The 144,179-nt window shown below is 35.1% G+C and overlaps 1 protein-coding gene across 2 annotated transcripts; it reads left to right on the forward strand.

The window, feature by feature from the left end:
* The first annotated feature begins 50,311 nt into the window (after nucleotides 1-50,311).
* On the forward strand, nucleotides 50,312-108,349 carry LOC149573205 (5'-adenylylsulfate reductase-like 3). Of its 2 annotated transcripts, none has more exons than XM_089814387.1 (4): nucleotides 50,312-50,899; nucleotides 106,739-106,926; nucleotides 107,117-107,229; nucleotides 107,335-108,349. In XM_089814387.1, the coding sequence occupies exons 1-4, from the start codon at nucleotides 50,702-50,704 to the stop codon at nucleotides 107,805-107,807; spliced, it is 972 nt and encodes a 323-aa protein (XP_089670513.1). In that variant the 5' UTR covers nucleotides 50,312-50,701; the 3' UTR covers nucleotides 107,808-108,349. The 2 variants fall into 2 exon arrangements, with proteins under 2 accessions (XP_089670513.1, XP_089670512.1); XM_089814386.1 differs by having other exon boundaries at nucleotides 50,380-50,899; nucleotides 107,105-107,229.
* The last annotated feature ends 35,830 nt before the right edge of the window (nucleotides 108,350-144,179 follow it).

A 144,179-nucleotide genomic window follows, 5' to 3' on the forward strand; every position in this document is an offset into this window, starting at 1 on the left:
CTTTCTCAACTCTAGCTGGATACACCACTTGAATTTTTGAAAAGCATCAAATTTATCCTTCAAGTACATTACTATCATCATCCTAGAATAATCATAAACAAACAAAATGAAAATTTTGTCAATAGTGTAGCTCTCTGCACCTATTGGTCCACAAAGATCTGTATGAACTAGTTCCAAGACTTCTTCAGTATTGAAATTCTTACTTTTGAAGCTAGTTTTACCCATCTTTCCAATCTAAGATTGTTTTCATATGGCCATTTCAAGTTTCTTTAGATTTGGAATACCTCTTACTCTTCTGTTCTTGCTTATAGTAACTAGATTATCAAAGTTTACATGACACATCCTTTTATGTCATAACCAAATTTCCTCTACATGTATCATGAAACATGAACTATTAGTCAGATCAAGATAGAATAGATTAAATTTTGTTTGATTGTCACATCCAATGAGGTTTCCTTCACCATCCAAAACCCTGACCTTCCCATTTATGAATTTTACCTTGAATCCAATGTTGTTCACTTGTGCCACACTTAGAAGATTATGTATCAGTCCTTCAACCTAATAGGCATTATCACATCTAATTCCATTAGTCAATGCAATGCAACCTTTTCCCTTCATATCATTGTTTCCAAATTTAACACTTTCACCGTCATAGTGCTCCAAGTGTTCAAACTTAGTTTTATCACCAGTCATGTGATGAGAACAACCACTATCTATTATCCATGTGTCATTCTTGCTAACATGAGAAATAAGTGCCATCTTTTCATTATCCTCATCATCTGATTCATCTTTAATAGCAATATATACCACTTCATCTTCATTATCACTGTTAGAATCTTTAGTAATATAACAAGATTTCTTACCTTTGTCTTTGTAGTTTTTGTAGCTCTTGAAATATTTCTTGCCTTTGAACTTGTTGGATTGTCTATCATCTTTACTTTTTCTTGGACACCTTGTATCAATGTGACCAACTTATTCACAAAAAAAAAAATTAATAGAATTTTTCCTTTATATTTACCTTTGCCTTCTGGTAACCTCCTTGTAAGTAGGGCTTCAATGGCTTAAAGATCATCATTGGATTCTTCTTCTTCTTCACTCTTAGACTATTTACCTTTTGAGTTTCCTCCCTTTCTATAAAGAGTTAGTTTTGCTTTGAATGTTGATTCTATGTTGCAAGATCTAGGAAGATAGTTGTCAAAGTTATCTAACTCAAAAGTTGTTAACCTTCCCACTAGTGCATCCAAAGTTATATCACTTTTGGGATTACATCTCATCTCTTGAATGGCTAAAACTATAATTGCATAAATAGGAAGAAAAGTTCTCAATACCTTGCTGACTACTCTTGTATCTTCAATTTTTCATCCTGAGGCTCTGATTGCACTCATGCTTGATTTGATTCTCTCATTGTATTTTGTAATGTTTTCATCTTCTCTCATCTTCATTTGATCAAATTGACCTCTTAAACTTTTTTCTTTGGCTCTTCTCACATTTTCATCTCCTCTATAGATCTTTTATAGCTTGTTCCACATTTCATGAGCAGTAGGACAATCTTTAACTTCATCAAATTCAACATAATTGAGAGCAGAAGCAATGGCAATCATTATTGTGTTGTGATTCTTTTTATCTACCATCTGATCCACAGTTAAAGGATCAAGAGGTTACACATATTGGTCCTCTAGGAATTTTAGGCATGTATCTCCAATGGTTCCCAAATGCAGCCTGATGAGTTCTTGTCATGCTTTGAAGTTTTCTCTGTTCAACTTAGGAATCTCCCTTCTATAAGACTTCTTGATCTTTAGCTTAGGTCTGTAGTGCCTGCCCCTAGTTTACATTTTGCTATTTTGCCTAACTCTTTTAGGCCAGTTTTATGCTTATTGATTAGTAGCATTATTTTGAGATTATCAAATATTGTTTCAGAGTTAGTTGATTTTATGATGAGATTACTTAGTACTCTATACTTCATGTATGCATGATGATTATAATAGTGTTTTTTTTTAGTTATTGAGGATTTTTAGTTAGATGGATTATCATAAGTGTTTTCTTATGGATACTTACCCCATACTGCATGTGTATGGTGTGCATGTATGTTTTCTTTATGTATGGTGTTTCTGATGTGGTTAAGGAAGGAAGTCATAGTCACCTACTACTCGGGATCTACATGATGCACCACTTCCTACCATTGTCTGTTTAGCTTAGAATATTGTGTTTGTACAGGAGTGGATTTTATGTAGGTTGCAGGTACCGAGTATCGATTTCTCTAAATTGTCAAGATGAGCGTACCCTATCGCATTATCTTAATAGTAAGAGAGGGGAGATAAATTCTCAAGTCCAAATCCGAAACCTTTAAGTCATTTGTCCTAGAAAATTAGGACAAGTATCTGAGTTGTGTACCCTTTGAATGCATCAAATGATGTTAATTCGTGATTATAACCCTTTAGTTTGATTTTGTATGCATTTTTCTTTGATGGATTTTCGTATGTTGTTTTATGAGTCTTTGGTAAAAAAAATTATTAATTAAGTATAATTAAACAATTAAATTAATGAATTAATTTAATAGAATATTATTATGATATTTTAATATTTAATTATATATTTAATTAAATTAGAAATTAATTAAATAAAAAAATTGAATTCAAAGATAAAAGTTATAAGTATAAATTTGGAACATGATAAGATTTATTTAATTTAATAATAATATATATTTAGAGTTCATTTTTAAATAAATGCTAAATAATATTATTATTTAAGTTAATAAATATTTTATCAATTAAACGTTCAAAAATAAATTAAGAAGTGGAAAAGGAGATTAATTTATTAAAAGTTTTAAGTTCGCAAGATGTATGCATGAGATTAAAATATAAGAAATTAATTAAAAAGATAAAATAAGTGAATTTAATAAAGATATTTTAATTACACAAAGTGCGCATGAGATTAAAAGTTAATAAATTAATTAAATGCTAAGTCAAGTAAAAATTAAATAAAGTAATTTAATAATTCAATTAACGTGCATGGAAAAGAAAAAGAAAGATAAAGAAAAGTTAATTTAGAGATGAAGTCTGGTGAGCAGAGAGTTCTCTCGAGTGATCACATAATTAGTGCCCCAATTTTAGGAGAAAACTCCTTATCACCAATTGAGGTTTCATTTTCAAGGGACGACTTTTTTTGGGAACGACCACAAATTTTGGAATAAGAAGGAATTTTTTGGAAAGGGGAAGATTATGTGAGGAGGGATTTCTTTTCAATCTTCTTGGGTGCAGCGATTAGCATCAGTGTCCAGGTAGATGCTTGTGATTATTCGCACAATTTAATTACGCAATTTCCTTTCCTGTCTTCTTCATGCCTGTGGATTGTGAATTTGATTTTCTCTGTGTTGAATCCTTGAACATTTCAATATTGTAATTATTGAATGCATGTCAATACCTTCTTATACGTGGAGATTAGAAAAGTAATCAAAAACCCTCATTTTGTAGATTCAAGAATTTATTATTTTAAATTGGGGAGGGTGTTGAGATTTAAAAAGAAACATTTGAAATTAGAAATTTGATTGGTTAATTGTATTTTTCCTATCAGGCTATGGTTGCAAATGTTTAAAAAATATATATATTAAAATTTATTCAAGGGGGGTTATTATTTTTTACAAAATTAATAAAAATATAATTTTTTTTTTTTTAAATTGAAAAGGGTGGGGGAGACCCCACATCCCACCCCCTCGTTACTCCTTAGTGTCGGTAGCCACACTACTGCCGCAGGGGCTGCATCAGCAGTGCTACCGCAAGCCTGTGTTAGCAGAGGCCACACAGCAGCGCATGCGGTTGTTATTAACAACGCTGGGTGTTATTTTATTTTTTTTGAAAAATTAAAGCTTTTATATTGTAAAATTTAATACTATTTAATAATATTTTAATTAGTAAATTTTATAAATAATTTTTTATTATTATAATTAATAAGTTTTATAAATAAATTTAATTATTATTTAATAATTTTTTATTAATGAAATTTAATATTAAATTTATCATTATTTTATAATATCATTGATAAGTGTCAATATTAATTTAATTATTATTTAATAATATTTAATAAATAAGTTTTTAATTATTAAATTAATTATTAAATGGATTGCTATTAATTATTAATATGTAATAATTATATGGTGTTAGGGAAGAATTAAATTTATTTTATCATTATTCTATTTAAAGTTAATGGGGATTATAAATTTTATATTTTAAATAAACAATTTTCCTTAGATCATTTGGATCAATGGATTTAAAATAAAAAATAGAGTAATTGTACTATTATTTAAATCCAAGAATGGGATTATTTGTAAGGGTAAACTATGGATTTTATCAGTTTAAAACATATGTTCAAACTGGGAATGGAAACCTTATGTTAACTCAACAATATATTATCAATCAAACCCAACTATAATACTGCTTTATTTTCTGTGTACTGTCTATGTTTTGGGGTTTTGGGGTTTGACCTAGCTTGACCAGTCCTAGGATGTTACTAGAGGCTTGGGAGTTATGTGTTTGTGATGTCATGTTGGTATTTTGTTCTCGATCTTTTTAAACCCAACCATGGTAATGTGATGGCATGCTCTATGATATGTTTGTATTTACTGTTCATTATTGCTTTCCAGTGTTTTTGTGTGACACTAAGGTGAATGTATGACCTACTTGACTTAACCATCTTTAGTCCTCGATCAATTATATTTGGGTTTCTTTCTAGTCGCTTTGATAGGATTGAAGTGTTTGTTTACTTTGTTCTCGATGATGTCATGTTGTGACATGTTTCACTTAACAATTATGAATCTTCAATCAGTATTATTTTTGGGATGCTTTCCAGTTGCTCGTGGAGAACTAATGTGATATTATCTTTTTGATGTTTTCCAATCAATTGTATAGGACTGAGGTGATTTAATATGATTATTGATTTGTGCTTTTATGAGCCTAGGGTAGGTAATCTATATGTAGTGTCAGGAAGTGGCTTGCAATGGGGGTTAGGGCCCTAAGTGGTTCCCAGGGTAACTCATTGTAAGTTGTTTAATAAGTGAAAACATTACATTAAATGGGAATAAAATTAACCTAATAAAAATCTTTGTATGTTCTCGCCCATGCCTCGAGTGCTAGTACAAACTAGGATGGGAGTAGAGAGAATGCTTGGTTGCAACCTTGCATTCGTAGTATGCCTTGTTAGTATAAGAGGATACTAGTGGCCACATAGGGATCACTAGGGGGCTGGGGTCCTGAGAGATTCCTACAGTAACTCTAGCATGATTCATGTGATGACACTTGCCTGCTTACATAGTAGAATTCCTACGTGTCTTTGTGTGCCTCTGGGAACTAGATGTTGATCTATCTTAGAACCTTTGAGTTAGAATGCTTTTAGGATTTCATGGACTTAGAGAGTACTTTTGATATTTGGTTTGATATCCTATTTGGGACTTGAGACTATCTCCTCAGCACAGTGGGAGTGAGCTATTTAGGTTCCACACAGTCGGGTGGTAGTGCTTTTTTACTCTTACCATTGAGATCCGTTCGTAGTCACCACGGCTGGAGCTTCCTTGTCTGCATTTACTTTCATTCTTTCTATGTATTATTATGATGGATGGTTATGTTTCATGATGGATTTTATATCTTTTATGATGGATGGATGTATCATGTATGGTAGATGGTTTCATTTATTTTATTGTACTTTGTATCATGGATTCGAAGAGGATGGTGTATTTCTATTTCTACATAGGTATATTCTTTTTAGCCTTTCATACCCTGTGACATGTACAGTGGATGATTGAGCATTCTAAATTTTATTTTCCAAGTGGCATTCAAAATAAATGTATATTATTTAAATGGACTTTAGACTTTTAATTATTCTTTTATGTGGATGTGGTATTTGTTAGACAGCATTAATTATATTTAAATGTGACTCAACGTCATGGGATCCTTAAGGAATGTAAAATGTTATGTATGTTTGTAGATGATGGTATGATGTTGCTTCTACTACTATGTGTTTGGTGTGTATGTTTTTTATTAAGTAAAACAGGTTTTACAGGGATCCTGAAATCAAAATGTTTAACAAAATATCTGAAATAGAAATAAAAATTAAAGTCCAGCTAGTATTCATCTACTTATAAAAAGCCAAATCCAAAAGATAGGCCCGTAGCCAAGAAATAAAAACCAGTAACCCTAGATAAGGATGAAACAAAAAATGAAAACTAAAACTATTAGTCCTCCCTATCTAGAACTTGCAGAGTCTCTGCAGCTTCATTGGCCCTTCGGTTATCCACATCCACTTGGTCCTAGTTCTGATCATCCGTTGATCCCCTAGTCTCTTTCTTTTCTCCCTCGGCTTTCCCACAGTCCATACTGACCTTATCTTCTTTTTCCCTACCAAAGCTGGCTTCCTTCAATGAATCACCCAAACTATTGATATTCTCATTCAGGGTGTTCAAAGTTGCAATCACCTGATTAGCCAAGTTCTGATTAGATGTCTTCATCCTTAGAACTCTTTTTTTAACCATTGAGATACAATCCTCCTGGTCAACATGGTGTCCCTAGTTGTTGCTTCTCATGTGGTCGTCCTTCTGGCTTGTTTTCTCCTTGAGCTCTTCTATCTCATGAAATAGCCATTTGATAGAGAGAAAGTTGTCTATCATGCTATTTTTAACATTGTTGAGCAGATTGAGCCCATATTCTCTCGCATTGTCAGAGATTGCAACTAGAGCCAAGTAAAGAAGTTCATCAAAATGGACTTTACCATCTTTTTCCTCCATCACTTGGGGGTTCATCATCTCTTTGGCAATCCCCATCTTCGTCATTTTAGAGTTAAAATTTCTTCATGATCCCCTCCTATCTTTAAAACCACCTCCCCACTGTCTTCCACTAGAGAAATAATCTTCCCCTGCGGCGATGAAATAGAAGGGACAGGGCCCGAGAACAAAGAAGTCTGGTCTTTTGTTTCTTCTAGCAACGAAGCCTCCTCAGCCTTCCTTTTCTTGGGGTTCCCCAATGTAACTGTTGTGTCCTCCTCAACCTTCTCACTATCCTCCCCCTTCACCTATTCCTTTGATTTTGTATCCTCTTCTTCAACGCTATGCTCCTCCTCCTCTTGTTCCTCAATCTTGGGGGGGGTTAGGGGTTAAACCCCTAGGGCTTTTTTTGTTAGGAGCAATGCTGGTAGAGGGAGAGACTTTCTCCCCTTTGATTTCTTGCCTTTAGAGGGGGAAGTTTCCTCATCTTCTGAATTTATGCTCTAAACTTCCTTAGTATTTGAGCTCTTAGTTTCCTCAGAAACATTCCCAGCTTTGTCAAGGGATTTGCCTTTGGTCTGAGTCTTTGAGTACTCATATACTAGAAGGAGCAAACCCTCATGAGGGTTAGGTTAGCAGTGGGTTTCTTTTTAAAGCCCTCAATGCCCTTGCTCATGGAGGTGAAAAGATAAAAAAGAAAAAAAATCTTTATTCCATGCCTAAAGTGATTTAACATAACGAAGTGATGAGTTCTGACTCTATTGAATCTAGTATCCAAAGATATATTCGATAATAACCCTTAAGACATACCTCCAAAGCTTTTTAATGGACTTTGTTTCAAAGTATGTCTTGAAGTCTTCAAGAGTTTCTTCCTTTCATCCTCATCCTTCACAAAGTCCTTGACTGCATTAACCGACATTTTCTTGTCTTTGGAAAAATTTATCCCCTCCAAGGAGATCTCTGTGACCTGGGCAATCAGTTCCACATCAACCTAATGTGTAACCCCATCAATTTTAACTCGTCCGTCCTTCTAGGAATTCACCATTGTCTTGGTGACCTCATTATCAAAACCATGGAGTTTTTCTATGAATCTTGTAATACCACCCTTCTCCAGCGTATGCCAAACCTTCGAGTTATTCCTCCAATTTTTTGCCTCCCCCATCAGCTCCTTCTTACTTGTCTCCCCAACCATAATGTCCTTTGGTTTGAAATACCTATGCCTACTCCCTATTCTCTCATGAACTCTAGCTTCCTTCAATTTTCAAACCCCAAAAAATATTTTACATTTGGCAAATAAAATGGTAAAAGGCAAATTGATCCAAAAAGCATGCCATGTGTACTTGATATGATGGAAAGTTAATAACTTTGCATGATTCTCATTCATGCCTTGTACATCGTGCAATCTTACAAATCTTTCCATAATTATAATTGGATTGCCTTTGTACTTCCCTGGATACATTCCAGTAATATTAATTCTTTCACAACCCCTAGAAAGCTTTCGCTGTTAAGCCACGTCATCACCGTGTTTTTCTATTACCACTTCATTTGCAAACCAGTTCATGGCTGAGTTGGCCTCCCTATACACATGGCTTATATGGACCTTTTTAAATTTTCTCAAGTTAGTTTTGGTCTCCTCCATCACATTCGTAATAGTCCAAGAGGGCAATGATTGACAAGTTAAACAATTAATAATATTTAAAGAATCCCCCTCCAACCAAAGGTTCTCGATCCCAAAAGCCAAGGCCAGTTTAACAATGTGACAAGCTGCATTGTCCTCAACAAAATGGTTTGACTAGGTCCCAAGAGGATAAGAAAAAGCCACAACGCTACCCCCATGACTATTTCTGATAATACCTCCACAGCCAACAAGACTAGGATTCCCTTTGGCTGCTCTATCGAAGTTGGCTTTATGCCAATCTTCAAGGGGAAGAAGCCATCTAGCCTCATGTCTTTTCCTATCCTTTTCCTTTTTCTTTTCTATGTTGTTTCCTCCTCCTTTAATATCTCCTCCCTTTTTGGTTGCAAAATTCTCCTTCATTAATCCTTCTATATTTTTCTGCAATAATAAAAGCAAGGGATTCCCTGTCTCGGAAGATATGATTATTTTGCTCTTTCCATATTCCCCAACAAAAATGTGAGAGAGACTAGGAGCATAACATTTGAGACTTCATTCCGATGTGCACGGTATTCCATTTTCCAAAGAACTCTTGAATGTCAGCCAGGATGCACCAACTAACCCCAAAGTCCCTGGCCAAAAGATTCCAGACCTCAAAAGAGTAGGGACAATGAATAAAGAGGTGGTTAACCATCTCCAAATCATGCTTACAAAGGCTACACCTGTTAGGGATAATTTGACCTCTCTTTGCTAAGTTATCCAAGGTAAGCACTTTGTCTTGGAGAAGCAGCCAAAAGAATATGTTAATTTTTGGGGTAGACCAGGAATCCAGGCCTTAACCCAAATAGGTTTTTCCATTATGTCCCACATTGAGAAGTAACCTAAAGCAATAGAGTATTGCCCATTTGAGTTATCTCTCCAAATGACTTCGTCCCTCTTGTTATTAAGGATTATCGCTTTTAGAGTAATCATCAAAGGTTTAAGGTCCTAGGAGACTAAGTATAGGTCTTGCCATCCTTGACCATCTATGTAGTCACTAACTTTAAGACCAAATCTTCTCATACATATTTATACCCATCTCTCATAATTAGGGTGGTCAATAAGAGGTCCCTAGCTTAGTCAATTATCTTGCAAAAAAGAGATGTTTTCACCATTGCCTACTTTCCATTTTGCCTTACTTGGCCAAAAAAATTTCCTTTAAAATCCCATTCCAAATGTAAGATCCTTGAGGTACCTCAGTCTCACTAAGCAAAAAATGGAGGGATTGCCTTCTCAGATATTTCTCCACCATTATGTCCCTCCATTCTCCCGAGCTCTGAAAAATGTGCCATATCTGCTTGGCCAATAGGGCATTGTTGAGATGTCTGATTTTTCTAATGCCAAGCCCACCATAGCATCTAGGGAGACAGACATGATCCCAAGAAACAAGATGATATCTCTTATTATCTTCAACACCTTTCCATAAGAAGTCTCTCTGAATCTTCTCCATTCTTGACCAGGATCCCGAAGAGGCTGAGGGCATAAGTAGGGATATTTTGAAGGGTAGATTTCACCAAAGTAAATTTATCTACTTGAATGAGGATGGCTCCTTTCCAATTAGCTAACTTCTTGTTGGATCTATCAATGATACCATTCCAGAAGGATTCTGGAGGTTTGGACCCCAGTGGCATACCAAGATAGCTTACTGGAAGAGACCCAACACCACATCCTAGGATACAAGCAATTTTCTTATCTCTCCAAAGGAGTGTTGATAAAGTACACTAAACTTTTATCCCAGTTAATAGCCTGGCCTGAACCACTCGTGTAGAAATTCAGCAAGCCTTTAAGCACTTTGGCCTCCTGGACCGAGGCATCTCCACCCAAGATAGTATCATCCACAAATTGTTGATGAGAGAAAGAGGTTTTCCCTAATGAAGGCTTGAGGCCATGTAGGCTCCCATCTTGTGTTTTCTTAAGAATTAACCTTCCCAAGCACTCTGCCATAATAATGAAAAGAATAGGGGATAAAGGGTCGCCCTGTCTCAACCCTCTTGAGGGTAAAAAGAAGTTTGAGGGGGAACCATTGACTAAAATAGACAAAGAGGGGGTTGAGACAAGCTGAATTATAAGTCTACAAACCTCAGGATCAAAGCCAAAAGCTTGAAGGACAGCCAACAAGAAATTCCAATCCACCCTGTCATAAGCTTTAGATAGATCCAACTTAAGCAGAAATCCTTCTCTCTTCCCAACTTCCAAGGAATGAATCACCTCATGGACCATAATAATAGAGTCAAGAATCTGTCTCCTTGGGACAAAGCCATTTTTTTGTTTGAAGATAATCAAATGAAGGACACTGAGAAGCCTAGTAGTCAAAACTTTTGAGACGATTTTATAGAATGAGTTGCAAAGGCTAATGGGTTTGAACTTATCCATCGAGTCTGCCCTCGAGATTTTCGGAATGAGCACCAGAAAAGTAGCATTGAGTTCTTTCAAAAGGTTCCTGGCTCCAAAATATTCTTGCACAACCTTCACAACATCCCTTTTGACCACCTCCCACTATATCTAGAAAAAGAAGGTCAAAAAACCATCTAGGCCAGGAGCTTTATCACCTAGAAGAGAAGGGCTTGATAAATTTCTTGCAAAGAAGGAATAACCTTTAGCATAGAATTATGGTGATCTTGCAACAGTGAGGGAATAGCATTTAAGATGTCCTCTTGATCTGTCAAGGAGAGGGAAGGATCCTTAGAAAGAAGATAAGAGAAGAAGTCCATAGCTTCATCCACAATCTCATTGTTCTTAGTAAACAAGGTCTGCCCCCTTTTGATGCTTGAAATCATGTTGTGAGCCTTGTGCTTTAAGGTGGATAAATGGAAAAACTTGTTATTCTGGTCCCCCTCTTTAAGCCAATTAATTCTTGATCTTTGCTTCCAAAAATGTTCTTCCCTGCTAATGATATTCTGAAGATTAGATAGAATTGACCTTTCTTCAATCCTATTCAGGTCATTATATCCCTCCAACTAAATCTCTTCCTAGACTGTATAAAGATGGTCTAACTTCTCATCCTTCTCTTGGAATATATGCCCAAAGTCTAACTTATTCCAAACTTTAATGTTTCTTTTCACGTTCTTTAATTTTTGGGCTATCCTGAACATTGTAGTACCTTCCAACTCAATGTTCCACCAAGAAGAGATCTTGGCTTCCAGATCCAGATGGGAAGTCCACATCTTCTCAAAATGGAAAGGAAAAATCTGTTTGATCGTTAGGGAACTAAATGAAAGAGAGATGGCAGAGTGATCCAAACCAACTCTAGGGAGAAAGGAAAGTCTACAAGAGTGGGTTTGCATCTAATCAGGGGAAATTAGGGCTCCATCGAGTCAGATCTGGATACAGTCCCCACCCACTCCCCTATTAGACAAGTGAAACTACCCCCCAAGAGATCAACATCCATGAAAGCTAGATTGTTAATAAAATTTGAGAGGTCTAATTTACTTTCCTGATCCAGGGCTAGCCCTTTAGCTTTTTCATCATTAGTAAGAGGGGAGTTGAAATACCCCATAATAACCCCTTTTTTATGTTGCAATTACGTATAACATCAAGGATCTTAGCTCAAAAGATCTTTCTCTCTCTTTTAGTATTGGAGCGTACATATTTAAGATAAACCAAGAGTCACCACTATGAACATGGGAGACCTTAAAAAGGAGAGCATTACCTTCATTATAAACAGAAGAAATCTGAAAAGCCTTGTTGTTGTAGATCATCAACACCCCCCCTACAACTTCCTCCAAATCTGTAGCCTCACTACTCATGTTTCTGCTAAAAGATAGCTTACCAACCACATCTTTTAGCATTTTAGTTTCGTAGACTAGTAAAAATCATGTCTTTGGTCTCTGATCATATTCCTAACTATCTCCTACTTGTGGGCACCATTTAGGCCCCTAATATTCCAAGATATGATCTTCATCTCTTTTTTCCAGAATATTAAACTTGATGGTTCTCTGGCTCCCATCTACCAAGTTCTTTTTGGTCTCGTCCTACAATGTCTAATTCAGGCTTCTCCTACCTAGAGACTTGAACTTTACCCCAACATCAGCCTTGACTCTACTTCTAGTCATCATTGGAGACAATGGAGGATGGTCTCAATTTTGGTTCTTCTTCTTTTTAATCGTACTCCAATTACCTTTATCATCTTGAGAGCAACTGTTAATCCATTCCTCCCATTTTGAAATTTGTTATGGGGAATAATTGTTGATAAGTTCTAAAAGCTTCATCCCCACACCTTTGGAGATAGACAGATTTGCAAGGGGAACAATAGGTAGAACATGTTCGTTACCAACCTGACTAATCCCATCATTAATGACTCTGTCTCTTAGAATGATTTCATCCACCCTTGGGAGGCCACCAACTTTTTGGGTTCCCGAATCTATTTTCGGCGAAAACTCCATCCGCGGGGTCTTTGACCTACCAGCGTCTTGCTCTTCCTTAGTCCACAAGGAGTTTCCTACCACAACTATGGCTTCAGGAGCTTGGTCCTCAATATCTATCACATTTGGTCCTATATCTTTTTCCTTTCTCTAGTCTCCTTCCTTGTCGGGGTCATTCCTCTTATCCTTGTCAGAGACTATAGGTCCTTTATCACCCTCAATGACTTGCTCTCCTTCCTATTGAAGGGCTTTTTTCTTATCCACAATGTCATCCTAGTTCTCAGAAAGCTTCGAAAATTTATGTTTCCAGATCATTTTCTTCCCCTTGATAGTAGTACCAGTTGACTTACTTTTTTCTTTTCTGCTCTAAGGCATTGATTTGCCTTGTGCCCTACTTTGAAACAAAGGAAACATGCCAATGGCACAGTCTCATAAATCTTGAACATGCACTCCCAATTTGGAATGAAACACCACAGTTTCTGGCATATCAGTGCCTTCCCTTACCCCAATCTAGATACGAGCATAAATGAGGCATCTTTTAGAGGCAGTAATCGGATCTATGGAGAGAAGCTCCCCAAAAGACTTGGCTAGCCCCACAAAGACATTCTCATTCCAGAACTCAAGGGGAAGCTCGGGTAGCCTTACCTAGATAGGGGCTTGCATAAAGAAAGAGTCATTCAGATTCAATTTCGATGACCACTTCTGAAGAACTAGAGTGGAACGACCAATAGCCCATGGCCCCTCACATAGAATGTTAGAAAGATCTTCCAAACATGTGAAATCAAAGGATAGAAAGTCCTTAGCCATAGTCATGACTGAAACTTGACCTTTGAGGGCCCATTTCTTCTTGATAAAAATTCTCACAATGCCGATATTTGGCCTTGGCCCTAAGAATTTACCAATTAGGGTGTTCGCCATGGATTTAATAATATGATCCACAAGCTCATTTGTAATGGAAATGACACAAGAACCTTTCTCTATTTCAAGTAGAATCTTAATAGGCAGGAAAGAGGACTTACCTGTGGGCTTGACCCCAAAAAGAGCCAACCATTTAGTAGGGTCGGGTAGACCCTCTTTGGGATCTAAAGGAATCTTGACCACCACCTTGGGGGGAGCATCTGGGTCCCCATCATCTTTCTCTAACTGATCACCTGTACTAGAAGATACCTGACCGACCTCCTTCTGTGACTCGTGCTCCAAGCTAGGGATCCGATTATGATAATCCAGCATAATCCTGCCCTTCTTAGAATTTGAATTTTGAAAATCACTCTTCCCTTCCTTTCCAGTGCTTTCCATTAGATCTCTCTATTCTGTCACATAAGTATGTTACAGTTTCATGAGAGTTAATGTTTTTTGTTTGATGTGTATGTTATTCTTCTTGTTCAAAAAAAAGAATGTTTGGCAAACTTAGTAAAAATTTAGGCTATTTCTTTTGGATCCCTTGGCAGGGTGTTACATTTGGTATCAGAGCTCGAGTTTCTACATTGGGAGCTCTAGGTATATTGGAACGCCACTAGTGTTAACTAGTTGAACAAAAATAAAAACTTTAAGCTATTTTAGATATATATATATATATATATATATATATATATATATATATATATATCAAACTGAAAACTTGAACTAGTTGAACTAAAATAGAACTTAAACTTTTAGTTGTATATTTTTCATACTTCAACACTTAGACTTCAAAACTAAAATTATACGTAAACCTAAAATAGGCAAAACTAAAAATTGAACTTAAATTGTTTTCAGAACATGTGTCTTTTACCTATGCTTTACAGTAGTATGTTTTATGGTTACTATAGTAACTTTTATCTTGGATATCATTATTGTAGTATTCTTAGTAAAGGCATATCCTCCTATAGGGGGAAAGGGTCTAATGGGACCCACATAGTGAGCTCTTTAGTATTACCTTTCTTGTAGGCTTCCAAGAGTAAGCCTAAGTCTAGGGGGGGTGGATGTAGTGCCTGCCCCTAGTTTATATTTTTCTATTTTGCCGAACTCTTTTAGGCTAGTTTTATGCTTGATGATTAGTAGCATTATTTTGAGATTATCAAATATTGTTTTAGATTCAATTGATATTATGACGAGATTACTCAGTACTCTATACTTCATGTATGCATGATGATTATTACAGTGGCTTTTTTTAAAATATTGAGGATGTTTAGTTAGATGGATTATCATAAGTGTTTTCTTATGGATACTTACCCATACTACATGTGTACAATGTGCATGTATGTTTTCTTTATGTATGGCATTTCTGATGTGGTTAAGGAAGGGAGTCGTAGTCACCTGCTAGTCGGGATCTACATGATGCACCACTTCCTGCCATTGTCTATTTAGCTTAGAATATTGTGTCTGTACATGCATGGATTTTATGCAGGTTGCAGGTATTGGGTATCAACTTTCCTAAATTGCTAAGACAAGCGTAACCTATCACATTATCTCAATGGTAAGAGAGGGGAGATAAATTCTCAAGTCCAAATCCTGAACCTTTAAGCCATTTGTCTTAGAAAATTAGGACAAGTATCTGAGTTGTGTACCCTCTGAATGCATCAAATGATGTTAATTTGAGATTATAACCCTTTAGTTTGATTTTGTATGTGTTTTTCTTTGATGGGTTTTCGTATGTTGTTTTATGAGTCTTTGGTAAATTTTCTACTAATTAAGTCTAATTAAAAGATTAAATTAATGAATTAATTTAATGGAAAATTATTATGACATTTTAATATTTAATTATATTTAATTAAACTGAAACTTAATTAAATAAAAAGAATTAAATTTGAAGATAAAAGTTATAAGTATAAATTTGGAACGTGATAATATTTATTTAATATGTTTAGAGTTCATTTTTAAATAAATGCTAAATAATATTATTATTTAAGTTAATAAATATTTTATCAATTAAACGTTCAAAAATAAATTAAGAAGTGGAAAAAGAGATTTATTTATTAAAAGTTTTTAAGTTCACAAGATGTATGCATGAGATTAAAATATAAGAAATTAATTAAAAAGATAAAATAAATGAATTTAATAAAGATATTTTAATTGCACAAAGTGCGCATGAGATTACAAGTTAATAAATTAATTAAAAGCTAAGTCAAGTAAAAATTAAATAAAGTAATTTAATAATTCAATTAACGTGCGTGGAAAAGAAAAAGAAAGATAAAGAAAAGTTAATTTAGAGATGAAGTCTGATGAGCGGAGTGTTCTCTCGGGTGATCGCACAATTAGTACCCTGATTTTAGGAGAAAACTCCTTATCACCAATTGAGGGTTCATTTTCAAGTGACAAAAGTTTTTGGGAAGGACCATGAATTTTGGAAGGAGAAGGAATTTTTCAGAAAGGGGAAGGTTCTGTGAGAAGAGATTTCTCTTCAATCTTCTTGGGCGTAGCGATTAGCATCGGTGTCCAGGTAGACGCTTGCGATTATTCACACAATTTAATTACGCAATTTCCTTTCCTATCTTCTTCATGCTTGTGGATTGTGAATTTGATTTTCTCTATGATGAATCCTTGAACATTTCAATATTGTAATTATTGAATGCATGTCAATAACTTCTGTATACGTGGAGATTAGAAAAGTAATCAAAGACCCTCATTTCATAGATTAAAGAATTTATTATTTTAAACTGGAGAGAGTTTTGAGATTTAAAAAGAAACATTTGAAATTAGAAATTTGATTGGTTAATTGTATTTTTCCTATCAGGCTATGGTTGTGTATATATATATATAGGGGGGGGGTATTGTTTTTTACAAAATTAATAAATATATATATATAAAAAATAATAATTTTGGAAAGGGTGGGGGAGAGACCCTGCACCCCACCCCCTCCTCACTCCTTAATGTCGATAGCCACACTACTGCCATAGGCCCTGCGTCAACAAAGGTCACACGGCAGCCCATGTGACTGTTATTAATAGTGCTGGGTGTTATTTGTTTTTTTTTTAAATTAAAGTTTTTATATTGTAAAATTTAATACTATTAATAATATTTTAATTAGTAAATTTTATAAATAAATTATTATTATAATTAATAAGTTTTATAAATAAATTTAATTATTATTTAAAAATTGTTTTTATTAATGAAATTAATATTAATTTCATTATTATTTAATAATATCATTGATAAGTGCAATATTAATTTAATTATTATTTAATATTGTTTAATAAATAAGTTTTTAATTAATAAATTAATTATTAAATGGATTGCTATTGATTATTAATATTTAATAATTATTATGGTTTAGGGAAGAATTAGATTTATTTTATTATTAATAATAAATTTGATTTGATGAAATTGTTAATTATTCTATTTAAAGTAAATGGGAATTTTTTTTAAAATAAACAATTATCGTTAGATCATTTGGATCAATGGATTTAAAATAAAAAATAGAGTAATTTTATTATTATTTAGATTCAAGAATGGGATAATTTGCAAGGGTAAACTATGGATTTTATCTATTTAAAATATACATTCAAACTGGGAATGGAAACCTTACATTAACTCAACAATATATTATCAATCAAACCCAACTATAAGACTACTATATTTTCTGTGTATTGTCTATGTTTTGGGGTTTTGGGGTTTGACCTAGCTTGACCAGTCCTAAGATGTTACCAGAGGATTGGGAGTTATGTGTTTGTGATGTCATGTTGATATTTTGTTGTCGATCTTTTTAAACCCAACCATGGTAATGTGATGACATGCTCTATGATATGTTTGTATATACTGTTCGTTATTGCTTTACAATGTTTTTGTGTAACACTGAGGTGAATGTATGACCTACTTGACTTAACCATTTTTAGTCCTTGATCAATTATATTTGGGTTGCTTTCCAGTCGCTTTGATAGGACTGAAGTGTTTTTTTACTTTGTTCTTGGTGATGTCATGTTGTGACATGTTTGACTTAACCATTATGAGTCTTCGATCAATATTATTTTTGGGATGATTTCCAATTGCTCGTGGAGAACTGATGTGATATTATCTTTTTGATGCTTTCCAGTCACTTGTACATGACTTGGGTGATTTAATATGATTATTGATTTGTGCTTTTATGAGCCTAGGGTAGGTAATTTATATGTAGTGTCGAGAAGTGGCTTGCAATGGGGGTTGGGGCCCTAAGTGGTTCCCAAGGTAACTCATTGTAAGTTGTTTAATAAGTGAAAACATTACATTAAATGAGAATAAAATGAGCCTAATAATAGTCTTTGTATGTTCTTGCCCATGCCTCGAGAGGTAGTACAAACGAGGATGGGAGTAGAGAGAACGCTTGGTTGCGACCTTGCATCCATAGTATGCCTTGTCAATACGAGAGGATACTAGTGGTTCATAGGGATCACTAGGGGGTCGGGGTCCTAAGAGATTCCTAGGGTAACTCTAGCATAATTTTTGTGATGACACTTGCCTGCTTACATAGTAGGTTTCCTATGTGTCTTTGTGTGCCTCTGGGAATTACATGTCAATCTATCTTAGAACCTTTGAGTTAGAATGCTTTTAGAATTTCCTGGACTTAGAGTGTACTTTTGATATTTGGTTTGATATCCTGTTTGGGACTTGAGACTATCTCCTCAGCACGGTGGGAGTGGGCCATTTAGGTTCCACACGGTCGGGTGGTAGTACTTTTTTACTCTTACTATTGAGATCTATCCATGGTCACCGTGGTTAGAGCTTCCATGTCTACATTTACTTTCATTATATCTATGTATTGTTATGATAGATGGTTATATTTCATGATGGATGTTATATCTTTTATGATGGATGGATGTATCATGTATGGTGGATGGTTTCAATTATTTTATTGTACTTTGTATCATGGATCTGAAGAGGATGATGTATTTCTATTTCTACATAGGTATATTCTTTTTAGCCTTTCATACCCTGTGACATGTACAATGGATGATTGAGCATTCTGAATTTTATTTGCCAAGTGGCATTTGAAACAAATGTATATTATTTAAATGGACTTTGGACTTTTAATTATTCTTTCATGTGGATGTGGTATTTGTTAGACTTAGTATTAATTAAATTTAAATGTGACTCAACGTCATGGGATCCTTGAGGAATGTAACCTGTTATGTCTGTTTATAGATGATGTTATGATGTTTCTTCTGCTACTATGTGTTTGATGTGTATGTTATTCTTCTTGTTCAAAAAAAAAAAGTTTGGCAAACTTAGTAAAACTTTATGTTATTTCTTTTGGATCCCTTGACAGGGTGTTACAAGGTCCTTGAAACTTTTTTTGCAAACACCAATAACTATGATACTAATTGTTTGAAATATAAGAGGAATAACTAAGAGGGGATGGGTGAATTAGTTACCACTGAAACAATTCCAAATCCCTTAGATGTTAATACAAACTTCCTTTAAACTCGCAGCTCGATTAGAACTAGGTTTTCATTGTAACTCAGTTAACAAAGAAATCTGATATATTAATGTGTATTAACCTTTAGTAACTTAGTTGCAGAAAGATAAAGTAATAAGAAAATAACATGAATACATTAGATGCCAAGATTTAACATGGAAACCCAATTTGGGAAAACCACCAATGCAACTAGTTACAACTTTACACTCTTCTGAAGTGAGCCCTGTTAGGAGCCAACCCTATTAAAGGTTACAAAACACACTGTTAGGTGTGACCCTATTGAAGGATTGAAATCACCCTATTAGGAGTGGCCTTGTTAGAGGTTTTAGGACACTTCAATGTAGAAATGCCACCTGGATAGAGGATTTACAAAATAATTGTTAAGTAAACTCTATTAAGAGATTTTTTCACTGCTACAATTGTCAGAGAGTAACAATGATTGACCTGATTAATGAAGCAACTAGATTGCAAATTCAGATCAGTATTTTGGTTTATCCTCTAGATCCTCCCTAATTAGAATATTCTTTGCAACTCTTTGGATACTCTGCTCTTAATCAAATATCCTTCTCTATTCTCATCTTATCTTCTTCTCCACTTTCTCATGTTTCAATCCACAACTTGACCTTTCATATATATGAAACACAATGTCAAGCCAGTTTGAATACCCTTTCAAATAAACAAATAACATCCACTGAGTCAACTTGCATAAACCAACTAATAGATAAAACTAATCTGTTGACAGCTGGCTAAAACTAGGTCACTTGATTACCATTGAGTTCCTTGGTAACCGACTTTACTCAGTTTACACTGAACTCCTTTGGTAACCGACCTAACTCAATTTATACAGGAATCCCTAAACTTCTCTAAAATGTCCCTTTACTGATTTTGTATGATATTTCAAGCCTCAAATCAGATCTTTAAAATCAAACAACCAATATTACAAAGATCCACCAATTTCTCAATAAAACCCAAATCGGATATGTCCGAAATAGTGCCAAAAAAACTTCACAACTTCACAAATTATTAATAAATCTGAAAGTGGACATTTTTACAAAAATTTCAGCAGCATAACGGCCTAAAAAATGACATTTTCAGATCTGTATAGCCTTTACACAACAGTTCACAAATGTAGGACAAAAACTATGCACATCGGGCTCCCGAAATTAACACAAAAATGCCCGGAAACACCACAAAAACACTAATAATCTATCTTAGAAGTTTAATCACATCCCAATACATATATTCAGCTCTATTTTAACATCTTAAAGTCTGAAATACAGCAGCAACCCAAACTGATATGAAACACTCAACTGAAAACACCAAACTCATACAAAAAACACACCCGAAAACCCACAAAATCTGCACTGTTCAGCACAAAGGAAAATTATGTATGAGCATACACATGGAATGGATTCAAACTCCCATCCTTAGCCTTCCTAAAAACCTAAAAACTCCCATTCTTGGGTCTCCTTCTCCACAGGTTTGGCAGCCTCTGAAGAACAACAAAGAAATGAGCAAAAATCAAGTTCTGGAATGAGCCCAAAATGCCTCCAAACCCCTTAAAAGAGGGCATAACCCTAACTCACATCCAAGAGGGGTTAATAAAATATTTTTTAATAATAATTTTCATTTATTAGTCCATTAGCTTTTAAAGATTATCCCCTTTTTGGGCCTACCTGCTTTAGCAAAGATCATTATTTTTAATTATTTGAAAAGGGGACATGACAAGTCCTCCCCTTCCAAATATTGCTTGTCCTCAAGCAATGGCTAAACAATAAACCAATCAATCCACCTAGATCCCAAAGGTAGTCATGTACTATACTATTGTCAATTAACATAGGCTCCTGCAATATCCTCTGCAATATAACCAAGAGGAAACTATAATCCAACTGACAATTACAGCTCAACCAAACTCCAAAATTACAACTTCCACAATCAGAAACCCACGAGACACAAACTCTTAGAACATCAAAACCCAAGTAAAGTGGACAAATCAAATTGCCAACACAGTAAATACCATCAATGCATCCCACTGGCCTATATGGAATGTACAATCCAACTCTGTAATAATTGTGAACGCTCCCAAATGAAACTATACCAAGTATGGAGAATCCACACACTGTACAACTCCTATAATCAACACAACTCTGTAGATCACTGGCCGCTGTCTCATAACCATAACTTTCATGCACCCCTAATGGTGAAAAGCCATCACAAGATAAACAACAAGAAATGGAACCCAAACCAAATTTGCCTACCATCAACTCCTCAACACAAGGATCAAATGCTAACTGATGTACATACCCTGCAATATAATGTTGATAAAGAAAACCAACCTCAGTCAACAACTCACCATGATCAAGTGATACAACCCACTGTGACTGATCACCAGCTAAGTCAGGAGATGTCATAGCCAAAGGAGTAGAATCAATAACAACACCTGCTGAAGCATCACTCCAAAACTCTTGCTCTAAGTCATGTATTATCAAGTTGTCAACTATAGAACCTATCGCCATGTCGTGCCCATCACAACTCTCACCCTGAGGTGTCAAACTATCCCATAACTGATGATAAGCACTGGGAACCAAAGTACATCTCTGTATCATCATCTCATCAACATGGTCATCAAAGGTAAATTGATGAGCATACCTCACAATGTAATGCTGATAGAATGCGCCAATCTCAGTCAGTGGCTTAGACTGCAATCCAGATGTAACTAACTGCAATCGATCACTAACCAAGTTGGAATTGATTACTACCTCTGAAGACATCACCAAGGGAGTAGTATTACTAGCGGGAACCATGCCAACTGTTAGCTCACCAACATCACACATGGTCTTTGATACAACATCTCTAATTTTTGTGCCATTAGTACTAGAGGTCACCACCATGTCAGGCATACCACAACAATCTGTTGTAGCACCTAACTCAATTGAACCTGACTCTAGTAGGGATGAACCCGATATGCCAATGTTAGTATCAAGGATGGATGCATCCCCATCTCCACTATCTTTGACAATCTCGACCATGGACATCCTCAGATCACCAGACACCACAGCTTGTGACTGTACAGAATCTAGTAAAGACTGTAGTTTCTCTAGCTCCATGGTCACCTTAGCCAAAAGAAACTATGACTCCTTGAAATCCAACTGTGTACTCTCAAGAATCTTAGAAGTCACCTCAAGTTGTTGAGTAAGCTCACTCACCTCATCTTCCTTGGCCAACAATGCATCATATGATATACTGCCCCACTCCATAAGATAATCTCTATCAACTACCAATTGCATATAATCCTGTCTCAGAATCTGGATAGCCTCCTATAAAGAGTGGAACTCTGTCAAGGAAAGATAACTGCCTCCCTACTCATCACTAGTAGGAGAACCCCATCCATAAACTGCTAACAATTGACGAGCAGCATCGAAATGTTGGCAAGCGATAGCAATGTCTTGCTCACTAACTCTCAACTGACTAGACACATGGTGGCACTGGCTAGACTGTATCCTACAAACCTCCTTTGACGCACTATCTAAAGGAGCATCCTCAAGGTTACTGGTCTCTAGAGTATTACCATCCATATCATGCAAATCAACTCCAAAACTCATATCAACATACAGAGTATCAAAAACTGTAGCATTGCTATCCAACTCCTCTGTACCAAAAGAAACCACCAAGGAAACTAAGTCTTCAAAACTACCCACTGCATCCTCCTGGATGTCATCAATTCCAATATGATCCTGGGACTCATTTGTACACATTGCCAAATATGAAAGATCATGAACACATTCCAGCAAGTATGCTCGACTGGATATATGAACAAAGCCCAACACCAGTGTATAAAAACTAATACCAACATTAGACAAGCTGCTAGCACAAGAAAAGACAACACCGTGCAATTTGCTAATCAAATCCATGATAGCACCCAAACAAACACTGCTACCAAAAAAATGTTAAAGATCTCCAGTCAATTGAATCCCAAACACCAATATAACAATCTTGAGTCCATATCCGTAAACTAGAATCAGCTGGTAACTCAAGAAAAATCCTCACCTGAGTAATATGACCAATACCAACTAACTCCACATACCTATCATGATGAGATAATGAAGTCACAATACTGTCTTTGTTCACTTTTAGCTGGCTGGACAAATCATGTGAAGTACTACCAGCCTCAACCTCATGTGACGAAGCATCTAACTGTGCCTGGTACTCTTTCTCAACAAAGTCATGAATGCTCAATATTTGCTCATCTCTACCAGGTATCTCACCATCATGCACAACAACATCCTCATAATCATCATCTGAACCCACTACGCTGTAGTCACTGCCTGTTGTAACTATACCATCCTGAATACCTGTGACATCACCCTTTGATGACCTGTATACAATTGTCTCAATTTGAGTATCAAGTTGACCATTACTATCAATCTACGTAATATCCCTTCTCACTAGCTCTTGTGGCAGAGTAGAATCTGAGACCTCTACCTGACTATAAGCAAGTTTCTCAAACTCCTCATGCAAATTCTTGGTAATTGTGTCATCTGCCCTGTGAGAAAAACTGCCAAATAGAAATCTAGTCAACTTATCCACCTTATCTGGGTCAGACAGCATGTCATTCATCATATGGTGGTGCTTAACCAACTATTCAGACATGTCATGGCTTATTTTCCTAAGTTTATCTTGAATGTCTAAATAACCATCCTTTCTACTATTCTGACTTTGGATATCAATTGTCCAAGATCGTGTCCTCTAAGACTCTGTACTATACCTGTCCATTCTGGATAAAGTACAGTGTAACCCCAATAGGTTATAACTTCTTCAAACACCAAGAACTAACATGAAAATGATTATAAGTATCATGCAACCATAGATTTTGACATGCAACTGATTAGAAGCAACATGCAACCATAAATTATGACATGCAAGATTTGGGTAGTTGTCAAAACTGACATGCAAACTTCTACAAACCCTCAGGCTGGCAAGATCATAGCTCTGATACGATTGAAATGTCTCTTTACTAATTTTGTATGATATTTCAAGCCTCAAATTAGATCTTTAAAATCAAACAACCAATATTACAAAGATCCACCAATTTCTCAATAAAACCCAAATCGGGTATGTCCGAAATAGTGCCAAAAAAACTTCACAAATTATTAATAAATCTGAAAGTGGACATTTTTACAGAAATTTCAGTAGCATAACAGCCTAAAAAATGACATTTCCAGATCTATATAGCCTTTACACAACAGTTCACAAATGTAGGACAAAAACTATGCACATCGGGCTCCCGAAATTAACACAAAAATGCCCGAAAACACCACAAAAACACTAATAATCTATCTTAGAAGTTTAATCACGTCTCAATACATATATTCAGCTCGATTTTAACATCTTAAAGTCTGAAATACAGCAGCAACCCAAACTGATATGAAATACTCAACTGAAAACACCAAACTCATACAAAAAACACACTCGAAAATCCACAAATCTGCACTATTCAACACAAAGGAAAACTCTGTATGAGCATGCACATGGAATGGCTTCAAACTCCCGTCCTTAGCCTTCCTGGAAACCTGAAAACTCCCATTCTTGGGTCTCCTTCTCCACAGGTTTGGCAACCTCTGAAGAACAACAAAGAAATGAGCAAAAATCAAGTTTTGGAATGAGCCCAGAATGCCTCCAAACCCCTTAAAAGAGGGCATAACCCTAACTCACGTCCAAGAGGGGTTAATAAAATATTTTTTAATAATAATTTTCATTTATTAGTCCATTAGCTTCCAAAGATTATCCCCTTTTTCCGAAACTTCACCTTTTTGGGCCTCCCTGCCTTAGCAAAGATCATTATTTTTAATTATTTGAAAAGGGGACATGACATTCTCTTCTTCTAAAAATTTTCTCGGAAAATACTAGAGTCTTCTAAATTTGGTTCCAAATGGCAAATCTCGGTTAGAGTATAACAATTGTGTAACATCAATGACAATATATAATTGAATCATTATTATCAATAGGGATGACATATTTGGTGTTGAAATGTTGTTTCCCTTGCAAGTATGTGATCAAACATTCTCTTTTATTTTCCTACTTTTTTAAGGTCGTTGCCCACTTTTCCTACCTTATGGGAGCCATTATTTTGTATCAGTATTAAAATAAATAATTTTATTTTTATAATTTTTGAAATAAATAGTGAATATGAATTAATGTTTTAAGGGGGTAACCCATGGGGGTAGCAATTGAAACACATAATTGGTAAGACTCTCACCAAGGTTTAAACCCCCAATCCCAATGTGCTTGGAAATCTTGTACCTACGTTGGGTTGTGCTTGTAGGTTTGAATTTGTGGATGTTTAACAACTAAAAAGGTTGTCATTTTGAAAAAATGAATTAAATAATAAATATCAAAAAATAAAATATTTCCCTTAGTTGTATACTAGCTCTCCCTTGCCTTGGGATGTTTGGTCTTTGAAATACAAAGAGGACATATAAAAACACAAAACAAAGAAACATGATGCATATTGTATAAGGTGTGTGAAGAAACAAATAAGTTTAGCATATAAAGATGATCTAATCTCTTAGTGTTCGTTGAATGTAAAAATAGATCTAGTAACTATTAGAATTATGAAACCAACAATAGCTAAAATTTATTCAATACTAAATCATAATATTGAGAAAATTGTTACAAAATTAATCGCAAGAGCAAGGTAAACTCGTCTCATGGTCCAAATATTTCCATGCAACGAAGAAAATAGGTGTAAGGCTAAGCTTTATAATAATATCACATAGTAAAATAACATAGATAAAATTAAATAACCAATTCCTTCATTCAACATATAGAGACATAATCATTTTAGGATGAAATATAACATGATGCAAAATCAATTAGTTGCATAAACATTCCAAAAGAGAAGAAGAAATGTCTCATCGGAACCATGTTAATTGACCTACCTTGAGATTATGGAGAATTTGTATCTTGTTTTCAATGATGCTACTGAGAAATAGGTAGAGTCACAAACATTTCCTAATTCTATTAGAGTCACAAACATTTCCCAATTCTATCTCTATGCTCATGTAGCTTCATAGTGCATTTTGGTCTATTTAGCTTATGTTTTGTTAGGTTTAAAGTGGTTGCAGGTGGCACATTTGAGGGTGGTGCACAAAACATTTTAATGTAGGAGCTTTTAGTGGCTTTCTAAGCAGGAGCTTTTAGTAGTTTTTTAAAGCTTTTAATGTTTTTCTTTATTTTTAGAAAGTTGGTTTTTATTAATAACCTTGAAATATTACTTCCAATTTCAAATGTTAGTTGGCAGTTCATCTTATCTTAGTTTTAGGAAGCTTCACAAAAAAATCAATTTTTTTTGAGTTGTTTTAAAAATTACCAAACATGGCAAAAAACAATTTTATGAAAAGAAACTACCAAAAATGGTAATTTCATATTTGTATTTAAAATTGTAATTCCTCTCATTGTAGGAGGAGGATTTGGAAGAAATAGTAAAGAAGAATTTGGAATTCTCAAATTTATTTTATACTCTTTTTGTATTATGTTTATGTTAATTATTTGAGAAATTTTGGTTGCATCATCTTCTTGATGTTTTATATGCATGGATAGCTTATAGAATTCATTTGTGTATTCTTGCAAAGAAGATAAGTTTTACTTCAGATTTTGGAACCTACGAAAGAGTACATAAATGTTCCCAAAGGTATTATGTTAATTGTGGAAATGGTGGACATGCTAAAATATGATATGCTGAAGATATAAATAATTATAGTACAAAGGTTTATACAAAAGAAATAGAATTTTGGATTTTAAAGGCTGAGAAGATATTGAATAAAATATGGATTAAGAAAAATAAGAGGAAGAGGGATCCAGTGACAGATGTAAAGATGAATGAAAAAATATCAAAAAATTGGAAGACCAGGAAAAGGGAATAAACTTGCATTCCTCTGAGTCAATAAAATCAATATTTATACAATGGATGGAAAAGTTCTAGAAAAGAAGCTATACACATTCAAAAAACAACTTGCAGGAGTTGTGTTCTTTCAACCAGAGGAGAATGATGTAGGAGCTTTTAGTGGCTTTCTAAGCAGGAGCTTTTAGTAGTTTTTAAAATCATTTAATGTTTTTCTTTGTTTTTAGAAAGTCGGTTTTTATTAATAACCTTGAAATATTACTTCCAAGTTCAAATGTTAGTTGGCGGTTCATCTTATCTTAGTTTTAGGAAGCTTCATGAAAAAAATTTAGTTTTTTTCCAGTTGTTTTAAAAATTCTCAAACATGGCAAAAAATAGTTTTATGAAAAAAAAATGCCAAAAATGGTAATTTCGAATTTGTATTTAAAATTGTAATTTCTTTCATTGTAGGAGGAGGATTTGGAAGAAATAATAAAGAAGAATTTGGAATTCTCAAATTTATTTTGTACTCTTTTTGTATTATGTTTATGTTAATTATTTGAGGAATTTTGGTATCAGAGCCACAAGATGACGAGGAGAGGAAGAGGAGGCGTTGCCCAATTTCAAAGAATCATATTGGACTTGCAAAGGCAGATTGAGGAGCTTACTAAAAGAGTTGATAACCAAAGAACATGAAATGATAATGTACCAGAGGAAGAAATAGACACAGGAAGTAGTGATCAAATGGAAGGAAATGTAGAAGATGAAGTTGAGTTAGCATGAATGAGCTATGAAGACAGAGTCCTAAGGGCTTTGGAATGAAAGAATGATGGTATCAAAATTGAAGTCTCAGACTATGCTAGTAGCCTTAAAGCAGAAGAATTGATAGATTGGTTAAATGAGATGAGTAAATTTTTTGATTAAAAGCCTATGATAGAGGAAAAGAAGATGAAGTTCGCATCCACGAAATTAAAAGGTCATGCCATGATCTGGTGGGATCATCTCTAAAAGGAGCGGGTGAAGAAAAACAAGGACAAGATCAAGACATGAAGTAAGATGGAAAATAAATTAAGGGAAAAATTCTTGCCTATAGATTATTCTCGAACTCTCTTTCGTAGGTTCCAAAATTTGAAGCAGAACTTATCTTATGTGCAATAATACACAAATTAATTCTATAAGCTATCCATGCATATAGAACATCAAGAATATGATTAGAAGATGGTGGCTAGGTATATAAATGGTTTTAAATTCACCATCCAAGATGAGTTGAGCATGCACCATGTCAATAGTATGGAAGAGGCCTATTAGTTGGCTCTAAAGGTTGAAGAGAAATAGAACAGATAATATAACTACAGGAATAGAAGAGGACGAAGAGGCACATTAAACCCTTTTTGAGGAAGTTCCAGTTATGGTCTAGGAGACTCATCCTTGGGATTTGATATAACAATAGATACCCAACAAGAACCTCAAAACCCAGAAAGAGGAAGGGGTTTTCAAAGAGGACGAGGCAATGGTAGCAAAAGAGGATGGGAAAATCAAACAAGGACTTTCGTTTGCTTTAGATGTGGAGAGGAAGGACATAGGGCTTTCAAATGCTCAAACTATAACATGCCAAAAAGAATGCAAGGAGGACAAACCAGAGTGAACCTAATGCAGATAGAAGAAGAGGAGAAAGAAGTCTCACAATACGTAGGAGAGGATCTCATGATGAGGAGACAAATGATCATCCCAGAGAAGGATGAAACTCCTGCAAATAACTATGATAATTCATGGCTACAAACTAACATCTTCAGAACCAGGTGCACTTCAAGTGGAAAGGTATGTCAAGTTATTATTGATGGGGATAGTTGTGAGAATATAGTGTCTAGAGAAATGGTAGAGAAACTAGGTTTACAATGTGAAAAGCACCCTCATCCCTATCGTATTGCATGGTTTAAGAAAGGAAATGAAGTCACTATTGATAAAAGATGTTTAGTAAGGTTTACCATAGGAAAGCTCTACAAGGATGAGATATGGTGTGATGTTATCCCTATGGATGCTTGTCATATGTAATTGGGGAGACCATGGTAGTATGATAGGAAGGTCACACATAATAGCGAGAAGAATACATACACATTCTGAAAGGATGGCTCAAAAGTGGTTCTATTACCACTTAAGGATGAAAGGAAGAGTGAGGCCATTTTGTCTGCAAAAGAAGTTTCCAAGGAAATGAAGGTAATAGGGTGTTGTTATGCCTTGGTAGTGAAAAGGAAAGAAGACTAGGAGAACCCAATACCATCTTATGCAATGAAGGTATTAGAGGAATTTTCTAATGTTGTGCCTAATGAATTACCAAATGGTCTACCACCAAAGAGGGATATCCAACACCACATTGATCATATCCCTAGAGCCACCCTACCTAATCAAGTAGCCTATCAAATGAATCCAACCCAACATGCAGAGCTAAATAAATAGGTCATAAAACTCTTGCAAAAGGGTTTGGTTAGAGAAAGCATGAGCCCATGCATAGTACCAGCATTGTTGACTCCAAAAAAAGATGGTACATGGAGGATGTGCACTGACAGTAGAGAAATTAATAAGATTATCGTTAAGTACCGATTTCCTATTCCTTGTATCAAGGACATGATGGATGAATTGGTAGGTGTCGAGCACTTCAGCAAGATTGATCTTTGAAGTGGTTATCACCAGATTTGTATTTGAGAAGGGGATGAATGGAAGACAACTTTCAAAACAAAGGATGGTTTGTACGAATGGATGGTTATGTCATTTGGACTTTCTAATGCACCAAGCACATTCATGCGATTGATGAATGTTGTACTACAACCTTATATTGGTAATTTTGTGGTTGTTTATTTTGATGACATCTTGATTTTTAGCAAGAACAGAGAAGAACATTTACAACACCTGAAATTTATCTTGGTTGTACTAAGAGCAAAGAAACTCTATGCAAAATTAAAGAAGTGCAGATTCATGCAAACTAGCTTAACCTTTTTAGGATTTGTCATTTTCTGGAGATGGTATTCAAATGGACCTAGAGAAGGTTAGAGCGATTCTCAAATGACCTACTCCTACAAACATAACAGAGGTAAGGAGTTTCCATGAGTTAGCCACTTTTTTTCAAAAGTTTATCAAGAATTTTGGTAGTATTGTAGCACCTATAACAGATTGCACAAAGGGAAGGGATTTTGCCTAGATAGTAGATGCAAAAGAAAGTTTCAAGTTTTTGAAGGAGAAGGTGACTATAGCTCCTATACTTGCACTTCTGAATTTTGACAAAGTTTTTGAAGTAGAGTGTGATGCCTCCCATATTGGAATCGGTGTTGTTCTTAGTCGAGCAGGTAAACCTGTAGCCTTTTTAAGTGAAAAACTCAATGATACAAGGAAAAATTACTCCACCTATGATTTGGAATTCTATGCCATTGTTCAAGCATTACGCCATTGGAGACACTACTTAGTGCCACAAGATTTTGTGCTATTTACTGATCACCTTGCTTTGAAATACATCAACACCCAAAAGAAGTTGAACACATGGCATGCCAAGTGAGTCTCTTTCTTACAGGGATACACCTTTGTTTTGAAGCATAAATCTAGGAAATAAAATCATGTTGCTAATGCCTTGAGCAGGCATACTTCTCTATTAACCACAATGGCAACTGAAGTCATTGGATTTGATCCTATTAAAACAATATATGTTATTGATGATGATTTTTGAGAAATTGTGGAATAGTTAAATGGTTCAAGCATTGGTAGGACGTCTCATGTCAAAGGTGATTATTTTCTATAGGGTGGTTACCTCTTAAAGGGAAGACAATTATGCATACCAGTTGGTTCTATGCGAGAAAATATTATTTGGGAATTCCACAGTGGAGGGATGGTTGGACACTTCAGAAAGGATAAAATAATACACTTGGTGGCAGATAAGTTTTATTGGCCAAAGATCAAGAGAGATATTACTAATTATGTGGTAAGGTGCAAAATCTATCAAATGGCTAAGGGACATTCACATAATATAGGTTTATACATGTTGTTGCCAGTTCCCATTGAACCATGGACTGACTTGAGTATGGATTTTGTATTGGGTCTTCCACACACTCAGCGAGGTAATGACTCTATTTTTATTGTTGTTGATTAGTTTTCTAAAATGGCTCACTTTATATTTTTCTAGGTTGTTTTCAAAATATAAAGTGAGCCATTTTGGAAAATCGATCAACAAAAAAAAAAAAAAAAAAGAGTCATTACCATGCTGAGTGTGTGGAAGACCCAATAAAAAATCCATACTCGAGTCAGTCCATGCTTCAATGGGAACTGAAAATAGCATCTATAAACCTATATTCTATGAATATCCCTTAGCCATTTGATAGATTCTGCACCTCGCCACATACTTAGTAATGTCTCTCTTGATCTTCAGCCAATAAAACTTATCTGCCACCAAGTGTATTGTTTTGTCCTTTTTGAAGTGTCCAGCCATCCCTCCACCATGGAATTCCCAAATAATATTTTCTCGCATAGAGCTAGCTGGTATGCATAGTTGTATTCCCTTGAAGAGGTAACCATACTGCAGAAAATAATCACCTTTGACATGAGACATCCTACCAATGCTTGAACCATTCAATTGTTCCACAATTTCCCAAAAATCACCAGCAACAACATATAGTGTTTTAATAGTATCAAAATCCATGACTTTGGTTGCCATTATGGTTAATAGAGAAGTATGCCTGCTTAAGGCATCAACAACCTAATTTTGTTTCCCAGATTTACGCTTCAAAGCAAAGGTGTATCACAGTAAGAAAGAGACCCACTTGGCATGTCATGTATTCAACTTCTTTTGGGTGTTGATGTATTTTAGAGCAAGGTGATCAATAAATAACACAAACTTTTGTGGCACTAAGTAGTGTCTCCAATGGCATAATGCTTGAACAATGGCATAAAATTCTAGAGCATAGGTGGAGTAATTTTTCCTTGTATCAATGAGTTTTTCACTAAAAAAGCTACATGTTTACTTGCTTGACTAAGAACGACACCTATTCCAATATGGGAGGCATCACACTCTACTTCAAAAACTTTGTCAAAATTTAGAAGTACAAGTATAGGAGCTGTAGTTACCTTCTTCTTTAAAAACTTGAAACTTTTTCTACATCTGCTATCCAGGCAAAATCCCTTCCCTTTGTGCAATCTCTTATAGGTGCTACAATGCTACTAAAATTCCTGACAAACTTTTGATAAAAAGTGGCTAACCCATAGAAACTCCTTACCTTTGTTATGTTTGGAGTAGGCCATTCGAGAATCGCTCTAACCTTCTCTAGGTCCATTTGAATACCATCCCCAGAAATGACAAATCCTACAAAGGTTAAGCTAGTTTGCATGAATCTGCACTTCTTTAAGTTTGCATTGAGTCTCTCTGCTCTTAGTATAACCAAGATAACTTTCAAGTATTGTAAATGTTCTTCTTTGTTCTTACTAAAAATCAAGATGTCATCAAAATAAACAACCACAAACTTACCAATATAAGGTTGCAGTACAACATTCATCAATCACATGAATGTGCTTGGTGCATTAGAAAGTCTGAATGGCATAACCATCCATTCATACAAACCATCCTTTGTTTTGAAAGTTGTCTTCCATTCATCCCCTTCTTGAGTACGAATCTGGTGATAACCACTTCGAAGATCAATCTTGTTGAAGTACTCGGCACCTACCAATTCATCCATCATGTCCTCAATACGAGGAATAGGAAATCGGTACTTAATGGTAATCTTATTAGTTGCTCTACTGTTAGTGCACATCCTCCATGTACCATCTCTTTTTGGAGTCAACAATGTTGGTACTATGCATGGGCTCATGCTTTCTCTAACTAAACCCTTTTGCAGGAGTTTTGTGACCTTTTTATTTAGCTCTACATGTTGGGTTGGATTCGTTTGATAGGCTGCTTGATTAGGTAGGGTGGCTCTAGGGATAAGATCAATGTGGTGTTGGATATCCCACTTTGATGGTAGACCATCTGGTAATTCATCAAGATCAACATCAAAAAATTCCTCTAATACCTTCATTACATCATATGGTATTGGGTTCTCCCAGTCTTCTTTCCTTTTCACTACTAGGGCATAACAACACCCTATTACTTTTATTTCCTTGGCAACTTCTTTTGTAGACATGGCCTCACTCTTCCTTTCATCCTTAAGTGGTAATAGAACCACTTTTGAGCCATCCTTCCAAAATGTGTATGTATTCTTCTCGCCATTATGTGTGAACTTCCTATCATACTACCATGGTCTCCCCAATAATATATGACAACCATCCACATGGATAACATCACACCATATCTCATCCTTGTAGAGCTTTCCTATGGTAAACCTTACTAAAAATCTTTTATCAATAGTGACTTCATTTCATTTCTTAAACCATGCAATATGACAGGGATGGGGGTGCTTTTCACATTGTAAACCTAGTTTCTCTACCATTTCTCTAGACACCATATTCTCACAACTACCCCCATCAATAATAACTTGACATACCTTTCCACCTGAAGTGCACCTGGTTCTGAAGATCTTAATTCATAGCCATGAATTCTCAGAGTTATTTGTAGGAGTTTCATCCTTCTCTAGGACGATCATTGATCTCCTCATCATGAGATATTCTCCTATTTCTAATGAGACTTCTTTCTCCTCTTCTTCTGTCTACATCAAGTTCACTCTGGTTTGTCCTCCTTGCATTCTTTCTGGCATGTTATAGTTTGAGCATTTGAAAGCCCTGTGTCCTTCCTCTCTGCATCTAAAGCAAACAAAAGGCCTTCTTTGATTATCCCATCCTCTTCAACTACCATTGCCTCGTCCTCTTTGAAAACCCTTTCCTCTTTCTAGGTTTTGAGGTTCTTGTCGGGTATCTATTGCTTTATCGAATCCTAAGGATGAGTCTCCTCAACCATAATTGGAACTTCCTCAAAAATGGTTTGATGTGCCCCTTCGTCCTCCTCTATTCCTCTAGTTATATTGTCTATTTTGTTTCTCTTCAACCTTTAGAGCCAACTGATAGGCCTCTTCCATACTATTGACACGGTGCATGCTCAACTCAACTTTGATGGTGAATTTTAAACCATTTATATACCTAGCTGCCACCTTCTCATCATCTTCTTGACGTTCTATATGCATGGATAGAGAGTGTGAGAATAATCTATAGGCAATAATTTTTCCCTCAATTTATTTTCCATCTTACTCCATGTCTTGATCTTGTGCTTGTTTTTCTTCACTCGCTCCTTTTGGAGACAATCCCACTAGATCATGGCATGACCTTTTAATTTCGTGTATGCAAACTTCATCTTCTTTTCCTCTATCATAGGCTTCCAGTCAAAAAATTTACTCATCTCATTTAACCAATCTATCAATTCTTCTGCTTTAAGGCTACCAGCATAGTCTAAGACTTCAATTTTGATACCATCATTCTTTCCTTCTAAAGCCCTTAAGACTCTATCTTCATAGCTCATTTATGGTAAATCCTCAGCTTCATCTTCTATATTTCCCTCCATTCAATCACTGGTTCCTCTGTCTATTTCTTCCTCCAATACATTATTATTTCATGTTCTTTGGTTATCAACTCTTTTAATAAGCTCCTCAATCTACCTTTGCAAGTCCAGTATGATTCTTTGAAATTAGGTAATGCCTCCTCTTCCTCTTCCTCTTCCAGCCATCTTGTGGCTCTGATACCAAATGATGCAACCAAAATTCCTCAAATAATTAACATAAACATAATACAAAAAAGTACAAAATAAATTTGCAAATTCCAAATTCTTCTTTATTATTTCTTCCAAATCCTCCTCATACAATGAGAGAAATTACAATTTTAAATACAAATCTGAAATTACCATTTTTTGGCAGTTTTTTTCATAAAACTATTTTTGCCATGTTTGGTAATTTTTAAAACAACTCGAAAAATTTTGATTTTTTTCATGAAGCTTCCTAAAACTAGGATAAGATGAACTGCCAACTAACATTTGAAATTGGAAGTAATATTTCAAGGTTATTAATAAAAACCAACTTTCTAAAAACAAAGAAAAACATTAAAAGCTTTAAAAAACTACTAAAAGCTCTTGCTTAGAAAGCCACTAAAAGCTCCTATATCACATTTATTAGCTCACTCTTTGACATTCCCTCATGCTTGCTTCAATTGGTTCATAACACCATTACTTTAAGGAATATTAATTCTAAGTAATTTATTAGTAGATTACATACAATGTTTAACCTATTTTAAAACAATTAGTAGGAAACAATCTTTACTCAATGATTGAACAATAGTCTAATCTCTTATTGTAGCACTGTGGAATCCATCCATATAATCAATAGTGACTTTTGAGGTGTTTTTTTCTTGTATTGTTGCAAATCAAATTTAAAACATGCATTTGGATATTTGTTTTTAGGTTATTCTATTAGTTTTGACATAAAAAATAAGAAATAGCTAAAATATTGTAATGCAATAATAACAAGCATGTAGTGTATAGTAGAATGCATATTTGTGACCAACTTTATCGTCATTTCACTTAATATTATCTATCTTTGATCTTCTTCATATCTATATGCAATGACAAACTTAAACATTGATTATCTTTCCCCTATAACTACAATTTTGAAATATATAGTGCAATGTCCAATTGTACAAATTTATAAAATTGTGCTCTCATTCTTTTAATTCCATTTTTACACACTACCATGTTTTGTATGTTTGCACTGATAATGAAGACATGTGGAGGAATATGGAGAAGTGTAGAGAGAATTTAGATTGGGTTCACATCCAAGAATAAAAGTTTGTTATGTTCTTTACACATTTTCTATGTGCAATTTCTTTCACTTTCATTTGCATAGTTGACAAGAAGCATTTTAAAATATTATCCAACATGTGGCTTTTTTGGTGGTAAAAGACAAATTGTTAGCATAGGGGAATTTTCGTATAAACTTTTTAAAAATAAGTAATGCAGGTGATGCTCTCTACTCAAGGGTGGAGGGATAGCCTTGCAAATCGGAATCAATCCCTAGAATAAATGGTGGCTTTTTCACATAGTGCTACAAATTGAATTTAAAAAAGGCAAAGAGGTTTCATGCATGAGTGGGCCCGTATCGAGTTCCTAAATCATTTTAATGACAACCTTCATTGGTTGGTAGCTCGTAGGCCTTGTACCTTTGTTGGGTTGCCTTGCAGGTCTAAACCCTCCATAAAAAAGAATAAAAAAATAAAAACATGCATGTGCACATTTGTTTCTAGATTATTCTTTTAGTTTTGATATTAAAACCAATAGAGTAACAAAAATATCTTAGTGCAAAGCATGTAGTTTATAATAGTACGTAATCTTGCAACCAATTTATTTAAATCTCAATTAATATCATCTATCTTTGATCTCTTCTATGTTGGTATGCAATCAATAAATTAGGAATTGATTATCTTCCCTATGTAACTCCAAATGTACATTATAATGTCTTAGTATGTACATGAATTCATAAAGCCATATTCCTCTTTATTTAGTTTCCTTTATATACTATTTCATGTGTTTTTGCTAACAACAAAGGTGTGTGGAGAAAGTTGTTGAAGCTTGGAGGGGATTTAGATTGGATTCACATCCCAAAATGGATAGTGTTATGTTTTCACATTTTTTCCATTTATTTTTACATGTAATATGAAAGAATTTGTGTAGCCTATTGACTAATTTTTTACATATAAACAATAAATAACAATCTATTTTTTTTTAAATATTATCATTATGCTCTACCTCTTTCTGCCATTATAACAAGTGCACAAGTGTCATAGTTCTTTCCTTGCAATGAGGCGATGAACATTAAAAAGATGTAGACGTGATTAAATGCATTTTTTGTCTCAAAACAAATTTTGTCTTTAATACAGTAAGGCAAAACATACTCAACAAATCAAGATTCATTTATTTCTTATTTTTATTAATGCAAGACACTTGAAACAAACTGGAACATAGGAAATTAATATGCTGAATCAATAAATAAAAAATCAAATACCTCTGACTTATTACTAAATTTGAAAAATATTCAAAACTATGATTGCAAGAAATGACAGTGTCCATTAGAGAGGAGCATGCAGGCAATTTTGATTCACTTTGATAGAAAGAATGACCAATTTTTACAGGAAGGTAGAAGAGAAAATAATATCATATCGTGTGTATTATTGTTGCATACTTCTCTTATGTCAAGAATCTAATTTAGATCTAAAAGTATGAATAAATAAATAAAAATCATAAAAAAGATGAAATTACATTATGGTATATACATGTTCAGAACCAAAGGAAAGAGTATTGTTGTTGAATTATAGGTGGTCTTTTTAACACTAGAAAGGAGCCTTTTTTCCAGTTGTCAACTAAGAAAAATATTAGAGTCTATTGTCTCTAATACAAAGAACCAAAATATAGATGGATCAGCAAAAAAAGAGGAAAATTATTTCTTTGTTTATGTTTGCAGCCAACACATTGCCAAACTTGTGCATAAAATCGTTAAATTTAGAAATCTTTGGTCAGAAACTTCTGGAAATAATATTTCTAAAATGGAGGTCTGGCTTAATTAAATATAATTTGAAAATCTTAAATTGATTACAAATACCTATAATATTGATGACTTTAGAAAGGGAACATGGGAATAGAATTTATGTGATGAAGGCATGGCAGTTGATGCAAATTTAATGAAAAATCAAACAAAGAGTTCAGTTCAAGTGAGCTGCACCATATTGACATCATACATTGAGAAATGCCAGTTGTGCATTTTTTTGCATCGAAAGAGAACAAATTCACATCATAGATTGAACAATGTATGCTGCATGTTACTTTTTTCTTTTTCTTTTGCATGAAAACATAAAATTAATATCTATATTATGTATACTATAATTTCTACATATAACTTAAAAAGTATGTATTTTTATTATTATAGACATAACAGTTAGGTAGCATATAGCTGTTAATTTAAAATATGGCTTGAAAAACATTTAATATGTGTTGAAATGTTTTTGCTCAAATGATACGAGTGACTATTCAAAATAGCATACATAGCATATATGTTTTATAGTAGACTTGATTGAATACTATATATTGTTGCATTTCATGTTTAATTGTTGATTGGTATTCGAAACCAAAACTTTGTAATAGCTATAGTATGATAAAAGCATTTGATGTAGTTGGAGCCCTGTATAGTGATATGATTGTATGAGCCAAGTTGGTATTACATAGAAACAATGATTTAATATGAAATCAGAAGAAACAAAGAGTATTGTGAATGTGTATACCTTAATGAAGACGTTGTGTGGCCTAATCTTCAAGTGTAAGATCACGAGTGATTTGACTACTTTGATTGAGAGTGAACTTTCCTCGCAATTGGAAGTCTCGAAACATAAATATAGTTGTTGGTTTGTCATTGACATATACTTCATACGTCATGTTTTGTAAGGAAGGTCAGATTTGGTGAGCAATATTATTTTCTGCAAAGTAGTGGATAGTTTGATTGTTGTTGTTAGTGATGACTGTTTTAACGTGAAGGGAATATATGTAGTTGACTTCCTCTTTACATTTGGTACAATGTGCTTATTTGTCATTTAGTGTGGTGTAGTTGTCAAATCTGTAGTTGCATTTAGGAAAGAATGAGTGAAATGGATTTGAATATGCATTTGCAGGCCTCAAGAGCCCAACAACCTGTAAAAATGTTCAAGAATATTAGTAGAATGTTGAATCTGAGTGTATGAAATGAAAGGTGCAAGATATTTGAAATGGTTACCTCAAATGTGGTGTGTAGGAGTGCATGGAGTCTTTCTAATGTTCTTTTGTCATTAAGACTGCAAATATATGTTGATGGACTTGTACAAAGAGCATGCTTTTGATCTTGCTTTTTTGAAATGTTTCTAAAAAGGAAGATTGGAATTTCACCTTTTTGTAACTGTTGTTCCATGCCAACTTTTCTAGCATTTAGATCTTCAATTGTTATTGGTCTTTCATAAGTTAATTTTGGCCTATTAGAAAACAAGAAGCATGATGTTAAGTTGCATGATTTGGAGGACTATAAAAGATGCAAAGAACAATTGATTTTAGTACCTTTTTGGTTCTTTTTGCTTGTTTGTATCTGCTTCAGTTGTTGGTTTTGTTGTCTTTATTGTGATTGTTCTATTATAAAGGAAAGAACATGATGTTAAGCTTGGTCATTCTGTGGACAGTGTAACAGATTGAAGCAATTAATGCTATTACCTTTTTTATTTGTATCTGCTTCATATGTTGCTTTGGTTCTATCCATTGTTGTTGGTGAAAATAGAATTAAATTGAATGTATTTACAATGATAACATTAAGCCATGTTGGAAGATCATAACTTTTGGTTTCTATAGTATCATGTTATAGAATTAATGTTTATGAAAGTTGAGAGGTAGTTTGTCCAATATGCTTCTGTTTTATAGGTGGAACATATATTTCTGATTGAATTACTCCATATATGGTCAATTAGTGGTCTATTTGTAGTATGTGTTTTGTTGAGAACAAATTCTGTGTTGTGTTGCTTCATATGTTATATGAGTTTTCCTATTATTTTGTTTCCTTAGACATGTCTAGATTGAAATCTCCTACAATGAAAAGAGCAGTTTGTTGAACTAGGTAAGTAAAGATACTAGTCATTGTGGTTAGGATCTCATCTATGGGAGTATTGGGTCATATGTAAACATTAGAAATAGTGAATTCAATGGCATCGTAATGCAATGTCAACATTATGGCTTCACTATTTTGTGTTTTCTGTTCTCTTGTATTTAACACTAGTAGATTGTTTGTTATAAAAGTTGTTATGCCATGTATATGATATAGTGTATGGTTGTTGTATCTGTGGAGTATATTTGTATAGGATGGAGGCAAGTGGACCTCTTGGAGGCACAAAATATTGGAGTCCATAATGTTGTAGTCATTGATAATATCATTTGTGTGTGCTCTTAAGCTACGAGTGTTTAGTGTGCATAGAAGTATATGTGAACTTGACATTAAGCAAGTTAGTTGATTTTCTAGTTACCATTTTGCATGTGTTTGAAGGTGAGACATTTTAGAATGAATATTTTATTTGACCTTCAAATGTTTTGATTGTAAAGGTTTAAGTAAAGATAGTGATTGAATTTTTTTTGTTGTTGAAAGCATTGTGTATGTTAAGCCATGTTGTGTAATGCCAGTTGGGTCAAAAGAAAGGCCTTGCAATGTGAGCCCTTGAGATTGGTGTATTGTTCGAGCACGTGCTACTTGTATTAGGAACTATTTTCTAATTTTTACTTGTCCACTACTAAGCATTTTTGGAATTGGCCTTGTTATTCTATGTATGGAAACCCAATCTCTTTGAATTTCTATTGTATAGTACTAAGCTAATTTATTTCTTTGGTGGTGGCCTATTTTTGGGTCATTAAATTGGATCCAAATTACATCAATGTCTTGTTGGCTTGTGTACATTTTGAATATTCCATCTGATCCATTGATAAGGCCATCTTCTATGTTATAGTTTCCTCCAATAATTCTGACAAGGATGTTGGGTTTTAAGATTAGTTGACTTGGTAGAGTTGATGAATGGTTGTAGATTCATCTTGCAGTGTAGTTTTGGTCTAGAAGGTCAATTGCATCTAATATGATGTTGTTACCAAGAACTATGGATAACATATTCCTATTACGTGTGTCAACATCTTGTCTTTTGAAAAAGAGTTATGGAAATGTTGGGTCAAGTGGTGTTGGGCATAGGCAAGCATGATTGAGGTATTGTATATCGTCATTTGTATGTGATCCCAAATGTATCCTATTCAGAGTAGCAATGAATTGGGTATCATTTTTCTGCATTGTTGTGGTTAGAGAATAGCACTTTACTTTGTCTCTCCAAAAATTGTAGGGCATTAATTCTATTGGAGATGGACTATCATTAAATATATCTAAGTCTAGTATTGGGAGAGCTTGGTAGAGGTCACCACAAAAAAATGTGTCAATGTTGCCAAAATATTTAGTAGGTAGTTGCATAATATCACGTAATCATTTATCGAGGTATCGCAAAACTGTGGACCCTACCAAAGAGATCTCATCTATGAGAAGCAGATGCAGTTGGCTATAGGTCTTTGACATTGTATCTAATGTCTCTGTGCTGTGTGGGACACATTTTGATTTGTTGAAAGGTATATCAAAGGTTGAATGCAATATTGATCCACCAATGTTGTATGCTACTTTTCCTATATATGCAGTCATTAGGCCTTTTGGTTTGTTAGGATCGTTGTGAATTGTATTGTTGTACAACTGGATGAAAGCTTGGTAAAGAGTTGTTGCAGTAAATGTCTTTCTAGTTCCTGTTCCTCCTATTAGGAACATATTTATTGGAATAACTTTTTCATGATAATGTCTTTGATGATTGCTTGTTGCTCTCTATTTAGGGATCTTCTTAGTCTATAGTACTCATTGTTGTCCATGATCTTTGGATGTCTTGCAATTTCAAATGCTCTTGGGGGTAGGCTATTAGTGCTTTTTTGAAGTGTGGCTTGAATATCTTATTGTATGCCATATTTTTCTTCTTGTGTGAGTTTTCTTTCTATAAATCTAGTGTCTTTGATGTTAACATCATTCTCATTGACTTCAATGATAGCTTTGTCAATGTCATCCCATGCAGAGTTTGTGATTGATTTGGATAATTATTTCATTCTGCAAATATGCATTTTCCCAAGTGTTAGAGTTTTCTTTTAGGGAATCTTCACTTATTATGAATGGCTTATACGATATTAGTTGCTCCCTATAGTGGCTCTCTATGTCAATGTGCTTGTTGAAGTTTATGGAATGAATTACTTTTGGCTTGGTTTTATGGTCAAGCTTAGTGTCATCTTTTTTATGTTTGAAAACAAATTCTGCAAGGAAAATGTTTGAATTAGTCTGAGGATGTTGTAAATAATAGTCCATCATTGATTTGCTCATCACATTTTTTGATTCATCATCCTCTTTGTTTAATTCTTTCGTTGATTTTAATATAAACGTTTGATCGTTTTCAAGTCTTGTATCAATGAAGATGCATTTTCTAGAACTGCAATTTAGTGGCAGTGAAAGAGCAAGATGTGTTGCTTGTTGAGATGACATTTGGTGGAGGTTTAGTAAAGCATTTCCTAGTTTTGATATCATTTTGATGGCATCTATATTGTCTTGTTGGTGGTCTTTACTGATTCTCTTGAATGCATTTGTCATCGACCTATCCACTTTTGCCATATAGGAGCTGCAATACATTGTTGTAGCATATGCATTGAGGACATATTGTGCATCTATATTTTCTCTCCAAAGCTCTGGTATTTTTTTGGAGAAGTTATTGTTCCATATTTGTGAAGGTTCCCTTTGGAGATAAAGGGTACGCCTATTGATTGTAGATCTCAAGGCCATTATGTAGTCATTTTCGTTGACACCTATTTCTTCTAAAAAAATTATGAATGTAAATGTGTTGTTGTAAGTTGCTTTTTCAATTTTGGTATGAATATTTGTAGCATTTGAATGAAATTTTTCACTTGCATTTTCTAATGGTTCAAGTATTGTTGTATTCCTAATTGGTGGAAATGGAAAATTATATCTACAACGTGCATTTTTGGATTTTCTGCATCATTTTGTATGGTGGTGTATATGCAATATTGCTATATTTGGTTCTAAATATTTTGTGTTACATGTAATCTGTTTGTCTATAAATTCTGTAATTCTTGTATTGTTATACCTTCCATATATGAGTGCATTGTGAACCCATATGAGGAAGTGGTCATGTTCATTTCCACAATTTTGAAATTCGATTATTGAGAAATAGTCTAATACATTTCCAAAAAAAGACTGATCTGTAAAGATCAATGTTTTTAGTGCATTTATCATGTGCCTATAGTATCATGCACAAGTTATTGGGTTTCTTTTGATTAGTTCATAGACATTTGTTTCATTTTCTATACCAAAGTCTTGTTTATTTGTTGAATAGTAGGAGGTATGTAGTTCTTGCAATGTTGTTTGCAATGCTGACCAATTCTGTTCAGCACAAGTAAATGTGAAAAAGAAAGTAGGTAGTCCTAGCTATCATATCATTACAAAGACATTTTTTTAGGTGTTGTGTGTAGTCAGGTTATATACACTTTTTTTTAAAAAAAAGTCGACATAACCTATGTTTGACTTTAGTATTTTCTCTAGATTTAGTTTATGCTTGACTTCTTTTGCTAGTAGCTTTCTTCCTTTTAGTTGGCCCTTTCGAATTCTTATCCACACTGTGGACACTACTTGATGTATGAGTATTTTAATTGCTCTAAAGAAGAGGTTAGTTGTATGGTATGCAAATTGCCTTTGCAAATGTGACAATTCCCAGAGTACTATTTTTTGGTAGGTGAATTTTTTAGTGATATCATTATCATGTGGGTTACCAAAGAACAAAGTTGGGAAATTCATTTCTTTTGCATTTTTGTCTTAGAATATTCCAATAGGGTATTGGTCTTGGGCAAGTGCAACTTCAATTAACTTGTCTTGCATTTTGTGCATGTTAATGGATTTAGTGAACCCATGCACCAGAGTTTGACATGATCCTTGTTCATTATCACTATTTGACTCAAAGTCAATTGTGGATGATTCATTTTGGTTGATAATGTCACTATCTATTTAGATAGCTTGTTTCTAGTTTCCATTGAGTTTTACTTTTTCCATTTTGTATGATGTTATTTTCGTTAATTCTTGAAGAGCTTGCATGATAATTGTTGGACATACCATGCCTTTTTGGAAAGCATTTATGTATTCTAAATGTCTTTTCAAGGAAACTACAACTATTATTGTATTAGTAGTAGATACAGGCAAAGCTCTTTGTGTCAACAGGAACATTAATGATCGAACTAGTTAGGCCGAATTGAGATCTTTTGTATCCAAGCTTCCATATTTGTGCAACAACAATCTGTAATGAAACGAGATGCTCTTCCAATTGTGTTAACATTTCAAAATACTATATTGCATTGTTTATTCTGATATTGTGTGGTGTAACATATGTAGGAATAGTTGATTGTTTTAATGCAATATTGCATTTTTGACAAATGTAATTTGTTAATGGATTGATAGGTGGTTGGACTAGTTTGTGATAGGCTAGTTTTTGTTGATTTTGAAATCCTCTAATGTCTTTTTTGAAACACAACATTTGACCAATAGTGCATGAGTATTTTGGTGTGTCCTTTTTTTTTTTTGAAACAATTGTATTAGTGATAGTATTTTTTTCCTTTGTCAAGGTCGACATTTCCTTTTTTTTGCAATTTTGCGGCAATTTTTGTTTGATTTTGAACGAATTGAAAAATTTGTTTTCGTCGATTTGATTATTGTCTCTAATTAATTTTTTGACAGTACGAAGTGATATTCTTTCATTAGTATTTTTCTTTTCAATTGGTGATAATTGTATTTGGCAAACTTTTGTGGGTTGTTTATGTCTTGATGTTTACTTGAGTTGTTCTTTTGCTTGGTCATTGCTACAATTGAATTTGCAATGCACAAGAGGCTCAAAGTGTCCATGGAGAGGATTAGTGTCATTGAAAAGTAGTGAGTATGATTCTATATCTGATGTGCTATTGAAGTGCAAGTACTTCTTGCATCTTGTTAGTGACCAAACACACACTTGTATGTTCAACCACTTTAATAATCAGTGAATGCAGAAGACATCACCCCATAGTCCAATTTCGTTATTGCCTATGGTTGGGTTCGCAGATCATTGCATTCTATGCAAGTATGATGTAACATTTGTAACTTTATGTAGTTCATATAATGTTTGAGAGTTCAATTCAAGGTTGTATGAGTCAATAGTGTCTATTTCACCTCTTTGTAAACAACCTATAAAGTATTCAATGGTTCCTTTGCGTAATTGAATTGATGTATACTTGTTGTCAAGAAAGTATTGGAAGGAGTCAAATAAACAATCTTTAATTGTGTATCTAAATGAATTTAATCTATACAATCCTTCTTTCTCTAGAACAGTGTCAATGTCAAATTCTGGAAGTTCTATTTAGGTTTCATAGTTTTCTACATTGACACTTTTTGAAATGTTTTGTATTAGTTGGCTTCTTTGACCATAATTTGTAACACCTTTGCAATTTTTCATTTTATCCACACACAAAATGAATTGCTTTAAGCAGGAACTATGCTTTGAAGAGTTGTTGCAAAAATGAGCAATTGAGACCTTTTCTATAAAATATAGTATATAATAGTGTTGCAAGGAAATGGTAGATAATTTTGCATACCTGTTGCACAATATTGATCTTAGTATTTTTCGAAGGAAGACTGTAGACTGGAATAGTGTTGCTTAAGGTGTGCATATATAAACGAAACAATTATTACTAATAAAGAAAACAAAAAAATAGTGCAAAGGTAAATTGCAAATTCAATGTTTTTTTAATGAAACATATAATGCATTGTTACCTATAAATGCCTTGTTTGTTTTGGAAGCCTACATGTATGACATGTACCCATGCAGATCCCTCCTTTTAAGTTGTACATCTGATCTTCAAATTGACAAGTTTAAAAAAGCAATGCTATGGAAAATGAAGAAAACCATAAGAATTTGACATTCACAAAATGATAGGGATTTTTTGCATGCTTTATAAATAAAGAATCACACATCTTTTGAGAGACATATAAGTACATATCTAGCAACTATTTGTATAGTTGTTATATCTTTGAAATGGGCTACTAAGTACTATGACATAGTATGAGAGATAAATTGATTAAGCACTTATGACATTGATGCATTCTTGTATAAAATATTTGATTTGTTCAAAGATTTATGATATTCATAATTAATATAATAATAAATAAAACTAAAACTCATTGTTGAATTTATTATAAATTTAACATAATAATTATAAAATTAGCAATAAAGATATTGAATTAATAATTAATTAAATAAAACTAAAACTCATTGTTGAATTTATTAGAGTTGATATGTGAAGAAAAATTTAAAATGCAATTAATATTAGACATTAGTAAAATCAATTGAAAAAATTATGGAAAATGTTTTCTGTCATCAATTGCCACATAATATACATGCACCTACAAAAAGACTCTGGACAATGAATGCAGAAAACTCTAGAATGAAATATGATATCTTCATTCTAAAATATATTGTACGAATGGATGAATTATAGACATGGAAAATTGAAATACCTTTAATTGAAAGCTAGGTTTAGCCATATAGTTTGAGTGGCTTGAAAAGCTTCAGATGTTTTTTTTACTATGCAATGTTCCCTCTGCTTTGTTATTAGTATTGTCTATGGCCTTTTCACCTGCACCATACAAAACATGTTGGTTAATATAAAGCCTCAAAATTACAGATGAGAAACAAAAACTCTGGAACTTGATGGTTTTCAAATATGACATTTTAACTTTTTGAAATATAATATTATAGAAGTAAAAAATGAAACAAAACATTGCTCAAATGATCATGTATTTAGTTTTATCTAGAACAATATCAAATGTAGCATATCATTTTGCATAGACTATGTGGGATTGATCCTTGGACATCCCATGACTCTGTATGTCGTTCAAGGACACCCTACTACTTAACAAACTAGACATTTTTAGTTTTGGGTGTGGCTTTTATCAGTTCAACATGAGTATTTTTCCCCCTGTTGTAGGCTTTGATACATAATTTTTTGTTTAACATTTATGACAAATATTGAAAAGAAATAGATAAGATGTAAATGACTGCTTATATCATCACCTGCACAATAGTGGTTGGATAGATACATGTTTTGTTAGTAGGATTTGATGTGGAAATCTTGATGTTCTTCTAGTTTCAGTACTACAAGAGATAAAATGTAAATGTGTGCTTATATCATCATCTTCACAACTGTGGTTGGACAAATACTTGTTTCATTAATAGGATTTGATGTGGAAATCTTGAGGGGCCACGATAAATCATTTAACATTAACTAATCCATGTCTATTAACAAAGTCTTGAAGTTTGGGCTTGTGAAATTTCTTCAAGAAATCTCAATAAATAACACCTAATATTACAAACTAATTATAGGTAGTTGGAATGGTAACCAAATAAAGCTTTAAAACCAGATCTTATTTCTGTGTATCATATTTCTATGTATTAAAGATGAGACTCCTAGAAGAATACAAAATTCTAAGGCTTTGATTAAATAAGGCCATCAATAATGAAAACTATTACATTAATTACATTTTGTAGGTAGAAAAAAGCTCACAGGGATTGTGACCAATACTGAAGGACAAATTTATTTAAGGAGATGAGATTGTCTGACAGATACATAAGGTGAAGACTGGCATAGGCTGTAAACATTGCCAATTTTTCAACACTCCCCCTCATCTATGGGGGATATGTAATCACAATTTACTATCAAACAAAAGCTAGTGAACAAACAAAAGATTGGAGAGAGCATCTCCTTCTCTTTTGAATACTCTGCCATTACTGATTTAATCTTGAGAAAATCAATAGGCTCCCTTATTTGTGAGACTATATACTCATATAGACACTATAACATATTGTTTTTTTGAAACTTGGTGGAATTTAACAGAACCTATATGGTTGGTGGAATGGTAGTGTACTGTATGGATACAAGCAACAGATTTCAATCAAGTACTTATAAACTTCTAATGTTTACGAGGAAATGTGAGCCCATGAAACAATTTTTACCAAAAATAATCTTATAACTTTTGATATTAATATTTAATAAAACTTATAACCAATAACAACATAGTAAGAACAAAAATAAAATAAAAAACCAAAACAAAATATCCAGTTCCAAAGCAAAATAAGTGATCATCCTTCCTTTTCAGCCTTTTCCAAACAAAACATCACTATTGGTGAAAGTATTTAGTCAGTTCAAATCAACAACTAACAGTCAAGTCCTAATAAAAAAAATGACCATTTTAACATCAGTCATGAGCTAAACTCTGAACACAAAATTAGCAAGGAGAAGTAATCAACACAATCATCCCCTACCTACAGAAGTATACCTGCTGTATTTTGTTGGGTTGATAGTAGATCCTCAAATTAGTTTTTGTGTTTTCAAATCTCTAGGAGAGCATGTCATTAGAAGGAAAACTTACTGTGCTTAGTTGGGTGAATAGTGGGTGCTCATATTTTTCTTTTTAATATTCCCTACTTTTCAGGGGAGCCAATTGTTTGTATTCTGTTGGATCAACAATGAGCACTCAAATAACTTTTCTTTTTCCCAAGCTTCTAGCAAAATAAAAATGGGAGGGAGTGGGTACTTAAATTTGTATTTTCATTCTTTTTAAGTTCTAAGAAACAAACTATTTGTTTTTGTTTTGTTGACAACAATACTGAAATTGACTCCACTACAAATTCTCATGGGAAATAGCTTGATAGAAAAACTGTGTGTTAGTTGGGTACATGGTGTGTACTTAGTTTTATTTTCCCTTTTCTCCTTTCAAAGTTTTAAGAGGATAGAACTGTTACATAGAGAAAAAGTAAACCAAAACCTCACTAGCCAACAAATCAAATATGCAACCCATTATAGTAAGCATAATCATCAGAATGCATAGGAAAACTCAAGAAAGACAAAAATGCCACAAACAAATGAAAAAGGAAAAAAAATTAAAACCACTCCATCCTCAGGCCTAGTGAGCGAATAATCCAATCGAATCGCAGTGTGCTGATGCCACTGAAATAATGGCCTTCCAGGATATAGCCCTAATAAATAGTAGGCCAAGACCTCTATGATTGATCTTGCGAGTGCATGGATCTTGAGAGGCATTAGTGTCCTATAATAGAGTCACGAAACCACTCCTTTTATAAAAATAAATAAACTATACTAGCAGTGGCAACGACCGACAATTGAATTTGGAGGGGCCGCCCCACCCCTAAAATAGTAGGGGGCAAGCTGAGTTATGGCATTCCGTGTGTTACAACCCTTTTGAATGCCCTACTATTTGCCAGCCTACTAAATTGATAAGGTGAGAGCATTATTATAGTTCATGGAAAATCACACGTGCTTACAACTGTCAAGCACATTGAAACTAGATAAAGAGTGTACCTGCATACCAGGGGTGATAAAGCAAGTGCTATTTTCACTAGTTTTAGAGAGCCTACTATTCTAAGGGCTCCAATCCCCTATTATTAAATCCATGTGGTGAAGTAGCTGTGCATAGTATGAAATTCGAACTATGACACCTATCAGAATTGCCAATCCTCCTGGTTAGTTACTCCTAAGAGCACTTGCTTCCTATGTTTCCCACAGACTTAGAATATATGGAAACTACAATTGGGCCATGCATATGTAGCTGAGATTATCAATGTTTTAAAGCTCCAATATTCTTCATTTATTTTCATGGAGATTGAGTTAGTTGAAAAATACCATCGTACCTAAATTCATAGAGAGCCTCTTGGCAAGAATGTTGATACCCAAGAAAGTCTTCAAGCTAGGTGGCTATGGGTTTATGAGAGAATGAGTTTCAAGCAATTTTTTCAAAAAATACCCACTAGATAAAGACACTCAAAGACCCAAATTGAGACAAAATCTACTTTTTGGGTGTGCTCAAACTAAACGCTGATATATCATATAACCTGCAAATTTGGTCCATGATAGCTTCTTCAACACATGACAATATTACACACTTCTCATGGCTAAAAACAAACTAATGTGGAGAATCAACTAATAAACATGTTATCACTAATTGAAATCTAAGGCCAAATTTTACAAAAACAAAATCCCAGCCTGTAGAAAAAAATGAAAAAACCCTAATGGAATTTCTTAGAAAAGGGAAATGACTTAACGTTGCCTGAAAGTTTCACGAGTTCACTGCAAGTAGGAGATGACTATTTCAGGTCATTGCTAATGCCGATGGAGGATCATATTGCTCACTGTTGAATTTTCTGTTGGAATTTCTGCTGTAAAAAAACTTGACTTACATTATTAGTTCCTGCATAAACCTCTCTGGTTAATTGGAAATTGTGATGTTGATGCCGAGAAATAGATTTTATCAACATATTAAGGACAACAGGCTCGTCTAATAACATTAAATGGTATTAATGATATAATTAAATGCTCTAACAATGACATGAGGTCAAAATTCTTAATTTTCGTAATATAAGTATTTTTTTTCATTGCCTTTTTTATTATGAATCAATACAATTTAAAAAAAAATTGTATTTTTCAACTTCTAAAAAGCATTCAAATTAATATAGCTTTTGCAAACATTATCTCCAAATTTTTAAATTTATGTAGATTCCATTAGTTTCCTGCACGAACTAAAAATCCTCTTTGAAATTAATTAAATTACTTGAACAAGCGCATATATTTTAATTAGCAAAGAAGTCAAGCAAAACATTTGTAGAATCTTATTTAGTACCGCTGTGCACATACATCGGAATAATAATAATAATAATAGTAGGAGGGAGAATCCACAATATAAAAAAATAAAACGAAGGACGAAGATAAAACGTGTGAAAGGTAAGCCGTTAATATTGCCGTCAGTTACCGGACTTGGAGCAGCGGCGGAGAGGGAGCAGCGGAGCAATGGGAAAAGAGCAAAATCTGTTTACGAGTAGTGAAAAAAGAACATAGAATACAGATTTCAATTACACCCTTTTCTTTTTCCCTTCACTTCATCTGCCGCCCATCAGTTTTTGGCTCGACGGAAATCTAAGAAATAGTGGTCAGATCTTGACGTGAATTCAGGTCTTGGAGCACATAATAAATTTAAGAAGGCAGATGTTGTGTGGTATGGCCAGATATGTTTGTAGGATGATGCTTTTAATGCAGTTTATATGGTTGGGAACTGCAATGGCAGAGAAGGGGTTTTGCCCAATTCCATCAATTGACGTTGCGATTTTCCAAAATTCATGTGTCTCGTTGGATTTGACTTCGGAGGCTATCAGTGCTGGGTCTTTCCAGTCGAGGGTTAAAGAGGTATGTCGTAATTGTCACGAATGGTAAAGAAAAAATCGATGGTTTCTTTCTGAAAAAGGGGTTTTGCCTTAATAAGTAAACTGTGTTATTTGTTGTAAAAAAGAGAAAGAATCGTGAGTCTAAGAAAAAAACTTCTCGTTTAACGTTAGAAAGAATTAGGGATTTATTGTGAGAGTGCGGTTTGTTTAGCATTTAGAGATTATTGTTGGATTATGTCTTATTGGTCCTAAATGTGTCAGATAAGAGGGTTTTTCAATAAAATGTCTCATTTATCGTAAATTGAAAACAGATTTTACTGATTTTTTGAAAATAATTGTCGTGTTTTGCTGAATAAGAAAGATATGTGTACCTTCTTTTTGATGAGTTAAATAAATGTTAAAAATTTATGCTTATTTTGTGCCTCAGATTAGAATATTTAGGGTTTGGCTTTATGAATCGTGTTTCCGTCAGGTAAATAACAAATTATTGAGGGATCTTCAACTATGTTTTATTAGTACTGAACTAAATAAATAGAATGGAGTGCGTTTGTATGAATTTGCCGATTTTCCTCTTTTTGGTCAACTCGGCTGTTGACTAAAATGTTATCATCTAGAGGCATCTTTTCTGCCGAATTCACCTGGATTCTTCACCTGGACTTGCAACGGGTTTCTTTTCATGGTTGCAATCAGTTTCATTAAAATCGCCTGTTTTCCTCACTCGGGGCCTGCAGTTAACCTCAAGGTTCATCTACAGATATTTGATTTTCTTTTTGTGGGTACCCATTGGCTTAAATGTGAAAATTAAGGGGTATTTGTATTGATAAAGTCACCTGCTACTTGTGCCAGTCTTGTTTTCAGGAATTGACCATTTTAAAGGGACATAATTTGGCTTACATAGCATGACTAAGGGGACATGTCAGGAATTAAAGTGACATACATACCTCCCTTCAAAGACACACTAATGGACCACACCTCTAGTCCGTCGATAGAGGTTATATCTCACTGCCCACCTGTACTCATATAGTGCCAACATTGTGACAATTCTTTAAGTTCAAAGTACAAAATCAGCTGTGAAGGTGCACCAAAAAGCAAAATCTAGGAGAAATGAAGTGGGATCATTCTGTTAGGATTACATAAGTGGTTGGCACTTGGATATGCTGGTTATGTTTTGTGTTCATGACAGGTTTGTCATTTGATGTCAACATATATATGTTTATGTTCATGACAGACAAAGATTCTGTACATTGCAGAGATTGAATTGATCAGCGAAGCTGGGTTTCAACAGGTTAAGCTACGTGAGCTTAGATTCATGTTCATGAATGTGTTCAGATACTACATCTGTGTTCGTGCATGTTTATATGTAGAATTGGATAAGTAACAAATCATTTGGTGAAAGAATGGTAGCAGGCCAGTGTGCAGTAAAACAAGTTGTTGATATTTTGGTTATATCTGATGAGTAAGATGGAATTAAGGTGAGTGAGCTTAGATCATGGTTGAAGACATGTTCGTGAGGCTATGATCGTGTTAGCACATCTTGATGATCACTATGGGAAGGTATTAGAGATCAGGTCCTTGTTGATAAGGAAGCTTAGCAGCTCTAGGAGATCCATGACATTCAGAAAGGGGAGTTTGAAGTTTGATGGAGATAACTATGACAATTGGAAGGACAAAATGAAAACTCACTTGATCTGCATGGGATTGATCACGTGACTATCACAAAGACTCAGAAGGTTGTCAAAGAAGAAAAGGATCTGTCTACTTGCACTAATGAGGACAAGGAAGTCTTTATGTACAACATGTATGCTAGGGAAGCACTGATCTCTGCACTTCTAGAAACATAATTTGTTGAGGTAAACGGTTTACAACTTGCTTATGATATTTGGACAAGGTTAGAAGCACTTTATGATGGAGATCAATATGCAAAGAAGTCCAGGTTATAGATTTAGAAAACTTTTCTACAGAATGCAAGAAGATGAATTAGTTAAGTCATATTCTTCAATAATCACTGAGATTGTTGCAGACATAAAAGGCTAAGGAGGAATTGTAATAGAGGATGAGGTATGTTACAAATCTGAGATCATTAACGCCTGTTTATGACATAAGGGTGATTGCTATAGAAGAAGTCATTCCTATTATGCCAGATTTTATTAGAGAAATTTTGATTGGAAAGTTGGGAACATTTGAATCTAGATTAAAGCCTAATCTACCTAGATTTGAGACTGCTTTTAGAGCTAGCGTGCAAAAGGATAAAAGAAAACTAACCAAAAGTGCAAGTACCAGTGGTGATTTTGCTAGAGAATGGGCTGAAATGCAGGAAGAGGAAAAGAAGATTGATGAAGCTGTGTCATTAATTGTAAAGAGAGAACTTAAAGGTAAGAAGACTTTTGTTTGTTGGTCGTGTAAAGAATTTGGTCATTTTTCATATCAATTTCTTAATAGAGAAAGAAAGGTGAAACCTAGAAAGCCTTACTAGTCAAAAATTCCAAAAGATTGCTTTTATGCTAGTGATGATGAATTTGATTTTAAAGAGATAAACTTCTTAGACAGTGATGATGAAGATGATATAGGATTTGATGCTATTAAGGAAGGAAGTCTTGTTAAAGAAGATAAAGTACTTGTATCACATGTAAAAAAGAAAAAGTTTAATTGGATTATAGATAGTGGATGTTCACATCACATGACTAGTGATAGAGAAAAGTTTGTTGAATTTAGCAGCTTTGATGGTGGAGTAGTTAGAGTTGGTAATAATGCTCCATGTCTTATTAAGGGAAAAAGATTTATTACACTTGATGGTAAAACTAACATTGATGATGCCTATTTTGTTGATGGATTGAAACATAACTTGTTGAGTGTTGGACAATTTGTTGACAAGGGATATCATTTGCAATTCACCGAGAAGACATGTACATCCAAAGATATAAATGGTAAACTGATTGGAACTGGTACAAGAACCAAAGGTAATGTCTTTCAAATGAATCCTACTGAAATAAGTTTTTTGGTTGCTAGAATTGATGATAGTTGGTTGTGGTACAGAAGATTTTGTCATATAAACTTTGATAACATTGTGAAGATAAGTAGTAGTAATGCAGTAAGGGATTTACCAAAGATAATGTAGCCTTCTAACATGGTATGTAAGGAATGTGTGATGGCTAAATAGAAGAAAGTTAATTTCCAAGCAAAATATTCACTACATCAGAGAAGTTGGAGATTGTTCATACATGTTTGTGTGATCCTACATAGGCAAGAGCATTCTATGGTGAAAGGTATTTCATTCTTTTCATTGATGATTTCACAAGAATGATGTGGGTAACCTTTTAAAGAGAAAAATTAGAATCTTTTGACAAGTTTAAGATATTCAAGACTAAAGTGGAGAATGAATTTGAATTTAGAATCAAATGTTTAAGGTTTGATGGAGGAGGAGAATTTACATCAAATCAGTTAAACAAATTTTGTGAAGACAATGAAATCAAAAGACAACTTTCAGCTCCTAAAACAACACAACAAAATGGGATAGCAAAAAGAAGGAACATGTCAGTAATTGAAGCAACAAGAGCGATGGTGCTAGAAGGGAATGTAGCACATATCTACTGGAGAGAAGCAGTTACTACTGTAGTATATAATACAATGAGAGTTCAAATTGGACAAGGCACTGGTAAGACACCTTATGAACTTAAGGTTGGGCATACACCTTCTATGAAATATTTAGAATCTTTGGAAGCAAATGATATATCAAGAGAGAAGATTTCTAGTTTGCACCGGAATGATAAACCTATTGAAGAGATGCCATATATCTAGAAGGTGGAATCACCGGGATGAGCTAATTGGTAGACTTCGGATCGATGTGACAGTCATCCATCTAGATGTTAGCCCTATAATTTATGAGCCCCCTATAATTTTATGGGCATATGTAATATAGATCTGAGAATAGGGGTGGGGAAGACATAAATTTTTTTGATCCTAGAAGTGATGAAGTTATATTTCTTGGTTATTCTTTAAAGAGCAAAGCATTTAGATGTTATAATTAGAGATTGAGAACAACAATTGAAGGTGCAAATGTAAAAGTTGATGAGAAGCTTAAGATTCAGGAAAAAAATACTTGATAATGATTTAGACAAAGAAGCTAGTACAAGTTAGAGACCTAATAATTAGAATGTAGAACAAGAACAATTCTTTGAGATGGATAATGACATACATGTACAGATTGAAGAGCCTAGAGAGGAACCTAGACATGAACCTAGAGAAGAGCAAAGAACACCCAAGTATGTTGCAAGAAACCATCTTGAAGAACAGATAAACGAAAATACAAATATAGGAGTATTGACAAGGAACAAGGTAAGAGAAGAGATATGTTTGATATCACAAGTTGAACTTCAGATGGAGCATGCAAAGATGATATTTAGATAAAAGCTATGAGAGAGGAACTTGGTCAGGTAGAGAAGAACAAGACTTGGGAATTAGTTCCTAGACCTGAAAATGAGAATTTTATTGGTACTAAATGGGTTTTCAGAAACAAGATGAATGAACAAGGTGAAGTGGTAAGGGACGAAGCAAGATTGGTATGCAAAGGACACTCGCAACAAGAAGGAATTAATTTTGAATAAACTTCTACCCCAGTTGCAAGATTGGAAGCAGTAAGAATGCTCTTAGCATATGTATCTAACAAAAACTTCAAGTTATATCAGATGGATGTCAAGTCAGCATTTTTGAATGACGAACTTGAGGAAGAAGTCTACATTGAACAACTTGATGGATTTCCACTCACAGAAGACAGAGACATGGTTTGCAGATTGAAGAAGGTATTATATGGTCTGAAGCAAGCACCTAGAGCATGACATGCAAGGTTAGACAAACTTTTACTGAGCTTTGGATTCAAGGAAGGTAGGAACATGTACGTAAGAACAAATTCAATTGGATTATTGATCATTGTAGTATTTGTTGATGTCATTATTTTTGGAGGATATGATGAGGCTAGTGAGAAATTTAAAGAAGAAATGAAGAACGAATTTGAAATGTCTATGAATGTTGAGATGAAATACTTTTTGGGATTGCAAATAACTCGGAATAAGGATGAAATACTCATATCACAAACTAAGTATCCCAAGTGTTTTTTAACAAATTTGGATTGGAGAATTGTAAGCCAGTTGGAACACCTATGGTTACAGGATGTAATATCAAGTAAAGATGAGTCTCCTAGTACTATGCAATCAAGGTACAAATCAATGATAGGAGGACTGCAATATCTAACTCACACAAGGCTAGACATAACAAATGTAGTTGGAATTGTTGCAAGATTTCAAGCAGACCCTAAATAAATGCATTTAGCAATAGTAAAAAGGATATTCAAATATTGAAAGGAATATCAGATAAACACATTTAGCAATAGTAAAAAGGATATTCCAATATTTGAAAGGAACATCGGATTTTGGGTTATGGTATGACAGGTCTAATGATTTTACTCTGTGTGCATTTACTGATGCTGATTGCAGAGGTAATGTTGATGTTAGGATGAACACAAGTGGTGGTGCATTCTTTCTAAGAAGAAGATGGGTTTCTTGGCTAAGCAAGAAACAAGGTTGCATTGCACAATCTACAACAAAAGCAGAATATGTGGCAGCAACAAACTAATCAGATCGTATGGATGAAGTAATGCTGAAGGATCTAGATATTGAGTTTTTAGAACCTTTGTTATTTACACCCAAAAACAAAACACATTGCTATTAAGTTTCATTTTCTGAGAGAAAAGGTTGCAAAAAAGGAAATCAGATTGGAATATGTCTGCACTAAAGAAGAAGTAGCACATATCTTTACCAAACCATTAGTTAAGGATACATTTGAGTACCTTAGAGGTGTGCTTGGGGCAGTGTCCCAACTTGATTCAGAATAATTGATGCAAGGATTGCAACAATTTAGTACAATTAAAGCACTACTCATTTAGGATTTGATGCTTGATGCTACTTCTATGGGGGAGTGGTCACATTGGGTAGAGTTAATTCAAGAACTCTTGTGTAATGTTTTGGTATAATAGTGTCTATTGGCACTTGATTGGCTAGATCCAGTGCAAGTACAATAATGAGAGCACACCAGATTTTTAGATTGCCATATTGAGACCTTTGTCATTGATGTCAATGGGCGAGAGTAACACATGAAAAGCTCACATATGTATGGAGGAGAGTAACACATATGGGGGAGAGTATGCAATGAAAGGAAAGGAACATATATGCTAGAACATGTATAAGCTGTATATGCTGAAGATATTTAGATTAGTTGATTGACTCATGAGGAGATTGTTCAGTCAGTTGACATTCATGGTTTTTCGTTAGATGTTGCCATCAATGCCAAAGGGGGATATTGTTAGGATTACAAAAGTGGTTGGAACTTGGATATGTTGTTTATGTGTTGTATTAATGATAGGTTTGTCATTGATGTCAACACATATATGCTTATGTTCATGACAAACATAGATTCTATACATCGCAAAGGTTGGACTGATTAGCGAAGTTGGGTTTTAGGAGCTTAAGCTATGTGAGCTTAGATTCATGTTTAGGAATGCATTCAAATACTTTATTTGTGTTCGTATATGTTAATTTGAAGTATTGGATAAGTTACAAACAAGTTAGCAGGGTAGGGTGCAGTAAAACAAGTTACAAACAAGGTACAATTATTTGGCATAGATTGGTAGCAAGTTAGGGTGCAGTAAAACAAGTTGCTGATATTTTGGTAAATCTGATGAGCGAGATGGAATTAAGGTGAGCGAGCTTAGATTGTGGTTGAAGACATGTTCGTGAGGCTATAATCGTGTTAGCTTGTCTTGGTGATCACTCTAGGAAAGGTCGTTGAAGGGTAATGTGTGATATGTTCACTATTAGACCGAACATTAGGAATTATTTTGGAAGTTGTAATTGTATTGTAGCGTGTGGGAGCTTAATGTATTATTTTAATGAGCTTATATGTAATAATTGTAAATTGGGAAAGCCCTTAAAGGCCGACCTAATTAGTTGTTTGGACAATGTATAAAGGAAAGTTGTTTCCTTGGTTTGTAAGAGTGCAGTTGTGATATTATGTGATCGTAGGGTTAGAGGATGCAAATTTGATCAGAGCAAAGCAAAAGATTGAGTTGATGATGATTTGGGCACTTCAAAGGGACTATATTAGCAGTTGAGTTTTAGGCTTGGTCAGTTCACTACTTGGATTTGTTATCTTGAAGTTCTATTTGTATAATAGTTGCTAAAGCAATTTGGACAGTGGGTTAAGTTGTCTTCCTTTATGCTCCTAACAAGGCTAGATCCTTTTGACAAGGGTTCAAAATCTCCTAAAAGGGACTAACGTACTAATTGTGTGGAAATTCGCTCCTAACAGAGTCACATCCTTTCACAAGAAACTTTTATATTAGTACAACATTTTGTGCGTTCCATTCTCACCGAAGCTTTCACTCTGATCAAGGGTTTCCCTAGTCAACAAATGATTGTGTCATTGTGTATGTTTTATCTCTTGACATTGCTCATTGTTTTGGTTATTGAAGTGGATTTAAATTGTATTGTTGGCACGCAACTGATTCACACCCTCCTCTCTCAATGGTGTTGGACATCACTTTCTAACACATTTAACATTTAGGACTAGACATGTTATAACATAAAAAATGACAGAGATTTTCTAAAGATTGAAAATTAGAGGAAGGAGAGAGGCACAAGATCATAGTTATGGAAGAGAGCCATTAGACAACTAGTGTGCCAAACTTCTAAGGCACTTTTGGAAATTATAGAAAGCTCCCAAAAAGACCTTTTAAACCAATGGCAGGTTGTCCCAACATGGGCACCAAACATATTTAGAAGGGAAATCAAAAACTTTCTTCAATCGGAAACAACCAAGCCGTGTAAGAAGGATATCACCTAATTTCCAATCATTCTCAAACTGGAAACAAAAAATACAATAGGAAAAGCTTAGAAAGACAAGGTGCCTCCATTTCCCATTGATTTTCTTTAGAATACAAATATGAATACATGATGGCCCATTCTTACAATTTTGTGTTTTGGAAAAGTTAAAAGTCTTGTTTAAAAAGTTGATCTTGAGAGAGAAAAGGTTATTTGTTGCCAATCATGTTCCATGGTCAAACGTATGGTAACCACAATTGCTCAGCAAAAGTGGAAAAATAGTTTAGAAAAGAATTAAAACTATATTTTATCCTCCTCGACAAGTTAGCAAAAAGTCAAAAGGCCCAAGAATAAATTACCTTCATGTCTATGGAAAAGTTGCTAAAAATGGGACAAAAGCAAATGTTGACGAGCCAAATCTGCTGCCCTTTTTTATTCTTTGGACTTGTAGAAAACAAGTTTCTTTTAATTGAGAAACTATAGATATAAAATGAGCTAGAAGGTTCTACAACTTGTAAACAACAAACTTTCCCATTTTCATACCTTCCACCATAATTAGAGAATCTTCCTCAATTAAGACACATTAGCTTCCCCATAAGGAAATGTGACTTTGCAAAAGGAAAGCTAGGTTCCTTTGAGTGCCAATTTTACTTCATACATTTGGATACCTCCAACTAGTTAAACTAGTGAAGATACTTAGTTGTAGATGAATAAAAGAAAGTTCTTGAATACAAAAAAAGGATAGGGTAGATGACAACGAGTTCTTGGCTGAAGTTTGAGTGTATCAGCTGTGGACAACACCATTGTGTAGACGTCTATGTGACACATAGTCTTGCATGGACTGTGACAAAAAATACTCAAAAAGTGGCAAAGACCCAATTGTGTGCCTAAAGTAACAAATGCAACAATAAAATAAACAACATAGATAAATGGAAATATAAGAAATGGACATAAGAAAACCTCCATTTTTTCAAGTGCTTCCAATAAACTTGCACACGCAAAAAATAATAAATAGTTGGGGCTGTTGTTTTTCTTGCTTTAGTCGAGTCCTTGTTTTGGTGTTTCCACCTCCATAGCAGCTAGGGAGACAAATAGATCAAAAGACTAATACACAACTAATTGATTTGTTAGATATGGGACATGATAAATCCTAGAATGTTTAAAGTCTCAAGAAATATATTATTATAAAGACTTGAGGAAGCCCAAATAGTTATAAAGACTTATGAGAGCTTAGAAAATCTTTAGAGAGAGAGAGAGAGAGAGCCAGGATATTTTAATAGAAAATAGCAAAGAGAACCGAAAGAACTTCCAACAAGGATTTGTGGAGTGAAAGGATGGATTTGAAAGGATAAAATAGGAAGGAAAGGCGATTTGTCAAGTTGTCACAAGTTGTCCTAACTGGGACCCCACTGACATGGGCAGGTGATAAGTAGCAAACCGCTAAGAAATGATCTTTGAATGTTTAAATAATGCACACTAGTGCAATGCGTGGTCGTGTGCTGACATGGGCAAGTGACAAGTAGCAAACTGCTAAGAAATGATCTTTGAATCTTTAAATAATGCATGCTAGTGCAATGTGTGGCCGTGTGTGAGGTTCTAGTGTTTAGACGATTCATGTTAACAAACGACAAGATATGAGAGAAATATGCAAGAAATGCAAAAATGGCACAAAAAGGTAGATAGTGAAAATGACCTTGAGCACCATGAGATGGTAAGAGGTTGTTGCAAGAGCTGAAATAAACCTACACAAATACTAGGGAAAGGTACTTTAAAGTGGATACATTTTGCCCCTACTTGTGTGGGCTTATGAATGTCTTTGCATATGCACTTTATGGAAAGCTACAAACAATAAATAATCTTATGATGCTGATTGGATACTGTAGAGGAAGAAGACAACTCTTTGAACTGAGGAAGCACTCCCCACATGTGAAGACCTATAAGTAAATGCATTAGATAAAAAAATTTGCACAAGACAACCAAGTTATGTTGTGAAAGCCACAAAACTATAGGGGTTAGAACATGGTAATCATATAGAAAAGAACATGCATATCACATATACAAAATAGAATAACACATAACAAATAAACCATAACTTTTGAGTTAGCAAAGCGAAAGAGACCTTGATGCATAAATTTGTCTTTGTATTATGCGTAATCCCTAGAACACATCATAATTCTTAAATGTAGAGAAGAATGTGTACTAATTTCTTCAAGGAAGAGTGCTTACATAAGACAAGGAAGAAATCAATGTTGAAAAGATTGCATGACTTAGGTACTACCTTTCTTTGTTGCTAGGGGTCTTGCAAATGATTTTGTCAAAAAAACAAACAATTGTCTAGCAAGCCATGTTTTGCTAGGTAATCAAAGATTAGTCGAACCGACCCAACTATAGCGAAAAACCACCATTGAATAAGATGCTTAGTGGAATTGACCTTACTATAAAAGAGGGCCATTATTGTAGAAATAAAGACCCAAATGTGAATAGACACTAGGTAGGACAAAACCTGTCATAGAGGAAACCAACTACAAACATGAGATAGGACTAACCTTGCCATTGAGGAAATCTACTACAGGATGATATATTTTGATGAGTGTCGTAGATGACAAAAATAAACACTTAGCACAATGGTTGACAAATAGATAATCACCATGGTGGGCAACAAATGGTGAATAATGTTTTTGGAACATTAAGATGGATAGGGTTGACTTTACCTTCTCTAGTGAAGGATTTTGTAAAATCTAAGAAATACCAATCATCATTGATAAATGCCTTTGACTAAAAAACAGGATTTCAAGAATTAGCTTAAAAGAAGCATTAACTTAGGAATATGATCAGTGAAATCATCCTTGAAAGAAGTATTTGAGGTTGATGATAAATTACGAGGAGATATAGAAGGAATAAGATTTATAAAAGTATGAGGAATTAGAGGCTAACTAGTTGTAGCCACCTGGCACAAGTGCAGCATTAGGGCCAGCCTTGATTGTACCTATATTATTATTGTGGACAAATTTAGTAGACCAATGTAGGGTAAACAAGATTGTACCCATCGTGTGTAGCCGTTGTCTAATTAAGAAGAAGGTTATATATCAAAGGTCCTAGCATTATGTGCACTCGGGTGAAAATAGTAATGGGTCCAAGCTTTGCAAGTATCATTATTCTTTGTGGAGTTTGACTTAGGTGACTGCCATAATTAAACCCACAAATGGATAGATATGAAGCTGCAAGTGAACTTGGATTGATTTAAATATTAGGTGATCAATAATACAAAAATTGAGTGCCAAAACAATATCAATGAGAGTTCATCTAATACAGATGTTTTTAAGATAGATTAAATCATGAGTAGACTTGCTTTATTCTGCGCTCCATGAGGAAGAAGTTCTTGCTATTAGAATGAATTATTTAAAGTATCAGAGCACATACAACCCATCAAAGCATTCAAATCACTCAATCTAGTAGAATATATCACAAGGATCTTATGTAGAGATTTGTGAAACACACTATGTTAAAGGGGAAGCTTGACGAAGATCCAGAGTGAGATCTTTGCAAGATTAACACAGAGTTGTTGAATAAGATCATACTTTGCTTGTGATTGAGAAGGGAGATCAAAACTAGTTTGAAGAAGAATAGGTTTACAGTTTACCAAAATGTAATGGAGGAAATGTAACTATGAAAGGAATTTTTTTTTTTGAGAGCAAATTTTGCTTCATACTTTTAGATATCTATCTCCAACTAGTTAGACTAGTGAAGATATATAAGTACAAATGTATAAAATAAAGGTCTTGAATATAGAAATGAAAAGTGCAAATGATAATGCCTTTGGCCAAAACTTGTGTCTTGGCCAAGGATAATTGTGTGCTGCATTGAAATCTCATACGAACAACAACAAAAAAACCCCAAAAGTAGTGAAGATCAACGTTGTTCTTTGACTAACTTGCAAAACCAATAGAATAAACAATGTGACAAATGATAGATAATAAAGACAAATAAAAACTAAATTATTAGACATAAGGAAACCTTTACACGGTCAAATTCTTCTAATAAATCCACAGACAAAAAGAGGAAAAATGCTTGGGTTGTTCGAGGACTTGCCTTAGTGAAGTCATACCTAGAAAGATAGATAGATTAAAAGACTGAGACATGATTTAATAGACAAGGGATGTGATAAATCCTAGAATGCTCCAAGATGCAAGAGAGATATTACTAGAAATGATTGATGAAGTTTAGAGTTAGATAGTTACAAAGACTATTGTGAGAGCTTCAAAGAGAGAGAGAGAGAATAATAGGCCAAGAAGTGTCATCAAGCCATTGCAAAATATCTGAAGCGGATTCCACTGATTTGGGCAGTTGACAAATGGTGAGACATTTGCTAAAAACTTTCAAATATTGAAATTTATCATGTGATGCTAGCATTGTGTGAGGCGCTAGTGTTCAAACAAAATCATGCAAAAAAAACTGAAGGGAAACATGTGGAAAATAGGCATAAGAATGTTGCTATTGAAAAAGTCCTTTGAGATAGGAAAAGTTTGATGCAAGGGCTGAAATGAACCTACACCAATACTAGGGGAATGGACATTAAAGTGAATACAAAAGTATAGGTCAAATCACAAAGATGCAATTTTCAACTCTACACCAAGATCAATACTTCCTTTTTTGGACACTATCAAGTTAGTGAGTATAGTTTTAGATCCAAATTTAATGATTTCTCCCTCATTTAAAAAATAATAGCTTTTGTTGCATGCATTACAGGGACTGCTAATAATAATTCTAGAAACTTTTATAAAGAGGAAGGATACTTTTTAGATTGGGATGCAGAAATGTGGGAAAATTGGTTTAACCTTATCAACCTTCCATTCATGTATTCCAAAGCCAACAAAATCAAGAGGAATAATTGTAAATGGGAGCCTCCTCCGAAAGGTTTGAAAAAGCTAAATTCTGACAGGGCTTCTAGGGGTAATCTAGGCTCAACAGGTTTAGGATGTATTATTTATTCAAATAATGGTGTATTCCTAACTAAACATGCCACCTTTACGAATAATGTCAAATAACTTAGTAGAATTAGAGGTCTTAATAGAAGGATTAATCTTAAGTCGAGAAATAGGAATTGTACATTAGTTATTGAAGAGGAATTATAATCTTAATTCCAAACTTGAATATGCCTTAGCCATAATTGACAATTTTTAGAAGTTATTATAAAACATATATATAGCTAAGGCAATAGAGAAGCAGATGACCTAGGTAATAAAACAGTAGACAGAGAAGTCATTTTTGTAAGAGAAATTAATACGTTAAGGATAAATTAGTTTCTTTTCTAATGGTATTTACAGAAAGAATTTGGTTTAGAACCTTTATTAGTGTAATTTTAACAAAATAAATCAAGGAATACAAAGTTTTGGTTACTTAGGCAAGAGTCCACAACATAACAGTAAATTGTAAGCCTCTTATTTGGGAGGTCTTGTGTTTGAATCTACATGAGCTTAATAAATAATAATAAAATCACTAGACATAATAATTAATCTTGGCTTTGGCCTCTAACCGATTAAAAAAAAATAGCTTTTGTCCCTAAGATCTTTAATTTTTTTGTCGAAACCATCAAAATTAGAATTTTCCCATCACAAATCAGGGCTTAACCTTTTTTTCATGCTTTTTCTTCATTTTCACTTTAGGTTTAGTCTAAAAAATAAGCATTCTCAATGTCAAATTTCTTATAAAATGAAATTGCTAACATTTCTTTCTTTGTTTCCAAACATGATTTTCTTGTGAACCATAAAAACCTTCCATTCTTGGTTTGTAGATATTCTCTTATTTTCAAACGCTATGTTTTTTTCCAATTAGGTCTTCTAACAAATAATTCTCTTGGGGCAAGATCCAATAAATCCTTAATAATCTCTAACATAAAAGCATATTCCAAGCTTCCATGTACTTAAAAGAATAGAACTAAAGACTTGAAGAGAGTTGAAATGTGGAATGTATATGCCACCAAACTCTTTGGCAAAGTGGATGTGTAGAAGGTGATTCACCTCTTTTCTTGGCAATGTGGATATTTAGAAGTAAGTGGTTGTTCTTTGTGTATTATAGAAACAAAGAAATCATATATTGGAATCTATAAAACCCCTTTTGTTTATTCTTAAAATATTTTTTGTGGGATTCTATTAAGGTCAACACCCATGCTTGAATTGAAAGATGATACATTTAATGAGGAGGAAAGTTAGGGGAAGAGAGCCCTCCACCAAACCACCAAGTTATATCACCAAAGCATTGAGCGCTAGGAACAAGAAAACCATACAAAAAAGGGCCTCACAAAGAACGAGAAGCTTGCCGACAAGAAGCACCAAAAACAACCTATATTGAGGCATGAAAGCTAATACCATGACTTCGGGGTAACTCCTCATTTTATTAACACTACTAATAGCAGCTAGGAGAAGCTCTAGTCCTGAACATTGTAACATTCCATATATTGTTGTCTTTATTTGATCAATTGAATAACTAGCTATGAGGACTTGACCCCATAGATGACATCTTGACTATTGGTTGTGGAGAATGCCTTCATTAAGTTGTGGGAGTTTGTAGTCATTGTGACTTTAGGGGTGCAATTCGAGTGTGTATCAAGCTTCTTTTCATCAAGTTCATGCATCTCCATTGAAAAATCTACAAATACCAAGGCTAGTAGTTTACCACAATGTCATTAAATCTCTAGTTTCTATCACAAGGAATGGTTTGAGTCTTTAGATGAACTGCAAAAGTTGCTTTTATGAACACTCTGCTATGTAGCTTCCTTAACTTGTTGATACCTTTTGCATTTGACACACACCACACTTGCAATAACATATTCAAGCAGGTGCAATTGAAATAAGATTTTAAATGTTTGTCTAAAATGGCTCGATGGAGGAGGAAGCCTTTTCCAACTATAATTGACCAAGAATGGAGCACAATGCAAACAAAAGTAGATACCACCCACAACAGCCAAAAACTCCAAGTTCAAACAAAGAGCAAATCAAAAGCGTCACATAACTATTGAAACAAAGGCAACATGAGGCAAGAATTTAGTGTTGTTCCACCATTAGATTCTTATGGATATTTCACATGCTATGTTAATCTTGAATAATTGTTGTTTGTTCTACTTAGTTATTTGCCTTGATCCCTAAGAGGAAAGAGCCACTTGTCATAAAATTCTCAAAATTATGTCGGCTAATCCCATTGCCTTGCTTTGCTTAGATTGCCCCCTTGCAACTCCATCAAAGTTGAGCTTCAACAAGCCAGGAGGGTGGACCATCTAGTTGTTGGGATTGAGGAACATTGGGGGTGGGTGAGGTGAATTAGTTTTCTGACTTTTTCAAACACATAAGCTGATTGCATAACCATGAGATAATAGCAATGATTAATAAACTGCCAATCTACAAATTAAACATAAAAAAACTCATAACGCCATGATTGTATCGTGGAAAATTGGTTAAGGGAAAGACCACGATGGGGATGATACCCTCAAATATTACTTTGCAAAAGTAATTGACCTTGTTAAAGGTTTGAGTACAAAAGGGGTGAATGCATAAGCGTTCAAGCTTACAACTTAGAGCACATTGTTCAATTTCAAAAAGTTGGACTATAATCCAATTGATTACATAATAGGGCTACAACCCCAAATAGACAACAATCCAAAATTGAATTGGATGATAGCATCACCTTATGCTTGAACAATTCCCTGTAGGTGCAATTGTATCATTTTGTTCACATAATTCTGCCTTTTCGCACATTCAACATATCAACAATGTATCATCAAGTTTGTACAATGCATCTCATCTCCACATGTCAAACAACTCAAAAATTCTATCCTGTATACTTGATCATAAGCCCAAAATATTTTGTTAGTTGACTCCAACAGGTAATGTGTAAGGTGTGGATCATGCAATGGTTAAATCTCCATGCTAACCTCTCCTAAAGATAAATATGATAGTATATTGTCGGCTCCATCAATACAGTTTTTGAACCGAATGGATCATCTATCTGATAATTTGTTTAACTCATGCTAAGATAAATCTTTGTCTACTTGATACTCAAGAGTATCAAAACTCCATCATACTACATCACCAAAATCCTATGCTCATTGACTAATGATCTCCATACCTTATAGAATCATATCCTATTTGCATAAGTCATAACTCTTGAAACATCTCATACTGATCCAAAGTATCTGCCCGTAGATTGTCTTGTTCATACATATTTAGAAATATTTCTATGTATACAATCAGTGACTCAAAAACATTATAGATAGCTAAGAGAATGATATGTAGTTGCCATCAATGACAACATACTAAGTGTCTAATCAGTGTCTCTTGCTAACACTAGCACTTTTTATGATTATTCCATTTATCTCTTAACCTCTTTTGTTAAATTGCTGCCAAATTAGAGTCTTATTTCTAGCAACCAAGTAGAGGAAACTTTGGTTGTAACCCAAGGTTTTGAATGACAAATCCCTTCCAAAGATTCTAATATGGGGGTTCCTTAAAAGTCTTCAAAAATTTGGGGTAACCTCCTTTCATCATATAGGCCTCACTTCCTTTCCTATCCCAAACTAGAATATATCATTCCTTTCTACAAGTTGTTCTTAAACTTTGTAGCAAAGTGTTAAGGTTGTATTTAAATTTGCTCTTTTTTCCCCAAAATCTAGAAATAAAACTTCCTTTTTAAAATCTATTAGTTGTTTGCCTCAATGCCCCAAAAGTTGATGTATTGATCTATGAAGCCTTATATATCCCAACCTAACAAAGAGGGTAGAATTTGGGGGGTGGGTGGTGGTGTTGTGTATGCTATATACTATATATTATATATATAGTACTTGAAATGCTAGTTAAGAAAATATTTATAAAATTATAAGAAATGAAATAGTAAATACTAAACAACTAACTTGCAAATGCCAAATACTAAACACTGAACAATGGAATATTGAATTAGAAATTAGAAATTCTAGTACTAAAATTATAAAATTTGTCGAAATGGTTAGCGAAAGATTTGTATTATATCAATAGTATATGTATCATAAAGATGATTACAACAAGTAACATGAAAAATGATATCATAACAAGTACGAAATGCCAAAATGTTAGTGAAGGGAGGCACTCGACCTCCAATTATATTACATATATAATATCCATTGATTCAATCCCTTCAAGCTCACATGAACAGAGCATTTAAAGTGAGAGAGCTAGACCACACCCACCCTCCAATTTAGTTTGTGGGAGGAACCCCTCAAATCTCTTATTTGAGGGGGGGCGTCGATTCCCTACAAGGGATGGGTGGGTGGGGGCTTTAATCATCCCTTTAGGCGAGCTCCTCATCACTAGAATTGTTGGACTCCTCGTGGTCAAGATTTGCGCAATGAACACTAATCACCTTGCATTTGAAGGCGTTGCATACTCATCCTCATCAATTTGTGCTGGCTCTACATCCCATTGCGCTCTTGGGATCTTCTTGTACTCGTAATGAATCACAAGGCACTATGTATAGCCACTAGCATCTCTTCTCTACTCTTCTCTCCTAGAGGTAAGTTTCTTCCATTTGAAAGAGTGGATGAAGCTATATGTAGACCAGTTCCTCTTTGTAGTTAAAGAACTAGAAGCCTAAGATAGTAGATGAATGACTAGTGTGGTAATCTTTGTTCTTTGTACTCTATAACATTTCCACCACAAACTTGCATCCTCCTATGCCATAGTTGTTATATTCATCTTTTCGCTTCTGAACAATCCTTAAGAGTGGCAAATTTCGTCCACTCAATGCGAACTTGCCTATCAATAGGACCATCAAACATCCTATCAATGCACCTAAATAATCCTACCTTCACCTCATCATACTCAAGTAGCAGGCCTAGACATGGACCACTTCAAATTCAATGCACAAGCAACCTTGTGTAAGAGAGTGTTCAACTTGTCCCATCTACGATGAATGAGTGACCAAATGTGTTCATTGTGAGATGCTAAAGTGGGGTCCTCTTACACAAGCCTCATTTGGTCAAGCATAGAATCAATGCACCTATGCACCTTTCCAAGATTAGGTGCATCCCCATCACCATATCTAATTGCTTGGAAAACCAAAGTAATGATAGAGACAATGCATTTTGCGTAACTCTAAAATTGTTCGCTCTTGACGATCGTCTTCACCCTCTTCCCCTGCTTTATCCTAATCTCAACCCACTGATTCTAGTTATTTGTCATAACCATGAGTTGCATTGCTTCTTGCAACTCAAGCATTCTGTCTTAGAGAATGTAATATGATGCATATCTAGTCTCAATTGGTTTCAAGAACTCCTTTGTAAAGGTTATGAAGAGTGTTGTGAAGTGCGGTGGTTGCATATAAACATCTACAGGTCTCTCGCATTGCTGACCACTCCTCTAGCCCAATCATTCTTCTCCATGTCCTTGAGTGCATTGTTCATGACATGCACACAACATGGAGTCTATGAAATGTTTGTATGCTGCCTCAACAAGCTTCCCTGCAACTTTGCATACATGTGCTGCATCTATCACTATTTGGACCACATTTTGTGGCCCAATCTTTTCAATAATCTCCCTAAGGACCTCAAATAAAAAATTGGCATCTTTGCAATGCCTTGAACAATCCACTACCTTGAAAAAGTATGGGCTCTTTGAAAATGTAGCCATGATGTTGATGAGTGTACGATGACTAATGTCTATTAACCCATCCATAACTATGTTTTATGGACGCAAGGCAGGAGGTCCCAAACCACTCCCAAGCTACCCTTGCTAGAGTTACACAGGGAAGCCAACACAATATAGGAGAAACCACAAGAAATTATTTAGAATTCAATGCAGGTATGATGAGACAATTTTCATTCAACATGGCAAACATAAGGCCTACCTGGTTGCAGCCATATACGCTCAAATTACAATCCCCGAGCTTAGAAGCTTGGGCCTCGAGAGCCAAATTCTTTTATTTTCCTTCTATCTAACTTCATTCTACTTTTTTCGAATCATAGATCTTTAATTATATAGCTTGCAAGACCATAACTTGGCTTGTTAAGCAATTTATTTCAAAATATAGGTCCTGCCCCAAAGGAGAAATCAACAACCTTACAACTAAGCAAAGAAACATCCACGGGGACAAAGATAGGTCCACACACATGGTCCAAGAAGCAAACGCCAAGGCTGTGAAAAGCCTTGATACCACATACAACCTCGCCAAAGCCAAACCCGCATGTTACTTTAGCTGCCAGGAAACCAGCACACCTTGAACAAAGAGAAGGATAACTTCTGCAAATGAAAGAATTAGGTTTTGTGAACATAGGAACAATATCCATAATAGGTCCACATTAAGGAGCCTATTGTGCGAAAAGAGAAAATATGAACAATAAAGGCCATTCCTCGAACAACAGACATGAACAATAAACATGAAATCATTTTTGGTTGATGCAAGATTGCCAAAGTACCCAAGATGCTCTTGCATCAGACACTTGGGGTAAGTAAGGACTGACGTCCACATCAAGAAGTCCTGATAGTTTGAGAAGCATCATAAAGATCCAACTCAACTTGAGATATCCAAGAATTGTCTTCAACAAGCTTATTTTGCCACTGAACCAACTATTCTTTATAATCTTTTTCTCTGATGCTTTTATTGACTCTGGTATCGAAAATTCTATCAATTCCCTCTGTTTTCTTCTTAGAATAATCTGAGTTTTTAGATGTCTCTTCATTAGATTCATAATACTCAAAGATGTCTGAAATATTGAAAACAAGTTAAATTTTCATATCCTCACGCAATTCAACATCAAAAGCATTACCAGTATTATGTTTCGTCTAGTTTTCACAAGGTCCAAACTCCTTCATCTTTAGTTTATTATATGCCCCAACTAGAAATCTGTTTGTCTTTAGGTGTACCATTACCTCATCTCCAACTTCAAAAGTTTTGTATTCTTTTCTCATTTGCTCTATCTTTATACCCTTGATTAGTGTCATTCAAGTAACTGTTTACTTCTTCATGCAAATTTTTCATAAAGTCCACAAATTCTTCTGCTTCAACACTATTCTTTACCTTAGTATCTAATTTCCTCAACTCCATAGTTCCTCTAGGACTCATGCTATTCACAATCTCAAAAGGAGTCTTTATAGTACTTCTGTTCACTGAATTGTTATATGAAAACTCTGCTTGTGCCGAAAATCCCAATTAGAAGGTTTATCTCCAATCTAGCATCTAAACAAGTTACCCAAACTTCTATTTACAACTCCAATTTGTCCATCAGTTTGTGGATGAAATGTAGAATTAAATTTAAGCTCACTTTTCAACTTCTCTCAAAGTGTTCTCCAAAAATAGCTAGTAAACTTAGTATCTCTGTCCAAAACAATAGTCTTAGGCAATTTATGTAGTCTCACAATATCTCTGAAAAATAAATCTACTATGTGTACTGCATCCGATATCTTCTTGCAAGGTATGAATTGTGCTATTTTTAGAAAATTTGTCAACCATTACAAAGTTAGAATCATTAACTCTCTGAGTTATAGTTAATCCTGTTGATGCGAGTTTTGTATCACTTACATAACATATTAGGATTTGACTATTCGATATGGGATATCAAACATGCAATTGCTCTCTTGAAAAGTTATTGCTCATGAGACATGAGTATAACTCCAATGTTCCTTACACTGTTGGATACTCGCTCAGTTTTATCGATGTGATTTGCTGGTAATCACGTAGGCGGCTTTACGCTATTCATTCAAGGATGACTTGGACTTTGGTGGAACGGAGGTGATGGTGACTTGGTTTGTGAAATATGTGGATGGCAGATAATGTTGATGGTAGTGATGGTGGTGGAAGGTGAGTGGATGCGTCCTGATACTTGATCTACTCTAACTTTCTCCTCTCTAAACTTCAACTACCCAGCTACTCACTATTCTACTCCTACTCCTATGAATGGAAGGTTAGCAAATGGACGGGGATCGAACCTAATGAGAGCTGACCAGCGGCCTCACTTCCACAAGTGCAATGATTCAAAGGAATAATAAACTAGTTTACCACACAAAGCTTCCCAACCAGCCGCTAGGATGCTAGTGGTCTAGTATTGATCCCTATCAAACATTTACCAATGCTACCATACAACTATTCATCTACTTCACTTCACTTAAACAACTTCAAATGCAACCAACTTTAACAACTTGAAAGAAAATCTAAGTGGAAGTAGAAAACATGCAATAACACCCAATGTTCTTGATCAACGTGCCAATCGCAACAATGAAAAAGAGAGCAATTTTGGTATTATTTTCGCAACAATGAAAAAGAGAGCAATTTTGGTATTATTTTCACAAAAATTTCTCCAACACTTTACAAATGAGAGCAAATGGCCTTTTATAGGGGCCAGAAATACAACGGACGGTGGAGATCAAAACAAGATCAACGATCTAGATTGGATCCTCAAAACCCTAATTAGGGTTGCCACCCCACCGACCGATGAGAAGCTGCCACCTCATCAATGGACCAATGAAAAAAGTGCAAAAAGTGGCAACCAATGAGAAGGCACCAAAATGGTGGCCAATCAGAAATAGACACTTGTCCTATTCTAGAAGAAAGGGAAATTGCCACTTGGGCTTACATCAAATGATCTTCTAATATAAATCTTCCCTTTTCTTTCATTTTCTTAGCTAAGGCAATGAACTTAGCTAGCCTTTCATTAACTTCTCCCATAGGAGGACAGGGTGTGTGCTTTGCCCTGAGTTCCGCTGATTTCGCCATGCCACTTGCTGCTTGTAGTATCTTTTCGTGATCCTTCTCATATTCTTTCTCAAATCCAATAAAAGCATTGAGAGAGGAAAGGGTGCCCAAATGCTTTTTTCTTGATAGCAACTTTTCCCAACTCATCCAACTTCGATCCAAAATCTGTCTTGCTAACATCTTCTTTCCCAAGGGGGATTGTCGTTCCTTCAGTCTGTCCCTCATCCGTATCATGTCCACTGTACAGATATTGGTGTCGGTTATTCACTTCATTTTTGAGAAGAAGGAAGTTTTGGGCGTCATATCCTCTTTGTCTTTCTTAGTGTTCGCCCGCTTGGGATTCTTACTCGCAGTATCATCTTCCATGCTCGTCACCCTATTACGGGATGGTAGAGTGGTGGACCAAAAGGCAAGAAGAACCAAGCGGAGCAATCCTTAGACTAGAACGAAAGATGGATGTCAGCTTAAGCACTCCTTGCAACTCTAGATGATGAAAATTCACCTTAACCAGTAAACTTACAACGACTTTTCGGAACCTAGGATATGACTTTCAAGAAGTTCAAATCCTTTTGCAAATTAGAAATTTATCATGCAATTCACCTCCAAATAAAATTTCCCAACTTAGGGCAAAAATCGCAGCCACTTGCAAAAATCAGAATTTTATCTCCCACAAATTTCGGCTCCCACAAATTTCGCCCTCCACAAAATTCGCCAAGAAAGAAAAGTGCAGATCTGCTCTTGCAAAATCACCAACACCTTGAGAAGGAGAAGTGAGAAGTGAGGAAGAAATGGGAGAGAGGCCTCCTCTTATACCCAACTTTCTTCTTGGACCCTGGGAGAAAGAAAAACAAATAATTAATGCAAAATTATGGCCCACAATTAAATACTTAACCAAAATTAATTTTGCAATGATGAAAATTAACTTTTAGAATTGCCAATTAGTTCTAGATTGCAAAAAGAAATTAAATGGTGCCTTGGAGATGTTAAATATTTCCATTTAATGAGGATTTAGTAATTAATATGTCATTAAAATAGGATTTTGGCTAACCAAAAGCCATTTTTCAATATTAAATTACCAATTTCATTCAAGGCATAAAGTTTTCAAAACAATTTTAATCTATTAAAATCAATTTTTTGCAATTTCTTACCCAAATCAATTTTGCTATGCCAATAAATTTATTTATTTATTTATTTTTTTGACAAAAATAAAATAAAATTTCTTCTAAAGCCAAAAATCGATTTTTGCAATTTTATTTCACCATCACAAAAATTAATCTTTTTCACCAAAAATAATTAAGATTTTCCAAAAGACCAAATTTAACAAAATTTTCATTTTTGAAAATTATCCAAATTTACACAATTATATCCAAATTTTCAAAAGAAAAATGTTTAAGTACAAAATTTACAATTTTATCCTACCAAGTGTTGCTCTTTAAAATTTGTTCGGCTCAAGGATGAAATTGGTGGCTCTAGAAAATCAAGTTGAAACCAGGTGAAAATAAATCTAACCTTCTCCCCACTAGCCCTGAAGGTGTCCAAGGCTCAAAATTTTTAAAACTCAAAATTGTTGGACAATCCAAAAATTTGCCAAGGCGATTAAAAAAAAGGGGGTCCCTAAAAATTTTGGGGGCGATGGTGTGAAAACTTCACAACATCTAGCATCAATCCAAAGAAATGTTCTTGGACATTTCAAGAAATAAGTAACTTAGAACAAAAATCTCAAGATGGCTTATCCGCAAATCTACTAAAGGACGAGCACTCAACAAGGGAAGGAACTTTCAATTTGGAATCTAAGCACCTTGACCATAAGTTACTCACGTGTGTGCAAATGATTTATTCCCCGCTCGACAAGAATTTGATAATCTCTTAGATCCATTAAACTTAGCTATTATAATATCCTTACTTCAAAAGCAACCTGGATAGAGCCCCTTTGCCAGTTAGGCGTCTGTAGCGCCGACGGAGTTATCGCTATGGCACCACAATCACGGTTCTAACTTTAGTGATTATTTTTATAGCACCAATAGAGATGATTGCACACCCTTGTACAAAATTTCATCTTTATTTTCACTTTGATACTGCCCCCTTTTTTTTTTATGATATTTTCTCTTTTTCTTCTTTTCCTTTCAATCTTTTGTTTGGTTTGCAGGCAATGAAGCTTGCAGAGGGTTTGGAAGACCATAGTGGCACTGAAGCAGGTGTAAGATTTTTACTAAGTCCAATTTCACTTTGAAACATCAAGAACTCAAAGCAATTAAGTGTGCGTAAAATGTTGTAACCATGTCAAAGATAAATTAGGAACCTCTATCAGGTCTAACCCAAATCTAGTACAAGTCCTATCATAGACTAATGACTAAACACATCCTTTAATCTCTGAACCTCATTAAATGTATTCAAGAAATGAATAGGGCAAACTCTATTTTGTCACCAAAAATGTAAAATCTACACACCTCGCCCATGAGTGATGACATGAACCCCCCTTTGCACTTGCAAAGACCCAAAACCAAAATTCTCTCTAACTAAGGAAGCTAAAAGATCTCAAGTCAAATGACCTGATACAAATCAAATTTGAGCTCCCTCGCAACACCTAAACTAAGCAATTGAAAGAAAACTACCCTAACCAAAACTAAACAACTAAAAGAAAACTACTCTAAACCCTTGGGCCAAATGGTCCAAAACAAACTCTACTCTAAAGAACTGAAAGCAAACTAAACTATCAACCAAAAGCACATCTACTCTAACTATGTACAAGACTCTAAAGGGACAACACTAACCGATCTAATATATACACTGGATCTAACATGGTTTCTCAAGATGTTCAAAAGTAACAAGGTTAGGGTGATATTTCTCGATCTCGCAAACTCATCCTTATACTCTGAAAAAAATTTGGTCACCTCAAACTCAAACTCTAGAAAATTATCATGCAAGATCAACAATTGAGGCAACTCATAGGGTCCATGATTAATTCAAATACAAGTTGTTTTTGCAGAATTTCCACAATCAAAATAAAAACTTTCAAACCTTTCATCTTTAAGAGCAGGGAAAGAAACAACCTGGCATGACTCAAATCCAAATGAAACCTGCAAATTCTCCATGGCCTCAGGAGGTCGAAGTTGGGGGTGAACCATCCCAATAGCATCAACACCGAACTCATTGGTAGTCCAGGCAGGAGCAATCTTGGAATCAAGCTCATGAAATATTGCCTTTGGGGGCTTGTCCCTGTGAACAGTGAACCATGAATCCTTGTGAATCTCTTCAAGTGTATCCTCAAAAATCAAGGATTGTTTGATATTGTCCCCCTCAAACACCTCTCCATGTTGCTCAAACACAACATCCAATTGTAGCATCAATCCAAACTATTCTTTATTTTCCTTTTCCATGGGAGCAACATGATCACCACTTAACAATCCTTGCATATCATGGTCAATAGAAGCTTCATCATCTAGCATGTAATTTCCATTTGAACTCTCCTCAGGAACATCTTGCCATTCTTCATGTATACTCTGATCAAACATAGTACCTTCAAGACTTATAGGAGAACCATCGTACGTCTTTGTGAAATGCCCATCAACTTCCATTTCAAGTGGCAAAAGTTTTGGAGGTTGAAGTTGATGGTGAATCATGCCACCTGCAACAACTTGGTCACCTTGAAAGGCCTTGGGCAATGACTCCTTTTGTATTTCTTCCATAGGATCTTCAAGCATCCCCCCAAAGAATGTAGTGGAGATAGCATCGTGTATTGGTTTATCAATATTTTCCTCATATTTGAACTCTCTTGCAATATTTTGTAATTCCTTGTTTGACTCACCCACCTGATTATCTTCCTCTTTAAGGATATTTGAAACTTCTTGCAACCCATCCTCAAGAGTCACCTCTTGAATTATACATGAATGCTCACCAAAGATTTCCTTTTCGTCCATCTTTTGATGTTCCATTTGTAGTTCTTCGTGTCTTTACCTGTTGATTTTTTGCTTCATCAACTTGTTGAATCTCAACCTTCTATTTACCATGTTGATCTTCTCGTTTTAGAGCCCTTGGGATCGTCTTTTCCACTTGTTCTAAGGCCACTATACACAAAGAGCAAGATAATTCCGAGTGGAATGCATTGTGGATTTTGCACCAGTTGGGTAATAATAAGTCTCTTATTGGCGTTTGGTTACCCAACTCTATTCCTTGTTGCACAGTTCTAGTTACAAAGTTCTTGAAGCTCTCAAACATGCCTTCACCCTCATCGGATGAAGCATCTGGATCTGACTCAATCAGGATCTCGGTGGAATCCTTTCCTTTGCTTACCGTCTCCTCTCTCTCTTGAATAAACTCAATTGTTTCCTCAATTTTCTTGTCAACCTCTCCACCTCGTGATATAATGTGTGAAGGTTCAGCCACTTGGTTATCTTGAACATTAGAATCAACCACATCATCTTGATATATCTCACCCTCTTCATTCTTTGGTGTCCAACGTCGAAGCTGAAAGAAATGTTTACCACCTCCTACTGATATTTCCCCATACCAACCCAATTGAAACTTGACCAAGTCAATGGTGTCTTGGCAAGATGGGCAAGTAGACTCTGAATATATGAGACTATGTGCAAGGCACCAATAACGTTTTCCACATATGTTCTTTGGTTCCCTAATGATATCTTCTTTGAAAACAAGAAAATCTTCCTCTGAATGGACAAAGACCGCAGGCTCATGTATTTGTGAAAAAGAAAATTTTCCTCTTGACACCATGTCCACTCTTAAGAGAAACACCAAACAATCCATCTCCCCATGGTCCGTAGTACCATGTATCCTACATTTCCTTGGTGCTGCAAGTTGAGACAAATTCAATGGAGATAACCTTTTGTTCAAATCAGACCAAATGGGATGAACGACCACTTGCCTATCCATTGAGAAACCTTTCTTCTTTTTGAAATTTTTGAATTTTTTGCTTTTTTGATTTCAAAAGAGATCTGTCATCTCAAATCTAGCTTTGAGAGTTCGTTCCTCAATCTCTGCTCTGAATTTCCAAGTTAATCCAAGAATGAAAATCATTCAGCCCTCCTCCTATCGCCAGATAATGTTGATGGCGTGACGATGGAGGGTGAATGCCTCACCAATGCTCCAATTTCCTCAAGAATAAATTTGAATTCATGCCCTCCTTCTAGCGCCAGATAATGTTGATGGCGCAACGATGGAGGGTGAATGCCTCACCAATGCTCCAACTTTCTCAAGAATGAATTTCAATTCAAGCCCTCCTACAATTCAAAACTTCAATTCAACCTTCTAATGAACTTTGATTCTGCCCTCCTTCTAGCGCCAGATAATGTTGATGCGAGTTTTGTATTACTTACATAACATATTAGGATTTGACTATTCGATATGGGATATCAAACATACAACTTCTCTCTTGAAAAGTTATTGCTCATGGGACATGAATATAACTCCAATGTTCCTTACACTATTGGATACTTGCTCAGTTTTATCGATGCGATTTGCTGGTAATCACGTAGGCTGCCTTACGCTATTTATTCAAGGATGACTTGGACTTTGGTGGAATGAAGGTGATGGTGACTTGGTTTGTGAAATGTGTGGATGGTAGATAATGTTGATGGTAGTGATGGTGGTGGAAGGTGAGTGGATGCGTCCTGATACTTGATCTACTCTAACTTTCTCCTCTCTAAACTTCAACTACCCAGCTACTCACTATTCTACACCTACTCCTATGAATGGAAGGTTAGCAAATGGACAGGGATCGAACCTAATGAGAGCTGACCAGCGGCCTCACTTCCACAGGTGCAATGGTTCAAAGGAATAATAAACTAGCTTACCACACAAAGCTTCCCAACTAGCCGCTAGGATGCTAGTGGTCTAGTATTGATCCCTATCAAACATTTACAAATGCTACCATACAACTATTCATCTACTTCACTTCACTTAAACAACTTCAAATGCAACCAACTTTAACAACTTGAAAGAAAATCTAACTAAGTGGAAGTAGAAAACATGCAATAACACCCAATGTTCTTGATCAACATGCCAATCGCAACAATGAAAAAGAGAGCAATTTTGGTATAATTTTCGCAACAATGAAAAAGAGAGCAATTTTGGTATTATTTTCGCAACAATTTCTCCGACACTTTACAAATGAGAGCAAATGGCCTTTTATAGGGGCCAGAAATACAACGGACGGTGGAGATCAAAACAAGATTAACGATCCAGATTGGATCCTCAAAACCCTAATTAGGGTTGCCACCCCATCGGCCAATGAGAAGCTACCACCTCATCAATGGACCAATGAAAAAAGTGCAAAAAGTGGCAACCAATGAGAAGGCACCAAAATGGTGGCCAATAAAAAATAGACACTTGTCCTATTCTAGAAGAAAGGGAAATTGCCACTTGGGCTTACATCAAATGATCTTCTAATATAAATCTTCCCTTTTCTTTCATTTTCTTAGCTAAGGCAATGAACTTAGCTACCTTTCATTAACTTCTCCCATAGGAGGACAGGGTGTGTGCTTTGCCCTCTGTTCCGCTGATTTCGCCATGCCACTTGCTGTTTGTAGTATCCTTTCGTGATCCTTCTCATATTCTTTCTCAAATCCAATAAAAGCATTGAGAGAGGAAAGGGTGCCCAAATGCTTTTTTCTTGATAGCAACCTTTCCCAACTCATCCAACTTCGATCCAAAATTTGTCTCACTGACATCTTCTTTGCCAAGGGGGATTGTCGTTCCTTCAGTCTGTCCCTCATTCATATCATGTCCACTGTATAGATATTGGTGTCGGTTATTCACTTCATTTTTGAGAAGAAGGAAGTTTTGGGCGTCATATCCTCTTTGTCTTTCTTAGTGTTTGCCCACTTGGGATTCTTACTTGCACTATCATCCTCCATGCTCGTCGCCCTATTACGGGATGGTAGAGTGGTGGACCAAAAGGCAAGAAGAACCAAACGGAGCAATCCTTAGACTAGAACGAAAGATGGATGTCAGCTTAAGAACTCCTTGCAACTCTAGATGATGAAAATTCACCTTAACCAGTAAACTTACAGCGACTTTTTGGAACCTAGGATATGACTTTCAAGAAGTTCAAATCCCTTTGCAAATTAGAAATTTATCATGCAATTCACCTCCAAATAAAATTTCCCAACCTAGGGCAAAAATTGCAGGCACTTGCAAAAATCAGAATTTTATCTCCCACAAATTTTGGCTCCCACAAAATTCGGCCTCCACAAATTTCGGCTCCCACAAATTTCGCCCTCCACAAAATTCGCCAAGCAAGAAAAGTGCAGATCTGCTCTTGCAAAATCACCAACGCCTTGAGAAGGAGAAGTGAGAAGTGAGGAAGAAATGGGAGAGAGGCCTCCTCTTATACCCGACTTTCTTCTTGGACCCTAGGAGAAAGAAAAAACAAATAATTAATCCAAAATTATGGCCCACAATTAAATACTTAACCAAAATTAATTTTGCCATGATGAAAATTAACTTTTAAAATTGCCAATTAGTTCTAAATTGCAAAAAGAAATTAAATGGTGCCTTGGAGATGTTAAATATTTCCATTTAATGAGGATTTAGTAATTAATACGTCATTAAAATAGGATTTTGGCTAACCAAAAGCCATTTTTCAATATTAAATTACCAATTTCATTGAAGGCAAAAATTTTTCAAGACAATTTTAATCTATTAAAATCAATTTTTTGCAATTTCTTACCCAAATCGATTTTGCTATGCCAATAAATTTATTTATTTATTTATTTTTTTGACAAAAATAAAATAAAATTTCTTCTGAAGCCAAAAATCGATTTTTGCAATTTTATTTCACCATCACAAAAATTAATCTTTTTCACCAAAAATAATCAAGATTTTCCAAAAGACCAAATTTAACAAAATTTTCATTTTTGAAAATTATCCAAATTTACACAATTATATCCAAAATTTCAAAAGAAAAATGTCTAAGTACAAAATTTACAATTTTATCCTACCAAGTGTTGCTCTTTAAAATTTGTTCGGCTCAAGGATGAAATTGGTGGCTCTAGAAAATCAAGTTGAAACCGGGTGAAAATAATTCTAACCTTCTCCCCACTGGCCCTGAAGGTGTCCAAGGCTCAAAATTTTTCAAAACTCAAAATTGTTGGACAATCCAAAAATTTGCCAAGGCGATTAGAAAAAAGGGGGTCCCCAAAAATTTTGGGGCGATGGTGTGAAAACTTCACAACAAATCCCAAAACAAAATTCATACTAATATGTTCTCGAGGCTTACCTTCTTGACTCGAGATAGCGCTAAAAGCATTTCCACTAGCATCACAGTCAACTTGAAGAACTTTGTTAAAATCAGGTAAATCAAGCATAGGTAATTCTGCGACCTTTTCCTTCAATGTTTCAATGCTTTTATTTGCTCCATGTGTCCGTGTGAATTCCTTTTAATCACCTCTCATTGTCTCTATCATGACATTACATATTGAACTAAAGTTTCTGATAAATTTCCTATAGAAACTTGCCAAGCCATGAAATGATCTAACTTCTCCCACATTCTCAGGTGTAGGCCAATCAAGAATATCTTTTACCTTTAGAGGATCCATCTTTAATCCATCAATAGAAGTCACAAAATTAAGATGCACAATCTTTTCTTTCATTAAAGAAAATTTCTTTAGATTTATCAATAACTTCTCTTCCTCCAGTCTCTGCAAGACTTGTTTGAGATGCATTAGGTGTTCCTCTTTAGTCTTACTGTAGATCAGTATGTCATCAAGGTATACAATCACAAATTTACCTAATAATTTCTTCAAAACCTCATTCATTAATCTCATAAAAGTACTAGGTGCATTAGCTCAACCGAAAGGCATAATCGACCACTTATACAAACCTTGGTTAGTCCTAAAAATAGTCTTCCACTCATCCCCTTATTTGATCCTAATTTGATGATAGCCACTTTTCATATCAATCTTTGCTAAATACTTTGTTCTACTCAAATGATCCATAATGTCATCCATTATAGGCAAAGGAAGCCTATACTTCATTGTTATTCTGTTTATAGCTCTAGTATCAGTGCACATTCTCCATTTTTCTTAGGTGCCAATACAATAGGTATTGCACAAGGACTCAAACTTTCTCTGACCAAACCTCTCTCAAGAAATTCTTGCACTTGTCAATTCAATTCTTCATATTTTGCAGGTTTCAATCTGTGTGGTGCTTTATTAGGCAAACTAGCTTTAGGTATCAAATCCATACAATGACTTGTACTTCTTACGTGGGGTAATCCATCAGGTACATGATCTGAAATAATATCTTGAAATTCAGTCAACAAAGATCTAACCTTAGGTGCATGCTCAAGTTCAACTTGTTTCTCAGTTTTCCTAGGGATCAATGCAAAGCAAACATTTTGTTTCTTCGTGTCTTTCACAAATTGATTTCTGTAAACCAAGCAGACTCTTAACTGTAGTACAGTGATTTTCCTATGGTTTCTCTACCAAAGGCAACAATACTTGTCTTTTTCCATTAGCCGAAATAGTATACTAATTCAATCTACCATCATGTAAACCTTGTCTATCATACTGCCAAGGTCTTCCTGAAAGAATATGACAACAACCATAGGCATGATATCACACAAAATTTCAGTAAAATAATCTCCAATCTTAAATTTCACAAGGCATTGTTCAGTTACCGGTAACTTATGCTCAGCCTTGATCCAAACAATGTGATAAGGATTACGGTGTCCCAATCTGCAACTTCAACTTAGATACCAACTCTTTAGATGCCAAATTATCATAACTACCACTGGCAATGATTACTTCACAACATTTTCCTTCAATCTTACATCTGGTCTTGAAAAGACTTCTCCTCAAAACAGTTTTCTCATTCATATGCTCATTCCACAAGGTTCTTCCAACCATCATATTCTCTTCTTTCCCAGGTTGATTAGGTGTATCAATTGCTTCTTGAATCAAAGCTTTCCTGGTACTACTTTTTGTCTTCTTACCAGAAAAGTTACATTCAAAAGCTCTATGTCCTTCTCCACACTTAAAAGAAGTACCTTTAAACCAAGATTTATCTTCTCTCTTGCCAATGCTGTTATTCCTAGAGTAACCAGAATAATTACCTATAATGTAGTTACCTATTTCTTTGCTTCCATTGTCTTTTTCCATTCTGTTTTGCCTTTGCCATTTGCTGATTATCAGATCTGCTACTTTCTCCATAAGATCTACCTCTACTTCATTGCTTCCATTGTCTTTTTCTCTGTTTTGCCTTTGCCATTTGCTGCATTATCAGATCTGCTACTTTCTCCATAAGATTTACCTCTACTTCACTGAAATCTTCCACCTCTCGTCCTTTGTCTTTGTTCTTGTTTCTTTGCCAACTTTTCTTCAGCCTTCAAGGCATACAAATATGCTTCCTCAAAACTTAACATTTTCATAAAACTGATTTCATCTTGTGTAGAAGTTCTCAAGCCATTCAAGTATCTAGCAACCTTTTCAACATCATCATCAAAATGTCCAGATCTTATATCCAACTTATAGAATTCCTCAGTATAATCTTTCATAGTCATGTCTTTCTATCTCAAATTTTGCATTCTTCTCAACAAATTAACTTGATTATCAACAGGGAGGAACTTCTTTTTCAAATTAACTTGATTATTTTGCACCATCTCCATCATGTGTAATTTGGTCCTATTTTGCCGAAGGACCCTCCATTGCAAGATCAACACGAGAGAAAAGACAATGTGTGCTATGAATGTACACCTGTTTCCTTGCTTTCTTTGACCCCAATCGATTCCTTCTTCAATGACTGAATAAAATCATAACTACTCCAATTTCTAGCTATAGAACTAGCAACTTGTGAGAGCAATCTTACTGCAAATGATTGCAACTCAGGAGTATCATCTCCTTGGTTCCACCACCATTCTTTAGGTTCTTTCTTTGCTCACATATCATACAAAGCTTCCATTGAAGCAAAATCACCATTCCCATGCAAAAACTTATTCCATTGACTCCTTATAACAACCATAAATCTTTTGTATTGCAGCCCAAAATCCCTCCATTACCTCTCTAGCCTCATATGGAGTACTCTTCTGTATTATATCATTTAGGATTTAAGGCATATGCAGCATAATGAAGGGGAGTGTTCTATTTATTCAATCTTCCATGTAGTTTTTCTTCTATCAAAGGATATAAAGAAGGATCTCTAGCATCTGTTTTTGTCTCAATTCATTCACCCATGGAATCCATTTCCTCATAAATCTCCCCCAGACATGGCCTGTCTGAGTCTGCAAATTTGATTATCTCACAAACGGGTCTAATAATGCCACAACAAATCCAACATCAGCCCAAAATTGATCATCAAGAACCAAACTTCTGACCTCAGTTGTAGTATCCGATGTAGATTGTCTCCAAGCTGCCCATTCACCACTAACCAGTAACCACAATGGAATGCAAAGCTCCTTTGACTTCACAAAGGCAGGTAAGAAGAATAAAATAAGATGCAAATCTTGTATCAGAAGATTTCACAAGTTCCATTTGGCATATTTCTGATAATTTGTTTGTGTGGTGATGGTTACGTATGAACATTTTAATTTTTCTGCCCTTATGTATATGAGATCTGAATTCCACTGGGAATTCACCAATATTTTTTTAGTGCACTATTTAGTGAATGCACAACATGGTGATCGGAAAATATCCTTATATTTCTTTTGTACCATCAAACCAGCTTCTTTATTAACAGGGGCAGTATCGGTAATAGTTTGCACCACATGTGATGCTCCCACCTCCTTAATGCTGTCAGATAACTGGTTATGAAGAAAATCATCATTCTTTTCTTGCTCTGTACAGTCAATTGCCTCCAGAAAATCAGGCCCTTTGCTACATGGTACCATGGCAACGAGTAAGGGATGATTTCTAGTATCTGTCCACCCATCCATCACAATACTGCAACCTTCTGTAGCCCACCCTCTTTCAATGGTGTTGTTTGTTGTTTTAATCGAAGCTTTTCTTTATTGATTAGAGTAGTGCCAAGTTTTTCAGACCCAGGTGGTTTATCCTTTGCTGGTCCATTATGGATAGCTTGGAACATCTCTGTAAAGAAAGGTGAACAAACAACATCAAATGGTATCCTATTTGCATAAAAGAACTGTGCAATTGCTGCATCAACTACTTCTTGACCTTGCATATCAAAGAGTCTTTCAATGGGGTTTGAACTGCTAATGTGTGGTCTCTTGTGCGACTGTGAATGTTGTTCTGCCATATCCCTACCAGAAGATGCATCTGTCTCTATTGTCTCTCTATTCAGAGATTGAGTTCCAATTGTGTTGCTAGTAGGTGCCCCTGCTGTTGAAGCATGAGAGGAGCTAATATTTTGATATATTTTTCCATCAGCCCTTCCTTGATACCTTGCATCCTCAAGGCGCACTGGCTCATTTTCACAAGGGTCAATGCCCTTTCTAGATATACGAAGGAAATGAGCCTTCACCGTCATGTAAGTACGTTGCCATTCATTTGGACAATGTTTACATTTGATTGTGACTGTTCCACCTCTAGTCACGAGAGTACAATCATAACATTTCCAAAATGGGTATCTTCCCCCACCGCCTGCACATTCTGCACAATTTTTTTTTTTTTTTTTAAATTTAGATTTGTAAATCAGATCTTATCCATGAGTCATATCTGTTACATATAGCAATTTAGCATTGAGAAAAATGAAATTAAAAAATTTGACCCGTAAGAAAATTAAGATAATAATATGATTACAATAAAACTCAGAACTGTATACTAAGAAATGCTAAGTTATTATTAAAGCCTCAGAACTCAGAACTGTAAAGTCATGAAATTATTAATTTACTATTTCAATGTTATGTTTACAACTTTACCGTTAATCTGTTTCAGTGGTCTAAGTTTTTAAATTTAAATGTTTAAGTTTTTAATTGTTAAATTTAACAGTTCTGGGCAGAGGAGACATCTGCAAAGTGTGGCATGACTCCTTCGCCCAGAACAATATAAAACAAAAAATGTCCCCCGTCAAAAACAAAAAATGGTGATTAACAAACAGCAAAGATTTTGAAAACAAAAAACACAGAGGTCCGCTGCCAGACATGTCTGCAAGGTGTGGAGGCCATGACTCCTCTGCCTAGAACTGTTAAAAAAAAGACGACCCCTGTCAAAAAAAATGCCAACATTTATGGAAAAATGCAAAATGCAGAGGCCCAAGCTCAGACTGACCTGGGAAATATTGGATGCAGGGAAATATGGTGTCCAAATCGCAGCCGCAAACAACAAATAATGCCTGCCTCCCCTTCCAATAACGTCTATCACACAAAATAGGGCATTCACAATACTAAAGTTCGTGTTTTATAAAACGAAATGACAATAATTTATTATTGCGTTGTATAAAAAAATTAAAATGACGTTCAAAATGATTAAAAATTAAATAATCTTGTATTTTAAATTTGTCTTTTTATCTGGGGACGTGTGGGAGACTTCATTTTATTGGAATCAAATATTTGGATTATTTGGAAGACACTGCCATAAAGGTTCTAGCCATTCTTGAAGACTCTAGAGACATTAAAAGTCTTGGAGGCGCGTTGCGGAGTGGTGGTGGTGGGGGGATGTATCTCCCATAGTACTGCTAAAAATATAATAAATTCGTAATTTTCTGGTTCACTCTAGTTATCCTCCTATTCTATCAACTAAAAATATAGAGCCAAACATGGAGCATACACTTAAAAACACAAAGTATACACATGAATGGGTGAAGACATGGAGCGCACAAAGTATACACATGAAAATATGCAGACACAAAGCATGCACACAAATACAAACACATTGTTAGACCCTTCTTACAGGCTAGAATGCATTTATTGATTTATCTACCATGTAAGATGACAAATAAATTCATAATTTTCTGGTTCATCTAGTTATCCTCATATTTGAGATCGACTAAAAATATAGAACCAAACATTTGAAAACACAAAGTACAGACATGAATGTGTGAAGACATGGAGCACACACAAAGTATACACATAAAAGCATACATACTGTTAGACCCTTCTTATTGGCTAGAATGCATTTACTGATTTATCTTACATGTAAGATGGCAGGATCAATGCTTTGATACCACTTGTGATGCCCCTTTCCCGGATTGCCCTGTAATCTGCCCTAAGTTCACAAAAGCCAAATGAAACAAGGAACACACTATTGTTAGAGATACACCTGTCTTGGAACCTGCAACCACATTAGATGATAATATAATCTGAATACATGTAATACATTTATTTTTAAGGTTAGGAGAGAAGTACACTTTAGCGCGAAATTCCCATGGGCTCAACCATAATGAGGGTTTAAATAGAAAGGACATGATGAGCTTCTGTAATTATCCCACACACTAGGCCTAAGAGAAGAAACTTTGTGCCCCTTGGCCTCATGTGGTCTTAACCAAGCTCACAAGCTGGTCTACTAAGCGGAGCCTATATACCATTCCCCTTCATCATGTTATCCTTTTCGCCCTTAGTGATTGAGGGTCTCTTTCTTAGTTACCTCAGTATCTAACCCATATAGTCTAGAAGATTTCAATAGGGTGTGTCCTTAACTCGATCCTAGGCCCAAGTGCAGAATCTCTCTCTCCCTTGGCTTCTTGCGGTCCTTAGCTGATCACATGAGGTGGTGTACCCAATGAGGCCTTGCCTTTCCTCCTCGCAGTTCTGTTCTCTAATATTATTGATTATTGCAGGTGTATGATATTGTCAATTGTCTATTTATAAACGTACATCTACTTGCATATGTTTATATAGTTCTGTCAAAATCTGCAGAGTATATTGACATCCACATCCATTCAATTATGCGTATATCGACTTCCACATCCATTCAATTACGCACAAAGAGTACAATTAATCTTTCATAACATGATGATTGAAGGTGTGATTACAACTTGATCTGCTGTAGATGATAACACCGTGTGATTGATTATCTTCTTCCTATTTGATTGTTGTTGAATTATTGATTGATCGAATGAATTCCTTTGATTTGATGATTCAAGCTATTGTTGAGTTATGATTAAGTAATTGCAATTACATGATTGAAGAGTGATGACACAATTAATGCTAGTTTGATAAATTGGTAGATGATAAGTGAATGAATGCTTATTTGATAGAGTGATGCTTGATTGCTGAATTGTATTTTTTCTTCATGCCACGATGAAATGATGTTTGATGTTGATTAGTGATTGATGGAAGAAGGATGATGATTGATAAATCCTCCTTTAGTGCTTGGAATGGAATCTTCTTATAGTTTATTGGTGTAAGAGTCACCACCTTTAATAATAATCAAGTCACCAATCTCTGTTGTTACCTTTGAGAATTATATATTATTCCGCAAACTGCTTTCCCTTGGATGTCCTCAAATGAAAACTTCTACCTATCATGTGGAGGAGAATCACACTTCATCATGGCTCCTCTTCAACCTTTCGCTGTTACCACCCCGCCCTTTGCAATTGTCACAACCTTTCACCATTATGACCCTCTGGAAGAGTTTCAAGTTCAACCATTCATCATTTCTACCCTTTGAAAGAGTCACTACCCTTCACTTTGAATGAGTAACCACCCTTCATAACCTTTGCCTTTTGAGGAAGTCATTTCCTTATTTTCTTCTCATTACTTTTTCTCGCTTCCATTAATTCTTTTTTGAATCCACCTTCCCTTTTCTCTTCCTTCCTCTTTCCTGCTTTCAAAGGAAGCTCTCCCTTTTTATATTTTATGTTTGAGAGAGTTGCAACTTTCCATTTCACACCTTTTGAACCTTCATTAACTTGACTAAATTTTAATTATGTTATATTATAAATTTAATATTATTGTTTATTATTAAATCCTATTTCAAAAAAGGGAGCTTTACACTTTACCACTGTTCTTGTTTTGAAAGTTCTCTGTCATGCTAATTTTTATAATTGTTGAATTATATTAAAAAAGAATGGTGTCTCCAAGTACCGATGCCCTATTTGAAAAATAGACATACTGGTACCTATACCCGTCTCTTGTACCAGTACCAATACTGGTCTCCTGGTGACCTTGGTAAACCATAAAATCAAAATACAATCAGTTATTTACTACCTTAGTCAGTAGTAGACATTCGGCATTTGACTTGCAGGTGTTTGTCGTCTGTTTCTACTGCCAAAGGAGAACTCAATCATTGCTTCGTTAGCAATAACTGATGCTGCAACTGCCGTTTAAGTGGAAAATGAATGATTTCCACAGATGGCAAAAACCATCGATATAACTGGTAAGGCATGATTCTTAGCCAAGAACAAAATGCATTTACCTGTGTGGTATTAACCATTGATCAACCATAAGGAACATATTCACATGCTAACCATTTACCTGTCCGTAAGTCTGGCTTTTGCACATATTTTAGCATTTATTTACAGAACAACTAAGATCTGCTTTGTGTAATTAATGAATTAGCAATTCTGTGCAACTATAATACAATATTTCCTGCTACCGGTTACAGTTAAATTCTGCACCAACAAATTGTTTCAATGCTTACTAGCTTTGTAAGAGAGTCAACTACCTAAATTTGAACTTTCTCCATATGAACTTTCTTAATGTCAACCGTCTCTCAAACAAAGTGTTAATGAATATCAATATGTCTGGCATGTAAATGGTACATTGGTATCTCAATCTCTATAACCACACAATTTATTTGGAAACACTTCGTGCAGCCATATGTTCTGTTTCAGTTGTAGACATAGAAAATGAAGGTTGCTTCTTGCTCATCCACTTCACTTCCGTGTATAGTAATAACACTGCAGCTTGTAAATCTTCTATTGCTTAGATCTCTAATCCAATCCAAATCCACATAAAGTTGTACATTCAACAACTTGTGATTCGATGATACCACACACAGTTTAGAAATATTTGGCACAAAAATATGAAAATTCTTTTCACATGGGTGTAAATTCCCTACTAGGATTTGACATGGGGTGTAAGTTCCCTACTAGGATCTGATGTAAATTTGCCTAGAACTCTCACTACTTGGGCTATGCCTAGTCTAAAACTGACCATCACACACATCAGGTCACAACACTATCATAAAGAACATTATACATGTAAGGTCCACTTTTTGGGACATTAGAAAAAATGAAGTAAAGTTTATGAAATATTAAATTGGCTTATGAGAGCTTATCGCAAATTAATAAGAATGCCAGTTTAATACAGAAGAGATGAAATGGCAAGAAGACAAGGAGACAGGGTAGGGGAAGCCGAAGACTCATGTCATCAAACATTAAAAGGAGGTGAGATGGTTTCATTTGAGCATGCTTGGATATTAATTTGGTTTGAGATTTTTTTTGGAGAAATTAAGGAAGCTCCAGCTTCTATTCAAGATCCGATGACCGAAACCCTCAGGTTCTTCTTGGGTGGATTAGACGTAGTTCCAATTCATCATCCACGGTGGATTTATATCAGAATTCACATATGAGATTACTGGTGCTCTTTATAGTTTCATTCCAGTCTTACTGTTGGCATTGTGTTTAAGATTGGATTGGATGTTATTAATGTTATTGTATTGCTGGTTTATAATGCAATAACGAATTCTGGAGTAATTTAAAGAGTTTTTGCTGGTTACTTACTAGTTAATGTTGCTGGTTATTATTGAATAAAATCTGTTATATGGCTGGAAGTTATTTATGAAAATTATTGGGAACAATAAAGGATATTATAGTGGGATCAGAGCAGTGTATTCTGCCAGCTTGTGTGGTTGCTGGAAATTATTTATCAGAAATCCATACAATAATTTATCAGAGTAGCGAGCCCTGCCAGCCTGTGAAATTATAACAGAGATAAAATTGCAGCAGAGTTTTTTTTTTTTCAGAACTGGTCCCATTCCTATAGGGTAGCAGCCTGTGAAATTATAACAGAGATAAATTGCAGAAGAGATTTTTTTTCAGAACTGGTTCGCATGGGTCAATGAGTTTGACTTGAAAACTACACAGTTTAATCCTGATAGCAATATCACAATTTGACTTCTTGTGGAAATTATCTCCTACTTATCAATTGATGAGCTTAAGGGGCCTTCTAATGAATGGTTAACACTTGGTGGGTTTTACCATGGAGAAAACTCCGTAGTAAAGCATGCTCACGATGGAGTAGTATTAGGATGGGTGACCTCGTGGTAAACCCTGGCGCTTCACCTTTGTGAGCATCACCTAGATCCAATGGAACACATCTAGATCCAATGAGTGCTAAGTGTTTGATGTAGGAGCATCTTGGGTTTGTTCGGTGGCTACTTCGGAGTTCATAGGAGGAGACTCGGTAGTTGCTTTGAAGAGGTGCTTGGTAGAGGTTACTCGGTCTTCTCTTGGCAATTCTTGGTTGAGAACTCGATGGATGAATGGACTTGGCAATCTTGGAGGTGCTTGCTTGTCAAAGGAGCTCGGCATAGCTTGGGGGCACTCGGTCGTTGAAGGCGCTCGATGTTGCTTGCGGGAACTCGACATACACTGGGAGCTTGGTGAAGCTTGGCTGCAGTGTTGCTCGAGTTGCTTGGTCAGTGAAGGGGCTCGGTTGCTTCTGGAGGACTCGGCACATACTAGTGCTCAGTCAATGAAGGAGTTCAGTTATGTCTGGAAAAATGCTAACACTTGGCGTGATTTTTTTCTGATGCTCAGTTTGGTCTTGGTTATGTGTTAACCGAGTTGTATGTGGTCAGTTGACTTATTGTAATGTCCCCCTCTTCGTGCTAGACCTTACTGGCGCCTTGTTGGTCTGTCCTTCCATCCGGATAGGCTAACGACATTAATCTCGAGGATGCCAGCTAGTCACAAGAGTTAATTTGGTTTTGCTGGGGAAATGTTTAAAGTTGTGGAGCTTTTCTATAGTTAAGTCACTTTATTTTATAAAGTGGGTTCATAAAGTAACTTTATGACTTAAAGTCATTTTATAACAAAAAGTAACTTAAGTGATTAAAAGATGAAAATGGCTTTTATCTTATATTGCCGAGTTGTTTGTACTTCCCCTCATATCGAGGTTATAAAGGAAACAAACTTCCTTGGGATTGTCACTACGAAGAAAGATACTACTGTTCAAAATAACCGAGGTTGCTTAATGTGACGGGTTGCTCTTGAGGACGAAACCCCTTAATGCAAGTGAGAGGAGTTGAACATAGCCCTAGTTGCTCATTGGATACGTTATTCTTATGAAGTTTGTTGGTGATATATCATTCATATTGGGTCTGCACCAGGTGTACGTTGATTGAAGCAGGTAGGCAAAAGGGGAGTATGTTAGCTGCTACCTAGGGCCACAGAATCCAATTGCAAGGTGAGGAGATCACTTCGTATGATAGTGCAATAGATAGTCATTCATCTAGCAAGAGTATTGAACGTAGTACTACGGACTAGGAACATAGGAAGTAACGACAACAAGTGCTTTAGTTCTTCACTGCAGAGAGCAAGAGTAAGGCACAAGTATTGAGCACTAGAAGGAGGATCTCAGGCATCATATGGGTCCCTTACAGGAAGGTTGCATGTAGGTGGGCATCAACAATAGGTGCGGGGAGTAGGAGCAAACTCGACTACAGGTTGACAAATTGTCACACCCGATAAGGAGCAGGTGATACAACAATCTAGTGACCTGTTCATCTATGACAACAGGACCCCGTGACACACATCAACCAAATCCCAAGTCATGCAAACTGCCAGTTCTCGCACGGAGCACTAGGTTTCGATTTCTATTTTCCTTGAATGTTCATTGTTGCATAAAATGACAGTACTGCGGTTTAAATATGTCATTGGATGTTGTTTTGGAAGCTATTGTAAACTCTAAACTTAATTGATGAATATTCCCAATACTCTATTACTGTTACAATTATCTTGCAGGAGAATTTTTATGCTGGTTGAGAGTCATAGACAACAATATCCATGTTATGGTCGATTCAATTAACTCAGATCAGTATTATACGGGTCTGGATTCTTACACTTATGCATTTAATTTGGGTTATATGTATTTAATTTTTGTTGTGAGCTGACTTGTGGCTTGAGGGGTGTATTTAATGTAAGGGTTATTCTAATTTGTATTTGGCTAGGTCGACTTTTGGCTTTGTTGGGTATAAGTAAGGGGGTCTTGTGGAGTCTTAGGCATTCATTCAGGGGGAATGTATCCCAAGTTCAGCATGGAGTAGCTGAAGAGCGAAGTTTTCCTAAGTGTGGATAGAGTGCTGAATGTGAGGCAGTTTACACTTGGAAACAAGGAGATTGCTTGGTGAGCTTGCAAGCACAAGTTGAGATCTTCCTTGGAGGTTTCTACCGGAGCGTGGATCTAGACTAGCTAGTGTTGGGATTGGATCTTGAGGGATCTTGCAGAACTGTTTTTGTAACTGCTATTGTATTTGGCCAACACTCGAAAGGCCTTGCAATCGGGCACATTGCATGCAAACAATTATTTTATGAATAAAGAGTTGCATTTGGTATCAAATTGTGTATCTTGTTGTTGTGTTTCCGCTGTGTGGTTATTTGCAGGGATTTGGATGACCTCTAGTAGGGGTACCCGCGGATTTTCACTACATCAGTGTTCCATTCATTCTCATGAGAGATGGATTCATAGTGAATCAGTGCTCATGAAACATGGGTTAATGAGTTTGACTCAAAACTACATAGTTAAATTGTGATAGCAATATCACAAGCATCAACGTTATTAGCATATTCTAAAAGTTAATTTGGGTTGGAGAAGACAAAAACATTTTATTTTATTATTTGTCATGAAGGAGGATTCTTCTGCTGTATGAAGACATTTAACATTACTTTGGGCTGAGGAAGCTTTATGTGGATACAATCATTTTAAACCTCTAATGTTACCAAAGTCTAAAGTGCAGACATATTAGGGGAAAAAGGCTTTCACTATTTAGGGAAAGAAATTTAGATGTTTAGCTATAAACTGAAATATCAAAGGGATAAATAATTGTTGAAGACTCAAGTCAGGAGGTCATTTGGGATCACATATACAATGTTCGAAGATTTGTTGCGATATTCAGCGGGGAAACTTTCAATCAATCACAAAAGTCTCCTATAAATATGACTTGGGCAGAGTCAGTTGCATTTGAAGACTAATTCGGCTGTAGGTACCAAGTGCCAAGAAAGAGAGACTTGCAATGAGCAGTTGAGCTGACATTGTTGATGCTTGTTGGTTCTCAAAAGAAAATTAATGCAAGAAGATGAAACAATAGTGGAACAAGGAGTCATCGTGATTGAATAGAGAATTAATTCTATGTGTGGTGATATATATATATATATATATATTGACAACTTCAACATATTTGTTGTTCGTGGATGGGAAAATATTTAAGTTGAATTCAATACCTATTAAGAAGATTCGACTTTATTTTGAAGGAGCACAAATTCTTCTTGGGTAACTTTTTTTGTGACTATTGTTTATGAGGGAATTAAATGAATACTAATTTGATCTTCTACATATAGGTTGAATCCCAAATATATAATTATTGCCTATTAGTGCTGGAAATAGTAAAGGGGAAATTTATTGAGTGCAATAGTTTTAATGTTCGGAGAGCACTTACCATAAATGAATTTTCATTTGAGTCGACGTTTGAGAGAACACGAATACCAGTCTTGTTTGGGTGAGAAATAAAATCTTTGCTGTGATTAATATTTTGGCAAAGACATCTCCAAGCTCTATAACCATTCACATCTAGAAAGAATGCGTCCATGTGTGGAAGAAAATAAATAATGACAAAACATAAAAAACACGGGTAAGTGCTAGGTCAGGATTCTGTAGAGTTAGTGGAAACTGTTATCATAGTGAACCTTGTCATCTTACCTTGTGCGAACCGAAGCTAATAATATTAGTGGCTTTCTTGTTGGATGTTAAATATTGCTGAAGGCAAAGGATTGGAAATTGTGTTCGGCAGAGAATCTTTCAACAAAAGATATTTTAACTGCTATAGAGAAATATAGATGGGCAGAGTTGCATTGGAGAAGAAAATTGTTTATTCCTAGAAGTGCTATTTGTTGGATTGGAGAAATATTCGATTCTATGGTATTCAATTGCATAGAGATTTAATTGGCATGGAGAGAAGATTAAGGTCCTTGAAATAATGTCTACCGGGTTAAGGTTCAATGTGTCGGGATTAATATATGATTTGGAAACCGTAAATCTGAAATCACCAGTCACAAATGATTATTGAGCTCCTTCAATAGCACATATTGCTGTCCATTTCAAGTTACAGATGTCCCAAGAGTAAAAAATCAGTTTTGTATTGCTCTGGGCAACCTGATGATTGGATGGTGTTAATTCTATAACTTCACAATCATGCTGGTCTGACAGTACAGATCATACAGATCTGAGTATTAATTCTATGCCCTTCTAATGTTAGGCTATATAAATGATTGCCTTGTTTTAGTAAGAAATCAGGTCTCCTTTGGATTAAATAGATAATTCTAAACTTGTCAAACTAGTTAGGATAAACACTAACTAATGATCTTATTCCTTGAGCGCTGATTCTAGGAAGCTAATCAGGGCCGATCTAGATAGGGACATGTCTCTTATAGAGACATGCCCTTTGGTTGCATATTTATATAGGGTGGGAATGTAGTTAAAGGACACGCAAAAATAGAACAAGTCTGCTCCTTTAAGCAATCCTGCCTGATTCGAATACTTGCTGAGACAAAAACATTTCAGAATATTATATTGATATTGATATATCTTTATCAAGTCTGGAATAGAAGGAAGATCATCTTCAGTAAGCAATATAGAAGTTATTATCTCAGTCTGATCACATAAATTTGCATAAACTTTACATGGTATTAGATCTCTAGTAGTCAAACCTAGGCTCTGCAAATTAAACAATCAGACTTAGTATATCTAGCATCATTCTTCTATCTTCAAATGACATACACAATCAGACTTGAGGACAGGTTTGATGGGAAAGAACACTTTGATGCTTGGAAATTCATAATCATGATGATTCTTGAAGAAAATGATGTAAAACAGTTTGTTGATTCAGTATCCAAACAACTTGCTGCTGAACCTAATAAAACTATATGGAGTAAAGGAAACAGGAAAGCTATACATATCATATTAGACGGAGTGAAAAATGAAATAGTACCCACGCTAATGAAACATCAAACAACATTTGATATGATGAATGCATTATTAAATGCATATGAGGTTAATAATGCAACTAGAGTCCTTGTACTAAAAAGGCAACTAAATCATATACAAATAAAGAAGGGAGAATCGATGAATTCTTACTTCCTAAGGATTGCCAGTCTAAGAGATGAACTTGAAAGTATAGGAACCATAATTAATGATACAAAACTAACGCTGATGGCTATAGATGGATTGCCAGATTCATGGGAAACATTCGCACAAGGAGTAAGTGCTAGAGACAATCTTCCTAACTTCAATAGACTTAAGGGAGCTTCTCTTCAGGAAGAATCCATAAAACTTAAGAAAAGGGGAAAGTTGAAAATTGAAGACGAAGAACTTCATGTTCTTAACACAAATTCCTATAAAGGTAAGAAGAAGCATTTCAAGAAGAAGGGAAATCAAAAGAATGATAAAACTAAGAAAGATCTATCCAAAGTAAGATGCTTCAAATGTGAAAATTTTGGACACTATAGATCTAATTGCCATGAGAATTCTAAACAGCAAGTAAACTGTACAAACATTGCTTATAAAGAAGATAAATATGATCCTGAGAATCGTGTATTGTATTCGACACTATCAAATGAGGTATCAAGCAAGGCATGGGTGATTGATAGTGGATCATCCTGACATATTACAGGATACAAAGAAGCAGTAAACTCTATATCTGAAGAAGTTGATGGCGAAGTTACCATCGTTGATAATTTTGCTCGTTCAGTCAAAGGAATTGGGAATTGCACCTTGAAACTAAAGTCAGGCAGTTCTCTACATCTCAAAGGAGTACTCTATGTACTAGCGATAAAAAGTAATCTAATCTCGGTTACAACACTTGAAGATGATGGACATAATGTTGCATTCATGGACGATAAAGTAATGACCTGCGCTAAGAACTCATTTAAGAAAGCAAAATTGATTGGTCAAAGAAAGGGGTACATGTATGAATTGAATTCAGAACCTAATTGACCCATTCAAGCCTTAATTCATGAAGCTGCTGATATAAATGAAATATGGCACAAAAGGTTAGTACATCTAAATTTCAAAACCTTATCGACTATGGAGAAGATGGTTACTGGTTTACCTAAGTTAAATAAAGATCATTCAAGCATATGCAAAAAAATGTGCTCTCGGTAAGAACACCAAAAGTCCATTCCATGATAGGACTAGAAAAACTAACAATGTTTTGGAATTAATCCACTTAGATTTATGTGGACCTATGTCTGTTCTTTCTGTTGGAGGATTCTGGTACTATATACTTTTTATAGATGACTTCTTTATAAAAACTTGGATTTACTTCTTAAAATGTAAAGAATAAAAAAAAATCCTTAAGAAATTTAAAGAATTAAAAACCTTAACTGAAAACTTATCAGGACAAAAAACTAAAACTCTTAGGACTGATAATGGAGGGGAATATACCTTAGATTTGTTTAAAGAGTTTTGTAAAGAAACATGAATTAAGAGGGAGTATACCGTTCCTTATAACCCACAACAAAATGGGGTAGTAGAAAGGCAGAATAGAACAATTATAAAAGCTGCAAGAGCTATGATATTTGATCAAAATCTAGAATATTATCTTTGGGCAAAAGCGTCTTGCACTGCTGTCTATATTCAAAAGAGAAGTCCTCACTTCCACCTTAGAGATAAAACCCCTGAAGAAGTCTTTACTAAGGTTAAACCTAATATAAGTCATTTTAGGATTTTTGGGTGCCCAGTATATATACATGTTCCAAAAGAAAAGAGAACTAAGTTAGAACCCTCTGGGAGGAAAGGTATTTTTGTTGGGTATAGTGAAACATCTAAAGCATATAGGATTTTTATACCTAGTCAGAAAAATATTGAACTTAGTAGGGATGTAATATTTGAAGAAGATTTAGCATTCAAAAGAGCCTTAAGTTCTGGAGATACCTCTCCCTTACCTAGTTTTGAAGAAAATATTGAACATGAGTCTCAAAGGAAGAACATTGAAGAAATTGAAGATGAAATTGGGCCATTAAGACAGTAGAGGAAGCACAAGACTTCGTTGCACCATCTAGAACATTCAGAGAAAGCAAAAGATCCAAGAGATTTTCTAGTTATGCAATAAACATGAATGATTTGTCTAAATCAGAACCAACCATTGTTTCAGATGCTATTAAACATACAGCTTGGAAGGATGCCATGACGAAAGAATACCAATCCATTATGAAGAATGATGTTTGGGAAATTGTTCCAAGACTTGAAGGAAAATCTGTTGTTTCTTCCAAGTGGATATTTAAAATCAAGTATGCTATTGACGGTAGCATTGAAAAATATAAAGCGTGATTCGTAGCGAGGGGATTCTTTAGAAAGAGGGGATTGATTATGAAGAAACCTTTGCTCTTGTTGCCAGATACACCTCTGTAAGAGTAGTCCTAGCTATTGCAGCATCAAAGGGATGGAAAGTACATTAGATGGATGTAAAAACAACATTTTTGAATGGAAAGATTACAGAAGAGTTATATTTGGAGCAACTTGAAGGATTTGAAGCTCACAACCCTAAAGTTCTTGTTTGTAGGCTCAAGAAAGCTCCCTATTGGCTTAAACAGGTTCCAAGGGCATGGTATGAAAGAATTGATAAGTATCTCACTGGCTTTGGATTCTCTAAGAATGAAGCTGATCCAAATCTATATTATTAAAGGGATAAAGATGATATGGTAATTTTGATATTGTATGTTGATGATTTAATAATAACAAGTGATGATCATCTTATAGATCAATGCAAGAAAGATCTAGTCAGAGAATTTGAGATGAAAAATTTAAGACTCCTTCATTACTTCCTAGGACTGGAAGTATGGCAGAATTCTGACAATATCAGACTCAATCAAGGAAAGTATACATTAGATATCTTGAAGAGATTTGGAATGTGGAACTACAAGCCTATGTCTTCTCCCATGGAGACTAATCTACATAAACTTAAGGAAGCAGCAACAAAATCACCTTCCATAGGTTATACTCTTTACAAACAAATGATTGGATCCCTTATGTATTTGGTAAATATAAGACCTGATGTTTGCTATGCTGTTAATGCCTTCAGTCAGTTTATGTGCGAGCCAAAGGAGATTCACCTAGTTGTAGTCAAACACATAATGAGATACTTACAAGGCACTCTTAGCCTTGGGCTCAAGTATGAGAAAGTTGAATTGGATCTACATTGATACATAGAATCAGATTGGTCTGAAGTGTTACTGACAGGAAAAACACTTCAGGATGCTATTTCAGTTTAGGCTCAGCGATGATATCATGGATATGCATAAAGCAGTCTTCGGTAGCACAAAGTTCCACAGGAGCTGAATACATTGCTGCAGCAGCTTCTCCGGAAGCAGTTTGGCTTAGGAAGTTACTTTTCGGACTATTTGGTTTAGCCATGAATCCTACGATTATTCATTGTGATAATCACAGTTCCATCAAGCTTTTTGTGAATCCAATTTTTCATGACAGGTCTAAGCATATTGAAACTCCTTACCATTATGTAAGAGATATGGTAGATAGGAATACTGTAAAATTAGAATACATTTGCATTGTAGATCAGACAACAGATATTCTTATTAAACCTCTCTCTCGAGTGAAGATAGATCACTTCAGGAAAAGACTCGATATGGTTGAATTGTAATTCATTTGTATTTTTTAAATAATTATTAAAATAATTTTTATTGTCAGGCTATTGATTGTTATGGGCTCCACCTTTTGTATTCATTAATTTAAGAGGTGACGATCTCTGAGAGAATGAACACTTGTATAAAAGACATTATGAGAGATGACAATCTCTTAGATAATGTGCGAAACAATAGAGATCTTCTGTCAGATTTAGAGGAGTTCAAGATCACATTGTGATGTAGACATTGTTATGTCTATGAGTCACAACTTGGATAAAGGAAGAATTTTATTATTCTCTAGAGTTTATCCTCTATTCTGGTAGCTCTTTAACTCAGGATCATGTTGTGATATAGGAATGCTAGTACCTATGAGTCACAACTTAGATAAATGAAGAATTTAATTATTCTCTCCAGATTTTATCTTGTATATTGTATTCTTTGCAATACTGTCATCACTAGTATCACTGATATGTCATATCACAGGTATAGTAATATGATATAGTATCATGTGTTCATGACACCACATACTCAGAAGATTTAGATAGATATAGAGTATCAATCTATGCTTATTCATCTTAATTGATGATGCTATATATGTTATCTCTTAGTATGATTATTAAGTTGAGAGGGAGTGTGAATTCTGTAACTTCACAATCATGCTGGTCTGACAGTACAGATCGTACAGATCTGAGTATTAATTCTATGCCCTTCTAATGATAGGCCATATAAATGATTGCCTTGTCTTAGTAAGAAATCGGCATCTCCTTTGGATTAAATAGAGAAGTCTAAACTTGTCGAATTAGTTAGGATAAACACTAACTAATGATCTTATTTCTTGAACGCCGATTTTAGGAAACTAATCCGGGCCAACCTAGAAAGGGACATGTCTCTTATAGAGACATGGCCTTTGGTTGCATATTTATATAGGGTGGGAATGTAGTTAAAGGACACACAAAAATAGAACAAGTCTGCTCCTGTAAGCAATCTTGTCTAATTTGAATACTTGCTGAGACAAAAACATTTCAGAATATTAAATTGATATTGACATATCTTCATCAAGTCTGGAATAGAAGGAAGACCATCTTCAGCAAGCAATATAGAAGTTATTATCTCAGTCTGATCACATAAATTTGCAGAAACTTTACAGATGGAAGTTATTTTTTGGAGGTGAGAGACATCACAGTTAATGGGTTTTAATGCTGCATAGAGATGGGACTGTGTGTTGCTAAATTCTAAGCCACCTACAACATACCCGAGCGGGCTGCATCGGTAAAATGTTACAGAGAAGTCTGGTCTGGGCTCTGCAGGAAAACTGGGAAGAGACTATTGTATCTAGTTGAAAAGGTGCGGGCTGTTGTTGTTAATCTGGACTATTGTTAGTTGCAGGTGATTTATTCTGCAGACTTCCAACCAGTAGAAGTTTAGTCTCCCGTTAACCATTAGGCTTCCATTACACGCCTCTGGAAGATGAATGCATAAAAATTGAAAGAAACCATTGCTGCAATTCACCGTGTCTTCTATTTCTCAATAGTAAGAAAATTACCTTGGGAACTTGAGATTAATATGCTGCTATCGTGAATCCTCTTCTGTTGTTCCCTCAAGCTTTTAATTGCAAGTCCTTTCATTTCATTATTATTACTATGTGGGACAACATGGTTGAGAAAAAGTGAAGACAGTTGCTAATGTTGCTGTTAGATACTTATTCTGATGCAAAGGAAGAAACTAGAGGAGTCATTAATTTCGGAATCTGTTACTGGGAGTGGGATTTGAAAAAGAAAAAGAGTGACAATACCAAGTATAATGTAATTCATGTATTCTGAAGCAAGCATTAGACTGTTGAGGCTTAGCCCATTCAGTATGAGAACTTTCACAATTGGAGAAGGTGAAAACACTTTCTAATTTCCGTGAGTGGTGATATTACTGTTACTTGAACCTGAATATTTACGGGTCTCATCATCAGTGTCTCTTCAATTTTCTAATTCAGATTTGGTAAAGAATTGGGCTAGGATTTACTGATTTGCAGCCGCGTCAGTAAGTAAAAGAAATCTGATATTGGTGTGCTGCATCCTGCAGCTCCGATGTGGTATCACTTCACTGGGCTCAAGGTTAACCGAGCCTTTAATCTATTCTGCAGCTGCCTCTGCATTTGAAGGTCAGAAAATTTTGTAATCAAATCTGCATTGAAGGTCAGAAAACATGAGGTTGGATTGTTGTTATGATAGGTCCAAAACAACAAAACAAAGACAAGTGGGAAATATGAAAAGTAGTATCTTCTCACATGAATTTAATGATACATTCAATGGCATTCAACTGAGGGAATTGCAGAAAGAAACAAAGATCAGAAATGGGCTCTGTATAGTTTGTCTACGACTAAAATCCTGGAAGTCTCTAAATATTCTTCTCCCTAAGTTGGAAGAATTGGAAATATGTTTGTCCAAATAGACCAGGCAGATTAGAGACTTCTCAATGAGCCCTTGCAGCCCTTAATGCTCGCTTTAATTCAGCAGAAACTTATGGAGCATCCATATAGAGATGTTAGGTTTGCACTGGCTTCATGTCTTTGTGAGATTACATGGACAACAACAGCTATATCAGTCTATAATGATGATGTATTGAGGATAGTCTTGCAGCTTATTGTGAAAAGCTTTTAGGGGTTACATCATGACAAAGACCGCACATTTGCCAAAAGGGTTAAGATCTGAGATATTACGACAAAGGTCAGATTGTTTTCCATTATAATTGATCTTGAATGCATTGATTTGACTTATCAATTATTTCAATGCTTCTTGACTGAAATTAGGAAGCATCATCCTGATCATTTGAAAGCTTGCACGCACACCATAACTTCCTGAATCCTTGATGAAGATGATGAAATATCCAAACAGTCACAATCTGAATTGTTGGTCATTTGGAGGAGGAAACATTGTATCACAAACTGTACACGAATTCTCTACAAGATTGATTGAGCATAAAACTGAAAGTTGAAGGAGTTTATGACTAAAGATGAGCCAATTTCATCAGGCATATAGGTTGCAGGATCTCCAAAAATGAGCAAGAATCAAATGAGGAGAGAGCAGATTTGTTTCACATGTCACCAAGCTTGGACACATGATTATGAACATGGTGATGACATGAATTCAACTATTGACAGAAGTATGAGACATTCAAACTCTACATTGGTGATTTAGAGATCGAAATTGACAAGCCTTCTATTAAGGATAGTCATATTCAATGTGAAAACATGTTGGATGTCTCTAAAGAAGTTTACAAAACTTAATGTCATGAGATACCAACACCCTTGCCTTTACACACAAATCAATCAAACAAAGAGTTTGCTTCATGATAAATCATGTGTTTCTTATATAAGCAATTCACTTGTACATGATAGTGATTTAGGGGACCAAACAAAGATAGCATTCAAGGATGATAGTGTTTTGGATGACCAATCAGAAAATGCACTTCATAATGATGATAAGGAGCAATTCTTGAAGAACCAGTCGAGAGTCATTGAAGACATGATTGTTGCAGTCTTAGTGAGCTATGATGATACTCATAGGATTGCTGAGAATCTTTACATGACAACACAAATGGAAAAGAGGCAAATGGGAATGGGAAGAGATTCTTATGTTGCTGATTACAGGGGGTTAAAGTAGTCTTGGAATCTTCAAAATCAGATTATTTATGCCTACTTTTAGATACGGATTACATCTTAAAGGTTGCTGGAAATTATGCTAGTCAATTATAAGGAAAAAAAAGCACCAGGTTAATAAGCTCAATAGGGAGCTTAAGGATGCTCGGGAGGCCATGGTTGATATACAAGTTGGTCTTCATAAAGCAGAAAATCAGATTGTTTTCACCAATCAAACCAGGGAACTAGAGGATAAAGTAAGGCATGAGTTTTTCCAGAAGGTTATTAAGGAACTGGATAGTATTTATCAGAACTATGACTTGGATAGGTGCCCCAAGAGATCAAGTAGCAAAATTTTGGATCACATTCAGCTGGTAAATAATTCTTTGTTTGAGGTAGATGCTGATTGGACATTTGATAACCCACTTTTTGAATTGGATGAGGAAGGTCACACCGATTCACATAACGAGGATAAAATTGATGGCAAGATTTGGGATCCAGGTTTATGAATTGGTGTTGGAACTTGGTTTCAGGTCTACAGTAATGGGGTGATTTTCAAAGAAGATGGTAAGAGAGTACATATCTATTGCTAGGATCAGATGGATGGACTGGTTTGGGATCCAGGGGTTGATAGGATGTGTGCTTTACCATTTGAGGTTTATGACGAGTTGCTACATAGTTTTGGGCTAGGAGCAGTTTTAATTAGAGTAGTGCAACAGATGAGTGTAGCAGTGATTTTTAGGTTGACATGGGATCCATGTATCCCATGGATAGTTGAGTTGCACTTGTTCCTCTTGCTTCACAATATGAGAGGGATGTTATCTCAGTGTTTCTAGATTGGGCTGTATAGATTTTGGAAGATTTATATGGGATATTGGGATAATTACAGGGTTCATAATTGCTTGAGGACAAACAATCTCAAGGTGGGAGGACCGTAATGTCCTCTTTTTGTGACATTAGAAAAAATAAACTTAAATTTATGAAACATTTGAATTGGCTTATGAGAGCTTAATGCAAATTAATAAAAAGGTCAGTTTAATATTAAATGGGCATTAATAAGAGATGAAATGGCAAGAACATAAAAAGTCAGGGTAAAGCCGAAGAGTCATGTCATTAGACGTTAAAAGGAGGAGAAATGGTTTCATTTGAGCATACTTGGATATTGATTTGGTTTGAGATTTCTTTTGGAGAAATTAAGGCAGCTTCAGCTTCTATTCAGGATTCGAGGATGGAAATCCTCAGGTTCTTCTTGGGTGGATTGCATGTAGCCCTGATCCCTCGCATCATAATTCACATTTGAGATTACAGGGGCACTTTATAGTTTCTTTCTAGTTTGATTGTTGGCACTGTGTTTAAGATTGGATTGGATGTTATTAATGTTATTGTATTGCTGGTTTATAATGCAATAACAAATTTTGGAGTATTTTAATGAGTATTTGCTGGTTACTTAACGTTATTATTGAATAAATTTTCTGTTATCTCTCTGGAATTTATTTGTGGAAAATATTGGAAACAGTATCTGTAAGGACTATTGTGATACATTCCTCATAACCCTTTTCAGATCAAGGACATTGTTCCAAAGACAACTTGATCCCTACAAATGAATAGAGGATTACCATTCTGCATGCTAAACCTTTGCAAAATAGTTTTAGTTTATTTTTTGTTGTTCAACCATAACTTTCTGATAGCCTTACTTTGCTTGATCTCCATACTTAAACTGTATTTTGCAGCTATGTTTTTCATTTCAAATGGGGTTGAAAGCTGATTGATTTTAGTCATTGCCTAATTGTTTCCAATGAGTAGCATACCATCAACATACAAAAACAATGTTTAAAATGTGACCATCTTCATCTTTGTAATGGACACAATGATCAGCTTAAATTTTAACAAACCCCAGTTCAAAACCTTAGGATATGACATTGAAGTGATTGCTTTTAACCCAAGTTACTGGTTTGAATCTAGATGTGGATGCAGGTCGAAGAACCCAGTAAGTGGTCATGTGAAATTTTTTCTGGGGGGGTTTGAATGTGTTTGGGCCCTGGATATATATATACACATTTACACACACACACACTACAAGGAAAAAATGCAGGAAATAGACAGAATTAAAACATTTGATGGTATGATACTTCATCATTGATCAATGTCAAAGATAAATATTAAATGCCAATTGATAGCTCACAAATGCTATGTTTTAACAATGAATGGCCTCATCTAGGGTTGTTTTAGGGCTTTGTTAGAACAAGAAAAATATAAAAAGTCACTTCGTAATGTTTTTAATTGAAATTTCTGAGTGTAGGGTGTCCGGATGTGCCCGGGTGCACATGGATGCTCACAGGGAGTGCTTTTTCCCACTGTGAGTGCATCTGGATGCACATGGATGTGTGTTCGGATGCACTGACAGGGAGAAAAAGTGCCTGTGAGCATCCAAATGAACCAGCAACTGCATCCTGCACCATAATGCATCGGTGCCCAGATACCAGGGCAAAATGCACACACCTGGTAACTAAGCTTTTAACCATATAGATGTCTTTAATTTACAAACCAAATTTTCTTCCCCTTAAAAAGATTCAGTTGTTTTATTAGGTTTTCTCCTTTAGATCTGCAGTTTCGATATCCAGTTCTGCTTTAAGATCAAAATCAACAAGGGATAACATAAATTAATGGATTTTAATATAGCTAGAAGTAGAAAGTCTAACTGAAACCTATTCCTTATATCTGGTAATATCTTTTTCCTCTCAATCTTGCCTTGAATCACTAACCCACCACCTTCTCTGATTTTTGTATATTCATTTATAAACGATTGGTTCATTTGCCCAAGTTCAACATCTCTGGTCTTGGCTGTTTCCCAAGAGTTGCTCTATTTTGAAGAGGGTTTTCTTCATGGATTTTGATTTATCATCAATACAAGAGAAAGCAAATACACTAAAAATTCGGTGAACCATATCTGTCTAGTAGTTTTTGTTGCGTTGTAGACATCTTAATTGATAGTGGAGTATGAACCTTCTCAGTATTTTATTTTTTGTTATTTGAATTTGATCTTAATCTCCTTCCTAGGCATTTTTTATCTCATTTTGATTTGTCTGTCCCCACAATTCTGCTCATTTGATGCACTTCTAGCACCTTTTTGCTTTCGAAATACGTTTTGTTTTCAATTCCTTTGATCACTTTTCCTTGGAGAAAACTATAAATTCCCTGAACACAATTTTCCTTGAATACACAATTTTCAGTGTTAAAAGGATTTCAAAGTCCACATGCTTCCGTATTTTTACTTAAGCCAATGAAAACTAAGATTTTTTTGCCTTGGGCATATGAAAAAATGCTCGTTGCCAAAGATCTTAATACTTGAAACATAATGCTCTTTGACTGCTGCTCTGTCCACATTTCCTATGGCACTTTATCTTCATATGCAAAAGTAGGAGACCTGTGTTATTAGGTTGAAAGCATTGCTAACAGCTTTAATTCAGTTTCTTGTTTCTGGAATCTAAATTAACATTAAACATATTTTCTGGCTACCACATTCTATTCGGGTGTACTGCCGTGTAGTTTCAAACTTTCTTGTTTTCAATTTCATTATGTTCGTAGAATACTTCTAATTCCTTGGAACAATGCTATTTTTTTGTTGTTAACCTTGAGACTTTTTTTTTTGTCTTTTGCTGATTTGTTTGTTGTATAGTGATCTTCTCTCTTTTAATGTTAGTCATGAGTCATGTTAGTAATTTTCACGTTAAAACTTAAAACTTGTTCTAAAAGGATCATGTGAAGTAATTTTTTTGAAATAAGGAAGACCCTTAAATTACTACTTTATTGACTTTAACAAGCCCTCTGCAGACCTAATTAATATTAGAGTGTGAATGATTTGCAGAGCTTCATTATATAATTGGATGTTCACTTCATTTCAAGAAACCAATATGGTTGATTACTGATAGTTATCTCATTTGTTTATGTGCAGCTGGACGAAGTTTCCTTGGAGAGGGCATTAAATATTCTCCACAAAAGTGGCAGTTCCTACTTGGCAGTATTATTTTATGCGTCATGGTGTCCATTTTCAAAGCTTTGTCAACCTGTATTCAATACGTTGTCATCAATGTTTCCAACAATTCATCATGTAGCTATTGAAGAGTCTGCTATTAGGCCCAGGTAGCAATTAAAAACTTTGTTTCTTCCATCTCGCCATTAGTTGCATTACCTTCAGACTTTCATTGAAGGAATAACGTTTTTTTTAAATTGATTCACATTGTTTTGTAGTGTTGACCATATGCATGGCTTTCTTTATTTGAGATTACAATTGTAATCTTATGTCACCTAACATTCGCAGTGTTCTTTCAAGATATGGAGTTCACAGTTTCCCTAGCCTCTTCCTTCAAAACCAGACGATGAGGGTGCGTTATACTGGATCCAGGAAGCTAGAGTCACTTATTGCTTTCTACAGAAATATTACAGGTATGTTTGTACCTAGTAATTCTGTGTGTCGCTAATTATTTCAGTGTAATGTTCACCTTTCTTGTGTGCTCTTTTTTAAACCAGTGATTTCTCATCATGGTGCAGGTATTGAACCTGTTTCTACCTACCCTTTGTCAGTGGTAGATGGAAACAGCTTGAGAGGTTTGGACATGATCAAGGATATTGAGAATGAGAAGCACTGTCCGTATTCATGGGCAAAATCTCCAGAGAAATTGCTTCAGGAGGATACTTATTTGACATTGGCTATCCTGTTTCTGGTTTCAAGAATCCTATATTTTCTTTTCCCAAAGGTGTTATTATGGCTCAAGCGGATATGGAATAAACATGTTTTTCCTGCAGACGTGGGCAGTATGAGAGAATACTCGCCAACATACATGGAACGGATTTTGTACATCTTTAATAGAAATAGAATTATGAGTAATCTGAAGTTCTATAAGACAGGTAACTTCCAAGGAGGTGCCATGAATGCAAGAGCATGGGCTTCGAAGTCTTTAGCTTCTGTTTCACTTGGTGAAGGTAGTTCCACTAAAGCTGGTTCTAGTGGCGAAGCTTGTTAGGAATATTCATGGAATTTGAAGAGTATGCTTGGGCGCTTCTTCAGTTTGAAACTTTGGGGACAAGCAGCATAATCAAAGATTGAAAGAAATGTCTTCAGCAGATTTAATGGTGCAAAATTCATTTCCTATTTTGTATATCTGTGTGGCATTGATCACTTGAATTTGTGTAAATTGTCTTCCTAATCCTATAGTCTAGGACTGCACAAAGTTGAAGCAGAATGATGAAAGGCTCTAATGTCTCTTTAAATTGAGCACAAGGAAAAATCTAATTGTAGGAATAGTCTATTTTCTCCAAGGGAACCCTTGTGCGGTTCATTGTGAATCATGATCCTGGATGGCATTCTTTCCCGTGCTTCTCAGTCTAGAATTAGATTTATTATTATTTCATTTTATATTTGAATTTTTATATTTCTGTTGCTGAGGGTTAGGTACCCCACTCTCAATAGTATACTAGGCATAATTGTATATGCACTTTCAAATGTATTCTAATTACTCCTGATCATATTTCAAGCATATTTGTAGAGATCATATTTCAAGCATAATTGTATTCTCTTGTTAGAATCTAGATTTTGATGGGGATAGTTGATGAGATCTCGATTTTACTAAATATCAAGCCATGGATGACCCATTTTGTGCAGTGCATCATACATGTGCTTTGAATGGACTCCGATATGGCCCCAGGGATAATTAGTGCTGTATTTCTTCGAAGCAGAAACTTGTAACCTTGGCATTTACTCTGCTATCAGTTATGGATGCCATCTGTTGTACTATGTGCTTACAATGGATTGTGGTATGGCCCTGGGATGATTAGTGCCTCTGATCACATACTCCTTTGCACCATTGTGCATCCACTATTTTGTGCTACACTTGTTATATTTAACAAATGCACAATCGTTCATTTTTATCTTATTTCGGTTTTTTTTCTGTGATAGCATTTGACAATTCATTGATTTTGAAGTCGTTTTGTTAGTTGCACACGGAACCTAAAAATGGTCTTAGCAATAAATGTGAATATGATTGGATATGTGTGAGGTTAGGGTTTCTTCATGGTAGAAGACAAGTTAATGAATATCTAAACAATGTCAGGGCATCAGATACGTTTGGTTATCTCAATGGGCACACAATAGGTTATTATTCAAATTTGAACAACGTTTGAGGCATTAGATAGGCTTGGTTATCTCACAGGGCACAAGATATAAGTTATGAAGTAAATCTGAACAACGTTTAAGGTATTAGATAGGCTAGTTTTACTCGATGGGCACAACTAGGATTAGTTATTTGGTTGAGAGGGCAAGGTTGCCAAGTCTCAACAAGTAGCAGACCTTTTAGGTTGTCCCAACAATTTAATCTCAATTGACATTTGATAGGTAAAGCAGTTTCGATGTCATCTTGGTAGGTATGGTTGCCCCAACAATGTCATCTCAATGCGATAGCTCGTTGTATTAAATGGGTAGACGTGATGGATCTCCAAGGTAACATCAATAAGCTTGTTATACTATTGATCGGGGTATCAAATGGCTGAGATGTGATAGTCTCCAAGATAATATCAATAAGCTTGTTAGTCTATTAACAATTTTCTCATTTAGCTAAGATTAAAAGGAATAACCCATTGGTAATGCGAAAAAAAGGTAATGTCTGTTGTCTTGCATTTTGACACCACAAAATGTAGGTAACAGTATGGAACTTTTTCAAATTAGTTTCACATTTCTTTGAGTTTATTTCATTATTTAATTGGTAATTATTGATCAACCAATCGGTACCAATTGATACAATGAATTTTTTTATTGAAGGCTTTCGTCAAGTTTTTTTTGTTTTGCTTTTTGTCGAGCCTTTGCTTGATTTTTGAAGCCTTTACAGTCCGTTCTATGCTTTTGAGTTTGCGTTTGTTTGTTTTTAGTTTTTTAGTTTCGCTCATCTTATGTTTTTTGTTTCCCCTTGGATTCGGTCGAGCCTAGAGGTCAATCAGAGTTGTCAGTCAAGAGATATGGTCATTTTAGTGTTTCAAAAGTGGACATTTTAGGTGCAACAGCATGACTTAAAAATATGATGGTATATTTTCATTTTGACATTCACTTTTTGAAAATATAGCATTTTAATCACTTTTTTTAATGTTTTGAAGTTACTTTTAATTTAAATTTATAACTTAAAGAGACTATAGTGCATTTTATGTTATAATTTTAAGTTGAGTTACTTTTTAATTTTTCACTTGACTATAGAACTATATAGTTACTTTTTAAATTTTTGATTTTTAAGTCAAATACTTATATGTCATTTTAATATAATGTTTATGTATTTATTGATTAATATGATGCATAAATGTTATTTTTGACCCATATTGATGACATTTTTATAAAATTAAGTGAAATACATAACTTAAATGCTTCAAAATGGACTTTTTATGTGCAAATGCAAATGCATATAAAAATTTATAAAAAGTGAAAACTTTTCATACTATTGCACCTAAAAATTCATTTTGAGGATCTTTTTCAAGTCATTACATCAAAAGCTTGTAAAAGTGGACCTTTTTGATGCAATGATATGAAAAGTTGAGTTTTCATGCTTGTGCATGCAAAATGTGAGATATGTTTATAAATATGTAAGTGACTCCAAAAAGTGAGATTTTGGAGACTTGCACATTTTAAAATATGCAATGGGCTTCAAAAAGTGAGATTATATTTCAAGACATATTTTAAAACATGCATTGGACTCAAAAAAGTCCTATTTTGCCTTTCTACATGTTTTAAAATATGTAATGAACATAAAAATCTCCTATTATCTGAAGAAAACATGTTCTTGCTCCAAAAACCTTCTATTTTGATCATAACTCTTGATTTTCTCCATGGATTTGAATGAAATTAGTTGCATTCATCATGTTTTGGAGAGGTGATCATTTTGCCCTCATCAAAAATCAAGTTATTGCACCAAAAAATGTGTTTGAAACTCCTAAGCTAGGGCATGTTGTTTGTATAAAACTCCATAAATCTTCAAAGTTTGATCACATTTTTGTATGGAATCAAATTGTTTTGGCCCTATTTGATGATTACATCACATAGTGATCACCATTTTTTTGTTTAAACATCAAATCATTTTGTTTGGAAGATCACGTTTTTTGCTAGGAGAAACACGTTTTTGCTTAAAATGCCCGGAGAATTGGGATTTTAATTCACTTTTTTTGCGTTTTGAAGCCACTTTTGCATTTTGATCCATGTATATGCATTTGGGGAAGTCGTTTTTGCATTTACAAGTCAAAAATGACTTTAAAATATGCATTTTTTAGTCACGTTTTTGCAAAGACGGCCTAGATTTTTGAATTAAAAAAATCATATTTTTGTTTAAAAAACTCAAAAGATTGCATTTTCAGCCCATACATTTGATCAAAAGGGATTGTTTTTGAGTTTTAAATGTATGATATTGTTTTTGGAGACCATTTATTTGACACTTTCATGTCAAATCCAACCATTGAATGTCCGTTACATGCAAGTGCGGAAAAAGTCAAAAAGTTGTTTGAAAATTCGGATTTAAGGGAGAATTGGTCTTAAGACTATAAAACTTGCTATTTTAGCTCTTTCTCATTCATTTTTGGCACATAATCTTTATGTAAGTGGACTCTTTCTTTCTTGCTATTTAATTTGTGTTTATCTTGCTATTTACATGCATATTTTAGCTTGAAATTGCCCATTTGTCCATATATATGCCATGAAAAGTGCATTTTGCCTTTAAAAAGGATGAAAACTCTCATTTTCACACTTTTGAAAAATTTCCAATTTCTAAATTCGAATTTGCATGTTGAAATGACTTTCTTTTTGACATGTTTTGAGTCTTTTGCCAAAGACGTGTTTGTTTTTGTGCTTTGTGCTTGCTTGTTGGTTTTCTCCATTTTGGAAGAAATTGCAAGTTCTTTCCCAAGAACTTGAGCATGCTTCACTTCACTTCACTTTCCATTTTCATGTCACAACATTTCATCTCTCACTCAATGAAATGTGATTACATGTTTTTCACCTCATTCGCCATTCGCACACGCATGTAATTTCATTTTCCATTTCCATTTTCATCCATCTCATTTTTCGCTTCCATTCGCACGACACGATTACACAAAATGCCTTACATGTAATTGTATCCAAAAAGTTCAATTTTGACTAAAAGTCACTTTTTGTAAAGTCAAAAAGATGTCATTTTTCCCTCTCCATGTGCATTCACACCTCCATGAGTAAATACATGTTTCCATATCTTTCCATGCTTTCCATTTTAGCCTTCATCTGCATATGCATGTAAAGCGTATCTTTCACTCACACTTGCATCTCATTTCACTCTCCACCTTCTGTTACATGTTGCATTTACATGTAATCTATTTTCCGTGTAGTGACATCTTGAAAGCCCAATTCACTTTTTGAAAATCAACAATTTCCATTTACACGCATTCCCATGCACCAAGCACTTTACTTCAAAAAAAAAAAAAAGGGAATTAAAGGTGCTGATGGAAAGTTGTTTCGAGTGTACATCCGAACATCATCAAGAAGGTTTTCAAAGTGTCAAAGACTCCAGTTTGTGCTGATTTACAAAGGAGAATTCACGACAACTTGGGCGAGAAAAGATGGATCACATCAAGTTTTCACATGATAATGGACAATTCATCAAAGAGAGCTAGAGGTTGTCAAAAGATGCAACACTATGGTTATCAACGTGAATGCAACAGTACAAGGTACATGAACTCCCAATCCTGTTATCATCTAGGATTGCATCATCACGTACAAGGCCTTTCAGAATTGTTCTTTTCTCTTCCGTCTTCTTTCTTCTTCTTTCATGTTTGTAGTTGGAGAAGATGCATTACATAAAAAAGTGTAATTACATGTAATGTGAGTTACATGTGTAGGTAAAAGATGTAATGCGAGTTGCATGTGTAGTTGCATGTAACCTTTTAGTTTCTGTAGTTAGACTTGGTCAAAGTTGGTTGAGTTGCTCCCACTTTTTCATCCCCCTTTTTCTCAACTTTTTGCCTATATAAAGGAGTGCCCTCTCATTGTAAAAATTATCTTTTGTTGTATGCAAGAAAGCTCTGCCACATTTGTGCAAGCATAACTTTGATTGTGTAGTAAGAATTTGGGAGAAAAGTGAATAAAAGAAGCAATTGGATTCGAAGCTTTGATTGGAAGCAATTGTGATAGAACAAATTAGAAGTTTTGACTATAATTTGTGTCTATTGTCTTGATTCATGTTATTATTGTGTGTTCAATAAAAGAGCATAGAGAGTCAAGAAACAATTGAAGCCCGAGCTTTGACCAAGAACAATTGTGAAAATCCATAGCTAGAAGCTTTGTTCGTGGCTTGTATTTTCATCTTAATTCGCAAAATAGTTAGGTTGTTCTTACTTTTAGGAGTCTTTGTGCCCCAATTGTAAAACTTTTACTACATAGAAGTACGATCGGACTTAGAGCCAAACCGGTATGGTTTAGTTAGCCTTTGAGTTAGTGAAGATTTATCGGTATCACTGTTTCCAGCTCTTGATAGAAGTGTAGTTAGAGATTTATGTTGCCCATTATTCGTTCTACGAGTAAGTGGATCTTTTCTTGAAAGTTAAGAAGAAAGGATATTAGTAACACCCTGTTTAAGATCTCTCGACTTCTTGCTTACCTTGAGTTGATTCAAGGAACGGTGAGAAGGGGGAGCCTTCCCTTTAAGGTAGGAGAGACTCTGTCTCACACGCTGTGGCTGGTTATCCTATTTTGCGACTGAATTTTTACCCAAAACTGTCGGTAGCAAAATATCCACCCAACAATGTCGATGATGCAAAATTTAGTTTTTATTTTGAACCTTAATGTTAAATATAACTCCCTATAAGATAAGATAAGATAAGATAAGATAAGATAAGATAAGATAAATTTATTAATGTCCAACAAAAGACCACGACGTGGGTCTATGGGACTGAAAACTTACAAGAAGGAAAAAGCAGACAAACGAAGCACCAAACGGTGTCCAAAAAAGAACAAGCACAACAAAAGAAGAAGAAAGTAGAAAACATCACGGAAAAGATTAGGTATCTGTCTTCACAGGAAAAAAATCCAATAGTGATATAAGAGACCCCAGGTCGGTGTGATATAAGAGACAATTTAATATTTAGAGTAAAAGATGATATAAACATTACAATTAAATCAATATACAAAATTTGTTATAATTGTCCCTAATATTAATTGCAAGAGAAAGTAGATTACATTTGATGGTATATCTAAATTATCTAATATTTAGATTAAAAGATGATAGAAACATTACAATTAAACCAATATACAATTTTTTATTTATTTTTGATTGGTAAACGGTCGAAGCTTAGATTAATTATTATTTGTTCGAATTAATTATTATTATATGTTAAGCAAAGGTAGATTCGAACCCAAGACCTCCCACATGAGAGGCTTGGAAGTTACTGTTACGTTGTAGGCTTTTGCGTACCAATATACGAAACTTGTTATAATTGTCCCTAGTATTAATTGCAAGAGAAAGTAGATTACATGTGATGGAATATCTAAATTATTGAATCACTTAATTCTTCAGTAGTTATTTTGGTAGTAATCTATGCTATTTTAATGATTAGCTCATTACCATGGATTTTATTAGTCTATGACTTGAACAACAAATTTATTGTTGTAACCGAAAAAATCCATTAAATTAGTTTTTCCTAGTGTTGTAGTTATTTGCCAATTCATGATGAAGGGTACTCTCATCTAACCAAGTACAACACAATAAAGAAATGAACATAAAATTGCAAGAATTATAACATTCTATAAAATAACTTACTACAAACACATGGGCTTGCTTACTATAATAATTTGAAATATAGAGACACAATTATAGAATTGATTTTTAAAACCCTCCATCTTTGTGTATGTAGAATTAGTAACCACCTTCAAATATTCTAGAAAATGAACCTTCCTCTTTTGGCGCCGAATAGTTCATTGTTCATCATAGCACATAGTTTTCTCTTTTCATTTTGTACCAAAAGTTGAGTTTTGATGACACAATTTCTAGAAGCCATAATTTTTGACTTGGATGATTCATTTGCTATTTAATATGTTTTGGAAAGCTTGCGAAGAGATCTATAATGACACATATATCAAAAGATTTGTGTCAAAGTTTCAATTTGAGTTCTAAGCTTTATAAAAATGATCATCGAAGACAAAAATATTAATATCTTTCAAATTGCTTAGGATATTGAACTGATATTTTCACCAATCATTTTATTTTTCAATTATGTTTATTGGGACATATGAGGAGTTTTCAATATAATGTGCAATTTTTTTTTTGTTATTTCCAATTTCTATGCATCTTATATAGTGCAACTATTATAGTGGGCTCTTAGAAAACTAGAAAAACCACCTCTTGCAACACTTCCTTAGAAATAAAAGAATAATGTCAAATTGTTATGCCACAAGTGAGAATTTATGATTGATATGTGCAAGACATGCTACAAATAGATATTCCAAAAGTAATTAGAATTTATGATTGAGACGTGCAATACATGCTACAAAAAGTCCTGCCAAAAGTAATTAGAATTTATGATAAGATGCACAGTACACGGTACAACTAGTTTCACTCGTTAAATGTTTAGGCCTTATCAATTTTTTCATATAGTATGTAGCCTTCCCATTGCACATGTTTACAAGACACAATTTCTCTTGTAAGTGGCATGATAGGGTGTCATTGGTGGCAAGGCTTGATAGTCTCATGATTGTAACATTTAAATTATTTGATCAATATTTTGGCTGAAGGCTTGGGCAGATTCATTAAGCATCAGGTGTCCCAGAATTCTATTCAAGGCTGGCGGTGGGGTAATGGCTTACCTTCTCTTTCCCATCTTCAATTTGTTGATGATTCTGCTCTTGCCGGTCTTGCTAGGATCAAGGAAGCTGAAGCCTTTCGACATGCTTTGGACGTTTATTTGGCAGCTTCAGGCCAGAAAGTTAATGAGCACAAATCTTTCATTTACTTTTTTAACACTCCTGATTCTATTCAGCACAGGATTGTTGGTATCCTACGGTTTCAGATAGGTTCACTTCCTTTGACTTATCTTGGCATTCCTATTGCTGTTTCCAGGTAGCCACGTCTCTTCTGGCAAAATTTGATTACCAAGCTTCAGGATAAGGTAAATCATTGGACTCATAGATGGCTTTCTACTGCTGCCCGGGTTACTCTTCTTCAAGTTGTTATCCAAGCTCTTCCTACTTATAGAAGCATGGTTCATGCTGCACCTATTTACTTTCTCAAGGAGTTTGATGCTCTTTCTCGACAATTCCTTTGGAGTGGTAATTTGCATAGTACTAAATGGAGCTTGGTTAATTGGGCAACTGTTTGTAGGCCTAAAAAGGAGGGTGGTCTTGGTCTTCGATATGCTCTATTGAGTAGTCAAGCTTTGGCTGCTAAACTTCATTGGCGATGGTGCTCTGGACAACATCAACTTTGGGCTCGTATTATCACTCATAAATATTTTCATGGTGCTGATCCTTGCTTTGTTTCTGCACTTCCTCTTGAAGGTCGTGGCTCAATGGTTTGGCATACTTTGAAGACAGGTGCGATGTTGGTGAAGAGGGGTCTATTCTGGATATGTAAAGGAGGTTCTCAGGCTTTGTTTTGGTCTAATTCTTGGGATGGATTCCCTTCCATTTTATCCATATACCCTCATCTTCAGCCTCTTTGTGACTCTTTTCTTGCCGCTGGATGGGATAAAGTGGCTCATTACAAGACTCCTTATCAATTGGGACCTGTTGTTGGTTACAGATGGAAGCATTCCTCTGATTGGCCTCTTGGAGGTACAAACATGGATCGTCAAGAGCTTTCTCAAATTCTGGCCTCTAGAGAGTGTTCTTCTTTGCTTGGTCCAGATATTTTGGCTTGGGGCGGTACCTTGTCTGGTAAATATCATGTCTCTGTTGGGTATCAGGAGATAACTAGACAATTATTTGGGGATGCTGAGGTCCCTTGGTGGAAGCAAGTTTCGAATAAAGTTTCTTAGTCCAAGTGCAATTTTTTCATATGGCTAGTGGCTCACAACCATTGTCTTACCTAGGATAATCTTTGTAAACGTGGATTTCAGGGCCCCTCTTATTGTGTTTTGTGTGGTAATGGAGAGGAGTCTGTCTCCCATCTGTTCTTCCATTGCTCCTATTCTACTCAGATATGGCACCTTTGGTGGAGCGCTTGGGGTTGCTCTTGTCGGCATGCTTCCTCTTTGCCTGAGTTCTGCCCCGCTTGGGTAGTGCTCCCTCCAAGTCTTCTTCTCTCCATGCTGCATGGATTGCTGGCCCATCTTTCATGCTTTGGCATATTTGGTTGGAGAGGAATCGTCGCATATTCCAAGATGTTCGGCGTGGTGTTTTGCATCTTTGGTGGAAAATATCACATTCTCTTCAGGAAACTATTCTTGTGAAGTGTGAGCTTGATGGGGGTATGGATCCAGTTGATCTTGCTATCTGTAATCGCCTCAATTTTCATTTGCAGGATGGGGTTGCAACTCATAGGTTTCCTTCTATGTCCAAGCAGCTTCACCATCAGAGGAAGGGTCGGGTTAACCGGGATGGGCACTGGACTCCTCCTCCCTGTGGAGTTCTGAAAATTAACACTGATGGTTCTTCCCGTGGGAATCCTGATCCAGCTGGTATTGGCGGAGTGGCTCGTTGTAGTTCTGGGGATGTTAAATTTTTCTTCTCAGTTCATAAGGGTGATTATACTAACAATCTCATGGAAGCTTAGGCTATTTTATATGCTGTGGAACAGTGTTGCTTGCGGGGATGGAGTAAGATTATTTGTGAGTCTGATTCCCAAGTGGTGGTGAACATGCTTTCTTCGCAAGAGCTTGAGGATGTTAGTTGGCAGCTGGCCACTGTTGTTAAGCAGATTCTTTTCTTCTCTTCCTCTTTTCAGTTCATTAAGTTCATGTATATTCCTCGTGAATGGAATAGAACTGCTGATTGTTTAGCCAAATGGGCTTCTAGTCATGATCCGGGTTGGAATATTAGGGATAGGGGGCAATTGTCCTTTGAGATGGTGCAAGAATTTGATGATCTTGTTGCTCAGGATCGAGCTCCTTGTTGAGCTCTCCTTGTTGTATTCCTTTCTGTCTTAATAAATTTTTACCCCTCTTTTTGCTATTCTATGAGTGTACTACTATGTATAGAATTCTTCCACAAAAGTGGGACACATGATTAGAATATGCAAAAAATGGTCATCTATTTGGTTTTCTTTTGTTTACTCAATTTGATATATATGATCAAAATATGCAAAAAATGTCATATATTTGATTATCTTTCATTTACTCAATTTGATCCCTAATCATCATGACTATTTGAACGATTAGTTCATTATCATTGATCTTGGGTGAATATGTCTTTAATTAGCTATACATAAGTACTTATCCAATTTTCTTAGGATAGGGTCATTCACTATGTTAGAAATTAACAAACCTTTAACAAAGGTTACAATGTGAAAACCATCATGAGTGAAAGTGTTACATGAAACTTAGATATGGGCAATTGAAAAATTGACATGGATTGAAAAATATTCCTATAATGCCCTTGATTATCATTCTTGCAAATTATTGACACTCACTCTATAAAAACTACTACAATTCTAATTGAGTATTTTATGCATGTTCATTTTTACATACTATTTCTAAGCTCATGTGACCGACTCCACTTGGAAAAGTTCATACATCTTTTGTCTAAGCAACAATTTGTTCCTAATTATTTGGATGAATTTGTATGTAATACTTTATACTACACATTTTGGTAAAAAAATTGTATCGTCTTCAAAACATGCTTGTGCTTTCTAGGTCTAGGTTACAGGCATGTAGGAAGGGGTTAGGCATGGTACAGTTGTTCATCCTTGCTTGTGTTTGTTTCTTAGGTTTAAATTTTCTATTGTTTCACATTAGTTGATCTTTTTGGCCACATTATTGTTCTTGTCTAGTATTTGACTAGAAGTCCATATTGTAAAGGATTTTAGGGTCCATTTAATATCCATTTTAGCCATAATAGAAAACAAACTTTTTAAGGGGGAATCAAAATTAACAAGACATTTCTCTTGAAATTGGGTTCATTTCTATGCTTGTATTACCCTATCAAACTTGTTTTTAAATGCTCTTACTCCCTTGTTCTTGCCTTCTTTTGAAGTGCATTGCCAATCTTCCTCTTCTTGTGCATTTAGTGCAAAATATTCTATTGAAATTGGTAACATGCATTCATCTCTTCATCAAGAGATTTGAAGATGTGTTCGAGTTGCTAACACTTGTAATTGAATACATTTGTCGAGTTTAAAAGCATTGTTACACACATTGTGGTTTCATAATAGACTATACCTAAATGATTTAACCACCATGAATTTGATAGAGTACATTTTTCCTATAAGTAAATCCATATATTGTAAGTAATAGGTGGAGATTAAAAGAAATGTGAATATGTCAAATTTGATTAGCTATAAGGTGGAAAAAGTTTAAATTCATATGTGACCTACCAAACCTACCATGTGACATTTATTTAGAGGTCTTAACATATTGAATCCTTTAACATGGTTCTAATTCTTTTTATGTGTACCGAAGTTGTGTTCGAAGAGTTGATCTTGTAATTGGATCAAATGGATGAGTTTGATTTAAGTAATCATAAAGAATAGTGAGGTCTCAAAGAAGGATGTGTGATACAACGACAAACATCATAGAAACATTAAGAAAAACATCGTAATGGCATTAAGGGAATATTAAAGATAAGTTTAATGGAGACATATTATTTTCCACACATAGAATGAGTACTCATGAATATTAGCTATCAAGTAAATGCAATAATAATTGAATACAAGTCATTAAAGTCATGATTTGTTTCCACCCTTATTCAAAAATAAATGGCCATTCCCTAATTGAAGGAATACATCTTGATCAATAAGGTCACAAATATTAAATTTTGTCTAAGACTATATTTTTTTAAAATTAAGGTAGGGATTTTGGAAGGATCCAAATGCTTGTATAAAAATACAAGTAAAAGGGGGATAAAAAAAGTAGGAAACTTCATCTTGATCCTACACAAAGTTGCAATAACGCAAAACAAAGTGAGCCTAAGCCATCTAGATACATTGGAGAAACATGTAGTGCATGAAAGGTATTATTGCTCTTTTAAAGTTTTCTCTAACAGTCAATGTTAATAACTTATTGAAGGGAAACAATTTGAGGATTAGTAAGATTATTAATATAAAATCAAATGAGTTTTTAGCCGAGAGGCTATTATAGGTGGGCATTTCACCCAAAACCTGTCCGATTGGTTGAAACTAGATACCATTAATTGTTTGTCTCTAAAACTACTCATCGAACAATATATTCAATTGCATTAAAGCTGGAAAAGCCTCAACAAATCTCTATAAGATTGCTGAAATCTTTAGATTGATTGTCCTACATCTGTGCACAATCCCTGAAATCTTTAGATGGATTTTCTATAAGGAAAATATTTTTGATAGATCATATTTCTAGCTCCAACATTGATTATATTTCTGGGCATTTGCCTTTCATTCCCACTGCCCTGATTTTTCATTGGTTTCAATCTAAAAACTACCTGATACTTGGTCCTATATGTGTGTACTACAGTTGCATGGGCGAGCAGAACATTGTGTGCAACAACATATGGCTCTGACATGGAATTCCTAGAAACACAATTTCTGAAAGTCACAGAGCACATTGTGGGAGGATATACTCCAACTTTGTAACCAAATGGAACAAAAAGATTTGGTTTGTTCATGGTAGCCTAGGTACTTTACCCCGTCACTAGAGGTTTTGAAACATATATACACATAGGTTTCGAAGTCTGTTCTGTAGAAAAACAAGTCAATATTTGTAAGCGAATTACAAGTTTGTTTTACTGTTTAAATGTTGAAAAAACATGAAATAGAAATGTTAGAGATTGCATACATTATCTGCGGACTTATCCATCCACCATAGGATTCTTGAAGGGCATTTGGAAGGTCAAAGTGGAATAATGTAACAAATGAGGAATAATGTAACAAATGATTGAATCCCATTTCAAAGAAGAGCATTGATGATTATGCACTTATGTTCTGATATTTTTTCCCATCAGCTGAAATATGCATGCTTTGTTGGCTAAGAATCTAGTTTTCTATTTTTTGGAGGCAAAGTTTTGTGCTGGTTCTAAATTTCCAATCCTTTTTAGTATTCTTTATTATTTTGGCATTTGTTTATGTGATTTACTTCAGTTTCAGTTTCTGGTGTTTCTTTTATTTTTAGTCAAAAGGATATAATTTACAGAGACAAATCCAACTATTCATAAACAAAGAATACAATAAGTATTAACATCAATGTCATAAACAAATAATATATTGTTTTTAAATCTATTTATTTTTGTTTATTATTTCTGGAGTTTCTTTTATTTGTTTATGTGATTTGCCTATCGATGTCTATAAAAACTGCTCTAAAAATCAATCGTGTTTTTTTGAGATAATCATATACATTGCATTTTAGGATTAAAATGGGATCTTCAGAATAATATTTAAGATATTAAAATCAAATTTCACACCAAATCAAATACCAGATCTTCAAAATATTAAGTGGGATCTTTGAACTAAATCATATAGCTTACTTTAGATCAAATTTAGAGCTATACAACTCATATCAACCACAAATGTGAGACCAAGGGAGGGGAAATAGGTGTTGAAGCGACTTGGCTCTGGGCATTTGTTGGGGAATAGGAGAGGAGTCCACACAGTTTCTATGTTGTTTAATTTCTAAGGTATATACAGGCCTTTATTTATTATTCTAAAGTCATATATGTCTGACACATCTGAATTACATGATCTTCATGGCTTATAAATGTATAATTTATTTACAAATGGACGATCATACACAACTCTACCTTCCATAATGTCCGCACCAATTCGAATGCTTTTGATCTCAAGGGTTTTAACATGCTTTTGGTTTAATTTTAATCCTAGCGCTCACATGGACTGACATGAGTGTCACCAATTTCTCTAATGTTGACAATCTTGTATAATATACTCTCCATCTTGAGCAATTTTATAAATAAATTTTACCAATTTCATATGTTGGAGATGTTGAGTGTAAGGGTTGTATTCAAATCATTTATAGTTATTGTTATCTTCTAAATGACACACAACTTTTTGTGATGATAGCCAATTGTTCAAAGTCTTGATTGAAGCAAATATACATCTTTTTTTCGTTCTTTGAATTGAGTAGCTTGCTTGATTGTTTCATTTAAAACAACAGAGAATAACTCCTCCACAATCACAAGTATCAATAGTTCTACCATTTTTAGAGAATTAAACTAGCCTCCCATTCATAGCTTCACTCTTCTTCCCTTCATTCTGTAGATAGAACATTTAAGATTTTTCTCCTCTCACGTAGTTTGAAAACTGTGCCGAGAAAATTTTCATATTTTCTTCTCAAATGATTGACTAGGGAACTGGCTTCGATAGTTTAACTTTCAAAAGTAAAATTTATTAATCTCATCAATCCCAAATTGGTATGAAGAAAGAAAAGAAATGGAAACCAATATGTTCTTCTTCAACCAATATGATGCTTCATCCCTATGAGTATGACCTAGGTCTAATGGGTGTTATGTATTTCATTCATTCTCATGAAAGATGGGTTCATATGAACTAATTTTCATAAAAGATGTTCCCATAAGTTTGAATAAAAAACTACATAGTTGAATCATGATAGCAATATCACAATTTGACTTGTGGAAAATATCTCCCACTTTGGAAATGTGGTCTTCTCCAAAGACTAGCTTAACATACACCATATTAGTAAAAGTTAGGATATCACTATGAGTGTGTTGGTCTTGATATTGACAAGTATTTTTGGAAAAGATTTCATGAAGCTCATTTTGTGGCTTCCTCAAACATCTTACATAAATAAATAAATTTACAATCTTCCTTATTATCTATGAAAAGTCCATCTTTATACATCTAGTATTATAATTTTAAACAGACAACAATCTTTCAAGAGTATGGTGTTGAATTCTATGTAAAAAGGAATGTGAAATCTTATCATGTGTAGCTTAAACTTTTTTTTATTTTATAGATTATATTAAAATACTATCTAAAAAAAAAGTGTATTAAATTTAACAAGTTATGATAAAACATCAAATAGTGGTTTGAATGAATTTTCCTTAAATCACCTTGAATTATTCTCACACATAGATTCTTTCTAACCATTACTTATGAAATAAGAGCCAGTGAATTTGATTTGAAGACTACACAATTGAATCTTGATAGTAATATTACAATTTAACATGGATCAATATAACTATAAAAAGGTTATAATTTTCTCATTGAAAAGAAAAAATGTTTTATCTTCCATAAAATTTTCTCAACATCCATAACTTAGTATGATTATATCTACATATATTTATGTAAATAATATTAGATATACATAGCTAACAAAAGGTAAACTATCATAAATGTACCAAAGTAAATATTAAGAAATTTTATGTTCTAATCATATTATTAAATTTTTTTAATTTAATATTATTAAAATAAATAAGAGAAAGGTAAGAATCAGACTTTGAGTTTTATAAATCTCCCAAACCAAACTATGTACTAATTGGCTCAAAAAAAGCTTCCACATCCCTAAAGGAACCATGCAAGGAAAATTAAACAAGAAGTTCATAAAGATTCTATGTAAAGTACACTTGAAAACAATTTTCATTCTCAACTTTTTGTTGCACCCTCATTTTTTAGCGGATAGGCTATTATAGGTGGGCTTTCCTGTCCAACCCAAAAATAAGTTATGGTAAATACTTTTTAATCGCCGAATCTATGATTTGATTTAGTCTATCAAATTTGGATTTGATTTTGATTTGATTTTGCCTATTAATGGTGGCATATGCAGGATATCGTACAATTTTATGGCTGAAAAAAAGCATTCAGTGTCCTTGGTTTAGACGATTGCATCGTAGTCGCAAATATATTATGATTTTGAGGTCTAAATCATGTTATTTCTGTTTTTATATTCTTGTAAAATTACTATGATTGATGAAGTCGCCGGTTTTGGGAAAGAATGTTTTCACGGGAGTGATCCTGTTAGAATTGAGCAGACTGAAAGACCTGGAATTGATGTCAATCGACAACAATCGACTGAAAGGTCCAATTCCTCCCTCACTTGGTCAAATGGTAAGCTTGCAAACCCTAATCATGCACAAGAACAAGCTTAATGACGGAATCCCAAAGGAATTGTCATCTCTTACAATTCTTTCAATTCTGAACTTGAATAACAATCATTTCACGGGAATAATTCCCTCTGAGTTGAGCAGATTCCGGTCTTTGTGTCTCCTATTCATTGGCACAAATCAACTATTGGGAACCATACCACTAGAGATTGGAAACCTCATGGAACTGCAAGGTCTGGATCTGTCGGAAAACCACCTGTTAGGGCCGATTCCCACCACAATCAGTAATTTGCAGTCTCTTCTCCGGTTCACTGTCTCGGAAAATAACCTAGACGGACAACTTCTGCTAAAAATCGTGAACTGCAGCAGCCTAGTTTGGCTCAATGTCGCAGACAATCAACTTTCCAGGCCGATTTCTCACAACATCAGTCATATGGGAGCAGAGGCTAATAAAAATTTCAACCGGAATAAACAAAACCTGTCATTTGTGCCTCCAATTGTGGGAGGATGTTGGGCCATTTCAAGATGGTTTCCCCAAAATTATCGCTTTATCTATGAGGAAGAGCAACTAGTTCTAGAACAATATCTTACAAAGAACCATGCCCTATCTCATCTACACTAGAAACCCTAACAATCTTCAAGCCCCCACTTATATCCAACTCTTTGAAAACCGTTTCACGGGAACAATACTAGAGGCCCTTGCAAATTACACCAGGCTCAAAGTGCTCATTTTAGCAGACAATCGCCTCTCCAGCCAAATTACAAAAGCAATTTCAGCACTTTCTGATCTCTACTACCTCAATCTCTGTTACAACAGTCCGAGCAACAACATTCTGGAGAATCTTGGTCGGCTCTCTTGCCTAGACATTTTGGACCTGAGGAACAACAATTTATCTGACATGATCCCTGGAACCCTCACGAATCTCACATCTTTAAGGATTTTCAACGTATCCTACAATGCAAAGCTTCGAGGACCAATCCCCATGGAGGGCCAGTTCCGTTCCTTCAATCCTGAATCCTACCATTTCTAGAAGAGATTGTGTTGGAGTTTTTGCATCAACATTTCGGATCACACTCTGTGATCCATCATCAGGACGAAAGAGAGTTGAAGGATAAATTAAAACATAGATTGTAGACCACGGTAGGGGTAAAGGGGTTAAAAAGAAGAAAAAAAAGGGCGCAAAGATCAAGGACAAAGAGGGAAGATGGGACAAAATAAAAAGAAATAGATCCAAAGGAAAATTATATTTCTAATTAAATATAAAAGAAAAGAAAGAAAAGCACCAAAAAGAACACAAGAAAGGAAAGAAACAAGAGAAGCAATTAGAGAAAAGAGGAAGATTTGGTGACCAATCTTTACTGAATTTGTGCCCATATTGCTGTCCCACGAAAATTTAAATAATTTATCAGAGAAAATTTGTTTGAGTTTAATTTTAATTTTGATGTATATACATTATGCATGTACGTGTTTATATGTTGTGTGGCCTAGGGCCAGAGGATATACTAAATTAATATATGAATGCCATGGAATGGGCGTGTTGTACAAATGGCCAAGGGGTTGCCTTTGTGTTGTAACTTAGCATTGTCAAGAAGTCATCCCGAAAAGATTGGTGCTATAATTTATGCTACTAAAATGCGACAAGGGTTATAGTGTTCTTATGGCGTAATTGATGACGTTTTTCACAGTTTTTTTCGTTTAAGGGGCATGCATACTATTTTTGCACAGTTTTTCTTATGAACTTATGTTGCTAAAATTATTAGTCATTGATGAGATGCTTTGAGAAGGATCATCAGAAAAAATTGTTAAAGAGATTCAAAGTTTCCTAAAGGATATACACAAGATGCCAAATAAAAGCAAAGCTTTCTTCATTAAGAACGTGTTCTCAAATATGATGAATAATAAGATGTCTTTGTAGGATCATCTCATGAAGATCAAAGATATTTGCGATCATATCTATACTATAGAACATGAAAAGAACAACTAAGTTAATGAACATTTAAGTTTTTATGATTTATAGTTGTTGACTTAAAGAAATGATTTCTCATGGGAAATATTGAATTCATAATATTAGGAAATACATTAATTAGGCCTTGCAGTGATTAACGTCACAAGGGAGGTTAGGCTTGTAAGTTAATTGCAAAAGATAGATTGGAGACTACAGAGGATGCTAAGAGTGTGGAATTAGAGATTGAGATCATGATTGGCCTCTATGGGCTCTTTAATATTGTAGCACTCAAAGGGGTCTTTATTGAAGAGGTACACGTGCATTTGGTCATGGAGATTTGTGCTAGTAGGGAACTCTTTGATTAGTTGCAAAACAAACTATGTGTGCAACCCTACTATTTATTATTTAACTATGTATGCAATGCTATTATTTATTATTTAACTATGTTTATTTTGTTTTCCTCTTTTGCATTTCCTTTCATTTCTTTTAAATGTTTGACAAAAACAATTATGTGAAAAACTACATTATATGGATTGCACCTTTTGTCACTATCGGTGTACCCCTTGCTCCTTCGGGTGCAAGTGCTAGTTTTTAATATATGATCCAATGTACCTATGTGTACAAAGAAAATCCTTTAAAAGTCCATAACACATTACACTCAATCATCATTATGTCAACTCAATGCATAAACACACAACTCTATTATTTTTCATTTTCAAGCTTTATCTACTAACTAATGCCAATTCACATACTAATGACGTTAAGATCATAAACAAGTTTTAAAATCTGAAATCTATATATGTTTTTTTGATAAAGACACATGTGCTATATTATTGTACGAGTCACAAACTCAATTCAATCTACGAACAATAAATTAATGAAGCTAATGAATTAAGATCAAATTAAAAAATATTACATGTATGTGTTAGATTAAGGTAAAAATAGGTTTTGAAGGGACCCCAAAACCCTTTACATCAAAAAGAAAGATATACCATGAAGCCCTACCAACTAAACATCTAAACCAGGTTTTACTGGGACCTGAAACCAACAGATGTGTCCAGAAAAAGCATCCAGAAAATACATTGGAACCTAGAAAGTAAACAGATTGGAAAGCAAAGCAACTAGAAAAACCTCCTAGACCAGTAATCAGTGAGCTAGTGCCACAACCCACTTACCACCACAAAAAAACCAGTCAGAATAGGGGAACTTAAGATTTTCCTTTTGATTTGAAGTTTCCCTTACGCAACCAAAGGTTCATATCTAAAGGAGGAGCAGAAGGCTTAGATCTCTTACTCTTAACCGCTATCCACCCATCCTCAATCTTCACAGCCTCAGCAACCCAAGCCTCAAAGGAAATAGAATAGTGGAACCTGAGGGGCGTCGAAGCCACACCAATCTCCCTATGAGAATTAGACGACAACTGGCTCTTAGGAAGAGCATCCGAAACAGGGGTAGAGACCACCTCCTCTACCACTGGCTCCAAATGAACGCTAGGAGAGACCTTAGCCACAAAATCCACAGAAGTATCCAAGGATTGTTTCACCGTATAGTGCTCAGAAGAGGCCCCTGACCACCAAGAAGGTGGTCGCCTTGATTTAGACTTCCCAGCAACACACCTAACAGCAATGTGACCAGTCAAGTGGCAATTCTTGCAACGAAAGGGGATACCTTCGAAATCCAACATTTGTGTCTAAGAACTACTCGGGGAATCCAAGCAAATCACCTCAAGGAGGCCCTTAGAAACATCCAACTCAACAAGAAAACACACATAGGTCGAGTGGAAAATATCGGATGTGTTAGAATCCACATATAAGAAATCACCAATAGCATTCCCAATAGTTTCAAAAATTGAATCATGCCAAAGATGTGTTGGGAGATTTGGAAGCTAGACCCAAATAGGGAACTTGTTAAAGGACTCCAAAAGTGGATTGAGATCCATATGCCACGGTTTGGCCATAAGTGGAAATCTACCCTGCCAGGAAAAACTATTATGACACAAAATAATCTTCCTGTCATTAGTACTTTCAAACTTAGCTATAGAAAAGCCTTTCACACACAAAAAGATGTGGACGTTATTGTCTATAAGTGGCACCCAATATTACATGTATGTTAATATAGTTAGGCATTCATCAATATTGTGATTCAACGCATGCTATTTCTATGTTATAGAGGCACATGAACAAAAGTTTTTAGATTATGTTATATATCTTTTGATTGAAGAGAAGTTTCATTTATAAAAATCATAATTAATCAATACTTAATATCCTCACATTTGACAACATGCCAAGTTCACATATTTTTCATCATAGTGCACACACAAATGCATGGGTAATTATTTTTTATGGATAAAGTTAGGAATGAATGAAATTTTGAGAATAAAAAAGAACAAATATATTGATTTAAATTGGCTTTTGGTTTTCATATTAATATTATGATACAATGCACACAAACATGCACATGTAGAAAATAATGTAAAATATCCTTTAAAGTCCATTTGACAATCACAATGTATTAACTTAGTGTATGAGCTCATCATTTTTACATAAGCATAAGTGTCTTAAAACCAAAAATCACAAATATACTAATTATATTTCTTTCTTTATCGAATTGATTTGATTCTCAAGTTTATTGACTTAATATGTTTAAGACATCCCTTTTAACAAATATAATACTTGATAAGTTAGAGATATTTTCCACAAGTCAAATTTAGATATTGCTATCATAATTTGAGTCAAACTCATTGACCCATATTTCATGAGTAGGGGTTCACATGAACTCATCTCTCATAAGATTGAATGGAACACTTAGCACTCATTACATTTAGGTGGTACTCATAGAGGCAAATTGTTGGACTTCCTAGAAGATAACCCATCCTAGTACTACACCCGCTTGAACACACTTAATTATGAAGTTTCCTCCATGGCTTAACCCACTTTTATTACAACTCCATTTGAAAAACCTTCAAGTGTTGTGCATCATGAACCATTCATTAGAAAGCTCTTTAAGCTCATCACAAATATATTACTTTTATATTAAATCTAGTGGTAAGCTTATCAAAGAGGCACACAAGAAAAAGTTTGTAGATATAATTAGTGTCTCATGGCAATTTTCATATGTTTTTAAAAATGAAAATCTCCAGGATAGACAATTATGTTACAATAAAATGATTTATACAAGCACTACTCACCATTGATTAAAACAAAGCTACACTATAGTCATTTAAGGCTAGGCCCAATGAAAACTCTTTAGATGATTAATTTCTTATAAGATTTAGTATAACTTGCCAAAATATGGTATTTGAGGAAGACAATCATTAATTATCTAGATTATCTTTAATAAAGATGTCTTTCTTTGTTCCTTATAAAAAACATTGAACACTACATAACTCATACCTTGAAAAGAAAATTGCTTCTTATCCTTCATATTTCTAGTGCATATTAGTATCTAGTTTTATCTTAAGTCTTGCACCAAACAACTAACAATGATTTTTTAAGTGGTGAATCTTCGCCAATTGGCGATTCTATGTCTCTTCGAGCAATCATAATTTGGTGAATAAAACATGCATATGGGGTCAACCGCATCACTAAAATATTACATAAATTGGGCCCAAAGTTCAGACCATTCGCCATTAGTTTACACATAATTGTCCCAAATCTTGGTCCAATTGCCAATAAAATATAAATTTAGGACATGATTATTTTAATTTTTTGCCACTTTACCCAATGTTATCTTATTGGAAAATGTTATTTTGCCCTTACCATTATGAAATATTTTTCTTAAGGTCGAGCTTCACTTACTATTTAACCAACGCATGTCTCTGACCACCCCCATTAGGCAACTATTTTATATTTTGGGCTTACATAAGACACCTCACTTTGATCAATTTTTACATAACTATTGAGATTCCAACCTGATTCATCAACATAGTTTGGTATAAATACACTCATATGATACTATTATTTTACACAATTTTCTCCATTAAGATCTCTCATTTTTAAATTATGATCGAAGTTTTAAAGTGCAGATAGGTCAAGGTAAGTGATTTTTAATTTATTTTATATGCATGGTTCTTTTTAGTGGGTACCTTTTTGACACCTCATTGATTAGACATGATAACAAATTTTATAATGTTAGTTTAAGTAGTAGGCCTTTATGTGAAATAATCATATTATTATTAGATGTACATTGTAGTCTATTTAGTCCACTGCTACAATCTCTTGTTCAACAAGTTGCTATTTTTTGGAAGCCTTTATTGGTTGGAGATGTCAAACAAGAAGGGTACTAGTAGGATCCATGAATGTAGTGTTGATCTCATTTTGATTTTGACAAGGTACTGACAAAATACTTAAGTCATTACTTAACAAAACTCAGTATGTGCCAAGTAAGTAGTGTATGTCGAGCAACATACATAGTGTCGAGCAAGTCATATATGACGAGTGATTTAGATGCTGAGTAAAATAGTGGATGCCGAGTCATTCAGGAGCTGAGTTACAACATTAAGGATATAGTGAATGCTGATCATCAGAGCTTTTAAGTGCCGAGTAGACAATTTTTGACATAATTTTTTGTAATGCCACAAACTCCTATGTAAACCATTTTTGGGCTGACTTAAGGATTGTTTTATGATTCTAGAATATATATACGAAGGTATCTTGAGAATCCTTATGCAGTACATGCAACCAATAAGAAAAAGGGATGTATTAAGCGACAAAATTGATGAATCACAATCGTTGATTCCTACCTAACCCTAACTCACCTAAGTCTTCTTAAGGAGGGAAAACCCTAAAAAGTTTGCATGTGCATATGAGAGGAGAAGAACGAATGCTAAGTGCAGAGCGAGAACATTCATGGTAACTATGGAGTTTATGGCAAAGATATGAATTGCATAATTAGTTAGAGAGAACAAAGAAGAGCAATTAAAGGACAGAGGAGACATATATGATCAAGAGGATCAAGGATATACCTACAAAGAGAAGATTTGATATCTAGCAACAGAGTGCTAACCGAAGGATCATGGTGTTGAATCATTTTAACAGGTGATGCAGAGCAAATATCTTAACTAAGTAATCTTAACAGGCTTTTGCAAATCCTTTAACAGGGTGCTTACTTCATTGTGAGTTAAAGTCCTTTAACAAGGCACACTTTTAGCAGGGTGTTGAAATCCTTTAACATGGTAAGATTTAATAGTCTTTGTAAGCCTTTAATAGGGCAGACCTTTCACAGGGTAGATCATAGTTTATGATCAAAAAATTGTAACTTTAATTGGATACACTTTACAACTGCAATAGTGAAGATTTGTGGGTGTCATCCCCACCCCAATTTTACCTTCTTATTGGAGGGTTTTTGGGTAACAAAATTATTGTGTTATGTATTATTTGTTTCATGCTATAGATGAACATGTGTAGTTAGCTATTTCAGTTTACATGCTAAATTATGAGATGGATGTCTGGTGAATGTTTTATGGTTAAAGTATTGAAGTACTGATTCACCCCCCCCCCCCCCCCCCCCCCCCCCTCAAAAGTTTACTTTCACATTTTTATTTCCAACAATTGGTATCAGAGCCTTGTTCTCTGGAAAGGAAAGCTTTACAACTTTGAGGAAAGATCTTGAAGATGGAAGTCTGCAAGTTGGGAAAGACTATTGAGAACTAGAAGATTGAAATCTAGCTTTCCCTATACCAACTTATGGAAGCAAGAAATGAACTACAACGTTCATTGAGGAGAAGGAAAGAGATAGCTATTGAGAAAAATGACACTCATTACCAAGATGAAAACACTACTGAATTGTTTGAGAATGGAAAATCATGTGAGTTTGATGCAGTAGTTGTAGATCTGATAGAAAAGAATGATGCCCTAACTAAAGAGGTCATAAATCTTAAGATAGAACAAGAAGTCTATGTGAGGTGACCGAACGAAAAAAGAAAGTTGAGGAAGAAAAAGTCATGATTGAATATGACAAAAGAACATCGAGTAATAGACTAGAAGAGAAGACATCATAGATAAATAAGATTCCTCACATGCAATTGGAAGTAATGAATCAAGTGATGATTGCCAATCATGAATTAAATAGAAAGGACATTGAGATCACAACCCTAAAGTTACAAAATCAACAATTGAGGAATGAACTGAGAAAAAAAAGGGATTTGCTAAAAGTTTCAACAAACCTAGTGAAGCCATCAAATACTTTGAGAGACTGATGAGATCTCCTAGATCTAACAATGATACTACTAGATTGGGATACACTAGCATTGAGGAAGGAGAATCATCTAAAAGTGGTGAATGAAGAAACTACAAAGATAAGAACTACAAACCCACTTGTCACAAATGTGGAAAGTTAGGTCATACATCAAATGTTTGCAGGAGCAACAATGCAAATCAAAACCCTAAGCATAAATTCAAGGGTTACTGTCATAAGTGCAACAAGCAAGGACATTAGAAACATGAATGTAGGACCAAGACCTTTAAGTACACAGATTTGAAGGATAATGCCACAATTGTCAGAAGTATGGGCATAAAGCATATGAATGTAGATCTAATGCCAATTGGACATCAAACAAAAAGATAAAGGTACAACACAATGGAAAATCCTACAATTGGGATTACAACACAAGGTATAGTTTTCACTATTGTCAAGAGTATGGACATGTTCCTGAGAACTACATTAGAACACATTTTAGAGGCAACTACAATAGATGGTTGAGTGAGACTACAGGCTTTATCTATTTGAAGACTGGTCATATTAGCAGAAACTATCCAACTAGATCACCAATGCCGAGTAATTGTAACAATAAAGGCAAAGAAAGGCCAATGTTGAGAAGGTTAAAGTGCAAATGAAAAAATCATGGAAGAAGAAGGAAGATTGCAAAATATCAAGTTCAGATGAGGTCACTTCATCCAATGGATTAGGTGATCACATCACCCCCAACTAAGCAATCAAAAGGTATGTGTAGGACTGATATTTCAAAGTTACTTCATACATCAGTTCCAAGAAACTGAGATTTGAAAAGATTATATCTGCATGAATTAAGATGCAAAGTATTGGTTAGAACCTGGAAGAAATCTATAGTTTTGTTAGTTTTCATGTTGCCGAGTGATGGAATTATGTTAGTAGTGGCCAAACTCGTTGTGGCTTCTGAGCATAGTGGAAATCATGTATAAGATGAGTGAGTGGGAAATCCTATGATAGGTGAGCTTACAATTGTATAAGCATTAAGCATTTATTGCCAAATATCAAGGGTTATATAGTTGATTTTTGACATTCATTAGAGATCGAAGAGTGCACGAAGAGCATACCGTAAACTGAGGAGAAAGATTCAAGTGTTTGCAAACTAGATTCAGTTGCTGCTCGTTATCATTCATCAGAATCAAAAGGTATTTCACTAGTGCCGAGTTTCACAGTTTGAATTTTTGTGAACCCTAGATACATAAAATGGCATCTAACTCTTCTTCAAATGTTAGGAAGGAAAATAAGTTTTTAATGTGTAATTAATTAGTAATGAAGTTAGACAACCACCCTTCTAAGCTATTCCTGAGATAGCATATAAGGGAGACTTGTCTGGTGCGCTATTGATGACACCACCAAAAGTTTTAATGATACAAAATGTCAAATGCTAATACATTAGAAAGATAGGAGATGTAGGAGACATGGAAATAAGAGATGCATATAGTAAATTATGTGATAATGGAGTTTTAAGGGAAGAGTACAAGATTGTTGAATGGAAAGGGTTAAATCATGCCTTGGATTTTCCTCAAGTTTTTAAGAACATTTGGATATGAATTGTCTTGAGCTATATTGATAATAATTTCATTTGGTTGGAAAATGGACCCATTAAGATCAACAAAAGGATCATCAACCGAGTGACAGGGTATCTAACCCTAGACATACCTAAAACTATGTAGAGTGATGCAAAGGAGGTAAATGAGAGAAATATAGGGGCAACATGGAATAAGAGAGGAATGTCCATAGAAATAATTTTAGAACCCCTAATTGACTTTGTAGTGAGAGTAATTGCTCACAAGTTCTTTCAATTGAGCAGATTGAACAATGTATCATGCATGGTTGTGATTTAGGATACAAGATAGTGAAGAAAGACCACACTTATGACCTTGCCGAGTTACAACTTTAACAGTTATAAAAAAAACTTGGAGGCCATAAGAAAGAAAAAGAGTACACAATGCAAATTTGGTTCTCTACTTGTCTGCATATTCTTTTGTGTGCATAATACTTTTCCAACATTTGGTCAAATAGTGTGGAAGACCAACATGCTAGTGGCAATACAGATTGTAGAACCAATTGAGCAAGTTCAATAATGACAAGCTACTTTGAAGACTTCAAAAAGTCTATAAAGTAGAGACTAAAGATTCCTGTAACACTAGTTGAACAATACTATAATGATGTTAGCTTTCCAGTTGATGTAAATTACACATATGTGTAGGCAACCATACCTAGGGTTAGATGGCTAAAGTGCTTACCTTATGAAGTCAATGTAGATGAGGCATCTACAACTATTACAACTTTATTGGCAGAGGATGTGTATGTGTGAATTGTGGGCCTTTGAACCTCACACACACTTCAACATGGTCATTACCTGTAGATTCATCTTGGAATGAACATGGGATAGTTCATTCAAGAGGTTTGACAATGCGACCCGTTGCCTTCTAACTAGAAGGATTTTCCTGTGTATGCTCTCAGAGTTGAGATGCAGGTAACCAGACCATTCTAGGACGAAGGGTTTAAAATGCAATTAAGTCTATATGAGATGTAGGTAATCTAAATGAGATATGCACTTAATCTAATAGCATATAAAATAAACTAGACTATATGTATGCATATTAAAGCTATATGATTTTTAAATCTAAATAATGAAAAAATTATGAGAATAATGAACTAATGAGTGCACGATTCAGTAGAGATTCGATACAAATTCCATTCAACCTTCATAATGAGGAATTAGGAGTCTCTTAAATAGAATTCCTGGAATCCATCAACGGTTGAGATCAACAAAGATCGACGGTATGGATTGAAGCCAAGATTCAGTCAAAGTGGAAGATTCCCAATACAGATGCAGTTAACTAACTCATGTCCTAAGTGCAAGAAATAGTTAACTCAGATTCACTTTAGTGTGAGAGTAAGTGATTTAAGTCACTTCTAATTCAAGAAGTAGTTAACTTGGGAATTTGCATTTTGATATGAGAAATAGAATTTAGGAAAGATATTTAATTTAATAAAATGAGATATAACCTCATAAATGCCTTTTTCATTTAATTGAATAATTACATTAAATTAATTAAAATAAGAGCATTATTAAAGTAAATAAATTTAATTCCTTAGTACATTAGCCTTAGGTGATAATTAAATTAAATTAAAGTATAAATACATCAAATTAAATTAAATCTTGATCAATAGGTTTAATGTGACTAATATTAGTCAATACTTTAGGAATTAAATAAAGAGTATGATGAATGTAGATTTAGGGTTTTTTGCATTTGACACTTAAGTCAAGTAGCGAGTATCAGAGTAAGAATTGCCTAGTGAAATAGGACTTGAGAATTGATCAGATAGACCAGAATTGGTACCATGGCAATGTGCCAATTATGGGGTATTACATTTTGCCCCTCTTTGAATGAATGTGTGGGTAGCATGTTCAATTCAAATAAAATTAGAAAGTGTGATGCGAAGATCAAGAAATGAGATTGGTTCCAAAATTGATGATACAGAGACCAATTGATAAGCTTTTAAAGATTATCTCCATAACGAAGCTTAATCTTAACGAATCCAAGTAGAACACATAGATACCTAAATTGATAAGCATTTTAATGGTTCTCTCCTTAACAAAGTTTAACCTTTAAGGATCTAGACAAAACATCTAGATACTTGACATTGATAGCATTTTAAAGATTATCTCCAGAACGAAGCTTAACCTTTAAGGATCTAGAGAGAACATCTAGATACCTAAAATTGATAGCATTTTAAAGGTAATCTCCAGAATGGAGCTTAACCTTTAAGGATCCAGATAGAACACCTAGATACCTGTGATTGATAGCATTTTAAAGATTATCTCCAGAACAACGCTTAACCTTTAAGGATCCAGAGAGAACATCTAGATACCTGAAATTGATAGCATTTTAAAGGTCATCTCTAGAACGGAGCTTAACCTTTAAGGATCCAAATAGAACACCTAGATACTTGTGATTGATAAGCATTTTAAAGGTTTTCTCTAGAATGAAGTTTAACCTTTAAGGATCCATATAGAACATCTAGATACCCAAGATTGATAGCATTTAAAAGATTATCTCCAAAACAGATTTTAACCTTTAAGGATCCAGATAGAACATCTAGATATCTAAAATTGATAGCATTTAAAAGATTATCTCCAGAACAGAGCTTAACCTTTAAGGATCCAGATAGAACATCTAGATACTTGAAATTGATAACATTTAAAAGATTATCTCTAGAATGGAGCTTAACCTTTAAGGATCCAGATAGAACATCTAGATACCTAAAATTGGTAACATTTAAAAGATTATCTCTAGAATGGAGCTTAACCTTTAAGGATCCAGATAGAACATCTAGATACCTAAAATTGATAGCATTTAAAAGATTATCTCCAGAACAGAGCTTAACCTTTAAGGATCCAGATAAAACATCTAGATACCTGAAATTAATAACATTTAAAAGATTATCTCTAGAACGAAGCTTAACATTTAAGGATCCAGACAAAACACCTAGATACCTAAATTGATAAAAGATAGCAAGATCAAATTATGAGTCATAGAATCATCCCTAGAATGAGACTTGATCCTTAGGAGTCGAGGTTTAGATTTTCCCAATACTTGTCCATCAAATTCTTTATAAGATGTAATAGATGGCAAAAATGCCAGAAAGAGGGAAACAAGATGCCCCTAGTGATGAGATGCCCCGAGTGATGAGGACATAAGATGGGAACAAAATGCCTCGAGCAATAAAGATTTAGATTGATTTGAAATTTAGATTCAATGATGTAATCGTCATCCTACTCCCTCAGAAGTGAAATCGGAAGACGACACACCAAAAATATGATATAGAGTAGGATAGAGAGAGATACAAAATAAATTGAAGAAGTAGCAACATATAGAAGAGATCAGAACGATTAAAAGAAAAATCAGAGTCAATTTAGCATGATTTCAAGCTCCAAAAGACTAAGTTTGACCAAATTTGACCAGAGTTGACTTTTTTCAGATTTGAGATGGAATTTGAAGGAATTTGAGTTGAAAAGAGTCAAAGGTTCACCAAGTATCAACAAAAAAATGGACTGCACAAGCATTCAATCACGTTGGTCCGAAAATTTTAAAATGTGTTTTTGAGCTACTTAAGTGTGTCAGATTTCGAATTTCATCTCGAAAATGGAGTTTTTTGTGCAAATTAGAGCACTTTGAAAAATTAGGTCAAAACCTATATAAGGGCTGAAAGGGTCATTTTCAAATCATTTGTGCCTTTTGTCTTTAGTGAATAGGAGTTCTGAAAAGAAGATGGCAGTCTCCATGTGATTTCAACGTTTTGAGTGCTCTTGATGACACAGTTGGCCGGGGGCTGCGGACCTCCGATGAGTGATCGATATCTTAGCTTCGCATTTAATTTTTCACACATTTTGAGGTAGTTTTAGTACGCTGTTAGCATGTTTTATAAGGTCATCAATTAGTTCTCATGCGAGACTGTCCTTTCTCGCGCGAAGCTAATCCTTTCTCACGCGAAGATCCACCAACTCGATATTTCTTCGCGTGCGCTAGTGGGAGTTCTCGCATGGGAGATACTCACTTCTCATGTGATATGCAAGAGATTTTGGGCAATCTTCGTTCTTAATATTTTCATTTCTCACGTGAGAACATGATTTCTCGCTCGAAGAAATGAATTCTTGCATGAAGAAATGAATTCTCGCGTGAGAAATTGCAGTGTTGCGCGTAAATCCAGGACAACATTTTAATTTAAACTTGCATTTTTTGATATTTCAACCTTGAATCTGCTTTTGTTTCGTTGTTGTTTTGACTTGTCGAGTGAGTACTGACTATTTTTCTTGATACTATTGTATGATTGTGCAGGATGTCTTTGATGATGTCACATTTAGGTCTCATTATTTGCCATATGGAGCTCTATTGCGGAGCCTCAATGATGTAGACATGGCCCATATTGATAGACTAGGTCTTACTTCTGTATGCCCAATCCCAACAGTGTTGGTGAATCACGACTTACTAATAGCTTTGGTGGAGCATTTCCATTAAGAAACAAACACATTCCACTTGCCCTAGGGAGAGATGACAGTCACTCCAGAGGACATATACAGGATACTCCTCATACCATTCCATGGACCGTGGGTGGTTTATGATACAGTGCCCCAAGCAGGGAAAGAGGCACTGAGAGCTATATTTCAGAGAGAGATAGCGATAGGACGAGCCATCACCTCGGATGAGCTAGTCCATACATATGGCCAGATGTACAGGTTGGCTTCAGTGTTGGCTATTTTTATCAGTTGCTTCCTAGTACCAGACAGGGGACATCATAGACTAGAGTGTGGGTGGGGGGTTATGTTACAGAGGATGCTTGACGCTGTTGAGTAGTTTGGATGGGGCTAGTGCATGCTAGCATACATGTTTTATGAGATGCATGAGATTGTTTACCATGGGCAGAAGACCATGGCTACCAGTGTTTATATGTTGCAGATCTGAGCTTGGGAGCATCTTCCTATGTACAGAACAATCTTTGAGGATGTTAGAGAGCCCATGGAGCCCTATATATGTAGATACCAAGGGCATCTTACCCAAGCAGGTCTGGGTAAGGTTGAGCATTGGAGAGCCCATCTTGATGACCTAGTCTTTGTCGTATGGCGGCCCTGTAGAGAGATCGAGGACTGGGATGATGCTCTGAGGGAGCTGAGTTGGATGTTCTCCTCATGGCCATTGTTAGGTTGGGCCTCACATATCATCGAGAGATTCCTCATCACACAGGTGTGCAAATAGTACAACTACTAGTAGGACATATCACAAGAGTACTGCTCATACGCTAGATTAGCACGAGACTTGGAGCGGGGTTTTTTGACGAGGTTAGATCCAGGAAAATCCATGATTGATGTGCGCAACCTAGTTGCAACACAGTGGGATTACCTCCCTAATGTTTGAGATGTAGGGATGACAACAATATATCAGGCATATTTTATTAGCCACCCCTTCTTGCGCTTCACAGATCCCTTGGGGATAGCAGCACAGGCTCCTCAACAGACGCCATAGCAACAGGCACCACAACAGGAGGCACCACAGGTGCGACAGGTGTAGATTTCCCCATGATAAATGGGATCAGATGTAGGTGTGGGTAGTAGTAGTGTGGAGCATGGCCGATGTTAGAGGCCACGAGTGGAGGAGCAGGCACTGGAGTAGTAGCCTGAGATGCTCGATGAGGAGATGCAGGAGCAACCTTCTACAAGACCTTAGGATGCTTTGAGGAGGGAAAGGGAGAGGATTAGGCAAGCCTCCCGTTAGTTGGGAGAGTTACAGATTTAGGTGGTGGTCAGGGATGTGTAGATTACAGAGTAGGATCAGGAGATCCAAAGATTACAAGAGCGAGTGTAGGCTACTGAGCAGAGGGCAGAGATGTTGCAGGATGAGGTGAGACTACAGATGGCCCGAGTGGCTTATTACTTTGTAGCATATTATATAGTGGTGCCTGATGAGGCTTAGCAGTTGCCTCGCTTTTCACAGTATGCGAGAGATTCTAGAGGTGCATACCCACCAGCCAGACCAGACATGCCACCCCCTCCTCCTCCTCCTCCAGGAGGTGATGGTGTGGACCAGAGTTAGACACATGATGCTCTTTACCTCCAAGTTTTTGATGATTCTAGCTATGTTTCGATTGGTGTGCCAATACCATTTTGAGCCATTTTTTATCGATAATGCTCATTTTTATACTGAGACATTCTTTGAGATATATATGAGATTTTGAGCTGAGTAGCATTGTGTTCATGTCATCGTCAGAGTCTGTGTTTTTACTTTGATGTACATGAGATGTTTATGTGATGATTATGCAATGCAAAATGTGATGTAATTTGATTGTGTAATGTAAATGACATAAGTGTATGTATGTAATGCATATGGAAATGAATTGACATCTCATGAAGTGTTGTATATTTTTGCTTGACAATGATAGGTATCCCATCAAGGAGCATGTGAATATGAACCAAAGAACCAAACGCTTGTGCAGCCATGGAGAATCCTGATACATTTGAAGAGATCAAAAATCCCCCATCACGAAGGATGGAAACAAAGGTGCAATTGAATTACATGCTTATGCAAGTGAAGTATGCAATGCAAGACTATGCTGAATGCAACCCTAGGCCCGGTTACCAAGCCTCGACAATTTATCATCACTGAGCATAGAAAAAAATCCTATATGTCCTACAATTCCCACTGACCTTGCAATCATGAAAATATGAATAGGACATATGTGATAGGTTTTTCGGGATTAAATGTAAGCATTCAAGGCACAAGAAGCCAGAATGACTAGAACATTTGTCCCTTTTATTGTAGCAAGTTAACATAGGCATCAAAACATAAATGTTAGGATGACTAGAATGTTGCTTGCATGGTAGACATGTCAAACACACAAGAGATCTGTCTCATGCTAAGTATTCAGTAAGTATTCTATCCACAATGACCCTTGCGTTTGGAACCTGAGACAGAAGTGTGCTAGGTATACTTGTAGTAACCCATACATTCACTTAACAAGACAAGTATTAGTATGTACTACAACATGAAGAGTTCACTCCAATAGACAAGGAGAAGAACCAATGTTATTGATGTATTTGTATAAAATGAGTCGAGGTACACCTGACCATCCAATACGAGATGGAGGCTCTTATAGTGGACACCCTCTTCTAGGAATATGTCAACTTATTGGGACTAAGCTACAAATATAAAGCAAAGAAAAGATCATGCCCCCCAGTCATTACTTCTCTAGTCAGAAATGACATCATCGAGTTGCTCGAGGAGACATGATGAAAGAAAAAGTAAACAAACAAAGAAAATGCTCAACATATCCAAACAAGTATGTCATTTTGAGTGCAATGTTTGTCATGGAATTGATGTCAAGTGTCAGTGTCTACAACATGGACGAAAGAAATCTCTTTAGTAGGGTAACAATAGTAGGTATACACAGTTAGAACAACTGGTGACTGAAGTCAAAGAGGGATCTTTGATGTGAAGAACCTAAGAAAACCAAGCAACAATAAACAAACACAACCAGAATGACTAGTGACTGACACAAGAGAGATCTTTCATAAAGGAATCTTGGAACATGATGCGAACAATAGTAGGGAGAAGCAGTTGAAACCACTAGTGACTATTGCATAAGAGATTCTATGAGGAGAATCTTGAGAGGTAGTGATACTGGCAACAATAGGTAGACATAACCAAAATGACTAGTGATTGTTGCGAAAGAGATTCTATGAGGAGAATCTTGATAAAAGTGACACTGGCAACAGTAGGTGGACACAACCAAAATGACTGGTGATTGTCATGAAAGAGATTCTATGAGGAGAATCTCGAGAGGTAGTGATACTAGCAACAGTAGGTAGACACAACCAGAATGACTGGTGACTGTCACAAAAGAGATTCCATAACACTATAGGGGAATGCCCCCAGGTTTGGAAAAGACTCAATCCATGGATACATGAGTGAAAGCAAGAAAAACAAGAAAGCAATTGTATAGGAAGCTAGAAGATGCACTGCAGGATGGAGCATTAGGAACAAGAGTCGCTTGTTTGCTAGGTTTTCACCTTCTTGGCAGAGCTTCTATGTTTTTTTTTGCTACCATGATGCCTGTTTCTAGGTTTTCACCAACGGTACTTTTCTATTTTTCCATTTTTTTTTGTATTTTTTGTATTTTTTTTGGAATTTTTAATTTTTTTTGGTGTTACCAAGGCGTCTATTGCTAGGTTTTCACCAGGGTAACAATTTTTTTAGGACTTTTTTTGATTTTTAGGATTTTTTTAAGGACATATAGATATGTACAAAGGGCTTATGAGATCATATTAGCTGTAAAATTGCTTCAAGTGGAGAGTGTTGATAGGTTCCTTGAGCACTTTTCCCTCGGCTGTAGAAAGCTGGTAAGCACCAGATCCATACATTGTAGTAATGCTGTAAGGACCAAGCCAATTTGGTTCAAACTTCCCTTTTTGGACTTCTTGTTGTTGATTCTTTGGATTCTTTCTCAGGACGAGATCACCAAGTTGGAAGTCACATGGTCTAACTTTTTGATTGTAGCTTCTTGACATTCGCCATTGATAAGCTCACAGATGATCACATGCCACTTGTAATCTTCATTAGTAATAAGGCCTTTCATAGAGATTCTCAAGGTAGGAATCTCGACCTCTATTGGAAGCACAACATCTACTTCATAAACCAAAGCAAAGGGCATTGTACCCATTGGAGTCTTGATGCTCGTCCTGTATGCCCACAAGGTTGGATTAATCTGGAGGTGCCAGTCTCTCCCATATTTGCTGACTGTGTGGTGGAGGATCTTAAGGATCACCTTATTGGATGCCTCAGCTTGGCCATTACCCTGGGGGTAATAAATAGAAGACCAATGTTGTGTGATTTTGAATCACTTGCATAGTTCCTTGAGGTCTTTATTTTTGAACTTTTCTCCATTGTTAGTAATGACTGAGGATGGTACACCATACCTGCAGATGATGCAATTTATGATAAAAATAGCAACAATTTTTTCATTTGCTATTGTGAGAAGTACTGCCTCTACCCACTTTGTCCATTAGAAGAGGGTGGGTGAATCTGACCCACCAAGTTGAAGGCCCATTTTTGAAATGGCCACATTGTAGTAGATGGAATCAGCTCCCTGGCTGGAGCGTGGATTAGATTCCCATGGTGCTAGCACTGTTTGTAGGATTTAGCATACTTGATAGCTTCTTGCTCTATTTTAGACCAATAGTAACCAACTCTAATGAGTTTGCAAGCTAGTGTCAAGCCATTTGAGTGGGATCTATAAATGCCCTTGTGAACATCAATTAATGTGAGTTTGGACTCGTCAAGTTCTAAACACCTAAGGAGTGTTCCGTCGAGACCTCTCCTAAATAGATCGTCAGCAATAATGACATACTATGAAGCATTGCGAATTAGGTAATGTTTCTCAATCTGGGTCAGACCTTCAAAAATGTTTTGGTTATAGAGGTAGGAATAGATGTGATGGTAGTGGGATGAGTCTTGTCCTATAATAGAATAGATCATCCTAGAATTAGTGGTGTCATGGGTTGGGTAGTCTAACGCTTCCACTAGGAACTCATGTTGGAGATCATTTTCAAGCATATGTAGCAAGGAGGCCAAAGTAGCCATAGCATCAGTCGCTTTATTATCTACTCGAGGAATTTGCTGGAAGGTAATGTGTGCGAAATACTTCTTCAAGTCATCAACCATGCATTTGTAAGAAATTAATTTCTCATCCTTTTTTTTATACACATCATTAACCTAGTTGATTATGAGCTGAGAGTCCCCAAAGATGTCTAACTAATCCACTCTCCATTTAGCTGCAATCTTCATGCCATTAATCAAAGCCTCATATTCAACAATGTTGTTTGTACAAGGAAATAAAATCTTGTATGCTTTGGGAAATGAATATCTTTGTGACGTTATGAAGAGTAATCTAGCACTAGATCCCTGTTGTGTGAAGGACCCATTGAAGAACACAACCCATGTTTGGTGTGTGAGTGTCAGAATTGACTCATTAGGGAAATCAATGTTCATTGGTAGGAGACTCTGCATAGGCGCATCTGCTAGCTAATTTGTAATTACTTGTCCCTTGATAACTTTGCATTCAACATATTGAATGTCAAACTCACTGAGTATCGTAACCCACTTAGCCAATCTTCCTGTAAGAGTTTTCTTACTAAGCAAGTACTTCAGTGGATCTATTTTAGCTACCAGCTACATATTTTGAGCAAGCATGTAGTGTCTCAACTTCTGGAAAGCAAAGACAACTGCCAAGCAAGCTCTCTCAATGATGCTTTAGTTCCTCTCATAAGATATCAGTGTATGACTTAAGTAGTAAATAGCTCTCTCCTTGTTGTCATTGTCCTCTTGAGCTAATAAGATTCCCAGAGATGTTTCAGTTGCTGAAATATATAAAATCAAAGGCTTCCCATAAATAGGACGCATCAATATTGGTGGATTGGCAAGATATTGTTTGATCTGTGTTAAGCTTTGCTCAAAATCCTAACTCCAGTTGAATTTGAC

The sequence above is a fragment of the Cupressus sempervirens genome, chromosome 2, assembly GCF_028749045.1.
Source record: "Cupressus sempervirens isolate cs-2001-9-10 chromosome 2, ASM2874904v1, whole genome shotgun sequence".
Lineage (NCBI taxonomy): Eukaryota > Viridiplantae > Streptophyta > Pinopsida > Cupressales > Cupressaceae > Cupressus > Cupressus sempervirens.

Excerpts from the sequence above, each read along its gene's own strand:
- LOC149573205 (XM_089814386.1), top strand. The coding sequence starts at position 50,702 with ATGTTGTGTGGTATGGCCAGATATGTTTGTAGGATGATGCTTTTAATG. Across the intron at positions 106,927-107,104 it reads GAGTCTGCTATTAGGCCCAG|TGTTCTTTCAAGATATGGAG; the intron begins GTAGCAATTAAA and ends TAACATTCGCAG. Across the intron at positions 107,230-107,334 it reads TTTCTACAGAAATATTACAG|GTATTGAACCTGTTTCTACC; the intron begins GTATGTTTGTAC and ends ATCATGGTGCAG.